The 136,671-nt window shown below is 43.8% G+C and overlaps 14 protein-coding genes and 1 non-coding gene across 45 annotated transcripts; 6 read left to right on the top strand and 9 right to left on the bottom strand.

Moving 5' to 3' along the window:
- The first annotated feature begins 8,122 nt into the window (after positions 1–8,122).
- Positions 8,123–22,028, top strand: LOC100827094 (UPF0481 protein At3g47200). 24 transcript variants are annotated; one of them, XM_024463283.1, is made up of 7 exons: positions 12,296–12,457; positions 12,553–12,642; positions 19,094–19,794; positions 20,104–20,213; positions 20,335–20,419; positions 20,527–20,613; positions 20,739–22,028. In XM_024463283.1, the coding sequence occupies exons 3-7, from the start codon at positions 19,138–19,140 to the stop codon at positions 21,627–21,629; spliced, it is 1,830 nt and encodes a 609-aa protein (XP_024319051.1). In that variant the 5' UTR covers positions 12,296–12,457; positions 12,553–12,642; positions 19,094–19,137; the 3' UTR covers positions 21,630–22,028. The 24 variants fall into 24 exon arrangements, 5 of the variants coding, with proteins under 5 accessions (XP_024319049.1, XP_024319051.1, XP_014758345.1 ...); XM_014902859.2 differs by having other exon boundaries at positions 12,580–12,642; XR_002966265.1 differs by lacking the exons at positions 19,094–19,794; positions 20,104–20,213; positions 20,335–20,419; positions 20,527–20,613; positions 20,739–22,028 and adding exons at positions 8,193–8,343; positions 8,452–9,369; positions 10,268–12,167; positions 12,731–14,695 and having other exon boundaries at positions 12,248–12,457.
- Positions 22,029–28,831: 6,803 nt separating this feature from the next.
- On the bottom strand, positions 28,832–28,913 carry MIR9499 (microRNA MIR9499). The gene has a single exon (NR_127103.1). It is a non-coding gene; the product is annotated as a microRNA MIR9499 (primary transcript).
- A 6,100-nt stretch (positions 28,914–35,013) lies between these two features.
- On the bottom strand, positions 35,014–36,780 carry LOC104584529. The gene is made up of 3 exons (XM_024454916.1): positions 36,725–36,780; positions 36,051–36,129; positions 35,014–35,972 (listed from the first exon to the last, which is right to left on the bottom strand). The coding sequence occupies exons 2-3, from the start codon at positions 36,094–36,096 to the stop codon at positions 35,098–35,100; spliced, it is 921 nt and encodes a 306-aa protein (XP_024310684.1). The 5' UTR covers positions 36,097–36,129; positions 36,725–36,780; the 3' UTR covers positions 35,014–35,097.
- Positions 36,781–41,302: 4,522 nt separating this feature from the next.
- LOC112268772 lies at positions 41,303–43,082 on the bottom strand. The gene is made up of 3 exons (XM_024454874.1): positions 43,027–43,082; positions 42,353–42,431; positions 41,303–42,274 (listed from the first exon to the last, which is right to left on the bottom strand). The coding sequence occupies exons 2-3, from the start codon at positions 42,396–42,398 to the stop codon at positions 41,391–41,393; spliced, it is 930 nt and encodes a 309-aa protein (XP_024310642.1). The 5' UTR covers positions 42,399–42,431; positions 43,027–43,082; the 3' UTR covers positions 41,303–41,390.
- Positions 43,083–47,604: 4,522 nt separating this feature from the next.
- On the bottom strand, positions 47,605–49,123 carry LOC100827404. 2 transcript variants are annotated; one of them, XM_003575924.4, is made up of 2 exons: positions 48,982–49,123; positions 47,605–48,878 (listed from the first exon to the last, which is right to left on the bottom strand). In XM_003575924.4, exon 2 carries the CDS (start codon positions 48,794–48,796, stop codon positions 47,693–47,695), a length of 1,104 nt encoding a protein of 367 aa, XP_003575972.1. In that variant the 5' UTR covers positions 48,797–48,878; positions 48,982–49,123; the 3' UTR covers positions 47,605–47,692. The 2 variants fall into 2 exon arrangements, with proteins under 2 accessions (XP_003575972.1, XP_024319272.1); XM_024463504.1 differs by having other exon boundaries at positions 48,977–49,123.
- Positions 49,124–49,318: 195 nt separating this feature from the next.
- On the bottom strand, positions 49,319–57,109 carry LOC100827704 (probable protein S-acyltransferase 23). The gene is made up of 13 exons (XM_010239354.3): positions 56,611–57,109; positions 56,356–56,496; positions 55,501–55,613; positions 54,832–54,911; positions 52,887–53,050; positions 52,441–52,570; positions 52,246–52,345; positions 51,835–51,883; positions 51,379–51,453; positions 51,065–51,163; positions 50,383–50,461; positions 50,157–50,305; positions 49,319–49,771 (listed from the first exon to the last, which is right to left on the bottom strand). The coding sequence occupies exons 1-13, from the start codon at positions 56,920–56,922 to the stop codon at positions 49,577–49,579; spliced, it is 1,686 nt and encodes a 561-aa protein (XP_010237656.1). The 5' UTR covers positions 56,923–57,109; the 3' UTR covers positions 49,319–49,576.
- Positions 57,110–60,732: 3,623 nt separating this feature from the next.
- On the top strand, positions 60,733–65,891 carry LOC100843710 (maf-like protein DDB_G0281937). Its single transcript, XM_003577424.4, has 9 exons — positions 60,733–60,984; positions 61,066–61,137; positions 61,244–61,318; positions 61,869–61,952; positions 62,709–62,778; positions 62,854–62,945; positions 65,035–65,076; positions 65,168–65,248; positions 65,340–65,891. The coding sequence occupies exons 1-9, from the start codon at positions 60,763–60,765 to the stop codon at positions 65,415–65,417; spliced, it is 816 nt and encodes a 271-aa protein (XP_003577472.1). The 5' UTR covers positions 60,733–60,762; the 3' UTR covers positions 65,418–65,891.
- Positions 65,892–67,137: 1,246 nt separating this feature from the next.
- LOC100828015 (phosphatidate cytidylyltransferase, mitochondrial) lies at positions 67,138–70,084 on the top strand. 4 transcript variants are annotated; one of them, XM_024463505.1, is made up of 10 exons: positions 67,138–67,438; positions 67,573–67,632; positions 67,727–67,795; positions 67,901–67,993; positions 68,112–68,216; positions 68,313–68,390; positions 68,756–68,881; positions 69,183–69,276; positions 69,383–69,423; positions 69,596–70,084. In XM_024463505.1, exons 1-10 carry the CDS (start codon positions 67,262–67,264, stop codon positions 69,668–69,670), a joined length of 918 nt encoding a protein of 305 aa, XP_024319273.1. In that variant the 5' UTR covers positions 67,138–67,261; the 3' UTR covers positions 69,671–70,084. The 4 variants fall into 4 exon arrangements, with proteins under 4 accessions (XP_024319273.1, XP_014757547.1, XP_003575974.1 ...); XM_014902061.2 differs by having other exon boundaries at positions 67,140–67,438; positions 69,350–69,423; XM_003575926.3 differs by having other exon boundaries at positions 67,140–67,438; positions 69,350–70,084.
- Positions 70,085–70,324: 240 nt separating this feature from the next.
- LOC100844313 (uncharacterized aarF domain-containing protein kinase 1) lies at positions 70,325–82,819 on the bottom strand. 4 transcript variants are annotated; one of them, XM_010239356.3, is made up of 17 exons: positions 82,592–82,817; positions 82,429–82,497; positions 81,525–81,665; positions 81,373–81,443; positions 79,401–79,494; positions 77,468–77,545; positions 76,645–76,711; positions 76,176–76,261; positions 74,824–74,874; positions 74,558–74,605; positions 73,714–73,834; positions 73,343–73,523; positions 72,336–72,473; positions 72,135–72,247; positions 71,969–72,037; positions 71,255–71,882; positions 70,325–71,147 (listed from the first exon to the last, which is right to left on the bottom strand). In XM_010239356.3, the coding sequence occupies exons 1-16, from the start codon at positions 82,739–82,741 to the stop codon at positions 71,791–71,793; spliced, it is 1,569 nt and encodes a 522-aa protein (XP_010237658.1). In that variant the 5' UTR covers positions 82,742–82,817; the 3' UTR covers positions 70,325–71,147; positions 71,255–71,790. The 4 variants fall into 4 exon arrangements, with proteins under 4 accessions (XP_010237658.1, XP_003577474.1, XP_024319270.1 ...); XM_003577426.4 differs by having other exon boundaries at positions 82,414–82,497; positions 82,592–82,816; XM_024463503.1 differs by lacking the exon at positions 70,325–71,147 and having other exon boundaries at positions 71,840–71,882; positions 72,135–72,224; positions 82,414–82,497; positions 82,592–82,819.
- Positions 70,518–71,320, bottom strand: LOC104584530. Its single transcript, XM_010239359.2, has 2 exons — positions 71,255–71,320; positions 70,518–71,147 (listed from the first exon to the last, which is right to left on the bottom strand). The coding sequence occupies exons 1-2, from the start codon at positions 71,318–71,320 to the stop codon at positions 70,518–70,520; spliced, it is 696 nt and encodes a 231-aa protein (XP_010237661.1).
- A 2,443-nt stretch (positions 82,820–85,262) lies between the features above and the next one.
- On the top strand, positions 85,263–89,046 carry LOC100844617 (flavonoid 3'-monooxygenase CYP75B4). Its single transcript, XM_003577427.4, has 2 exons — positions 85,263–86,262; positions 88,213–89,046. The coding sequence occupies exons 1-2, from the start codon at positions 85,315–85,317 to the stop codon at positions 88,855–88,857; spliced, it is 1,593 nt and encodes a 530-aa protein (XP_003577475.1). The 5' UTR covers positions 85,263–85,314; the 3' UTR covers positions 88,858–89,046.
- A 338-nt stretch (positions 89,047–89,384) lies between these two features.
- Positions 89,385–91,392, top strand: LOC112268825 (CASP-like protein 4D1). Its single transcript, XM_024454996.1, has 3 exons — positions 89,385–89,643; positions 90,638–90,776; positions 90,876–91,392. The coding sequence occupies exons 1-3, from the start codon at positions 89,477–89,479 to the stop codon at positions 91,125–91,127; spliced, it is 558 nt and encodes a 185-aa protein (XP_024310764.1). The 5' UTR covers positions 89,385–89,476; the 3' UTR covers positions 91,128–91,392.
- A 2,551-nt stretch (positions 91,393–93,943) lies between these two features.
- Positions 93,944–95,280, top strand: LOC104584972 (CASP-like protein 4D1). Its single transcript, XM_010240831.2, has 3 exons — positions 93,944–94,202; positions 94,454–94,592; positions 94,678–95,280. The coding sequence occupies exons 1-3, from the start codon at positions 94,033–94,035 to the stop codon at positions 94,918–94,920; spliced, it is 552 nt and encodes a 183-aa protein (XP_010239133.1). The 5' UTR covers positions 93,944–94,032; the 3' UTR covers positions 94,921–95,280.
- Positions 95,281–110,079: 14,799 nt separating this feature from the next.
- On the bottom strand, positions 110,080–111,681 carry LOC112268850 (CASP-like protein 4D1). Its single transcript, XM_024455026.1, has 2 exons — positions 111,262–111,681; positions 110,080–110,439 (listed from the first exon to the last, which is right to left on the bottom strand). The coding sequence occupies exons 1-2, from the start codon at positions 111,595–111,597 to the stop codon at positions 110,245–110,247; spliced, it is 531 nt and encodes a 176-aa protein (XP_024310794.1). The 5' UTR covers positions 111,598–111,681; the 3' UTR covers positions 110,080–110,244.
- A 2,033-nt stretch (positions 111,682–113,714) lies between these two features.
- LOC100844924 lies at positions 113,715–121,218 on the bottom strand. The gene is made up of 9 exons (XM_003577428.4): positions 120,731–121,218; positions 120,306–120,398; positions 120,137–120,223; positions 119,329–119,418; positions 116,541–116,642; positions 115,874–116,146; positions 114,518–114,623; positions 114,213–114,417; positions 113,715–114,042 (listed from the first exon to the last, which is right to left on the bottom strand). Exons 1-9 carry the CDS (start codon positions 121,090–121,092, stop codon positions 113,939–113,941), a joined length of 1,422 nt encoding a protein of 473 aa, XP_003577476.2. The 5' UTR covers positions 121,093–121,218; the 3' UTR covers positions 113,715–113,938.
- Positions 121,219–136,671: the final 15,453 nt, after the last annotated feature.

The raw sequence follows: 136,671 nt of genomic DNA on the forward strand, positions 1-136,671 counted from the left end.
CGTCGGGAAACCTTTTCCTGAAGTATCATTCATGCACGCGCAAAAAAAAAACAAGATTTTCGAGCTGGTGTTAATTCAAGATCAACATGTACTCTATAATCGCTGGAAAAAAATACGTGAGGAGGACAGAGTAACAGACATTTTATTGCCAATAGCAATTCCGGGGAATTAATGGTACTATTAGCAGTACTTTTTTCCACCAATAAAAGCAAAATCGTGTTGGCGATATGGACAAATGGAGCACATGGAGGTTTAATTGTGACGGTTCGGAAAATAAAAGGTTACGAAAAAAACAACAACGAGGATGTAATCTATCGAAGGACTAACCTCCTTCCGGAGCATCTGGACCCTATGCCCAAATCGACGCGCCTCTCCGACGCAACATGCCCACGGCCCTCTTGCGGCTCCTGGATGCCAGGATGTCCTGGGACACCGCTGTGGGTACAATCTGTCTCACGAGAGAACGGTGCTTCGCCCCAGGAGTTCCCTTTACCGCTGTCAACAGCTGCGTCCAGACTCGCGAAGAACGACAGATTCGCTACATCTTGAGAATGATCGAAGCTGTCATTTAGGCATGATGAGCCGTCCTTTGTCGATCCACCCGACAGATGCGACGCGCTGCGTGGAGAGCACGCATCTCCGTCGCCGCAAGACTCGGGGGATTGGCATTCAGGGGCGTCGGAGCCTAGTAACACCCCCCAGTGCTGCGAACAAAGAAAGGTTTCAATTGTTAATATGGGCGGTGGATGTTTCCATCTCTAGCATCGAAGAACAAAAACAAAGAAGGAGCATATTTTTTTATATTTTTTTTACCGTTCAGACTTAAAAAGATGACATCTCGGAGAGAACAAACAAAACAGCATTCGGGGAACCAGAAAGTAGGCCTTTTGGTTTTTGGTTTTACCCTCGTTAATTTGTTGTTAACGACAAGAGCGAGCCCACATACCTGTTCACGTGCAGCAGCCCAGCTTCTACCATCTTGAGCAAGGAACTGTACGAAAAAAACTCCATGTCCTGCGTCGAAGCAAAGGGCCTTTGTTCTGAGGGATCGAACTTGGGTGAGAAGAAAGCGCAGCACCGGAGGGCGGGGTGTGGCGTATATATTAAGTGTGATTCAAATTTACTCAAATATGGATATATTTATGTCTAAAAAGTGTCTAGATACATGTAATAAAATGTCACTTAATATGTATCGGAAGGAGTATATAAAGATATGGAAGCATACCTGGAGAAACACACGCCCCGGAAGAAGTTCAACAAGTGAAGCGAACATCTTGTCCGCACGCATTTCCGGAGCCGCGCCCCAGGACGGTCATCTCCCTCATCGCCGCCACTGTGCTCCTCGCACTCACCGTTGTGCAGACCATCTTCGCCATCCTAGATTATCTGAAGTAAGGGTTAAATTCTCGTTGAGATTCACTGGTCTGTCATCATCCCGTGCTTCTAGCTGGAGTACGCTGCACGGAACATGTATACCCTTTGGATTTTGAATGTGCAATAAGTATCATTTCTTTCTCTTTGTTTTCCATTTATTGGTTCTATCATTTGTGGCTACAATCCTGAATGCTACTTCAATTAATGTTGCTGCTGCTGCTTTTGATTGTCAGTTGGTCTGCTCGATAGTTTGTTGGTTCCTTTACTTGTGTAGTAAATCACTTTTACGGTCGCCTATGAGCATAGAGTATAATGATGTAGAACGTCTAGGCGTGTTATCACGGAAGTATATGAACAGAAAAAAAAAATTCACATAACCACGGTACGGTATTAGGCGTTCTTCTCACGAAATCACAATTTTTGCTAATTTCTCTGAAAAACCACACGTTTGTGTCTAATTGTCTCAAGTTGTCCAAAATGGAGGGTTAAGTCATTTTGATATGTTTTCTTACATGTGGGCCCCACCTAATCAGGACACCTTGAACTTAATAAGCCAAAGTATCGTATCATCAATCTGCATCGATCGATGCACACAGTCATAATATTATTAAGTCAAAGTATCGTATCATTAATCTGCATCAATCTCAACTACATCTCAAAATAGCTCAAAAGCAAAACAAATAGGCTACAAAAAATCATCGAGTATCCATGTTACGAGCGGGGCGCCACCCAAACCGGTTGTAGAACTCGCGTGCTACCATCTACGTACGGCTGCACCCAGATTTCATATATTCCTTGGCCACCATCGAAAGTAGTGGGCTCGAGAACGGAACCAGTACGTCACCCGGCAGACCACCTGCAAAAAAATTGGATACTTTCTTTTGTCAAAAACTAAATGATTCCGACAATTTCCAATGGACCAACAAAATCGCACACGACCCAACAAGGATGAGCGATTTGAGGCACTTCTCCATTTCATTAAGCCAACGACCAAACATATTCCTGGTGCAAGTGGGAGGCGGGAGATTAAAAGTCACAAAGACCATTCTCCACACTAAGCGAGCCAAAGGGCAATCAAAAAACAAGTGATGGATAGTTTTATTTTAATAAAAAAATTCCCTGGATGTTGTCTTCCTCGGGTCAGTACTTCGTGAAATCTTTGTATCAGTATTTTTTTCCATGTTGATGCCTACTTTAGGCTACAAAAATCATCGAGTAGTAAAACAAATAGTACATCTCAGCTTGAACCTGGTTTATCAGTGTTAGACAGTAAAAGGATGCCTTTCTGAAACCCATCTCTTTTCACGAAGACAAGGGCCTAACGAACATTCCTCGGTCGGGGCGTGGTCGACGAGCAGCCGAGGGCGGCGGCAGGAGCAATTGAGGTCAACAAGGGGCGAGGGCGGCGAACGATCATATATGTACAACAGATAGGGACACCTGATGAGAGCAAATGGACTGGATTCCCCGTCAGGAATGCTATTAATGCTATTGACGAACAAAGAAAAAGAAAACACCTTTTATTTCAACGCAAATATCTAATATACCCTCAACAAATCAACGGTGTTGATTTATACGCTGCTTCCCTCACCTTTAGCAGTATAGGGGTACCGTAGAAACACTCAGTATAAAATCACTTATTATGGATCTGAGGGAGTATGTTGTAATTTTAAGTCAGTATCATTTTTTTAGTGGAAGTCAGTAATAACTTTAGGCACATGGTCATAGTGTAGATAACTTTGGCAATAACTATGGGTCGCTCAGCAAATTTGCTTATGCGGCAACAAGTTGATAAAGAGAGTAGCATATAGAGTAACCTATTTGGTTACCGTATACGTGTTGTACGAGAAGTTTTTGATGCTTACCGATTTGATATGGATTGAAGTACTCCTACAAATAATAAATGCAAGTACTCATGTTATCACACCTATTCCATTGCAATCCCTCTTCGGCGGCCGTTCGCGCAGGCACGTCTCGCCGGATGAAGGAGTGTCTCTAAGAGGTTAGGCACAGGTGCCCCCTCCCCCCTTCCTCCTTTCCGACCGCGCCCCCTTCCCCCTTCCGCCTCCCCTCCCATCCCTCTCCCGGAGCGATGCGCCCGCCTCTTCATGGCGCCGTGCGTACCCGCGTGCCCCTCGCGTCGCCTTCCTATGAGGGGCTCTGGCGGAGGTCCTCCCCCACCACGCCGCATGCCATCGTCGCCCGAGTTGAAGGGATCGGGCTCCTCCGAGGTATGATTTCCTTTAAAAAAAACATTTTGTGGAAAAATAAAAGTTAAAAATAAATATATAAAAATGAAAAGCTGAAAATCAAAACCTTCGAATAAAAAGTAAAAGTTTAAAAAATAAAAGCTCAAAGAAATTAAAAACCAGCAAACAAAAAATAAAAAGTTGCAAAAAATGGCAAAACAAAATTCCCATTTGCGTATTTGCGGTTGTCTGCCTATTACAAACCCCCTTGCCCACTATGAAGGCAATAACTTCAACGCCAGTAACTAGACCACTATGTGTGGATCCGGTAATACTAGTAGGCCTCATTCGTTTCGTAGGATTTTCATAGAAAATTCCATAGGAAAATTCACTGTAGATGCAAACGATTCCTTAAAAATCTCATGGAATTCCTTTGTTTTGAAGAAAAATTAACATTAGGTCCAACCTATTTTTTCGTAGAAGTGAAATTGGATCGTTAGGCTGGTCATAGTGGGAGTAACATAAAAGTAGTATTATGAATATGATACTACTCTATGTTAATAGTATCAGAAGCATAGTATTATAGAGCCTTCATTTACTTCTTTATAAGAGAAGTCATGCCTTGAAATTTTTTATGTTACGATTATGATATCGGTATCTCTTCTTTCTTCATTTAATGCTATGCCACATCAAACATATGCTTAGGTGCCACTACATGATAGTATGATACTACCTCAAAGCGGCGGTTCTAATGGCTCCGCTACGTAGCGGTGCGTGCAGAGGCTGCCGCCACATGGCGTTGGGCCGGCCCCCCCTCATTAATTGATATCCATTGATATATGGTATCATCAAATGGTATATGATATTGATATTCATCCATATATGTTATCATCAATGGTATATGATATTTGTATATGGTATGTGAAAAATATATTTATTGGTACAAGATATATTTTTGAATGATATATGATATTGGTTCGGGTGGATACCACGTGGCAGTCCGTGCACACACCGCTACATAGCGGAGCCGCTAGAAATGACTTTTCCGATACTCCCTAGAGAACAACAATTCTAGCGGGCCGGCTACCTACCAGGACGTTTTTCACCATCCAGTCGTCCTCAAGATTGGTGCAGAGAAACACAGGTTCACGTGAGCGAGAAGATATTTTCGTCGGTCTCCTCTCCCCGATCCAGATCGATCCCCACTTCCTCTTCCTCCTTCCCCCACCTCCACGCGCACTGCCTCTTCTCTCCTCTGCCCCCACCTCCACACGAGAGCCTCCCTCCCTCCCGGTCTGCTCCTTCCCCGTGCCGCTCGGCATGGAGGCCGTGGACCATGCTCGCCGCCCAGCCTTCATCCCCTGCCGCGGGCTGCCGCCGCCGCCTCCCACAAGATCCGGCGCGCCGGTGGGCGGATTCGCCGCCTCCCCACCGGATCCACCGCCTCCTGTCCCCGTGCTGGCCGCCGACTCCCCCCGCGTGGGCTGCCGCAGCCTTGCCGCAAGATCTGGCGTGCCGGCGCCCGGATTCACCGCCTCCTACCCCCGTGCGGGCCGCCAACTCTCCCGCTGGATCCGCCTCCCTCCGCACGGTTCTGCCTCTATGTCCTCTGTCTCTCTCTCTCTCTTTACAGATCAAGGCTCGATTTGGTGTCGTGTGGTGTAATCCCTTCGTGGCAAGATTTTGATGTACCATTGATTGATTGATTTGGTGTGGTGCACGGACTGCAATTTTGGATTACAAAGATTTGGATAGTCAATGAAATTTCAGAAATTTGATGTATGTATCATTGATATCTCATTGATGTTTTCGTTGATTGGGTTCCATTTTTTGTGATTAGGTTCAGATTTTCGTGATGTTTATTTGTGATTTGTTACATTCGACGTGAGGGAGATGATGATCTGTGTGATTGGGTTCGGATTTTCGTTTTGTTTGGTCCAGATTTCGAACTAATTTGATTTGCTTTAGAAAATTGGTATGCCATTGATCATTGATGTATCCTAGATTTTGTTCAGTTCCAATCCAAGTTGAAATATATCTCATTGATGTATCGTTTATTTCGTTTCATACCAAGCAAATTCCCTTTGCATTCTCAACCAAGCGTTTATTTTGTTCCATACCAAGCAATCACCTATGATTCTTCTGTTGGCTTCAGAATATTGATATCTCATTCATGTATTCATCTGTCATGAGGGAAATGACGATCTGTGATTTGTTGAAATTTCATTGATATATCGTTGAAATGTATGTGTATATCATTGAAATTGTTCAAAATATCATTGTAATTTATGTGTACATCATTGAACTCGTTGAAAAATCAATGAAAGTTATGTGTATATCAGTGAAATTCCGATGGCATAAAATCATTTCAATGATATGCCAATAAAAAAACAATGATATCTCAATGAAATTTCATAGATGCACCGTTAGAATCCAAAACATATCATATTTCATTGATACATCATTTGAAATTTATGTTTATATGGCTGAACTTCCATTGATATATCATTGAAATTTCCTTGGCAAAATTATTTTAATGATATAACAATAAAAACATGATATAGTAATTAACTCATTTTTTAAATAAAAAATAATTGATATTCAAGTCGTACGGTAATAAAGTTGTCAATGATGTATCAATGATATAATGTGTTCCGATGAAATATTAGCAATGGCCTGAAAATGGTACTAATGGGTTGGTGAGATGACTGGGTGGAAAGAGGTGCCGCTGAACTCTATTAGGTGGCACAACCTGGTTGGACAACCGCGCACCGGTAGGTAGCCTTCCCGGTAAATAACACTTTCGCATACTCCCTACCTACGTTAGTCCCAGTATGACAAGCTTTAGGACATCAGCAATGTGCAAAGCCAAATTTGCCACCTCGACATCATTTAGCACCGTTGCCAAATTTGCTTATTTCTCCGCAACGTAGGCGGTGTTAAATTCCTCATTGTTGGGTCCCACCCATGTCAGCAACAATGTGAAATCATAGGTGATGTGTAACATTGGCAAGTGTTTAGATGAAACATTGATGTGGATATTTTGGATAATATGGATATTTATGTGATGACATGTATCTTGTTTGGACTTAGTGCTTTGCTAGTGGTGTGCTGATCCATTAGTTTCTTATGTGAAAACATGGCGTGAGTTGTGTGAAACTTATCCTGAGTCAAGTCATGGACTTGTGCTCGTACTGGTTATTTGTGTGTTCGCTTTCAGATGTTGCCGGAGCTATAGGAATGTGGTCGATGACGGGATTGAGGGACGAATCTTGGGAGAAGCTGAGGTCGAGGATCAAGGTCATGCGGGACGTTCGTGCGAAGGAACAATGGAAGTAAAAGCTACGATGATCTGGGAGGGCACCGTTTTGTCGTACGTTGTTTATACCGGAGATGTACGGTATTGGAGATATTCGATACGTGATGGTCGAGTTTTGAAGACATCACAAGAAGAGTTGATGGCATGGAGTGGCATCGACGTGAAGATATGTAGGTTCAGCCGTGGCTGGATAAGAGCTGTTTAAAGATTAAATAGTAGCATCATCAAGATGCCGTCGGATGGAAAAGTGGTCCACATGAAACTTGTGCGGGTCGTCGAGACGAACAACTTTGCTTTTGGAGTCATCTCAATCCGAGGTCGTATGCGGGCCTCACGGGCGAAATACTGACCGGGACAGAGGAGTTCGTGTTGGATTCGGACTCGGTTTTAGCAAGGACGTGAGGGAACTCAGAGCTTTGGATTTAGATCAATTCTTGAAGAGTTCTTGGATGCATGGTTGCATCTTTTATAATCGATCGACATCGTTGCAATAAAGAGATTCGTTGGCGGTGTCATCTCTGTTCTTCTCGGATCTTCGTGCTAGATCTTTTAACACTTTGCTACAGGTTTATCACGAGTTCATAATACTTTTCTGCAGGTTTACCACAAGATCAGGAAGATCGCGATTACTTCATCTTTCTTGTTATTCCTCGAAATCGATTATAGATTAATTCTCATAACTTTCTGTCAGCTGTTATTGATTTGATCATATCTTTTGATTGGTAAGTCCAATTGAGCTGATTCTTCTTGAGTTGGTTAGATAATTTCAATACTTTTCTTTTGCATACTCATACGTATTTTTTGGTTCATCCAATCAAAAGTTACGGCTGTTTTACTATCACGGATAGAAAGGTGATTTAGGGTTTGAACTTTCGAGAAAAGTTATAATTTGCTTCTGCGCAATCATTCGCCCACCTCTAATTGCCTATCTTGATCTCACAAACAATAATTAAAAAACTCTCTTGCATGTTCTTCTTTTTCTGCTAGTACTAGCCCTGACCCAAACCATGCACTTGTTTATTGCTTTCTCACAATTTGGCATCGGAGCAAACTCCTGCTCCGGTTCCCATTTTTTCTGTTTTGGCACCATCTTCAAACGGTGCCAAATGCCAAATTGACACCCCAATTTAACACACAATGCTGACACTTCCACATTCCTAAATTTTGCTCTTATTCTATGTTTTGTAATTTACAATGAGCCCTGTGTCTACGTGTCTAGTGACTCTAGTGTTCCTCGCGAGGTAGGGCTTTAACTCGGTGCGTGGGGCCTAGAATTTACTGATTCCTCGTCGCCGTCGCCGTCGGTGGCACTATTCGCGTGCGCGTCTCGACAGGACTCCGGGACGGCTTCTAGAGGTCAGGCATTCCTTGCTTGGCTCCATCATTGCCTTCCCCCGCATCTCTTACTCTAAGCCATCGTGTGTGCCCTCGCCGAGTCGCCGCCGGTCGTTCCGCCCGCAGGTGAACCGCCGCTCGGCTTGCTGGTGCCACAAGCTCCGTGCTTCAGATTCCTGTGTTGTCCATGATCCATATGTCCTGATTTTGTGTTTTGATTCTCGGATTTTGCAGACCCTCCCCCTGATATTGGGAGGTGTTTCGGTAGTCCCGTCGGCTTCTTACTAAAATCTCCGCCGCGCCCTGCTTCGAGGCGAAGATGGAGGTGGTGACGGGGGCGATGAGCACCCTTCTGCCCAAGTTGGTTAACCTGATCAAGGACGAGTATTGTCTGCAGAAGAAGGTTAGGGGAGAAATCATGTTCCTCACAGCCGAGTTGGAGAGAATGGAGGCTGCCCTGCTAGAGGTTTCGGAGGCGCCGATTGACCACCCACCTAGTAAGCTGGTCAAGCTTTGGGCCAAGGATGTCAAGGATCTTTCCTACGAAATCGAGGACAGCATCGACAGATTCGTGGTGCGCCTCGACAGCCGTGAAGAAAAAAAGGTGCAGAGCTTTATGGGTTTCATCTATAGGAGCATCGACCTGTTGACCAAGGCTAAGATTCGCCGCAAGGTCGGCACCGAGGTCAAAGGCATCAAGAGCCGCATCAAGGAGGTCACTGCACGGCGTGAGAGGTATAAGCTGGACAAAGTTGTTGTACAGCCTGTTGGCACAAGTATTGATAGCCTTCGCCTATCAGCTCTATACAAAGAGGAGACGAAACTTGTTGGCATTGAAGAGAGAATGAAAGAGCTAGTCAACATGCTGATGGAGGAGGCAGATGAGGCATCGAAGCAGCAGCTGAAGATAGTCTCGGTTGTTGGTTTTGGAGGATTAGGCAAGACGACTCTTGCTAATGTTGTGTATCAGAAGCTTAAATCCCAATTCGATTGTGGGGCTTTTGTTTCCATGTCTCTTAATCCTAACATTGAGAAGATTTTTAAGAACATACTGCATCAACTTGACAAGCAGAAGTATAGTAGCATCAATGAAGCAACATGGAGTGAAGCACAGCTTATCAGCGAGCTAAGAGATTTTCTTCGAAACAAGAGGTACGAATCTGCATCAGCTTTGTCAATTTAGTTGTTAAACTTGGTTATTCATTGATGCTTGCTTAATTTCAATCCAGTTTTGATGGTGGCCCTTGTTTATACCCACGTGACACTTCTTTGTAGTTTTCAAGAGTTTTTAATTTAAATTCCCGTAAAAAATATACTCCCTCCGATCCTAAATTGTTGTCGAAATATTACATGTATCTAGACATTTTTTAAGAATAGATACATCCATATTTGGGCAATTTTGAGAAAAGAATTGAGGATCGGAGGGAGTATAAGAAAAATCAAAATTCTTCTTTGCATTTTCAAAACTTTGAACTTCATAGCAATGCAATATTCAAATGTTTCACAGGAGTCTAACTGGACTTCCAATTTCTTACAGAGCTTGCCCATGTGCTGTTATGGGATATATCTATCATTTGCTTGATTCTTTTCTTACTTAAGACATTTAGTCCATAAGTACATCACTAAAATAAGCATGTTGCATGGCTTGAGTACTCTTATCCTTCATAATGTATGATCCTTATTCCCGTAAAAAAAAGTAATGTATGATCCTTCACTAATAGGATTGTGTAAATAAGAAATGATTTCTTAAGTAGTAGCGACATCTAATTTAACCTTAAATAATAGCATGGTATTCTGAAACATCTTAGAAAGATGTGGTTATATGCTTTGTCTCCTCAGTTTCTATCTTCACACTTTCTTTTAAGTTTTATTATCTCTACCTCGGAGGCTCCTGTCTATACTACTAGATATTGACTAAATACTGGTAACACATTTCGATTAATTCCCTCGTTTTCTTTTCTATTAACACACTTTCATTTGTGTGTCCCCAAAGAAAGAGATTCACACTTTACTAATTACTAATATATGGTCCCTTGGTATCCTATTATAGGTATTTCATTGTGATTGATGACATATGGAACAGTTCTGTATGGAAAACACTCAAACATGCTCTGGTTGAGAACAAATGTGGAAGTAGAGTAATCATGACAACTCGCATTCTTGATGTTGCCAAAGAAGTTGCTGCTGTGTTAGACCTAAAGCCTCTTTCCCCTATTGACTCAAGAAAGTTATTCTACCAAACAATGTTTGGTGTTGAAGACAAATGTCCTCCTAATCAATTAGCTGAAATATCTGAGAACATTTTAAAGATATGCGGTGGAGTACCATTAGCTATCATTACAACAGCTAGTATGCTAGCTACTAAAGGTGGAGATGATTGGTTGAAAGTGTACCAATCTATGGGTTCTGGGCTACTAGATAGTCCTGATATGAAGGACATGAGAAGGATATTATCAATCAGTTACTACGACCTACCAGCACATTTAAGGACATGTTTGTTGTTTATCAGTATCTATCCAGAGGATTATACGATTGTAGCTGAAGATTTGATATGGCAATGGATTGGTGAAGGCTTTGTTCAGGAAGAACATGGGAGGAGCTTGTATGAAGTAGGAGAGGACTACTTTCATGAGCTCATTAACAAAAGCTTGATTCAACCTGTAGATATTAAGAGTGGTAATAAAGCGAGCGCTTGTCGTGTACATGATATGGTGCGTGACCTTGTCACTTCCTTGTCAAGTGAAGAGAATTTTCTAACAATATTAGGTGATCTGCAACCTGTGTCTGCATCAAGCAAGATCCATCGACTTTCTGTACAAAAAATAAATGAAGATGATTTCAAGCAGTTGGCAACCATGAGCTTGTTCCATGCGAGGTCACTTTTTGTATTTGGGCAAGATATGAATTTGTTGCCCGCGCTCTCAAGCTTTCCAGTCTTGCGCGCGTTGGATTTAAGTTGTTGTTTGAATGTGGATAATTATCATGTTAAGATTATTTGTAGTATGTTTCACTTAAGGTATTTGTCGCTATGCAACACATCCATCACTAAGATTCCGGTAGAGATTGGGAATCTGCAGTTCTTGAAGGTACTGGACATAAGTCAGACTGGCATAGAAGTGTTGCCATCAGAATTTGTGCAGCTAACACAACTAGTGTACCTGCATATTGACATGTCAGTGAGATTGCCGGAAGGTCTTTGGAACTTAAAATCTCTGCAAGATTTTCCAGGTATCTATGTCACGTCTCCAACCATGCTGCATGATCTGAGCAAGTTGACGAAATTGAGGAATGTTCTTATCAAGGTTGATGAATGGAACGGCAGCTATGAGGAACCTTTCCGGCAGTGTCTCTCCAACCTGGTCAATCTCAAAACCATTAGAATAAATGGTGCCAATCTCAGCCTAGATTTTGGAGGTGAAAATTTGTCACCGGGGCCTCAACAGCTTCACTCCATTCATCTGATCAATTTCATCAACTGTGCAATGCCTAGATGGATGTCCTCCCTCTCCTGCCTCTCTTTTCTTGTAATCCATGGTTTGAAAACACTGAGAGTGGAGGACCTTCAAGTCCTTGGGAGCATACCATCTCTGTGTGATCTCGACATATGGGTTGTTGAACCTACACAAGAGAGACACAGTAGATTGTTGATTGACAGTAGCTATCCGTTCCAGTGTCTAACAAGTCTCAAGATCGCCAGTCGCGTTATGGAGCTGAAGTTTGCTCAAGGAGCCATGCAAAAACTCCAAACCCTGAAGATACGTTTATCGGTGCGGCAAACATGGGACCAATTTGGAAATTTGGATTTCGGCCTGGAGAATGTTTCTTCGCTTAAGCATGTCTATGTAGGGAGGTGGTCCAAGCCTGACCCTGGGGAGGTTGAGGCTGCAGAGGCTATAATTCGGAAAGCACTCGACGTGAATCCCAGCAAGCCGACGCTCGTGTTCAGCAAGGTAGTAAGGCATGTTTAATTAGTTAAATTAAATATACTGGGATTAGTTGCTTAGATCGTTTGTTGCGATTTGTTTCTTAGGTCGTTTTGTTTTTCTGTACCTTCCGCGCATATTGATACTTATGTCAGTAACTTACTTTGGCATGTATTGGAAGTGGCGATGATGCATCGGCGTAGCTAGCAGACCAATATATGCATCTTGCAAGTAATAGATGTTGGGTGATCTCTGATGTTTCTCATCTATCAGTGCATCATGAACCACACAAGACAAAAGCTTCTTTCTCGAAGCAGGTATGCATGTCTTCCACTAGTATTCAGCTTAATTACTTTGTCATTTAAAGCGGTGTGATGCATCCATATATCAATCTTATTATAATAAATATCAGATGATATGTTCTTTCTTGATGGATTAGTGCGTGACGAACCACAGAAGACAGAAATTTCATACTCTAAGATCATCAATAATCTGCAAAAATGTACGTGTTCCTTTAGTACTTTAGCTACTATTTCTGCCCGTTAGCTGATCACTGATCCTTATTATCTTCTATTATTTTTATCTAGCAGTGTTGATTTCTCTTTTCAAAGTGTCAGCAGGCTACTTAACCCTACAAGTATTGCATCCAATAAATAATCTGTTGTGGAGATAATTCATGGTGTGGTGATGATAAATCGTAGCATACTCTCGGCCATGTGATTTTTTTGAGAGAGGCAAGGGCTATGCCAATTTCATGAAGAGAAAACCAAAAAACAAGCCAGAGTAATTATCATTAACAAGAATCCTGAACCCACAAAAGGACACTATCTTGTGTACAGGACCTACCACTGAACTCTGTGAAATGTCCACCATTGCCCTGTAGGCCACCTCCACCGCCTGTAGCGTTTCCTCTTGGAGGATCTCGCTGGGACTGTTTCTTTTCCTCCCATACATTCCAGAGCATGTATAAGAGTCTACGATCATTCTTCCTATATATTTCGTGCATTATCACTATCAAACAAGAGGTTGATAACATGCATTTAGTTGCATGTTTGAGAGAACAAAAACTCAACGTTTGATGGTTCTGTCTCCCCTCCAACAGGAGAGAAGCCTGCAGGTTCAGGACTGGTTGCAATTTAACACCCAAAAGAAAAAAAGAAAAAAACAGCCTCGTTGCACAAAAACTTTTTAGCCAAACATGATAACCAGCCACTGTTTCCTACAGCCTAAAACCAGACCCAGGAACTAGATAGAAGAACACACCCATATCAAAACCTGGGCATTAACCTGCTATCCGCAGAACCATGGGTGCCCATCCTTGTTTGTGGCTGAACACTTCAGCCACTACTTACAGCCGCAATCTTGCTCCTTGGCACTGTATTTCTTGTAAACCTGCAGCCCAATATGAAAACCACTGATCTGTCTGAGCTACGATGGTAGTTGGATCATAAAGAAATACATGCCTAAAATATGCTGCATTCCTAATTTTCGACAAGGCCCAAAAAAAAGCTGCTATACCTACTGGATACTGCAACTAGATTCCTCATTTGACCATAAACAATTAAACACACAAGACCCATGAAATCAACTCAGATAAATCTTATAAGTTCGACTTTGACCTGCCTACATTTATGCATGCATCATATGCAGCGAGTACGATACTCTTTGTACTTGACTAATTTTTGCTTTGGGACTATCTATCACTGGAAATTTGCAGCTTCTAGGTGTATGCATGGAACAAGGATACCCTTTGGATTTTGAATGTGCATTAAGTATTATTTCATACTCTTTGTTTTCCATTTGTTGGTGCTATCCATGGTTTTAAATAGCATGCTAAGTGATTTAGCGTCAGCCTCCTCCAGCTGTTACAGATGCTATAGCGTGCTATACGGACGCTAAATCATTTGGTGTTTTGTAAAATAAATGGTGCATATGGCGCAGAAACAAGGGAGTTCAGCAGATATTCAGCAGAAACATGATATAAATACTTGCCCAGGACGATTACAGGCACAATCCCATAAGCAAATAGGTGTCCAAATGGCCAAACTCCATGGCATAAACACAAGTCCATAAGGCAGTTGCTGCGACATTTGTTCGTGCCGCCCAGCCGTGGTGCCATGGTGATCTTGAAGAAGGGATGGTGTGTCGGAGCAGGAATGGAGTAGCCGTGGTGCCCCTCACCGCCAGTTTCAGCACAGGGAAGCAACCTCTCGTCTCTGCACTTATCCACCGCAAGAGGTGAGACCGTGAGAGTGGGGAACAGGGAGGTGTTAGGTTTTTTGGTCGATCAGGAGCAGATTAGACATCCTGGGTCTTCATTTGGGCCGAAAGAGGGCTGCAAATTGAATGGGTTTCATCTGATAACCTACTCCTGGAATAGCGCTGCTATCACGATCATATTGGCTGTAGAGGAGAAAACGGAGCCTAAGTGTAGCAGCAACTCCCTCTCAGACGCTATCACGGGGTGCTATTTTTTCATTGTGCTGTCATGATATGGACATGCTAACCATGGATACGACCATTAGAACCCTAATTGTTGGTGTCTCTAATAATTATAATCAAGTGAATTCAATTACAAAATGTTTTCAATATGTTACTTGCAAAGAGACGGAGCTACTATCTTGTGTAATCTTATTATGTAGACATCTTATTGAACTTTACAAGTCCAAAGTGAAGATGAAATGTTATAGCCTGCAAAGGGAGATTCAAAGTGAAGCATATCAAGTCTACTTTCCAACAAATCAAACGGCACATGATTCGGAGCTTGCTAGAGAAAAATATCACGAATTAAAGTTGAATCCGATTCGGGTCCGAGCTGTTAGAAGACCCGAATTTGTTTTAATCACCCAGGCCGCATCCGGAGTCTAAATCAAGCAAACAAGTACTTGTTGGAAAGGTAATTATAAGACCTTTCCAACGGATCTGGCCCCATCAAGAGATTCGACTCGTGCTGACCGTGGCGGACAAAACAAGCTGACGGATCTGTTTTTCTGTTTCCTAAAGAGTTATAGTTTGTTAGGAAAGTTAGAGACAGAGTTGGATTTCGGACTCCTTATTCAAGGTGGACGAAAATATCTCTCCCTCCTCCTTTATATACCCCATGAGCCCCCCTAAGGAGCCTTGGGTTTTGTTTAGTTAAAAGTTAGCCATCGTTACTACTTCGTGTAATCGCGTGTGTCGGTTAGACCACCTGTTTTACCGCTTTCGGAACCCCAACTTATCGTCTCGTTGAGACATTGGTTTGATATAGTATACTCGCAATTTTAGATTGCATCTGCTATTTATCTTGTTCTTGCTTGTTCTTCGATTGCTTGCAGGAACAAAGACCTTCGTGGTCAGGTTGATCGTGCCCCCGCGTGATCAATAACCCTCTGGAGTTGGTGTATCGATTGCTAAGGCGCTGCCTCCTAGCCCGTAGTCGGATCGTCAACGTCACCTCCTACCCAAATCGAGAGTTATCAATCTCATCGAAAGATCGGGCCACCCGCACCCGTATCATGTCATTTGTGACTACAATCTGGCCTGAATGTACTTCAATTGTTTGTGCTGCTTTTGGTTCGTTGCTTGGTTTGCATGATAGTTTGTTGGTTCTGTTACTTGTGTAACTCAATTTTGCGTCGCCTATGAGAATAGAGTATATGATGTAGAATGTCTAGTTGCCTGACAGGTTCAAGTTGAAAAGGCACACCAAAGGAATCTTTGTGTTGGTGGGTAATTACCCTTAGTGTTGTGGAGTTGAACTTTGAGAGAAAGGCTACCTTACTGGATGATTGAAAGAAAAAACTAAATCAGAGTTCAGGGATTGCTAATCCAGTGTCAAGATATAAACTGTAGGATCTCTGTCTGGTCTGACCAGCTGGTATGGGCAATAAGGATTAAGGAGACACTAGGAGGATGTCAGCTCAGCAACAGCGAATAAATGTCAGCAAAGAGCAGAACTTCCTGCTAAGATATAAAGACTTGGATAGTGCTGGTTAGTAGCAATTAATGGGTCATAATCTGAGCCAGTTTGATCAAACAAGCGCCCCTGCCAGCTTAGCATGCCACTGTAGCGCAATCGCATATGCTTGGCTTTTTCCGACAAACTTAGAGATTGTGTTGCTGGATTTGCGTGTTTACAGGCTAAACTGTTTCGTTGTTACCAGATTGAAGTGCAACTTCGCGTATGTATTTCCTTTTACTAGATATAAAACTACATAACTGGCACGATTAGGCCACTAACGTGCCTTACTGGCATTAGCCAGATGTTCTGCAACGTGCCTCCTAGCTTTTATCAAAGGCAGGGAAGATAGTTGAGTGCCTATACTTAAACCCCTTGATTTGGCTGGAGTAAACGTCAAAAGTTGTCAAAATGTGTAGCCACGAAGCCCCCTACTTTAGCTTGTGTTATTGGTGAATATCAAAAGTAGTCCCTCCGGACTATTTGGCCGGTTGGCCTCGCGTGGTCTTTCGCAAAGGGCGTCTTTTTTCACGCCGTTGTGGTTCTACAACCGGCTGAAGGGGAGTTGCGGGCTTGTATGGCCTTGTTGGAGGACTTCGCGGTGGCCTCGGGATTGAGGGTTAACTTCCTCAAGACCTCGGCTCACCCTATCCGATGTACGGAGGAGCAGATTGGGATTGTCCATCGCGTTCTTGGTTGTGTGGTTTGTCCATTCCCGTGCACCTACCTTGGTTTGCTGCTTGGTTTGCGGAAACCTTCGGCTGGGCAGATTGCGCTGATTGTGGAGAAGGTTGAGAGACGGCTCCAAATGTGGTCTGCGCCCATGCTTTCCTCGGGTGGGCGACTAACGCTAGTTCGGTATACACTTTCTGCCATGCTGATCTATGCGATGATGTCGCTTGATCTCCCGGTGAAGACGGTTTCAGCTATTGAGAAGCTTTGCCGTGGATTTCTATGGAAGGGGCGGAAGGAGGTTCGCGGTGGTCATTGTCTTGTCTCATGGCAAGTGGTTTGCTCGCCAAGGGAGTTCGGCGGTTTGGGCATCCCGAATCTTAGGGTGCTCAACGTGGCATTGCAGGCTAGGTGGGGCTGGCTGCAGCAAACGGAGTCGACTAGGCCGTGGGCGGAGTTCGATATTCAGATTCCCCCCGCCTCCCGTGAGCTGTGCAAGGCGGCCATCTCCATCGTCGTGGGGAACGGCCGGCGCGTGAGATTTTGGATGGATGCGTGGATTGATGGAGTGGCCCTATGTGACTTAGCGCCAAACTTATTCTCGAAGGTCAGCGGACGGGGTTGGCAAATCTTTGTTGTGAAGGCTTTAGTTGACCGGGCTTGGGTCAAGTGGGTCAAACCGGAGTTGTCATCCTTGGCCATTGACGAGTTTCTGCTCATTTGGGACATCGTCGAGGGTTGGGCCCTTTTGGATGAGGATGATGTGCTTCGTTGGAAGTGGGAAAGGAGTGGTATGTATTCAACGGCATCATCGTATGCAGCCTTTTTTGGGGGGCGCACTTGCATGCCAGGAGCCGCGGAGGTGTGGGGCTCTAGGGCTCCGAGTAGATGCAAATTCTTTCTCTGGCTTGCGCTTAAAGGGCGTTGTTGGACGGCGGATCGTCTTTGCACCCCCCTCGCTGCCCCATGTGCGATCAGGATGAGGAGAACATAAATCACCTTCTTTTGGGGTGTGTGGTCGCCCGGCAGGTGTGGCTCGTTGTGCTTGGGCGTTGGTAGAGGCAGGATTGGTTGCCCGGCGCACTCGACCGTCTGGAGACTTGGTGGCCGGGTCGGGTGGTTGCGGCTAGGAAGGACCGGAGGAACCTGCATACTACCATTAGCCTTGTATGCTGGTGTATTTGGAAACACAGGAACGTGGTGGTGTTTGATGGGGCGACGCCAAGTGTTACTCACATCATTAGGGAGATTGGTCGTGAGGGGGATGCTTGGCGACGCGCGGGATTGTTCGATGGGTCCCTTCTTTTTTCCGATTTTGGTGTAGTGGATGTTCGGTGGATCTTGCGTGAGTAGTTGTAATTGTATCTTTGTACTTGCCGCGTCGCGGCCTCCTTTTTTAATGCATGATATACCTGCCGAGGTATATTCTAGAAAAAAAAAATAGTCCCTCCTATTTGTTGGGAATATATATTCACAATATATCTATTAATGGAATCACACCTTTGCCTTTTCTTGCATGTGTTCTGATGGGCTGAATGATATATTCCCATCAAGGGGATTGGCACGATTAGGCCACTAATGAAACCTTCTATATAATAGAAAGGTTTTGAACTGTTTGTGATGTATCAGTGGTAGTGAGCACTAAAGAGTGTCATCGCCTTTAACCACTGGTGTAGCACTAAAGGCATATATATGCTTTGACTGAGATCAGGGTGGTTACACCGACACCTCATGATTGATATGATCACGTTTCCTGCTCCATATCCAAGACTAATTAATTAGACTAATTTTTTTGGAGCGCATATGTTCAAGTCCTCATATTATCTGTATATGATCCAGCTTTCTCAGTATGGGTGGAAAGGAACTCCATGTTGGAAAGGAGATCGATAGATCATTGTTTATCCAGTAATCCTACTGCATACCGTGACTGCTGTCCTGTATATATATAGAGAGGGGTTTGAGTGACATCCAGGATGCAGAAGAATTCATGTACTCTATCATAAGTTCCTTGGATGCTTGGAAATTCGTTAGCTCTGACAATTACTCACGCGCAGGAAGCAAAACGGTACTCCTTCCGTTCCATAATTCTTGTCCAAATCTTACATGTATTTAGACACTTTTTAAGAATAAATACATTTATTTTTAGACAAATTTGAGACAATAATTGTGAAACGGAGGGAGTACGTACGTATAATACACCTTCCTAGCTCTGCTACTTCACCAGTCTTTAGCTTGTGGCTCTATGCTCATACATATGTCAACCTTTTAAATCCTTGCAGTAGCTAGTTAGACAAGTATATATTAAACGATCTATATCAGTTTCCATTGATTGAATATACAGGAAGCAACATCAAAGGAAACACCATCAGAGCTGAGGCGTGCTGAATGGACATCGAAGCCGGGCGAGTGGACGAGAATGAAAGCATGGCAGAGAAGGAAAAGGCCCAATGGCCAGCGCAGTACATCAACCGTGTCATCAAGAATCTCAACCGCCGCGCCAGGCGAGTGGACGAGAATGAGAGCATGGCAGAGAAGGAAAAGGCCCAATGGGCGGCGCAGTACATCTACCGTGTACCGGCGTTCATCAAGAACCTCAACCGCGGCGCCTACAAGCCGCGGACGGTGTCCCTGGGACCCTACCACTACGGTGACCGCGAACTGCAGCCCATGGAGTCGCACAAGCGCCGGGCACTCGCCCACGTCCTGCAGCGAGCCGGCAAGACGGAGAAAAATGATCTCGTCAAAGCCATGGAGGAGGTGGCGGAGCAGCTGCTGAACGCTTACACGGATCTCTCGGACGACTGGCGCAGATCACGTAGGAGAGACGACTTCTTGCAGATGATGGCCACCGATGGGTGCTTCCTGCTCGAGGTGATGAGGGCGGACGCTGGGACGAACCTCAAAGACTACGACTCCAATGATCCCATCTTCAGTGTTCATGGCCAGCTGTATGCTATCCCGTACATCCGGAACGATATGCTCATGATCGAGAACCAGTTGCCGCTTCTGGTGCTGGAGAGGATCGTCGCCTTGGAGTTATCGGTAAGTAACTTTTCTTGCTTCCTTCTGTATATTCTGGTGAGACCGTGAGAGATGGCAACACGGATATAATATATAGGGATGGAGCCAGGATTTGGCTATAGAGGGAACAAATAAACGAAGAGCATTTAGGATCGAGAAAAGCATGCCAAGTATCAGTAATTTCATCATTGTTTCCCCTTTAAACAGTCTTCGTTAGAACAGATTTGGGGTGCGTGGCTGCGTGCATGGAGAGGCCTGCCGGGTTAGGAGCGAGACACCCCCTGGTAGTGGTCAGTAGATTGATATTATTTGGTATCATTTAAATTTCAGGCGAGAACAATAAAGGTGACCAACATCTCAGTTTCGGCAGAAGCCCATATTGACAACGTCAAGCAGTTCCTCTCCTTGTGCGGCGACATCGAGTATTTCGAGAGGCGATGGTCTGCACTCTACACTCCCACCCATCTCCTTGTCACCTACGAGTGATTCGATCACAACTAATGCCCTCATCTCTAGATGTTCTCATGTGTCTTTCTTCCTGTGCTTGCTCATGCATGGCAGGGAACCACAGACATCGCAGGTTGCCTTAGCCTACTATGTGATCTACAACGAGCGCCATGGGGCTGACATTGCCCTGCTCTTTTCTGTAATCACCTTCCCCATCTTGTCATCTTGCATAGTACTTCTATATCTGATTTTTTTTTCTTATTAATAATGAGAATTGAAATATTGTGTTCGATACACTTGTACCAGGGAGCAAGCATATTTGATGTCTCTGCGAATATCACACTAGTGCTAGGCTATGACCTGCCTGGCCCCGATGCCTACTCCCGTACAGAGGTATGAGAGCTGCTCGTCTTCTATATTTCCAATTAACTAACCCGTAAATATGAATGAATTCGATTTTGTTAGTCACATTTCCTAACTGTAAATGTGTGCTTGCAAAAACAAATTATGTAAGGAAGGAGCTGAGCTCGCCGAGGACGCCTGAGGGGGCGGTGAAGAAGGCAGTGGAGGTGGTGAGCGCGATGCTGGACAATGGATTTGTGCTGAGCGAGGACGTGACTAACCGTGCGCAATCCTTCGACGACCAGGACCGGCATGAGTTACCGTCGTCGCAGGTGGTGTCGCTGGACAGCCCCGGGCGCGGCGTGGACAACATTATCTCCTATCGGGAGTATTCTACTGTCCGAATTATTGTCAACAGGATGGTGCTCAAGTTCATGCCCTCGTCGCGCTTGGCAACTGAAGATGACGCAGCAGGGCTCCACCCCCTCGACATTTCCCGCCAGAGCTTGGTCTTCGACCCATCAGAATACAAAAATAGCATCATTAAATCGTCAGCGGCGAAGCTCTACAAGTCTGGGATCCGGTTCGAGGTGGGCGACATCGGCTTTGATGACAAGCATGGCGTGCTGAGCATGCCTTTCTTGCTCGTGGATGACTCCACCGAGCAAATGTTGCTCAACATGATGGCGTTCGAACGTCTCCACGTCAGCGCCACCAACGAAGTCACGATGTATGTGCTGTTCATGGAGGTCATCGTCAAAACGGCCAAGGACGTGAAACGGCTGCACAACGATGGGTTGATCCATAACCTCGTTGGGGAAGACGTGGCCGTGGCGAAGATGTTCAACAGGCTCACCAGTGACATCGAGAAGAAACCTCACCCTGTGCATGAGGAGATGGATGAATACATCAGAAAGCACAGGCTCCGTAAGAAGCTCTTTGAGTCGCGCGACTACCTTTCGCATACACATTTCCGGAACCCCTGGACGGCCATCTCCCTCCTCGCCGCCATCGCGCTCTTCGCTCTAGCCATCGTGCAGACCATCTACACAGTCCGGCAACGATGAAGTTGATCGTTAGTCAGTGGATTGCATGCCATGCCAGCAACTTAAGTCCGGTCGGTTCCCTCTCCTTGTGCGTGCCGTCCAGTTTGTTTACATGTTATGTTAGTAACATTTTGTGGTTTCTAATAAGTTGCTGCGCGTTCCTCGATGCAAAGATCTGAGTTAATCTTCCATTGCCTTGGATATACTCACCCCGTCCCGTATTAAGTACCGAAATATTACATGTATATAAACGTATTTTGGGTATGAATATATCCATATTTATTTGGACAAATTTGAGTCACGAACTCCTTTTTTTTTAAGGCATAAGATATTATACTATCATAAACCAGCAAAGGGGGTTACAATGCTCTCGAAGAAAGAGCTGTTACAAGTAGTGCCATACTGCGCCAGATGAAAACAGGATGAACTACGAGCATCCGAAGATGAGGAAGACTACGACGGGAGCCTGATGGCGGGTCGGTTGAGAAATCCGACCCACAACCACAGTTGTAATCTTCAAGGACCTCGAGCGTGCTAGCCAGCCGAAGAGCCGTCTGCTCTCCCAGCAATCGAGCGGGCTTCTCCACAAGAGGTTGAAAGCAGTTGAGCTGTAGATCTAAAGGCAGCTTCACCGAGCCCAACCTGTTACTTTCTCTTTCATTAAATCTGGGGATGGCGATCTCATCTGCCGTCGGAGAATCAACCCGAATGAAAGAGGCTCAACATCCTCGGAAAGATCAACAAGTTTCCTGGTATCCAGAATGCCGCAGAAACACTTACACTGAATGAACTTGTTGCCCCCCTGACCGTGTTCCGAAGACCAAAAGATTGCGATGGCAATCCAGTGTTGCTCAGAAAAGAATTGAACCCCAATGTTGCCATCAGGATCTTCCACATCAGAGCACGCTGCAACAACAAAGATTTCACCGCGGCAATTAACAACTTGGAACACAAGATCTTTCTCACCTCCAAGAACACATCGGCTGAACCGGAGGACTTGAACATCTGCAGTAGCACGGAGAAGAAGAGTGGCAGCAGGGCTACCATCTTGACCAACAAAGAGCTCGGTGCAAGCCACAACTTCCGCATCCCGGTCGACGACGCCATGGTCCACATTAGCGCCAGGAAAAATAACTTTATGCCCAAGCGCATCAAGATGCAGATCCTGTATGGAATTCTGGAGATCTTTTACATGACCATGACGTACCAACTCCTGGAGATCTCGATGGCATCGAACATGGTCGGCGCAACAAATACTCCAGGGGTTGCCGGCTGGATCTGGAACAAGCACAACCCCATGGGCCAGCCCATTATCGAGGCTAGCAGCGCAGGCAGGCCATGCACAACCTCTGCGCCTCCCGACGGAATCGATTCCATCGCTTCGTCTCCAACGAGCTGCAGCACCGACGCTGCTGCTTCTGCTGCCGCATGGGCGATTGGCGCAGGGAGAGCACCCACCGCCTACATCGCGAAATTGCTGGCAGCAGTCCCGCAAGCAGCAGATCTTGGACTCCGATAGGTGAGAAAATAGATCGAGGCTGGATTTATTGGGAGGAAACACAAAGGGAAGAAACAGAGAAGCCTGGTTCAAGCCAAAACAAATCTCTTGAACTCCTGTTGGCTGAAACCGACGAGGATGTCGAAACAGACTCGTCATGGAAGGAACCAGCTCACCTCCAAAAAGAAAGGACACCAAGGCAGCTACGAAGACCCTACTATAGACAGAGGAAGACGCACATGCTCCCCTTCCCATTTCACTCCGGCCGGCGGCGCCGGCGGAGGAGACGGGAAGGGGAGTAGGCGGATTTAACGGCACGTGGCCAAACAACAGTCTCCGGAAGGAACTAGAGAAAACGCTGGGAAGAAGAAAGCGGTCGAGTCCTCTTTCATCAGTAATAAGAACTCGTTGGGTCTTAAAAACTGAAGGTTGATACTCCGTACTTCATTGTGTTAAGGATTTTAATTCGTGTGAAGAAATTAGTACTCCGTCCTAAAAGGCACCACAAATTAATCCCTCCGATTTTAAATTCTTGTCTTAAATTTATCTAAATATGGATGTATCTACTCTTATAAAATAATATTTCGACAACAATTTAGGATCGGAGGAAGTATGTTTTAATCTTAGTTATAAGTGATATTCTCCATAGTAAGATTTACATCTGGACAAAGACACATCACCACCAGCATTTGGGGGAAAGGGCAATAGATGGTCTTTAACAATAGTGACCCAGCAAGACTCATGAACTGCAAACATGGCAAAATATTGCTCGGGTAAAGTTCTCCACGTCTTGGTATTTTCTCTGGAACTGGCGAAAACACGGGGAAGATGGAGTTTGACTCAACATTGCCTCAGCCCCATGAAAATCTGACTAAAATTAGCCGTGGAGACGAAAAGGAATCAACAGAGCATCGATTCATGTCTGGAAGTTGAACACACCTATGACCGGAGTGGCGTTAGGGACGCCACTATGACAAGGTATTAATGGCAGTTTGCTTAGGGTATTATTAAGTCTACTGCCTCCAAATTTAGATTTCAAGGCACTTTTTCATTACTAATTATAGTCTAATCAAAGGCGTTTATGGTTAGTACAGTAACGCCGGATGTGTCATTCTAAGGCAATTTACATAAGTGCCTGGAAAGTTTTGATGATTAAAGGCTGATTTATCAAAAAAAAAAAGATTAAAGACTACTCCCTCTGATTCTAAATTCTTGACTCAAATTTGTCCAAATACATGTAATATTTCAACAACAATTTAGGATCGGAGAAAGTAATTTACAGAAGTGCCATAAAAACATGTGTACATTTCGAAACTTTAGCAAAAATCTCATAAAAAAAAGAGATATTCAATTAATAGCAACTCATTACAGAAAATTGAGGGCATGCTTAAGTTAATTAATATTTTTCATTCATATATAATGCGTACACCCTGTGTATGTTCTATCCTATAGGAATTTCACTATAGGAATTCGATAGGATAATTAGTCCAAAAAATACTAATAATTCTGCAACAAAACCGCTCATTCCTGGTAATGCAAGAGAAGCCATCCAATTATTACCCTAAATAGGGATTTTTAACTAGCCCGCTCTATTAGTGGAGAAAAAAAATAAAAAAGTCTAATTAGATCTATCTCGCATTTTTGAGAACTCTTTGAGAAGGCGTTCAAGGGGTTCTCAAATAAAACGAAAAAGTAAAAACCAGGGTTCAACCCTGGACAGGCGGTGGAAACTACCAAGCCGGAGTACGGTAGGGGCAGAGGGAATTTCCGATGGAGCGGTGAAATGTATTGATGTATTGAGATCGGAAAGAACACCAACGGCGAAAGCACTCTGCTGCGCCGACACTGACACTGAGAGATGAAAGATAGGGGAGCAAATGGGATTAGAGACCCCAGTAGTCCTAGCCATAAACGATGGATACTAGGTGCTGGGCGACTCGACCCGTGCAGTGCTGTAGCTATCGCGTTAAACATCCTTGAAAAGTAACCGACACCGACCAAGACATAATTTGTCTTTTTCCTGTTGCTCACAATTTTTACATCGATGCATACATGTAAATTTTCTTTCATAATTTTTTGAAACTTCAAAATGTGATATTTACTTATTCTTTTAAAGCTAGGCTTACCTGAGCTTGTGAACCAAAAGAGGTTCTGAAGGGTGCCCTCACTTTCATAATACTCTTCATAAAATATATTACTCCCTCCGTCAAACAAAAAATGTCTCAAGTTTGTCAAAATTTGGATGTATCTAGACACGACTTAGTGTACATATGCATTCAAATTTAATTAAAGTTGAGACATCCTTTATTAGACGGAGAGAGTATATGAATAGTTTAAGACGAGAGTTTGATCGACATTTAGTTTATTACTAATATACGTTGCACATTGTACTTGCTTATGATTAATTTTATATCGCACGCATATATTACTTATAAATAGAGTAACTCATGGTCAAAATACTGTCTTAGAAAATCATAATACGCCCGATATTGCCGAATAGAGGGGAGCAGCTCTTTAGACCAACAGTGTTTTTTCTGATGACATCTCTGCACTTATATAAAAAATTTTGGGGACCAATCTGTCTCTAGGAGATTGCAGCTATGTCTGGAACAGTGGTACTCTTTTGATTGGAACGTTCATGAAGCAACATATCAGTTTCCTCCTCACTAATTAAATGGTTGGATTGGAGAATTTACGTGCAAGACTTACTGCTGTCAGATCTTTTGTCATGTAGCTGGAATGCTGCAGAGCCCCGAATAACTTGACATCCATTAAGTACTTCAAGGAATACCATTACAGATAGATGGGTAGAGACTTGCAGAAGAATCCACCACCACAGGATTTTGGCACGGAGATTTGTCACAAATATTGTGGAAATGTTAGATAACAACAGTCTACAACTAGCTTTGCATTTACAGCTACATATCTAGTAAAAAAGGAAAAATATTGAGCTATCTATGACCATTGTTCCTGCGTCCATTGATATTCAGAACACATCTGGGGAAGGCCGAGAGATCCTATCGTCTTCCAGTAGCGCATATGGATCAATGTATGGTGGTGGCGTCACTGGTTTGCTGCTCCCATCATGTATAAAACTTTGCCCAAAATACTACAATGAGAAAATCCCGGACAACCATAATGTCAGCTTGCTTGCATCATGTACAAATCAGAAGATGAACACTTTTGATCAACACAAATGTTGGAGAAAACATTAGCGAGTAGCAACAATTAACAGATACCAAAAAGAGCACTCCCTTCACATATCAGCTGAAGAAACAAAAGAGAGAACTCAAAAGAACAGAGATCATGATTTTTTTTGTTCTTTCTGCAACTGTTTCGTTTCTTGTATAGGTCCGGAAACCAGGGCACAAAAATATTTCAGCAAGATATTCAATGGGACCATAATTCCTATGTACTCACACATTTGATATTCTGATTGACACAAAAGAGTTTAATTTGTCCATGTTTTTTCTCTATGAAACAGTCTGCCATTTGGAATGTAGCATGATGAGCACAACTTCATGTGAAACTTAATATGTTTAGTCGGTTATGAACATAACATGTCAACAGCAAGATTGTATCCAGGTCTGATTTCCAAACTGTTGAATATAAACATTCACTGTCAAATAGAGCTCATGAAGTGCTCCCACACAAAATTAAAAGCAAAGAACACAATGGTAATACAAGGCGAATTTTTAATTCTGAACAAGAGTTTTATAATGAATCTTCAAGCTTTCAGTCAACTTCTCTTAACAGTCATATTCAGATTAACTCCGATTCCTTTAAATAAGGATATTAACTCTGGTACTCTAAAGCTTTAGAAAAATATATGCATTCCATTTCATAATATGGTTCATAAATTGAGACATACATGTAATTAGGGACAAAACGCATTGTGCCTATATGAGTGAGTGTAAACACACGGACAAAGAGAGATTGAAGAGCTTACCAAATAAAGACCAGCAAAAAGAGAAAGTGTGACAATAATCAGAGGACCAAATGCCAGGAAAAAGGTACCACCAAGAGATAATAGCAACTTTGCCCGTGGTAATAGACCCTGAAATAATAAATAAGTAAATAAATAAATAAATAGGTGGAACGTAGATTGGCTCTTGCATTCTTATCATATCAGTTTTAATTTGATAAACAAACACGACAACTATTCACAGGAGTAGCCCAGTGGCTAATGGCAAATGAGTCTTTACATGGAGACTTCAGTGCAACTATTGACATATCAAGCATCTTCAAACACAAATGACAACGGAAGGTTCATTGAAAAAAAATGTGTACTAAGCCATTACCAGTTAATCTTGACTGACAATCCATACTCCCAAGAAATAAACAAGGGACAAGAGAACGTAAAATGCATATTGGCCGCTAAGGGAGGCATGCTACAGATAATGAAATAGATGTGGTATACATGGCCTTAAATGAATGATTGGCATCAACTATAAAGTACCACACTGACAAAAAATAATAATCATTAGGTCTTGCAGAAAAGAGGAAGATACATTGATACACAACATAAGACAAGCATGCTCAAGTACCAACAAAGAAAAAGAAAGAATAATACTATGCTGCGATCATGTCCACAATTTTCTATCAATGAGAGCTACATTGATACAAAGGTCGACGACGCATATTGACATGCCTTTTACCTGCACAAAGAAACTACACCCTTTTGCAAAGAACGACATTCCAGGATCTACCCCCACAAAACTATGTTTCATTTCCTCCGTTCTCAAGTCTCAAATTCCCACTATTATTCTATTGACCAGTGCAAATACTCCCTCCGATCCTAAATTCTTGTCGTGGTCGACATGAATTTAGGATCGGAGGGAGCAGCTCTTATCACTACCTAGTACTCCCTCCACCCCATATTAAGTAACTCAAATTTGTCTAAATATGGATATATCTATATATTAAAATACGTCTAGATAGATATAATATTTCGGCACTTAATATGGCACGGAGGGAGTAGTAATAACTTGTAACACACAACCATCACAGGCTTCCACAATTGGTGCCTGCAAATTAAGCAGCCAACTTTGACTAATGAGTCCATGGGCGGATCCAGCATATAAGCAATGGGGGCCAATTCCCCCACTCAATTTTGATTCACTAGTACAAATGTTAGATTTTCACCATTGATGCCCCCTCTAATTTAAGTTAGAGCTTCTTAAGAATGTCTAAGTGCCCCCTCTTAACTTTTCTTCTGGCTCCGCCCCTGAATGAGTCAAGGTTATCTTTTCTTTTTTCGCAATGGAAGTCGAGATTATCTATACTTAACTGCTTTCCCATCTGCAAATAGCAAAGCATCCGCTGCTCCACTTTCAACTACTAACATACCGCGACCATTGCAGAACTTTGGTTGATTCTTTAAGTTGGAGAAAGTAAAGCAAAGATTTTCAAATTCCTTGATAGCCAAGGTCAGAAATGGAAGCCAACTAAGAGGGCGAGGGCGGCAAAACCTCGAGGCCCTCGCTATTGAGCGCCATGGACCGCTCCCTCTGCCCGTCCATCCCAGCAGCGGCCCTCCCGAACTCCGCCGCCGCCGCCGCGACGCCGCGCTTCCTCCCCGCCTCTCCCCCGCGCCCGCCCTCCTCAGCCTCCGCTGACGCCCCCGACTTCTCCGCCGGAGGAGGCGCGGACCCAGGCGCCATCCCCCTCCGCCTCAGCTCCTTGGCGAAAAGAGACTCCGGCGCCGCATCCTCCTCGCTCCCCCGGTCCTCGTCCCCGCCGACACGGCATCTCACGCGCAGGCACGTCGCGCGCCTTCTGAGCTGCCGCGTCGACGAGGGAGACGACGTCAGGGCCGGGCGCGCCAGGTGCATCACGGCCATGGCCATGGGTTGCTTGCGAGCTCTGGCTGGTTTTGTGGCTGCTCGATCGCTGCTGCTGCGTCGTCCTGAGGCCGGAGGAGGACAAGTGCGACTGGACTTGGGGACTCGGTGGCCCCACCGGAGAGGGATCTGACCGTCGGTGCGGCGGGATGGAGGGTTGGGATCCGGCGGAGGGTTCGTGCGGCTGGGGAAGAAGGGCGAGGACGCATGGAAGAGGAGGCGACACGTGTGTTCGAGTGGGGATGGGCGGCGCACCATTGAGCATACCTGGCCCGTTTGTGACCGGCCGGGCACACATTTAATCGAGCCGGGCCAACCCGAAGCCCCGCCTGTGCTGCGTCTAGGCCTCAACCCTAGGCCCGTCGGGCCCATTTAGCAAGTTTTTATTTAATATAATCACTCAAGTGGATATGAAAATAGGTTGTCCTCATCACACGAACCCACGACCTCCCTCTCACCCTTCACCGCCCACTGAACTAACCGATTGTTTGTGTCAAGTTACGTAAATGGACCATTTCGATCCATTCTTCATGGGCTGGCACACATAAACAGCCCACTGGGCTGTGATTTTTTCACGGGCTTCTTTTAAGGCCACTGGGCTTTCGGAGCCGGGCTGGCCCGTTTGTGCTTCGTGTCGCGCCTGGGCCTCGAGGTGGTCATTTGGTGCCGGCCTGGCCCGGCCCCTATATTGTCGGGCTTCGGGGGCCTGTGCCCGGGCTAGGCCCGTTTAGACGGAGCCGGGCCTGTGTCGGGCCAGGCCGGCCCGATAACCCCCTGGCCATTCAGACACTCGGCCGCTCATAGGAGACCCTCATCTCACCTCCACCAACACAACATCGCCACCCCCAAACATAACCGATCCTCAAAATGCGCTCGGGGCTCCTCAAAATTGTCCGCTGGATCGGGATCCCCCATCGTTGCGGCGCCAACCGATTCGCCATTCCTCCGCTCCTCCCGTCAAGGTCCGTCAATTCCCTTCCTTTCCTCTGGTTGGTGTGCGGCAAGCAGTGAGGTGAGCGGCGACGGCGGTGGGGACTGAGGCAAGTGCAAGCGCAAGGCAGGTGGCGTCGATGACGGCGTTGGGGATGGGGATGGTAAGTGGCGGCATTGGAGGTGGGAGAGGCTGTGGCGATCTCCCCCGTGTCGCTCCGCCCCCGTCGTGCGGCCTGCTCCGCCGTAGCTTCAGCTGCTCCCAAGTCGCGGTGTGTCCCTGGCCGCCTGTTAGAGCGCACATCCGCTCGGCCCAGCTAGTCGCACTTGAGCTGGCGCCTTATCGACCCAGGTCCACGAGAGTCCACAAGAAACTAAGACGTCAAGCCTAACTTAACCCAAAAGACCGATTTGATAGATCGGGTTTGCCCCACCTTATATGTTGTACTCCCGCACAGTCAATTTCCTATGTGAGACTAAACTCAACATTTCTCCCCCGTCACACATCGGAACGAATGGGCTCACCCGTCATCTGGAAATGTTAGGTTCTTTTTATGACCATGTGCCTTGATCTCTCATTACTAGGAGATCAGCCATGAGGCTCTAATTTCACTTGCTGGAGTGCACAGTGGCTCGGCCCAGCTACTCGCACTTGAACTGACGCCTTATCGGCGTAGGTGCACGAAAGTCCACAACAAACTAAGGTTTCAAGCCTAACTCAACCCAAAAAGCTGATATGATAGAGGTTTGCTCCACAGTCAATTTCTTATGTGGGACTAAACCCAACATTTTTCCCCGTCACACATCGGGCCGAACGGACACCCCCGTCATCTGGAGATGTTAGGTTCTTTTTCTAACCATGTGCCTTGATCTCCCATTACTAGGAGATCAACCACGAGGTTCTGATGGTTGGAGATATGCCCTAGAGGCAATCATGTGATGATGTTATTTCCTATGTATTCATGAATTAATGTTATTGTCATTGAACATCATCACTGATATGTATCAATAAATATGTGATTTGTTTGTGAGACTATATATTCTATGATGTTGTTCTAATGGTCCCTAGTCATTGAGATTATGCAGACACATAATCTAGACTACAATGTGAATCAGTATGATGACTATATTTCACAAGTCATAGGACAAGGTGTTGCCTACTAATAGCATGGACTCGACAATGAGATTGCCGAGTCGGACAGACCCGCACTGAGACACAACGAGATGATTGTCATTTGTTAGTCCCAAGTACGATGTTTATGCCAGTCCTAGACCTGAGGTCATTGCATGAGCTTGGGATGTGAATCGGCTTACTTATGGGTTGCCAAACGTTACTCCATAACTGGGTAGTTATAAAGGTAGCTTTCGAATTTGCTGAGAAGTATGCTACGAGTCATGGTTGATCAAGATGGTATTTGCCGGCCCCTCCCATTCGGAGAGATATCTCTGGGCCATCTCGAGTGAATAGATTCAGAAAGCATGGCCATGCGACTTGAGTGAAGCGTTAACCCGTTCGAGAATTTGTATCACAAGATTGAGAAGAGAGTCGAACTATCTACAAGGATGACAAGCACTCGCCTTGAGCTCGACACACATATCGTGAGGCAAAAGAAATGTTGCATATGACACATTGTATGGTTCATCAATATACTTTGTGGTTATTCGGGAGTCGGCACGTGCTGCTAGGCGCCACTACTGACTATCGACCTGAGTCGGAACCTGAGTCCGAACTCGTAGTCGTGTCCGTCTGACCGCGAACCTGTGGTAACGGTGCTGCTGCAAGACGCGGCTTGGCAGGAACAAATGTAGCCATCCTTGTGAAGGCCAACCCATGCGTCCAGCTCACTGCCGAAGTAGCCTTCTCCCTTGAAAGGTAACGCCCATTCCCCGTGACACCTCCACTCGCAGTACTGGTATCGAAGGAGGTGCAACTTGGACAGCGCGTGCTGCTAGGAGACATGAAGATGGTGTGTCCATCTGGGTGCAGGGCATAGGAGGTGATTATGTCATCCTTTGAGAACGGAAGTGGTGAGGTCACGCTTTTCCAGTCCCAGTCCAAGCTTGGAATTGAAGAGTGAGGATCCTTGATACCGAATGTGGACATGACCGCAAAATGCTGCTCCCTTTCCTTGAAGCTATACTTCAGTGCATACAGATGCAGCCTGTCAGCAGTAGCCACAAAAATGTGATGGCCGCCGAGCAGTGGATCGGGGAGAGGAGGGCCGATGGCCAGCCCCGCTGTGTCTGTGTCGTGGACCAGGGTGCCAGGGTGTTCCCTGCTCGCGGTGAGGATATTGCTGCCCAGGGCAGTGAAGTACATGGACTGACCATGATCAGGTGCCACTAGCCGGAGGACTGTGGGCTCCAAGTCCAGGTCGGTCTCGGTGCTGCTGTTTTGCAAGGTGTCAATGTCAATCTTTCGGATGCCAAAGCCCTTGGTCCAGTCATCTAACACCAGATAGAGGTGCTTCTACTTCTGCACAGGCCGTAATCTTTTGCCGGTGCGGCCGCAGTAGTTTACGCCGCTTGGTCGACATCCCTCCACGGCTCCACCGATGATCTGCTCCTCCGAGACCGAGTTAACTGTCTGATTCATCCCTGAGGTCTGAGGTCTCTCTCTCTCTCGTTCATCTCAAGACTCGATTTAGGTGGCAATGCAGCAACACGGATCTGGAATAGATCGGTTTGCAATTGATCTGAACCTGACGAGGGCCTCTGCGAAACTAATCTGCAAATTCATGAGTTATTTATAGACCCTGTCTGCATTTGCTCTAACTCGTCCAAATCGAAGTCTCCGTTTGCAATCGAACTCAAGAGGGGAAAACTGAACCGTACCTCCGCAGAATGCGAGTCGGGTCCGTGGTTGAATCGGAGATAGAGAAGGGGACCGGAAAGCAACACCCGCCGGTCTGGCCGGTCTCGCGCTTTCCTTGTCTTGGTGTCGCGCCGCCGCCCCTTCTCCCGCCCCAATGTCTCTCTCTATGCCTGGAAGTGAAATGAGGGCTGGGCCGGGCTGGTTCTATTTGGATTGTGCCACATCTGGCCTCGCCAAATTCTTCCGTTACGACACAAAGGCACAATCCCCGCGTGCGAACGAGCGCATATTCCTCCGACTGCGCAGTAGCCTGACAGCCCAGCAACACCCGTTGGCCCAACAGAGATTGTGTACGAAGCCCAAACTAGCTGCGGTGGCTCCAACGGCCCGTCCGAGTGAAGCAGCCTCGGCCTTAGCAGCGCGTGAGTAGCTTGGTCTTCACCTTATTCTAAAAAAAAAAGCTTGGTCTTCGCCCTACCTCGTCTCTGTTTTTTTTCCTTATAAATTAGACATCCGCCTCCTCACGGCCGCGCCGCAACAGCTCGCCCCCCACTCCGGGCTGCACAGAACCAGCAGCCGCCGTCTTAGCTGCTGCCCCCATCCGCGGGCGCACGTTGCCCTGCCAACTCCCCTCCGTGCCATAGCAGCCGCCGACCCGCCTCGTCATCTTCTACCTATAGTCCAAGCATCATCCAAATCCAAAGAAAAAAAACAAAAAATTCAGAAGTGGTAGGGGGTTTGTGTAAAAGGAGCTCACCGTGGGCGCCCAACCGATGGGCACCCGATACCCACGTACCCAACGGGTATTTGCCTGTTTAAAATACGGTTATGGTAAGAAAAATACCCGTGTGTATGTAAATGGTAAAATCATATAACCAACGGGTTTCGCGGGTACCGGTATGGTATTGAAAAACCCAAACCTGTATACCAGTGTACACGCACCTAGCCCCGTACAAGTGGCCTATAAAATCTTGCATAAGGCCCAACATTTTTGTATATAACTTGGCCCTCGGACCTAACTCTAATTCCACTCATTTCCTATCCTTGTGTGCCGCAGCCGCCTCCTCCAGTCCGCCGCCCCACGCCCCTGCCTCCTCGAATCCTCCGTCAGCGGCCGGGCTTTAGGAACTACCCGGAGCTTCAGGAACTGAAGAATAAGAAGAAGACTCACTTCCGGAGGCGGTTGGTTGGACGTTGCTAGTGGAGATCGGTGTCAAGGCTCCGCCAGCCGTGAGTCCGCTTGCTCTGCCCTGCCGCCCTCCTGGACTTGCTCACCGCTAGGGATTGCGTCACCACCGAGTGTCGAGTGGCCGAAGTCAAAAGCCCACCGAGATTAACACTTGTGAACTTCTGGCCCTTCCCGGCCCATGGATACGGCAGGGCTATGCATGCGCTGCACTCGAGCCTTTTGCCTAACTGTTGTTTTCCATTTTTTTACTGCTCAACCGACCGTTGCGGGTCGGGCAAAATACCCGTGGGTAACCTGTACCCGTGACGGATGGCAGGCAAGGTAAAATTTCATACCCGACCACTGGTACGGGTCCGGGTCATGGTTGAGGGTAAGGTCATTGGGTATGGATATGGTTGAACTGTAGCTGTACCCGAACCCAACGGGGCCCATCTGGAGCTATGGTTGGCGATGATGAAACTACTGAGATAATTTTTGCAGGCAGAGATGACCTACTTCTGTTTGGATGGCCTGCAAGGCAGAGAAGGTGACAATAGCTGAACAAAATGCCTGCCATCTAATCTCCAAGTAATCAACCCCAATTCCATCGAAACAATTCAATAAGTACAGAAACGTGATGGACTATCTTCAGCAGAGAAAACCTTGCAGGCAGAAGGCATTACACTTTGTGAAACAAATCAAATTTCTATACCAAGCAGCGCTAGATTAGATATTGTCTTCCACCGCTTTGAAACTTCAAATCTAAAAATATATTTAAATAAATATATAAAAAAACTAAACTGAACTGAACCAACCACAGAAATTAAATGGCTAAACATAAAGACAGCCCTTACAAAATCAAGTGTTTCATATCGAACAAATTTGGTGAACAAGAGAAAATGAAAAGAAACCATGAAAACAATTGTAAGAAAATCCGCAGTCCTCCAAAATATTTTTGAAGACCTTGAGGGCAGTTGGGAGCGGGAAGAGGGCAGGAGCTGACCGCGATATTTGGTGGTCAGATCCATCACTCATCCAACATCGACATTTAGCATGATAGGTAATAAATACCAGAATTATTATTTTAAATTGTTGAAAATTGCAGGCTTGTATGTGTTTTCCAGAACTAACATACAGAAAGAAAAGCTTAGTATCAAAAATATTGCCAAGCGAACCAAAAAACTTATTGCCCCAAATCATAACTTACAACCAAACCACAGTTAATTCCTAGCTAGCTACAGCCAGAATGCCACAGGAGAAAATGACAGGAAATGCTTAGACACTTTATAGGATTTGGTGGTGCGACAGATGGTGGTTTGCAGCTCTCCCTCGCGACTGTACTTGAGGCCAAAAATGGTGATGTAGAGCATGTAGCCGTTACAGTCGTCATCATCAAACTCATGTTCTTCACGTACCACAGACTCCACAAGGCAAAACCTGGTGTTGCCCATGTATGTGAGGGTGGCACCTTTGCCCCTCGGATGCTCGAGGAGCTTCTCCTTGGTCATCTTCCAGTCCGGCCGCGTGGTAATAACGGTGCTGCTGCTGCAAGACACGGCTTGGCAGGAACAAATGTAGCCATCCTCGTGAAGGCCAACCCATGCGTCCAGCTCGCTGTCGAAGTAGCCTTGTCCCACGAAAGGCAACGCCCATTCCCCTTGACACTTCCACTCGCAGCGCCCGGTGTCGAAGGAGAAGGTGCGCATCGGACAGCGCCTGGCCAAAGTCGACATGAAGATGGTGCTTCCGTCCAGGTGCAGGGCATAGGAGGTGATAATGGCATCCTTGGAGAATGGAAGCGGCGAGGGCACGCTTTGCCAGGACCATTCCAGGCTTGGATTTGAAGAGTGAGTAGGATGATCCTTGACGCCGCCGAACATGGACATCACCACAAAGTATTGTCGCCTTTCCTTGAAGTTATACTTCAATGCATAAACCATCAATCCCACGGGACAGTTTACCTGTGTTGCTTGTGCCCCCGCCAGAATTAGAGCTCCAGTTAATAAAAAGATGTCCATGAACATGAACAATACGGCACCAGGATGTTTTGTCACCATGAAGTGAGTCCACGACTCAGAAGATGAGAGTATAATGGGCTCCGTCCAAAGTCCTGTCATCAGATGTCCTTAAATTGTTACTTCAGTGTTAAAAGGAATGAATATATCAGTTTATTACTACATCTACTTACTGTGGAATCCAACAGCTGCCCCCAGAAGGGTTGTAGTTATCCCCATACAGAGAAACACCAAAAAGTCCCACTTATTTCTCTACAAGCAAAACATATGTTGGTTATACGGAAATCCATCAGATCTGCATGCAGAATGCAGTTGAAAATTAAGGCATGTGTACCCATTATTCACAATGAGGCAGTTTGAATATAAACTGCAGTCAGATTTAAAATAAACTCCCTCGTCCATAGCTATATCTAAGTAGAGCATAAGTATCTATAACATAATACTATGTTATCTTAATAATTTCGAGGACCTAGGAATGCCAATAAGTATCATGTTATTCCAAAGAGCAACATTAGTGTCCCCTATTTAGTCAGAAATTCAGAGAACATTTCCTCCTACAACTCGAACAGCACATCCGGGATTAATACCATTTAGCTGGGAGTATCATACGGTTTGGCTACATAATTTATATGGAGCATTTCATGCAACAACTGGACAGTGGAAAAGCACAACAGGGTTACCCGTTTGGTTAAAAAGAGAGTAGATTAATTATTACAGTTATCAAACTAATATGACGCATTTGCTATTACCACTTAAAATCGCAGTGTGAAGCTTTATTCTGATAGAAGATAGAAACTAAACTGAAAACTTGAACTAGAAGTTCAACATCGACAGAGTGATATCTTACCTTTCCAACACAGTTCGATATCCAGGGGCAGTGATGGTCAAACTGTTCAACACAGTGCTTAACTATTGCTGCGTGTGACTCTTGCGGCTAGGTCAGGAAGGAGGAGGCTCTTCAGTCTTCTACACAGGAGATGGGCCTAAAGGGCTGGGCCCAGAGTCATTTACCGGTTCAACACTCCCCCTCAAGATGGGTGATAGATATCTATCATCCCGATCTTGTCACAGGCCAGATCGAGAACACAGAGGAATAGAACCAACAAGAAGTTCCTGCTGCTGTCCATTAGATCGAGGATCCTTCTATCAAGATAAATACATAGTCACACGCAGCAATAGATCGAGGTACAACATGGTATCAGAGCGCTAAAGGATCCTAACATAAATTTAAAGAAGGAAGAGAGAGCATTGGTATAAAATCCACATACTGTCAATGAATCATCAGGTTTCCGCGTCTCCACAAGCAGACGTCGTTCATCAATGAAAGGTACTTTAGCAATAACCTGGAAGAACAAATTGACATAAATGAACCTTCAAGCAATAATTAAATTCATTACCAGAAGCAAAACCTTTTTATCCATTCATGACAGTACCTCCCATGCAAAACACTTTCCATTCATGTCTATCTCAAAATCTGCAGTTGCAGCAGGAAGATGACAAGGAGTGACTAAGAATTACAAATATGAAATATGAACTACCATCATATACTTGATGTCCTCATGAAAGGAGTTATAGTATATCCTTAAGTCTACTTCATAATGATCTCTGGTAACTTTTAAACATGTTCACTCAGTGTTACATAAGAGGCGGTAGTACCTTTGGGATATAAATACTTCAGTCGGGAATTTGGATCGATCATCAAATTTGGTAATGCAATAGAGCTACAGAAGAAATGAAGAATAAAGCGTGATTTTTGTTAGAGATATAGTCATATTGTACTAGGACTAGTTGTATTTAGGAGTCCTAGTTTCTCCTTGTACTTGTATTTATTTGGCCTGGAGCCTTGGCAGCAGATAAAGTTCCATATTTCCTCACATGGTATCAAACCAGTTGTCTTGGCCCAGTTCTCTTGTCCTTGTGCTCATGCTCAGAACGGTGTTGCTGAACACAAGCATCATCATCTTTTTGAGACAGCTTGCAACCTGATGATTGCCGCATCGATTCCGCCTCACTTTTGGGCCGAGACTGTTTACACTGCCACCTATCTCATTAACATACAGCCTTCCTCTGCTCCTCAGGGTGTGATTCCCTTTGAGTGTCTTTTTGTTCTTCTTCTGGACCTTCTGAGCTTAGAGCCGACTTCTCCTGGTGAGCCATCTTCTTCTTCTGATGCGCCTACTCGTTCAGATAGCCTTCACCTCCGCGCTCGCCGTGTCCGCTTATTGACCGGTATAGTTGGTGGAGTTCTTTCTGAGCCAATCTCCTACCGTGATGATGTTGTTCACGAGGATGGCAGCATGCGATGGCAGAGGAGCTTGTTGCTCTTGAGCGCATGGGCACATGGGGTCTTGTTTCTCTCCCTCCGCATGTCCGTCCTTTCGCATCGATGCTTTTTTCTGCGGACTCGTGGGCACGATCAGGTGATTGCTCTTCAGTACGTGCCTTGTTCAGTTAGCAGATTTCTTCACGTAGGCCGGACTTGATCATAGCACAGCTTCTACCTCTCCAAACTCAGTGTTGTGGATCAACCATGAGTTTAAGGGAGGGTTCCTAATTTATCTGGATAGAACCTGTCTTGGATTTAAAAAGGTGGGGTTACATAGTTGATAACAAACAAAAATATAGTGTTATTGATGAGTTTTCTCTACCAAATGCATAATCGCTATGTGCATCCAGCTAATCAGGTATGCATGGTGTATAAATGATTACCGACGATATGCCTGATTTAATGACGATGACTTTTGGCTCTGTCTGTGCGGTATTACCATTAACAGTCATCAGGAATCAACTATCAGTGAAATGATCACTAAACAGGAGCCTGATATTATCTATAAACTAGCAGGTGTGCCCGCGCGTTGCAACGGGTCAACAAAATCACAAACCATTTATTTTTATTTTCTGTGTAGGCAACTCATGGCGCCGTTGACGTCGGCATGCGGGTGTAGTGGCATCGGTTGTAAGACGGAGTAGGAGAAATCATGAAAAAAACTGAAGAAAAAGAAAATAACGGGCAGTGACATATTGGTTGTAATTTTAACGAAGTTAACCTACGGCGGCGACGTACCATCACCACCAACCCAATTTAATATATTGGTATAGATAATGCCTATGGGGATTCGACAGCGGCAGCATAATGTTGCACTGCAGGCAAACAGCCGTTGTTGCTGACATCAACACACAGGAGTATTACCTTAGCATGGTTGACAATTCAAGAAGAATCAACTGATAGACACCAAGTGACAGTGAATGATGGTCTACCAAAATGGTAATGGTTCGATTCCGGTAGTTGAATTAGGTTCATAGAGTTAAGAATCTCTAACAAGCTCTGGTCAAAAGAATCTGATATGCCAAAAATATTAAAATGGGTCTCCACTCTCTACCAAGAGACCAAGTGATGTTTCCCTCTACCAAGAGGAAGAACAGTAGTTACGCATCTCACAGCTGATGGTTAATGGTTACCTACCACTGCCATGAACAAACACCTTGATCTCATAACCCAGCAAAGACCTTCCACATATTTCTGGACCTGAAACATGGATTGTAGATAACTTATGGGGCAGAATAAGTGCAGAGAGAAAATTGTGACCTAAGTACCAAACAGCAGATGTGTGAATTCAAGGTGAACGACGGAGCATACTACATACTGTACCAGAAACATGTTCACATTTTACGGCAATTATATACAGTAACTAGTAAAATTTTACATGATGTATGAACCAGATCAGCATACAAAAACAAAACAAATCAAGGCATCTCCAAATCACCAAATGATACACGCATAGTACGAACAACCACTTTCTCAAGAATTACAATAGCATATCTATGAATCAATGAATTACTGCAAAAACAATCAGAGAGCATTTTACTTCAAGTTAACATTTCATTTGGAGAGCATGTCAAACGTGGATCTTCAGCATCCACCTCACAAAAGAGTGTTGCAAGAACACGAGATAGTAACATCAACAGTGAAACCTAAAATGTTGATATTACATTTAGAAGTTTAAGAAAATGTGAAGGTGTGAAGGTTTCCGTAGCTCCATCCCTTCGACTGCTTATTTAGCCATTGACACTGGAAAACTTAAATATGTGAATGACGGCGGAATTAGCACATCTACTTCAACAAGACAATAAGACATGCTCCCTCTCCATCCTATATAGCCAGCCAGTGCATGAACCGCATGCCAATAAAGCCATGAGATTGGCTACAGACTAACATAATGTACCTATGCTGTCAACCTGCCCAATGCAGCCAGGTTGAGTTGCCACGCCCTCACCACCCTATTAACCACTAGCTCATGAGGACAAACTACAGTCCCAACTAGGAAATGCAATCAGCAGATGACATTATTTTACATAAATTTCAAGTCACTTTCGAAATACTTGTTAGTGTCAGAAGATCATGCAATTAAAATAGTGCAAGATGGTATTTGTTAACTTATATTTGTGGATTATAACCAAAAGGGGATTTGAGGTGTTAATAGAAGATAATGCTGAAATTAGTGCGAACTAGGATTCCTTTTTAGAATGATTGCCCTGACTTCTTAATCATTCTACCAAAGGGAGAAATCGGAGTGGGTGCTCAAACATTCTATCTAATGCTGGATAACAGGTTTTCTCCACTAGAGGAACTAAGATGTTTTTCCCCGAGCCACTTCTACCAATAAGTGCAACTGCCAAGTTCATACACAATAGACCGAGCATCATCCAAAGAAAAATATATATACCAGAGGTGGTAGCGGGTTGGCGTAAAAGGAGCTTACCATGGACACCCAACCGAGCGCTATGGCTGGCGATGATGAAACTATGGAAATGATTTTTGCAGGCAGAGATGGCCTACTTCTGTTGGGATAGCCTGCAAGGCAGAAGGTGACCATAGCTGAACAAAATGCCAGCCATCTAATCTCCAAGTAGAGCAAACCCCAATTCCATCGAAATAATTCAATATGTACAGAAATGTGGCAGATTATCTTCACCAGAGAAAACCTTGCAGGCATTACACTTATCAAACAAATCTCTATACCAAGCAGCACTGGATATTTTCTTCCACTGCTTTGAAACTTCAAATCTGCAAAAAAAAAAGCAAAAACTAAACTGGACCAACCACGGAAATTAAATGTCTAAAACATGAAGACGGCCCTTACAAAAAGTGTTTCATGTCGAACAAATACGGTGAACAAGAAAATGAAAAGAAACCATGAAAACTGTAGGGAAATCCAGTCCTCCAAAATATTTTTGAAGACCTTGAGGGCAGTTGGGAAAGGGAAAAGGGGAGGAGCCAACAACGACGTTTGGTGGTCAGATCCATCACTCATCCAACATCGATATTTAGCATGATAGGTAAAGACCAGAATTCTTATTTTAAATTGTTGAAAATTGCAGGCATCTATGTGTTTTCCAGAACTAACATACAGAAACAAAAGATTAGTAGGTTCCACAAAAATTGCCAGGGGAAGCAAAAAATTTATTGCCACAAATCATAAATTACAACCAAACCACAGTTAATTCCTAGCTAGCTACAGCCAGAATGCCACAGGAGAAAATGACATGAAATGCTTAGACACTTTATAGGATTTGGCGGTGCGACGGATGGTGGTTTGCAGCTCTCCCTCGCGGCTGTACTTGAGGCCAAAAATGGTGATGTAGAGCATGTAGCCATTACAGTCATCATCAGAGTCGTCATCAAACTCATGTTGTTCACGTACAACAGACTCCACGAGGCAAAACCTGGTGTTGCCCATGTATGTGAGGGTGGCACCTTTGCCCCTCGGATGCTTGAGGAGCTTCTCCTTGGTCATCTTCCAGTCCGGCCGCGTGGTAATAACGGTGCTGCTGCTGCAAGACACGGCTTGGCAGGAACAAATGTAGCCATCCTCGTGAAGGCCAACCCATGCGTCCAGCTCGCTGTCGAAGTAGCCTTGTCCCACGAAAGGCAACGCCCATTCCCCTTGACACTTCCACTCGCAGCGCCCGGTGTCGAAGGAGAAGGTGCGCATCGGACAGCGCCTGGCCAAAGTCGACATGAAGATGGTGCTTCCGTCCAGGTGCAGGGCATAGGAGGTGATAATGGCATCCTTGGAGAATGGAAGCGGCGAGGGCACGCTTTGCCAGGACCATTCCAGGCTTGGATTTGAAGAGTGAGTAGGATGATCCTTGACGCCGCCGAACATGGACATCACCACAAAGTATTGTCGCCTTTCCTTGAAGTTATACTTCAATGCATAAACCATCAATCCCACGGGACAGTTTACCTGTGTTGCTTGTGCCCCCGCCAGAATTAGAGCTCCAGTTAATAAAAAGATGTCCATGAACATGAACAATACGGCACCAGGATGTTTTGTCACCATGAAGTGAGTCCACGACTCAGAAGATGAGAGTATAATGGGCTCCGTCCAAAGTCCTGTCATCAGATGTCCTTAAATTGTTACTTCAGTGTTAAAAGGAATGAATATATCAGTTTATTACTACATCTACTTACTGTGGAATCCAACAGCTGCCCCCAGAAGGGTTGTAGTTATCCCCATACAGAGAAACACCAAAAAGTCCCACTTATTTCTCTACAAGCAAAACATATGTTGGTTATACGGAAATCCATCAGATCTGCATGCAGAATGCAGTTGAAAATTAAGGCATGTGTACCCATTATTCACAATGAGGCAGTTTGAATATAAACTGCAGTCAGATTTAAAATAAACTCCCTCGTCCATAGCTATATCTAAGTAGAGCATAAGTATCTATAACATAATACTATGTTATCTTAATAATTTCGAGGACCTAGGAATGCCAATAAGTATCATGTTATTCCAAAGAGCAACATTAGTGTCCCCTATTTAGTCAGAAATTCAGAGAACATTTCCTCCTACAACTCGAACAGCACATCCGGGATTAATACCATTTAGCTGGGAGTATCATACGGTTTGGCTACATAATTTATATGGAGCATTTCATGCAACAACTGGACAGTGGAAAAGCACAACAGGGTTACCCGTTTGGTTAAAAAGAGAGTAGATTAATTATTACAGTTATCAAACTAATATGACGCATTTGCTATTACCACTTAAAATCGCAGTGTGAAGCTTTATTCTGATAGAAGATAGAAACTAAACTGAAAACTTGAACTAGAAGTTCAACATCGACAGAGTGATATCTTACCTTTCCAACACAGTTCGATATCCAGGGGCAGTGATGGTCAAACTGTTCAACACAGTGCTTAACTATTGCTGCGTGTGACTCTTGCGGCTAGGTCAGGAAGGAGGAGGCTCTTCAGTCTTCTACACAGGAGATGGGCCTAAAGGGCTGGGCCCAGAGTCATTTACCGGTTCAACACTCCCCCTCAAGATGGGTGATAGATATCTATCATCCCGATCTTGTCACAGGCCAGATCGAGAACACAGAGGAATAGAACCAACAAGAAGTTCCTGCTGCTGTCCATTAGATCGAGGATCCTTCTATCAAGATAAATACATAGTCACACGCAGCAATAGATCGAGGTACAACATGGTATCAGAGCGCTAAAGGATCCTAACATAAATTTAAAGAAGGAAGAGAGAGCATTGGTATAAAATCCACATACTGTCAATGAATCATCAGGTTTCCGCGTCTCCACAAGCAGACGTCGTTCATCAATGAAAGGTACTTTAGCAATAACCTGGAAGAACAAATTGACATAAATGAACCTTCAAGCAATAATTAAATTCATTACCAGAAGCAAAACCTTTTTATCCATTCATGACAGTACCTCCCATGCAAAACACTTTCCATTCATGTCTATCTCAAAATCTGCAGTTGCAGCAGGAAGATGACAAGGAGTGACTAAGAATTACAAATATGAAATATGAACTACCATCATATACTTGATGTCCTCATGAAAGGAGTTATAGTATATCCTTAAGTCTACTTCATAATGATCTCTGGTAACTTTTAAACATGTTCACTCAGTGTTACATAAGAGGCGGTAGTACCTTTGGGATATAAATACTTCAGTCGGGAATTTGGATCGATCATCAAATTTGGTAATGCAATAGAGCTACAGAAGAAATGAAGAATAAAGCGTGATTTTTGTTAGAGATATAGTCATATTGTACTAGGACTAGTTGTATTTAGGAGTCCTAGTTTCTCCTTGTACTTGTATTTATTTGGCCTGGAGCCTTGGCAGCAGATAAAGTTCCATATTTCCTCACATGGTATCAAACCAGTTGTCTTGGCCCAGTTCTCTTGTCCTTGTGCTCATGCTCAGAACGGTGTTGCTGAACACAAGCATCATCATCTTTTTGAGACAGCTTGCAACCTGATGATTGCCGCATCGATTCCGCCTCACTTTTGGGCCGAGACTGTTTACACTGCCACCTATCTCATTAACATACAGCCTTCCTCTGCTCCTCAGGGTGTGATTCCCTTTGAGTGTCTTTTTGTTCTTCTTCTGGACCTTCTGAGCTTAGAGCCGACTTCTCCTGGTGAGCCATCTTCTTCTTCTGATGCGCCTACTCGTTCAGATAGCCTTCACCTCCGCGCTCGCCGTGTCCGCTTATTGACCGGTATAGTTGGTGGAGTTCTTTCTGAGCCAATCTCCTACCGTGATGATGTTGTTCACGAGGATGGCAGCATGCGATGGCAGAGGAGCTTGTTGCTCTTGAGCGCATGGGCACATGGGGTCTTGTTTCTCTCCCTCCGCATGTCCGTCCTTTCGCATCGATGCTTTTTTCTGCGGACTCGTGGGCACGATCAGGTGATTGCTCTTCAGTACGTGCCTTGTTCAGTTAGCAGATTTCTTCACGTAGGCCGGACTTGATCATAGCACAGCTTCTACCTCTCCAAACTCAGTGTTGTGGATCAACCATGAGTTTAAGGGAGGGTTCCTAATTTATCTGGATAGAACCTGTCTTGGATTTAAAAAGGTGGGGTTACATAGTTGATAACAAACAAAAATATAGTGTTATTGATGAGTTTTCTCTACCAAATGCATAATCGCTATGTGCATCCAGCTAATCAGGTATGCATGGTGTATAAATGATTACCGACGATATGCCTGATTTAATGACGATGACTTTTGGCTCTGTCTGTGCGGTATTACCATTAACAGTCATCAGGAATCAACTATCAGTGAAATGATCACTAAACAGGAGCCTGATATTATCTATAAACTAGCAGGTGTGCCCGCGCGTTGCAACGGGTCAACAAAATCACAAACCATTTATTTTTATTTTCTGTGTAGGCAACTCATGGCGCCGTTGACGTCGGCATGCGGGTGTAGTGGCATCGGTTGTAAGACGGAGTAGGAGAAATCATGAAAAAAACTGAAGAAAAAGAAAATAACGGGCAGTGACATATTGGTTGTAATTTTAACGAAGTTAACCTACGGCGGCGACGTACCATCACCACCAACCCAATTTAATATATTGGTATAGATAATGCCTATGGGGATTCGACAGCGGCAGCATAATGTTGCACTGCAGGCAAACAGCCGTTGTTGCTGACATCAACACACAGGAGTATTACCTTAGCATGGTTGACAATTCAAGAAGAATCAACTGATAGACACCAAGTGACAGTGAATGATGGTCTACCAAAATGGTAATGGTTCGATTCCGGTAGTTGAATTAGGTTCATAGAGTTAAGAATCTCTAACAAGCTCTGGTCAAAAGAATCTGATATGCCAAAAATATTAAAATGGGTCTCCACTCTCTACCAAGAGACCAAGTGATGTTTCCCTCTACCAAGAGGAAGAACAGTAGTTACGCATCTCACAGCTGATGGTTAATGGTTACCTACCACTGCCATGAACAAACACCTTGATCTCATAACCCAGCAAAGACCTTCCACATATTTCTGGACCTGAAACATGGATTGTAGATAACTTATGGGGCAGAATAAGTGCAGAGAGAAAATTGTGACCTAAGTACCAAACAGCAGATGTGTGAATTCAAGGTGAACGACGGAGCATACTACATACTGTACCAGAAACATGTTCACATTTTACGGCAATTATATACAGTAACTAGTAAAATTTTACATGATGTATGAACCAGATCAGCATACAAAAACAAAACAAATCAAGGCATCTCCAAATCACCAAATGATACACGCATAGTACGAACAACCACTTTCTCAAGAATTACAATAGCATATCTATGAATCAATGAATTACTGCAAAAACAATCAGAGAGCATTTTACTTCAAGTTAACATTTCATTTGGAGAGCATGTCAAACGTGGATCTTCAGCATCCACCTCACAAAAGAGTGTTGCAAGAACACGAGATAGTAACATCAACAGTGAAACCTAAAATGTTGATATTACATTTAGAAGTTTAAGAAAATGTGAAGGTGTGAAGGTTTCCGTAGCTCCATCCCTTCGACTGCTTATTTAGCCATTGACACTGGAAAACTTAAATATGTGAATGACGGCGGAATTAGCACATCTACTTCAACAAGACAATAAGACATGCTCCCTCTCCATCCTATATAGCCAGCCAGTGCATGAACCGCATGCCAATAAAGCCATGAGATTGGCTACAGACTAACATAATGTACCTATGCTGTCAACCTGCCCAATGCAGCCAGGTTGAGTTGCCACGCCCTCACCACCCTATTAACCACTAGCTCATGAGGACAAACTACAGTCCCAACTAGGAAATGCAATCAGCAGATGACATTATTTTACATAAATTTCAAGTCACTTTCGAAATACTTGTTAGTGTCAGAAGATCATGCAATTAAAATAGTGCAAGATGGTATTTGTTAACTTATATTTGTGGATTATAACCAAAAGGGGATTTGAGGTGTTAATAGAAGATAATGCTGAAATTAGTGCGAACTAGGATTCCTTTTTAGAATGATTGCCCTGACTTCTTAATCATTCTACCAAAGGGAGAAATCGGAGTGGGTGCTCAAACATTCTATCTAATGCTGGATAACAGGTTTTCTCCACTAGAGGAACTAAGATGTTTTTCCCCGAGCCACTTCTACCAATAAGTGCAACTGCCAAGTTCATACACAATAGACCGAGCATCATCCAAAGAAAAATATATATACCAGAGGTGGTAGCGGGTTGGCGTAAAAGGAGCTTACCATGGACACCCAACCGAGCGCTATGGCTGGCGATGATGAAACTATGGAAATGATTTTTGCAGGCAGAGATGGCCTACTTCTGTTGGGATAGCCTGCAAGGCAGAAGGTGACCATAGCTGAACAAAATGCCAGCCATCTAATCTCCAAGTAGAGCAAACCCCAATTCCATCGAAATAATTCAATATGTACAGAAATGTGGCAGATTATCTTCACCAGAGAAAACCTTGCAGGCATTACACTTATCAAACAAATCTCTATACCAAGCAGCACTGGATATTTTCTTCCACTGCTTTGAAACTTCAAATCTGCAAAAAAAAAAGCAAAAACTAAACTGGACCAACCACGGAAATTAAATGTCTAAAACATGAAGACGGCCCTTACAAAAAGTGTTTCATGTCGAACAAATACGGTGAACAAGAAAATGAAAAGAAACCATGAAAACTGTAGGGAAATCCAGTCCTCCAAAATATTTTTGAAGACCTTGAGGGCAGTTGGGAAAGGGAAAAGGGGAGGAGCCAACAACGACGTTTGGTGGTCAGATCCATCACTCATCCAACATCGATATTTAGCATGATAGGTAAAGACCAGAATTCTTATTTTAAATTGTTGAAAATTGCAGGCATCTATGTGTTTTCCAGAACTAACATACAGAAACAAAAGATTAGTAGGTTCCACAAAAATTGCCAGGGGAAGCAAAAAATTTATTGCCACAAATCATAAATTACAACCAAACCACAGTTAATTCCTAGCTAGCTACAGCCAGAATGCCACAGGAGAAAATGACATGAAATGCTTAGACACTTTATAGGATTTGGCGGTGCGACGGATGGTGGTTTGCAGCTCTCCCTCGCGGCTGTACTTGAGGCCAAAAATGGTGATGTAGAGCATGTAGCCATTACAGTCATCATCAGAGTCGTCATCAAACTCATGTTGTTCACGTACAACAGACTCCACGAGGCAAAACCTGGTGTTGCCCATGTATGTGAGGGTGGCACCTTTGCCCCTCGGATGCTTGAGGAGCTTCTCCTTGGTCATCTTCCAGTCTGGCTGTGTGGTAACGGTGCTGCTGCTGCAAGACACGGCTTGGCAGGAACAAATGTAGCCATCCTCGTGAAGGCCAACCCATGCGTCCAGCTCAATGTCGAAGTAGCCTTGTCCCACGAAAGGCAACGTCCACTCCCCATGACACCTCCACTCGCAGAGCCCAGTATCGAAGGAGAAGGTGCGCCTTGGACAGCGCCTGGCCAAAGAAGACATGAAGATGGTGCTTCCATCCGGGTGCAGGGCATAGGAGGTGATACTGGCATCCTTAGAGAATGGAAGTGGTGAGGGCACGCTTTGCCAGGACCAATCCCGGCTTGGATTTGAAGAGTGAGTAGGATGATCCTTGATGCCACCGAACGTGGACATCACCGCAAAGTACTGTTGCCTTTCCCTGAAGTTATACTTCAACGCATACAGATGCTGCATGTCAGCAGTAGCCACAAAGATGCGAAGGCCGTCGAGCACAGGATCCGGGAGAGGAGGGCCGGTGGCCAGCGCCTCTGTGTCCGTGTCGTAGACCAGGGTGCCAGGGTATTCCCAGCTCGCGGCGAAGATGTTGTTGCCCACGACAGCGAAGTTCATGAGGTGGCCAGGATCAGGTGCCACTAGCCGGAGGACTGTGGGTTCAAGGTCCAGGTCGAGGTCTGTGCTGCTGCTTTGCAAGGTGTCGAGGTCAATCTTGCGGATGGAGTAGCCTTTCGTCCAGTCGTCTAGTATCAGGTAGAGGTGCTTGTGCTTCTGCACGGGCCGCAGCCTTTTGCCGGTGCGGTCGCAGTAGTTTGCCTGGCCCTGCCGCCGCTTGGTCGTCGACATCCCTCCACCGATGATCTGCTAGACAAGACAGACAGATCTGGAATCGGTCGGTTTGGGATCGATCTGAACCTGACGGGGACCTCTGCAAATTCATGAGTTATTTATAGACCTTGTCTCTAACTAGTCCGAATCGAATTAAGAAACCGTGTCTGTTTGCAATCGAACGCAAGAGGGGAACACCTTACCCCCGAAGAATCCGAGTCGGCTGCGTGGTTGAAGGGATTTCGTTTGCCTACGTGGCCTCCACGTAACCCGGTTTTGCCACATATATCCACGATGCCACAAGCCCACCACAGTGCTTTTCCACATCTTCCTTCTTTCAATCCTCTCCTACATGGGTACCAGCGGCCACTCGCTAACACATGCTGCTTACGGATTCACTGCGAGGTTGCAAGTGCATTTTAGATTCAAGTGCTACTGGCTGGACCCAAAAACAGTTGCCCTGCCACCTGCGAACCCACTTAACAAGCAGCAGATTCACTCGGTTTTGGACCATTAGATTTGGACCGGACGCAACAAACATGAACAAAAAATATCACCCCCTTTTTACACTTCCACCGTATGCATATTCATACCCAGCACCTCCAACAACAAACGTCTAGCCCGACACAGCCGCCGCTGTTAGAATTACAAAACCTCCTCTCACATGTGTAGCAACTTTTTTTGGAGTGCAACAGGGGCAGCAAGTCATCTCGGATAGATGATCGTACATGTAGAGAGTTTTCAGCACCGGGTGTTCTCAAAGAGAAAAAATTCACGCTTCAAGCAGAAGAAATAACCTTAGCTTAGTTGTAATGTTTGTTGAAGGGTCGGCCATGCAGCCTCCTCATCGTTGCTGTATCCATTAACAAGAAAATAAGCGCAGTTCCTCCGGCAGCCTTGGTTGTAAGGATTTCTGAAGCGTCCGTCAGGCCCACGAAGGTAGGAGTAGCGCGATTGATTTGCTGCCTCGTTAGTTGTGAGATTCCTTGCAATCTGCAAGCAAACATAACATGTAAATGAATGAAATGTGTTTTATGAAAAGCCAGGTAGTGTGCCGTTTTGGTCTTAATTTCTAGCATGTCGGGGGAAATGGAACCGATGGAGTGATATGCAGTTACATATGAAATAGTAACCCTAGAGATTCTCTTGCACGTGATTAACTATATAGCAAGGTTTGGAATTGTTATGAACACAAATGGAAGTCGTGTGGAATCTGTTGAAGAAAATGCCAGATGATAATGAGGCAACAAAGCATGCAGACATATATAACTTCTACTAGTAGTTTAAGGAATTTTTTCCATCACATGCAAACATAATGTATGGAACAAGTCGGTGTGACCAGCGGCTCCTAAACCATCAATCCCACGGGACAGTTTACCTGTGTTGCTTGTGCTCCCGCCAGAATTAGAGCTCCAGTTAATAAAAAGATGTCCATGAACATGAACAATACGGCACCAGGATGTTTTGTCACCATGAAGTGAGTCCACGACTCAGAAGATGAGAGTATAATGGGCTCCGTCCAAAGTCCTGTCATCAGATGTCCTTAAATTGTTACTACAGTGTTAAAGGAATGAATATATCAGTTTATTACTACATCTACTTACTCTGGAATCCAACAGCTGCCCCCAGAAGGGTTGTAGTTATCCCCATACAGAGAAACACCAAAAAGTCCCACTTATTTCTCTACAAGCAAAACATATGTTGGTTATACGAAAATCCATCAGATCTGCATGCAGAATGCAGTTGAAAATTAAGGCATGTGTACCCATTACTTTGAAGTTCACAATGAGGCAGTTTGAATATAAACTGCAGTCAGATTTAAAATAAACTCCCTCGTCCAAAGCTATATGTAAGCAGAGCATAAGTATCTATAACATAATACTATGTTATCTTAATAATTTCAAGGACCTAGGAATGCCAATAAGTATCATGTTATTCCAAAGAGCAACATTAGTGTCCCCTATTTAGTCAGAAATTCAGAGAACATTTCCTCCTACAACTCGAACAGCACATCCGGGATTAATACCATTTAGCTGGGAGTATCATACGGTTTGGCTACATAATTTATATGGAGCATTTCATGCAACAACTGGACAGTGGAAAAGCACAACAGGGTTACCCGTTTGGTTAAAAATAGAGTAGATTAATTATTACAGTTATCAAACTAATATGACGCATTTGCTATTACCACTTAAAGTCGCAGTGTGAAGCTTTATTCTGATAGAAGATAGAAACTAAACTGAAAACTTGAACTAGAAGTTCAAAATCGACAGAGTGATATCTTACCTTTCCAACACAGTTCGATATCCAGGGGCAGTGATGGTCAAACTGTTCAACACAGTGCTTACAAGTTGGACAGTGTTTGGAGCGCACAGGGCGAATTATCTGGTAAGTACAATTACTACAAATTCAGCCCAGTAACAATAAGATGTAGTGGCATCAATGACATAAAAAAGAGCAGATTTTTGTTTTTGAAAAACCATATGTAGGTACATTCGCATGATTTATATTAAAAAAAATTCATTTTAACATGAATATGAAAGGGAAAGGAGTAAAAAGTGAAGAAGTGCAAACAAACGTAAACAACAATCTTATAATACCTTGCAGGTAGGGCACAGCTGAGACCAACTGCCTGTCCAAGTAGGGGAACTGAGATCAATCGCCATGAGTGGTTCCTGTAAGTAAGCGTTACTGAGTAAAGAATTTAATGGTATTGAAGAAAATACCCTAAGCATATGATCTTATTGTTGAATACAATATGAATATATGATCACTCAGATGTTCCCGTTATCAAAGGAAATTTAACCATTAACCTACTTCGCAGGTGCCATCTACACTCTTGGACCACAACAATAAAGTGTAACATGGTCTAAGTAGTAGCAACTAGCGATTGAACTAACAAGTTTGAACTCTAAAGTCTAAACTCTTAACTCAAATAGAAATATAGAACACTACTGACAAGATATTCATAAATAATGATGCGAACCATTTCCTTAAATTACATGCAGAGAACAATAAAGTTTGAATACCACTATTATTCTAGTAGAGCATTTTACCTTTGGATCAAGACCCTTGGTATTTGCTTTGATGTAGCCTGGATTTTTTCTGTCCAAAGACCAGAAGAGCGGAACTTTAACATTGAACAGGACGCAGACACTGATAGCATGTTTAGAAGAAAATAAACTGAACATCTACAAAATAAGCTATTGAGAATAAAACAAAAAAGGGGTAGTTTGAAACAAGTGTTTGAGGTTTTCTCATCCTTCTTACCATGTAATCAAATAATTCCAATTTAAATATCAAGTCATACTTTTAAAGATTTTACATAAATACAGTAATCACCGAGGCATATTAATGTACTATACAGCACAAAAGACCAAAAAGTAGAAAACAAATCACATATCAGAAGATTTCAAACGGTGTATGCAAATGATCTAGTTATGTAAACATGCTATAGCATAAGCTACCTGCTAAGTCTGTAGAACACCACTTGTGATACCAAGGCAAGAGAAATAGCAACCCATGACCAAAGACCAACAGCGGCAGTGATTCTAGAAAAATCAGGTGCTGGACAGGTTTCATAATCAGGTCAGAAGATGAACAAAGGCTTTACAAGTTTGAGGTTTGAAAATAAACAACAAAATCTCACAAGCAATGCTCACCGAAAACAATTGAGTTCAGGAAAAGGATCATGAGGATAACAAGGTAAGAAAACAGGATAGGTGCATATCCAGCCTTCCCCAGCTGCCCTAAGCAGTACTTGTCTCCAAAGCTTGCTTTCGTAGAATTAGACTAAAAGCAGAGAAAAGGAACCCCCGTTAGTGGATTTGAAAATGAACCCCCTTATGCACATAGTAACGAATAAGTATTTTGGTTGGTAAACAGCTCCAACAGGGAGGTGGGAAAGAAGCTGGGAGAATAAGAAAAAATGAGTGCACCAATCCAAATATACACATATATCTATGTTTGATTGCAAATGTTTACCACATTCGACACATATCTAGCTGCAGTACTGTATCAGCAACTGCATGATAGCATATAGTTAAATTTCTCCGGCCAAAAAAGGCTAGCTCTTACGATTAAATAAGAATTCCAGGAGAAAACGTACAAGAATATTGGTAAGATGCCGATGACCCTTGTCGGCTGCAAGTTGCAAAGGAGTAAACCCGCCGCTATCCTTCAGTTTTAGTTCCTGCTTGGTGCCAGCATGTACAAGAAGAGTGCAAACCTCCAAATTTCCTCTTATGACAGCCCAGTGTAAGGGAGTACAACCTGCATGACGCCACAGAAGGAGCTTAGTAAAAATGTGGACTGAAGGATCTACTTCAAAGAAATTACTAGTCCCTCCTGATAATATTTAATTCATGTATTTCCAGAACAAATGCAACTTAAACATGCTCTAAAGTTAAAACAAGGAATAGACCAGACAAACTGGGAAACAAACTACACCATGCAAACATCAATGTTTTAGAATCAAGACTGATAATCAGGTAATTTTCCAACTAGCATGTGTATTTCAAAAGTAGAAACATTCACAATACACCGTCTATTTGAATGAAATGATCAAGAAATAGGTGCTCAACATGAGAGGCTGGATTTGCTGTCTATGGTTTTAGTGTCCAGGCTTAACGACCGTTGATGCTTCTGTGAGCTTTCCACAGCCCATTAACTGTCCTGCAGATGATTTAATTTTAAAAATAGCATCACTACCATAGGATATTCAAAAAGGTAGGAACATGTTAGGTCTGACATGATACTTTTCTCTTGATGTTGGTGGGATCATGTGAGACAGGAGAGAGGTATTACAAGCCAGATTAAAAATTCAAAGACGAGAGTGACCCCCTTATTGGGTTGCTCCTAAATTAGGACATCACATATTTTCCTGCCCTTTTGCTGACGGGCATCGCTCCTCACATCAGCAGCACACCACTACGCACATGCACTGGATCTGACAGTTGGCGATGTGCCTCATGTCTGTGCAACAAAAGTTCTTGCATATGTTGCCTGATAGTTCTCCAAACTGCCATAAGGGTAAGCGCTACACGCTGATACACCAGAACACATATGTACACTCTATTGAGGAGCATTGGGGAATTTCTATTTTCAAAAAAAAAAAAATTCTTCTGGACCGAAACCCCTTCAATGACAGCCCACAACAAGCCCAAGTCAAACCACACGAATGAAAATACTAACAACCCCTAACGATATCCAATATCACTAATCTGAAAAACAGAACTCTATCGGCCGTGAACACCCAAAGCCAAGCCTCTTTTACTGCTGGGTTAACTGCCTTTTATATGTTTCGGATATATTTACTTACGTTTGACGGGTATTTTCGTTTTCATTTTCAAAATTATAGTAGCACTAAAGAAGGTTCCTTGTATTCAATATCTTTATGGGGAAATAGGATACCCAAAGGAGTGAGTAAAGATTTCGTTTTATCAACAACGAAGAGTGAAGTTTCTTTTTTTTCACAAAATATATCCATATCCAAAGGTCAAGGTAATACAAGAAATAGGATAGAATCTTTTAGTACTTCCTTTGGGTCTAAAAATGTTTTTACCTATCCGCATGAAACGGGAAATACTATGTTATTTCCTCTTCTTATATTACTTCCCTTCCTCTATTAGGCTGCCACTGCTCGATGGGGGATAGGGCCACAGATTGGTCTGGCACCAGATTTGAAGGGTCTGTCCATGATGAGATAAAGTGATCTCTCCTTATTTAGACCTGCTAGCTCTGTAGTAGTTAGCTAATCGGAGGCAGTATAACTTGGTGCCTATCTCCAGCCCCTATCAGATGGCTCACTACATATGCGCAGGCTGCCCTGGGTAGGCAGCTATTGTCAATATTCAATGACAATCTAATAGAAAAGCTGAAAAGATGAGCTCAACATTCGAGTATCAGGAATTGTCATTATAGCAACACAGGTGTTCAGCATTCGCCATAAAGAAAAAAAGGGGTGGGGGAGGGGGTATGGTCGTATGGAACTATGAACTAGCACATGCGCGTAATTAAATACCAAAGAAAAGAGAAATACTGCCATGTGGTACCATTTTTGTCTTGCCTTACTTGATTAGCATCCATAAACAGCAGTAATCTGATTGTATCTGCATTTCCCTTGTAAGCAGCCCTGAACATGTTAAAGAAGATATAAATTTACAATGCGCAGAAGAAACAATAATCAAGATGTAGATCAATGATCCATTTTATGCATGTCTTAGAAACAGAAGATAAATACACAACAATAAATTGGTAACAGATGGTTATCATTTTGCGCTTGCTCACACCTCAATGTGATGATTCATTTCCCAGTGGTGATGTATCAAAGGTCATGGTGGAAAGCAAGTTACTTGATATAAGAGAGACAGCAAATGTTGAAGTATCAAATAAGACAACACAATATGCATGTATCCTTGTTTCTTCTTCAGTGTAAAGAAACTACTCCCTCCGATCCTAAATTGTTGTCGAAATATTACATGTATCTAAACACTTTTTAAGAATAGATACATCCATATTTGGGCAAATTTGAGTCAAGAATTTAGGATCAGAGGGAGTATTGACTTAATGAATATTTTACTGGCAGGAACAGTGAGTGAGCATTTCAGCCACAATTCAAAGATGCATAATCGACGGTGTTTTGTAAGTTCATGGCAGCAATGGTATATGAAACCGGGCAAACATTCATTTAAAAGGTAAAGAGTGTTCCCCATATTATGTACCAGTGCAATGAGCTCCTCCCTTCATTGTCCAGAGCATCAAAGTCTGCACCATACTTCGAGACAATGTGATGCAATAATGTCGTTTGGCCATACTGAGCTGCAACATGGACTGCCTAATATAATATTCCAAAGGAAAAGTTGTAAAGCATAAGATTTTACTCACGCCACAAAATCTAAAATCAAATGGATGGACTTACGCTGTCTAGCACCGTTATGTTCTTTTCAGTACTGTGACTCTAAATAGAAAGTTGAATACTGCTAACAAGATACACTACCCAGCCTAGAAGCGTGTCCCATGTCCCAAGCAGTTTCCACTCTTTTTACTTACTTAGGCTGCCAGCTAATTTTATCAAACAACATTGCCAGCGGAGTAGGCTTGCCCAGTAGCGCTAGCAACGGAATTAATCTCTAGTGGTAATCACTGCAAATGATTTTACATTAGCGAAAAACTGCTCTAGTAGCAAATTCCCATGGTAGCTCACCGAGCAATAACGCTTAGTTCAAGTCAACCCCCAACCATGTATTTATCAAAATTACATTGATATGATGATTTTTTTTCACTAGTCGGCTAATCTCAACACAAACTGTGCAATGTAAACACATGATAAATAGCAATTAGCTCATGAATGTCTGTTGTTATCTGCTTCGAACACTCCAAAACATACAGATGAACTGTCTGATCACATGATGACCAGCATGAATCCTTCAGCTTTCAATGGGCAAACAGATCTTTCCAAAACCAACCTACAGCCTTCCGCACGAAGCTATTTGCTTTAATCAGACACTAAATCCCAAAACACTGCAAACGGACCACAAAAGAGAGAATAAATTCAGGAGCACATAACGATTGCGTACCCGGTAGCCATTCACATCGCCTGCCTCCAGCCTCGCGCCGTTCTCCAGCAGCACGTCAGCCACGGCCGTGGCCCCGCGCACCGCGGCCCAGTGCAACGCCGTCTGCTGCGCATGGTCTTGCGCGTTCACGTCGCCCCCGTGCTGCAAAGACCAATCAACCACACGTGTGCGCACGAACCCATCAGCAAGGATGGAAGGTAGGCCAAAGCAGCGCCCAAATTCGAGGCCAGCGAGTACAGTGAAGAGAAAACGAACCTCGATGATGTAGAGCGCGACGTGGGGGTAGTTGTTGAGCGCGGCCCACTGGAGCGCGTGGTAGCCGTTTCCGTCGGGCGAGGCGAGCGACGCGGCGCCGCCCTCCCGCTCCACGAACCCGCGCAGCCGCTCCAGGTCCCCGTACGCCGCGGCCGAGTAGACGTCCACCACGGGGTCCGGCTCGGGCTCCGCCCCGCCCTTCTGCTGCTGCCGCTGCTTCTTCCGCCGCCGCTCCTCCTCATCCTCCTTCCCCTTCCTGGAGCCGCCGTCGGCCACCACCACCTCGATCTCCGCCACGCGGGACGACGACATGGCGCGGGCGGAGGAACCGAGGGGAGAGCCCCTAGGGTTTCAGGGAGGTGGCTAGGCCGCGATTTCGTCGAGGCGACGTGATGCGATGCTGATTCTGGATTTCTGGGCGGCGACCACCGACAAGACGACAACTGAGCAGCCGCCGGTGGGGGGCGTTGGGAAAGTTTGGACGAAACTTGCAATGGGAGGAAGAGAGATCAGAGGAGTGACGCGGTGGAGGTGGAACACGTGGGCCAGATGCTAGGGGACGTTGAGCCGTGCGATGGTGGATCGGACGGTTGATACCGATGCAAGAAAATGTTGGACAGCGTACACGCCTCCACGCCTCAAACGGACGGCCATTTCTACGAAGGATCGCAAAATGTACAATTTTCAAATTTTGCACTTCAACATACCCGCAACCGAACCTAGCTGATTAGCAACGAAAAAAGATCAGTTTAAAACCATGATTTTGCAGCCACGGACCATATATATTTCTATGTGGCACCTTATGTCACCAATATTGACCACAGCATTTCCATCATGATTTCAGTCCTTTCTCGCAACCCCGACTAACTGCCTCTAGCAACATTACCTCTATTCAGGTGATGCTCCGACGATTGTTGATCGCAAACCAGATAAATGTCCCGTTGGTTGATCTATGTGTTAGACGATATTTTGGCAAAAATATATTATGAGGCCCAATATGCCATGCAAAAGAATAAATAAATGAAGGTTATATTTTGCCATCACCAATGTCAAATGCATGTATGTATACTAGTATCACAAGGGCCTGCACGTGCATGGTATTTTAAAAGGGATTAAGCTGATCACCCAGGCTTAATGGGCTGGCTTATCAAGCCCACTTCGTGTCAGCATGCATGCAGGCCGATGGTTAAATCTTTCTCTGCCAATCGATTGCTTGGCTGCGTAGCTAGCGTAGTGCTTATCCATCTAAATGGATCATCACGTACGTGCAGTTGATATCAGGAACAGCCGCACGGCAAAAGATTCTGCTGGCCAACTTCCTCCAAAGAAATCGGCCGATAGCCAACAACCAGCGGCGGCGCTCCGAGGAATTCGTTCGCCCAGCTGCTGACCTACCTCCCGCCTATATAAGGAGCAGACCATCATCACGCACAGGGGAGAAAAAAAGAGAGCACAGCGGCCACGCCATGTAGAATACCAGAGAAGAGAGCACAACGGCCACGCCATGTAAGCTAGCAGAGCCACGGCGGCCGTGCACGCTGTGCAACATCCTCGCCATCTACCTCTCTACCATCTATACTTGCAGGCTCTCGATCCCCTCGAACTCGTTCATACGTGAAGAATGGTAAGATATTACAGATCAGGCCAAATCATGGTTTTACTGGATGGACGAGAAACGCAATAGCATACATGGCTGCTTCTTTAGATCATTCAAGATAGATGCTAGAGTCAGCTATGCATTTATACGATCACAGCGTGACAGCCTCATCAACGTCGGCTGTGCGAAACATATGAAAAACAACACATCAAGTGTTAAAAGTATCTCAATACCTATGATCATGACGCGACCGCTAGCTTCATCACTTCGGCCATGCGGAATTTATGAAAAGAGTATAACGTGCAAAACTGTTAATTTAGATCATCCAAAAACGGGTGCAAAATTGAACCAGCTACACGCTAATACGACCATGGCCCAATTGCCTCATCATGTTGGCCGTGGATAATCTTGTTCCTCCCAGAAGGCATGATTTATGACCGGATCAAAGGCATGCTTTATCAAGCGCCTAAGCTACAAACTAATGGATCACATCTAGTACCAACGAGGCTGGATGAGATTAAGGCCAGGTCACGAATATATCGACATGCCATAAATCCATATGATTGGACACTGTTGCTGGGACCGACGAGGCTAAAGCAACATACATATGTCCGGGCTCGATGAAGTCAAGGTGGATACACGACTGGGCACCGACGAGGCGAAAGTCATCCCCTTCATCGACAACATATCCTAGTGGCCATACTAGCATGCCAATATATACACGTGACAGGGTATCGGCAAAACAAAGCCGGACATCCGCACCATATTTATAAAAAAGTCATATGCATCGAGCAATCCAAATTCAACGACGACCATCAGCGTAGCTTAATCGGAGGTATTCTGCAGGCTTGATCCTGCAGATGTAATTAACCGGCCGCTTGCAAATGCGCCGGGAATCAGCGGACCACACGCAATCTTCTAGTCAGATACTCCTTAAGCATAGTCGCAGAAGGCAAACTCCTGCGGGAGCATGTACCATGTACATTGTATTCAATACAATAATCAATAAAGATACAGGGTTCCCGTATATACTGTGTGTGTTTGTCATCTATTTGTTTTGTTTTCGTCAAACAGTATGTCAGCAAAGTTGTGCTTGAGGAATTCATTTTCTCTAGTCATGCTTGTCCATCGGAACATGTTGTTACCTGGGGTTGGCATATTTATAGTGTGAACAACGAGAGATACCATGTATCAAAGCTTGCATCATTCTGGCTACATTGGACGATGTCTATGCATGTCATTATGGCGGACTACATAACACGTTAATGGGCAGGCACCGGTAACAAAGAGAAGGATGGAAGGAAGCCACCATGAGACATCGTGAAAACTAATGTGGACACAATGTTCTTTGTGGACACCAGAGTTGGTGCCACGGGAACAATTATTCGTGATGATTCTGGGACGTTCCTTGCAATGGCTAGCATTGTTGTAACAATTGTCTCGATGTTGCCACCGTTGAAAGTTTAGGTTTGAATTTGGAATCAATATAGATGCCCGTGAGGTCTAAGTATGGATTGTTGATGCACTAGAACATACAACTAATTATAGGGCATCAAATTGCAGACTTTTTTTTTAGCTCGGTAGTAGGCAACCCCCTAAATGAGTTTTGGGTTTTCTATCCGAAGAAATGACTAAATCAATCATTGGCCACTGAATTTCTACGAGAATAACAACACCTTAGGACATGAGTGATAGTTAGCGGGGAATGTGGCGCTTAATGGTTTTGAGTTTTCTGTTACAGAAAGGCCTAATCAACCATCTGTCATTAGTTGTCCTAACCAACCAGTTACAACCAAATTTCTACATTACTAACAACTTCTTAGGACATCCAACTTGTCATGGAGATGTATTGTAATGGATCTTAAAAACGAACCTCTCAAGAGGATAAATGCAATAGTGAGTGGACATACAGACTCGCACCGTACCCGATTGGCTGATTTAAACATTCTAAAAACTTAGGATCTAGTTAGCATGGAGCGTGACCTAAATGGGTTTGGGTTTTCATGATGAGAAAGACCCAACCAGCTAACATTGGATTATATTGTATGGGTCTGCCTTACAGTTTTCAATTAAAAAAACTAGTTAGCATAGTATGTCCCAGTACATCGGCACACACAGGGGTGGAGCTACGTAGCCTCTCCCTGGTGCACAGGCACCATTCCAATTTATTTTTACTAGCAGTTGGGACAAAAGTTTGCAATGTGAACCAGGTTAGATGAAGAAAAGTGCACCGTGTTCTGAAAATTCATAGTGTAAGCAACCCAAGAATATTATTGTACACCAAGTCATTCTTTTTTCTAGCTCCGCCACTGGACACACATCGTGAATTATTATGTTGTGCAAGTTGTTACTCATCTCACGTCCCATGTCTTAGATGGTTCGGACGACGTACTCATGAGAAGCCTAACCTAAACAGGTGTCCAGTCTTAATGTTAAAAGAAAAATGACTTGCAAATATGAAAAACGTTAGCCGATACGAAAGATTGGGAAAATATGGCGAGCCGTGTACAAGGCCGGTGTGTAGAATATTTTTCTTGGGTACCTGGACAAAAAAAATGCCATCTTCACACCACCCTCCCCGCAATCTGCTATGCCCGGTGGCGCCGTCTGCGGCTGCCGTACACCGCTATCACCAGCGCCCGCCCCATCTTCTCGGAACGCCGCCGCGGCGCCTCCTTTCCCCTCCGCGACGCCACACCCAAGGTCGACTCGTCCCCGCCAAGCCTCCAATGGCTAGTACGGGCTCCCCCCCCGCCGCAAACCCCCAGCAATTCAAGGTTCGCCTCTCCTGTTAACCTTGTCGTATGGGTCGCCTTTAGTCCCGGGTACCTGACCTGCGTTGGATGATTTCTTTGCAGTTGATCCTGGGCTCATCGTCGGTGGCAAGGAAACACATCCTCACCGGGATGGGGTTCGAGTTCCAAGTCATGGTGGGTTGGGCTGTCGGTTAATTCGCCACACTTCTTCTTTTTCCCTTGGGTTTGAGAAAAGTTTATCGGAGTTGTTCCTTGATTCGGCGGAGTTTCTTGGTTTCAGACTGCGGACATCGACGAGAGGAGCATAAGAAGGGAGGATCCTGACGAGCTGGTCATGGTTCTTGCGGAGGCCAAGGTAGAACCTTTCTAGTTGCAATTTAAGTTGTTTCTAGTTCCTTTTACATCGCTGCTCCAGTGTTTGCATGGCAGTTGCTTTAGATTTATTTTTCTGTTTTCCATGTGATAAGCTCTACGGTTCAGCAATAGTTGCATTGCTGGCACGAAGTTCAGTGGATGTTTGGCTTGTAGGAAAACATGAGCAATGTTTATCTTGGTGTTAAATCGGTATCTAGATAGCCTTAGTAGACGTTTGAGCTTAATTCAAGAACATTGCCTTATTCAGTGAAATATGCAGATCGGCCTAGAGTGGTATAAGTGCCAGCTTAAATTGAGACTTATTAATTGAGTGTAAATAGATGAAAGAATAATTGGTGATCAATCTCTGATGGAATGCATGTGTGTGCGTTCCCCGTGGAGTAACCTTTAATCTCAAAAAGAAAGGGAAAGAAAATGCTTGGTTGCTACTTGTAAATGTCATCACTGTGTGTTGATCTTCTGCATGGATCTTGTTTATGTTGCTGACAACTTCTTTCATTACAGAATTAACAATTTTAAACATATTTCAGGCTGACGCGATCATGTCCAGAATGAGCATTTCAGATTACCAGAAAGAGGGAGACCAACCAACACTCCTGATCACCTCTGACATAGTATGTCTCGATTACCTTTTCTATATTACAAATACAAATGGTGCACTTAGTTTTAGCACTATAGTAAGGCCCATCATCTTTAATGCTCTACAAGACAAAATTCAGTTGAGAAGGGACCTTTGGTGTAATAATTACTAAAGACTGAATAAATTTAGAGATTTATGTTCTGTGTGTGATCTGGTGAAATGTTGCATCATCTTATTTGTCTTTTTTTTCTCCTCCTTTGATCTAGTGGACTGTCATTGTCAGTTCATAATTTTTTTCTATTTAGGACTTCTACTAGATAGTAGATACTTAGCACTAATCAACTTTCGCTTGTCAAAACTCTGTTGCATGCTAAGCTCATCAACACGGACGTCATATACACCTGCTCCCTTCTGTTCTGTGACTGTTTTAACTAGATTTAGGTCTTATTAGTTCAACATTGATTGTTAGTGGAGATTTAATCGCATATTGAGTTTGTTCTTGATCATTTAGCTCCACCGATGAATTAGTCCTCAGTTCAGAAAAAAGTATCTCACTCATCAAGAAATGACCTATTGAACCTTTCTCATCTGGACTTTTAGATGCTAAGTCCTCCAGACTGTTAAAGCTTAAGATTGGTAACTATACTGAATTTAAATAGTTCCCGTGTTCATATATTTTTAGGCATGTTCTTTTTTTTCTAGTGTGGTTGAATATATCTGCTTCATTGGCGGGTTTTTTACTAGAATCATCCTTTGTGTCATTGCATACTGAATTGTAGTTGACTTTGAGGTGGTCGTCCATGAAGGGATTATTCGAGAAAAGCCAATCACCAAAGAAGAAGCGCGCCAATTCCTGAAAGGTTTGTCCATATGTCCAGACACCTTGCATCTGATTATCAATTGTATTAATATATTTATTAGCTGATCTTCACCAGGTTATTCTGGTGGGCATGTGTCAACTGTGGGCGGTGTGGTTGTAACTAATCTTACAACTGGCAAGAAGCTTGGGAGTTTGGACAAAGCTGAGGTACTTCTGTACATAATTTATCAAATTTCCTCATGCTGTATGACCTTTTTTTTTAGCAGAACTACGGCGGGCAAAAGCCAGCCTGCACATTTTTAATTAAATGAATGAATGTGATACAACGAGATACAACGGCAGCTCAAACACTCACACCACCACTAGAAGGAGAAACAAGAAAGAAGAGCAACAAGCTCAAGGATCCGAAGACAGACATAAAAGCAACATCACCACCAATGGACTGGAGGAAAATCAGCCTACGACAAGATATGGACTGCCGGAGTGGTCAAAAGGCTACGGTCTGCCGAGCCACACCACGACACCTCTGTGCCACGGTCGAAGTCGAAGGGTAACACACAACCGAGACGACGCCACATCACCTCTTGTGCTGTCGACGTAGTCGAAAGGCTATGAGCACCGAGACCCGCACGACACCGTGTTGTCAGATAGAGCGAAAGGCTTCACTCGCCGAGACCACATCACTAGCATCTTCACAAACTTCCTTGCCGCAGAGCTAAGTCGCAGGTGCATCCGAAAAGGCGTAGCTAAGCCGAGGCCGCCGTTGCGGCCGAAGAGCATTGCAGGCCGAGGCTACACAAGGACATGGCAAACTTCGAACGCCACCAGCCATAGTGGATAGACACTGACTCTTGAAGCTGAAGGAACCAAGAAGCAGACACCACCTCCACACAACCACACACGGTCTGCCGCATACCTCGCAAGCCAAGAAAACGACTATCCGGCAAGGCAACAGTCACTCCTAGACAACGCCTCCACGGAGGAAACGACATCGAAGATGCCGTCGGAGTCCGATGCAACTAATTGGATCTTAGGCTTTCGCCCGGAGAGCACATAGGATGGAAGAGAGGTGAAGGCTCAACGACGATGCCTCCAAGGAGGGGAACGGCGCACTGCTGCGTCGCCATCGTCAGTGCTGGCAGAACCAGCACAGGGCTTTTGCCCGGAGCATGACACCTCGCCACCCAAACTGAATTACGCCAGCCGGCACCGACTCAACTAAGCCACACAGAAAGAGCAAGACCTCACCATCCAACCTGAAACCTGCTCGCACTGATGCTGCCTGCTTGCCCCTCAACAAGGACCGGCGGCTCCACTGGCACCACGCCGGCAAAGCGCCGCTGAGCAACTGCCGCTGCCAAGAGGCCCATAGGAGGCGCTGCACCAGATCCCGAGCTCAGGTCATGGGATCCGGCGTCCCCGTACCACATCGAGGCCGGACTGCTCCATCAGCACCACGCCGACAAGAGCAAGGCCGAGCCCAAGAGCAGCATGCCACAGCCGCCGCTGGACGACCCAAGCCGGGAAGCACGCTCCAGATGATGGCCAGATCCAAGCCACGAAGGAGAGCTCCTCGCAGCCACGCGCCGCCGTGAAGCTTCGCCAAGAGGCCAGCCGCCGCGCCACCCACACGGCCACGAGCAGCTGCCGCCGTCAAGGAAACCGCCAAGGGCCGCCGCCCCAGATCCAGAGCTCCTCCGCACGCTGAGCGCTGGCCGGAGTCCCCCGTCCCTTCGGGAACAAGGCCCGCCGCCACCGCGGTCGAAGCCGGCGGCAGCGGCGGAAGGGCGTAGCTACAGAGGCTTGCCGGCGGTGGAAGGAAGGGGATCGCCCCCGGGTCGCCCAGTGGAGATGGCACGGGGGTCACGGGGTCGTTTCCTCAATTTCCTCTCCTCCCTGTGTGACCTTTCAAATAAGATTTTTTTAATGCAGGTTATCCCATTGAAATGAGCGACCAAAGTCCAACTCCAACCAATCAACTCCTTTTGTATAAGAGGAATTCATGCAAACCATAAACATCTAAACAAGAATGATATTCTCACTAGGTTACAAAACCTGTTAATTTGCATGTTCGGAATTAGCTTTTTATTCACAATGCTCATTGATAATGTTGGTTGTACTTTCTAGACTTTGGTGTATGCATCTAGCTACATTTAGCTAGTGTAAACTGGAACTTGATATCTTTGACTTACATTACATAGTAAAAAACTTTTCAATTCTATTTCCTTGAGTATTTTTGTGACGGAGAATATTCGTAGATATCATTTGACCAAGGTAGTTTTTGTTTACTCTGCAGGTCTATTTCCATGATATACCAGATGAGGTCATTGAGAACCTGGTATGATCTCATTTTAATGTATTGCAAGCATATTTGCAGATTTTGTAATATCATTGTTATTCCACTAAGCTACTCTCTACCCCTCGGCTAGATTGACGAGGGGGTAGTATTTAGGGTCGCAGGCGGCTTGCTGCTAGAACATCCATTGACATTACCATTTGTCGAAGCAGTGGTCAGTATCTCTCGTTCTTGTCTTCTGGTAGTGTTGCGGTGATATCACTCTGTTCTAATCTCATGTGAATAAGCCCTCATTTATCGTGCAGGTTGGTTCCAGTGACAGTGTAATGGGGCTATCAAAAGATCTTGCAAAGAAACTTATTCACGAGGCATTATCGGTGTAGCATAGCAGTTTCGGTGCCATCACCATCCATCGAAAATTCGGAACACTGTTGTACTTCATCAACGTAAAGCCTCAGTGAAAACATGTCGATACATAGTGATGGTGGTACCCCATAGTGATTGTCATAGATTAAATCATCAGAAAGAATTGAGAAACCATAACATGAAGATCTTTCGAGTTTGCAAGAACACTTCAATACCGATGCCTGCCTTCCTCGACTGAGAAACTCTTGTGGATATGTCCAATTTATATGCAAGTGGATCTTTTCTTCCTTCGTCTGTATTGTTAGTGCAATGCCACTACTTTGTTTTGCTTGCATTTGCTACACAAAGTAGCTGTCCCATTTTGTACAATGATTTCCATGGGTGTCACTGTTCCTGGATAACTTTGTGAGTCGCTTATTTGTTTGTCCTTGACTGGCATTGCCAAATTATGATCTGGATCAGAAACTGTTGGTCTTGTTTGGAGATGCTGATGCAGTAGTAGCCTGAAACATAATTTTCTGGCTGATCTGTGCATCCATGTATAGCATTGCCAAATTATGACATAGATTAGAAATTGTATTGTTTAGATCTCTGCTGTCACTAAAAGTTTAAACTATAAATAAATTGAACCCTGTGCAAAGCTGTCCTGCTCCAATTGACTAGGAAGAATCGTACAGAACTTATTTGTGCCAAGCAGGTCTTTTTTATTATTGAGTATATGCTGAAATTGGTTTCCATGTCATTATTTGTTTATTGGCCCAATTTTGCCTAAAAAGATGGAGAATGTACAAGACTACACTTTTATGCATGAAGAAACCACACTTTTTAATACTCCCTCCGATCCATATTATTTGTCTCAAATTTGCCTAAATATGGATGTATCTATGTTTAAAAAACGTTTAGATACATGTAATATTTCGACAAGTAATTCCGGCCGGAGGGAATACTAATTTTCACGAAAACACACTTGGTTTGTAATACCAGACCTTTTCAATGTGAATGAAATTACATGCCTTTTGGTGATGCCCGTTTTCCGAATTTGTGAGAGGCAAAAATTGTGTCCTTGGCAGCATAGTCCAAAATATGTGTTATTTTGAACATTGGCACGATAGAGGTGTGCTTTCATGAAACTACTTTGTTTGCCAATTTGTGAAACTAGTCTGCTTATTTATATAAATTTGGCAAAAACTAGTGCAACTTGAACAAATATACTTGTAATGAAATAAATTGGTACTACCTCAGTCCTTAAATGTAAGAAGTTCTATATTTGTCTTAAATAGAAAAAAAAGTTTGACCAATTATAGAGATATGTATTGACATCTAAAATGTCAGATAAGTATATTATGAAAATATATATCATGATGGATTTAACAAAACTAGTTTAGAGTCGTAGATGTTGGTAGACTTTTGGATAAACTCAATCAAAGTTTAAGAAGTTTGAATTAAACAAAGGTACAATTTCTTACATTTAGAAACAGGCGAATACTTCCTCCGTTTCATACTTAAATTAGCGACACTTATTATGGATTGAAGAGAGTACACTTAAGACCATGATTTGTTTTTGACGTGTATTTTTAAGCTGCTAATCTGGTCTGGGTCAAAAGGGTGCCTGGTTTTTTTATGCATCAACCAAACAGTAGCCTCCCGGAATCAGAAGGGAGCAACATTTCTCACATCACGGCATCGAAATTCAATCCTAACCGTTTATCCTTCAACCAACGGCCACGGTCCGGCACCGCCTTTTCCCTGTCGTGCAAGGCAAATCCCCACCGGTTCCAGTCCGGCCCCTCGCTCCTCCGGGCTCCGGCGAGTTCGTCTCGTTCCCTCCTCGCACTCCCCCTCGAGCACACGGCGGCCCCAGATGGAGACGGCATCGGTCGCGAGGGCTCTGGAGCTCTCTGGCCCGCTCCGCGACCTCCTCCCGCCGGTGGACTTCTGCTGCGCGTACGGCTCCACCCTCCTCCACGCCCGCCCCGACGGGACCTCCATGGTCGACTACATCCTCGGCGTCAACGACCCGCTCCAATGGCACTCCGAGGTAGGCACCCAAGCCTGCAATCCCAATATTCCTCCTCCGTTCCTTCTCACCTCTCTGCGCTGTAGCTTGTTCCATCAAATTGGTCACCCTTCTTTCGTTTCATGACATCTTGGATGGGTTCGTGGTTGGTGCAGAACATGGAGAGAAACCCTTCACACTACTCTAGTTGGATGGCGCGCCTCGGCCCCGACGCTGTACGCTCGCATTCCCCTCAACCATTGCTTGGTTATTGACCTGGTTAATTGGCTGGCTAATTGTAATATTGATCGCTGTCAACTGGAATCTCAGGTCACTTGGCTGGCAGATCGCGTGGGCGTTGGGGTGTACTTTAATCCGTTTGTTGAGTGGAGAGACAAGGTTGCGTCGACTACTTTGCTGTATACCGTGTTTGATTGCATTCTAGTGTATTGGTTAATGTGTGTGTGCATTGAGTAGTGACAAACTGTAGTTCTGTGGATGCAGAGGATAAAGTATGGGGTGGTGGGGATGAGGGACCTGGCGATGGATGTCTTGGGCTGGGACCGGTTCTACCTCAGCGGCCGACTGCAAAAACCTGTATGTATGCCCTGTTCTTGATTGCTAAGGGAACGCATCTGAGTATATATACAGTTACAATATACTAAGTTTACTTGGCATGTAAATTTACGCCTTTATTTTTTTCCTATTTATGTAGGTTCATGTTCTTGTCGATAATTCAGATATAAGGAAGGTTAACACAGTTAATCTGAAAATGGCGACTTCAGCTTCTCTGCTTCTCTTGCCAGAAGAGTTCACTGAGGTTTAGTGTCAAATTTGATGTTTACAACCATGAAATTATTTGGTTGCCTAGGTATTTGTTTCGATCTTCCCTTTCTGAATTCCTTTTTTTGTGCAGTATGACCTATACGCTCAAATATGCAGCCTATCTTATATGGGTGATTTAAGAATGTTATTTGCAGAAGACAAAGATAAGGTAATGAAAGGGCATGGTAACCTTTGGTATACTAAGCCTTAAGTTACGATCCCACCAATTGGCATGTCCAAAGGCCAAAAAAAACAATGCTTGTAAGTGTCAACTGAGGTAGCAAGCCTCAAGTTATGATCCTGCTAATTGGCATGTCCAAAAGCCAGAAAAATGCTTGCTATTGTCAACTGGTGGACCACAAAAGGATGTAGGACAGTGCACATTGTGTATGTGACACATTTGGAGTAATGTATATGGTAACATTACTGTGCTACAGTAACTAGCATGTAAACTACGAAGTAAAGATGATTATACACTGTTAATCGAACTTCTGTTCATGATTTGGTGCTCAATTAGAATCTTCTGCAATTCAGGTCAAGAAGATTGTCGAAGGTAGTTTCCAGCCGTTTCAATTGATGTACAGACCCATGTTACAACAGTATATTTCTGAAGGAATACTGAAGATATCAACTCATGGACAGCGAAAGGCTTTCAAGCAGGTATATATTTCTTATTGCTCATATGTACACTATTGACCGTTTAGCTTCTCACCGGCACAATGCACCATCGATCACTTAACGAGATGTTTGATAAACCTTGATGATAATGGCATAGTGTTGTTAGCATTTCTAATTGATGTTTGATATCCTAATACATTCTTTACTTATATGTGTTGAAGATTTAACATGGTATGTAGTCTGCACTCAGATACAACCTGTTTTCTTCCTCAATACTCTGTTTTTTCCTCCTTAGTAACATGATTTGAATATCTGTACAATTATCAAAGCTACATTTTTGCAGGACTGTGGTGTATCTGCAACAAATGAGCTGTTTTCTTCTCTTCCATGGACAATCCAAAGGAAAATGCAAGGAAGGTTTGCATCTGACGGCCAAGGTAGTACTACTTGTGTAATTGTGTTCCTATTAGTTTTTCTGATTTTGTTTTCTAATGGGAATTTTGTTTGTAGAAATACTAACACGCGCTGTGGCTTCTTCAAAAGATATGGCAGCAACCTGTGTCCGTAAGTCTCTGAGGCGGCAGGTAATGGTTTCAAGTGCACGCCAAGCTGTGTCTGGATTGCTTGCTTCTGGTGGTGTGGTTGCTGCACGATATCTGGGGAAAAAAATAGCAAAGGCTTGGAATTCTAGAATCAACACCTGATGTTTTGACCTTCGTTTAGTTGTTTCTGAAGGCTTGGCCCTTGGTTTGACAGGATATGTATAGAATTGAAAGAGCGGGTTCATGGCTTCAAGAAACGCTGGAAACTAGATACTCCAGAGCATTCTGAAAATCTTGTGGAGTTGCTTTGGTGAGTCAATTTTGTGAAAACCGAATAGACATTTCAGGTTGTTTCATTTTGTGGTAAGCCAGTTACCAGCGAAAAGATGAGGTAGGTTTATGGAGTACTTCACTGCAAGTGGGGACAATTGAGGACAGAATAGACACTTCAGGTTCTTTCATTTCGTGAAAACTGACTTGTGAATGTCAGTTTTATGTAACCTTGAGCACAGACATGTGCGGATCCTTTAGTTACAACATCATTTTGTGGGGCTTATAAACTGACTGAATTGGCATTTTGTGAGTGGATGTAAAGCTTAGAACACTATGTAGTAATCTAAGGGAAATGTTACAGGCATATGATGTTGTTCTGTGATGTGATTTTTCTGTGAATTTTTGTCTAATTTCTATCAAATTAAATGAATTCATGTCAATTATGTGATATTATATGATATTTTTGAATTTATCTCAATTGATTTGTAATATGTGATTTTCCGTCGTTTCTGTGACTTCTGAGCATGTACAATTCACAACGATCACTTCAAAGTTTTCAAAAAACTTGATGGAATTCATCAAATTTGAATATAGCCAAACCGGCCTAAAACATACCCAAACTTACCTCAAATTTCAACAGTGGACTCCTTACAACATTGCTCGCAGTAAATTTCTTAAAAATTTCTGAGCACCTTCATTTCAAAATCCATAAAATTTTACAGCCTTTTGGTACCATTTAGCCACAAATATCACATGATTAAACAAACAAACATACACCAATACTTTCATCAGCTGCCACTACTAACACGTTCAGATTACTCATAGGTTCGCACATCACGGACAACTACTACTCAGAATACACCTTACATCTGGCAGTGGCAGTGACAGGACTTGGATGAGTGCAAAAGAAACACCATGAATGATAAAGCGAGAATTATACCAAAGCACAACATGATGATGGATTTACCCTTATCTTCTTTCTGCTTTGACATGTTCTGCATTGCTTCCATTTTAGCTATGCTATCTGCTAACTTCCACTCAATTGCAGCCTGTTCTTCTTCTGACTTCTTGCATAGCTCCAAAGCCCTCTGTAGATCATGCGCACATGCTAGTTCATGCTGCATCTGCATCAACTCCTGCTCCTTCTTCCAGATTGCTAGTTGTGCCAATTCCTTATCCTCCCTCTCCTGAGATACAAAATCACTCTGTTTCTGCTGCTCTTCATTAAACAGTGACCACAAACGTTCGAGCCCAGTCTTCACATACATAGAATGTTCTGGATCAATCCAAACCATGAAACCACACATGCTATCGTCCACCTTTGGACATGACACGAAACGTCGCCCAAGATCAACACCTTGAAACGCCACCCGTTGACCCAGCCTTAACCCGCACTTGCAAGCAAATCCATCCTGTTCCCCGCAGAAATTAGGATCTTCTATCCAGAAAGGAATCGAAAGCACCGGAGAAGAAACCTCCTCAAAGTCTGGAACCTACCGAAACCACAGCAAAATCAGAGAAATTCGAAAGACATATCAAGAACCCTAACCCTAATACCCAAATCGGATGGATCCCCAACTCAAATCAGATAAGCACAAACCTGGTTCCTATCACTGCAACTTCCACAACTCTCAGCAACCCCGTCGCTGGTCCAGGAGCACGACATCAGCGGCAACTCCGCTGTGTCGACAATGGCGACAGCGGCAGCTGTTGGTCGAGAGGGAGAGCAAGAGGTAGAGACGGAGCAAATCGGGAAGGTAACAACCCTTAAGGGCCGCACGACAGGAATATCACCACGCTGGCAATGCGCGGGGCAAAACTGCCACATGGCACTGACTTGTGGGCCCCCTTGTCAGAAACGCCATCAACTGAGCCATTTGGTTTTTTTTGGTAAAGATTGGTGCTGAGGCTATGGTCTTGGGATGAAATGTTCATAAGTTGGCAAGTTGTAATAAGTGCACGTGAATATGAGGTTTTATGTAATTTACTCATTAATGTAGTAGCATCAGCATCGAAACAATCTAATTGTACAATTTGCTGAATTTAGCCAGGAGCTCCCCTCAAGGCGTGCGTGATCATTTTTCAGATGGCCTCCTTCCTGGCCCCCATATGCCAAACTCGTCAAACTTGAGGACTTCACATCAGACTTATCTTCCGGAGCATCCATCTCAATTTCTCCATGACGTTACGCTTGTAGTCATTGAACTGCGCCAGCAGCCCCGCCAATTCTGGAAACATGATTTTTCCAACTCAGTTAGCAGATTAGCATGTACACTAGGAGGAAGTCCGGTGGGGTGGCAGTGTGGTTGATTACCAATAAGTATCCTCAGACGGAGATAGATAATGTTTGTTTTGACTCGCAAGAATACACGGGTGATTGCACCTATATTAGAGAAATCGGAATATCAGATTAATAACTAGATGTTGAGCCAAGAATAGCAACTACTTTCCATAAGCACACAAAGTTAATGAAGACATACCGGACTCCAATCTGGACTGTTCCTCAAGGCCGTACATGGCACACTTTGCGTAAGCAAGAAGTCGAACATGGCGTGGCACCCCTAGGTTCCCTAAAATGGACCGCAGTAGTCCACTGGTCAAGATCATAACAACATATAAGTAATAAGAATGAGTGTGTAAAGTAATAATATGGTTATGCCCTCTGCCAAGATTTGACTTACTCTGTTCTAAGTATGACCAGAAAGTCAGGTGGCAAAGATTCCATAAATGAAGATATATCATACATTCCAAGAGAGTTCAAATCTTGCTTTAAACGCATTTTCTCTTCACTAGACATTTGTGTTCCAAGAGCTGATTTGCTGATGAGTATCACGACAGCTGTGAGTGAATCATACAGGTTGTATAATCAGGAAGTAACTTAGACCATGAACTGTAATAACTGAGGTCCATACAATAGATTATGCTATGGGTTCACGCACTCCACACGTGAGAAAATTATAGCTATTAGCTAAACTTGGTTATCACTATGGTCATTGGTGGCCAACACATCAAGATCATCTCATGGGAGCTGCCATCAACTATATTATGGCTAAACAGGCATGTCATCAAAGTTCTCATGAGTTTAGATATTCCTAGGGTAATCCTTGAACCTAGGATTGTTGTGAACCACAACATGGATCTGTAATTAGATTGTTGTAAACCACAACATGGATCTGTAATTAAGATTATGGTAGAATAAACACACCAATCTGACCACTTAAGATTAGGTTTGTTGTAAACCAAAACATGGATCTGTAACTAAGATTATGGTAGAACAAACACACCAATCTGCTGTACTTCATGCAGTGTTGAAGTACCACTATGCAATATGAAACAAATGCACACTGTGGTACTAAGCAATATAACCAATGCACAGCTGAAGTACTAACCATGCAAAGCCAGAAGATTCACCAAGCACTCGCTTTAAAGTTTTCCTTTCTGGTTTTATTTAAAAAGTAATTAACGTTTGTATGAAATACCTGATGAAAAATAATTCCCAAACTTCCTAAGTATATATATATATATATATTTTATGTGCATTGGGCTGCATGGGATAAGTACATTACTATAAGCATGCCCCTGTCGACGTTGAACATAAGTTATGTAATGTTCCTTGCCCCATGATAAGAAAGTCACGTGAACATTGGGTTATACGAACACTGTAGTGAACATAAAAAAAAAGCTTTACCTGTCTATAGTCCTTCCAGTGAATATTAAAGGGAAGTACTTTGCATATTTTCCCACACCAAACTGTTCGCCTAATTCCAGAATTTTTTGTGCGTCCAACGATACCAATGCTTTCCACAGCTGACAGTAATCCAGTCTAAACTTTGGATCGAATTCTTTATAAATTCCATGATCCAACAAAACTGTAAAAAGTATGCATCATTTAAACGATTTAACAATGGAATAGGGATCTGATGATAGAAAAATATGAACTATTGATTTTCAGGCTTCTTAACATAATGTTTACAAGGTGTGCATTCCTAAACTCAGCCCTTATGATATCTTGAATATAGACATAAGCCAAAAACATCATGTTATAAACAGAAAGAGCACCTAAGGAAAACCTCCCTTGGCCTTGAGGAGAAACTAATATGTTTCCAGGATGAGGATCACCATGAACAAAACCATGCACAAATATCATTTCGCCAAATAATTCTATTAATGCTTTAGCAACCTGGAAGGTACAAATGCAGGTACGGAAACAGATACACACAAAATAGTTGGTCAGTGAACAACTTTTTATACCAAGTGCAATGCGGCAAATAGATGAACACAAAGGGGTAGGCGACTGTAGTAAAAGTACAGAACAAACCCTTATTCTACAGTGTTCAGAACTCTGATGCGGCCATCTACTTTAACACATGTAACCTTGAATTTCTAATTCTTTTTTAGTGAATTTTGAGTTCAGTAATTAGTATCAACTATACCGAGTAAATGAATACAACTGCACACTCCCATCTTCCACTGCAAGATATGGACAAAAGAACGAAATGCATATTGCATCTACATTGACCATGTAGTTGGTAATACCTTAAGCAGTAGCACCCAATTGTGAAATATACAACAATTTTACAATAGCAAGGTATTCATCTTAACAATATGAATTTACTAAATGCTGGTCTCAAGGTTACAAAAAATGATGATACAGAAGAACTACTGAACATAACAATGGATGTCTGATTGAAGAACCATCTAAATGAACCAAACCTTATCTAGGTATCACATCATCCTTAATTTTACTTGTTTGGGTCGAATAACTTTTGGTTTTGTGTTTGTGCCTGAAAATTGCTACTAGATTTTGTCAAATCAGTAGCATGCATGATGCATGTGCACAGGAAAAATGATTTCTCCTGTCAAGAAAATACATTCATGTTAGCCATGGAGCTTAAAAAAAAACCTTTGTAGGACTGATATCTGCTTTCCTTAGAAAGTCCAAGTCATCGACCTGCCACAATAGTAATAGAAGAGATTATGTGATATGTCAATGTACTCCTTCATTATTCATTAGCCACTTCTTCTTTGGACTGGATCCAACACTTTCTCTTTACCATAACTTTTAATGTACTTCAATGAGTACTTGTGGCTAATGGATGAGATCCAACTAGTGGCAAAAGAAGCTCCAAAATAGTCTTCGTAAAATTTAGGCAAGGAGATATCATTTACCTTGTGGCCATAGCAAAATTCCATTGTTAAGACCTCTTTGGTTGTCAGTTCCTAAAACAGTTTTAAGTAGTCACAAACTACTATACACAAAACTAAACAGTTAACATCTTATGCACCGGCAAATTAAAATAAGACGAGGCACAAATGAGGCACCTAAACTACCAGTGTGAGTTGAATGACTGCAAACGGTCAAATAAAACCTTACTTCAGTCAGTATAAGTTTTAAACATGCAGCAGTTAGAAAAGAATTAATGATTTGCTAGTTTCTGGATGGTAAACGTGCAGTTTGTTGTTGCGTTCTTTGTATTCAATTACTTATTCATCATTTATTTCAACAAACTATAGATATAGAATTATATACTTCCAGAAATAAAATTCAACTGTGGTTGAAATTCAGATGTTGAATGCTCAATTAAGGAATTAAAAATGATACTAAATAGTAGTTAAAACTAGTTGTTATCGGGTCAAGTAATGCCTTAATTTCATGATGGGGGTTGAGGTCATACCCGGTGCATCCCACCTTTGTGGTGCGTGGATGCATCCTTTCTCAAAACCCAGTGCAGATGGTCATGAATAATGCCGATTTTTTTTAATTATATAGGTCATGATACAATCAAGCCTATCAATTTCAACTGAAAAGATGACTTTTATTAGGGGAAACAAAAAAGAGAAATGCCAGTGAACATTAGCCTTAACTTGCTTTCCTGTTCTTTTTTTTTTCTCGAACACACATCTAAATAGATGTCATTTTGTTTTAGAAGACTCCTTTTTTCCATTTTCATCATCTTCTAAGTTCTATTTTCAACCGAAATTTCCTTTTCGTTTCTCCATGTTTTGAGTGAATTTACAGTTGATTCTTCGGACATAGTGCATTGGATGTTGTCGATGCTATCAATTTTCTGTTTTTTCATAAGCATTTAAACCATATTTTGCCAATTGATCCACAAAAGCACTAAAGTCCTACGATAAAACTATAGCCCACAACATTTCAGGCACTAAAATACCAGTTCATCCTTTAGTGATAGCTGACAGTGCAGGGTTGAATCATATCAGATTGGCATGAACAAAACATTGAACTTCTATGGTTATGGCGGCACAGCTCTGAACTGGAGTCTACTACTCTGACTGAGTAACCAAACTATCATATGAGTGGGCATACATTTTTGCTGTGCTTGGTTTGCCACTTAAACTGTGGACTCCAACACTTTGCTAGAGGGGCTACCAACTTATTGAAACATGGCTGTACTTTGTGTCGACTAGAGACTACAGAGCTACTCGCATAAGTTTACTTCTGTGCTCAACTCTAGTTGATGGAACGAACTGTTAGAATTACAGTTGTATAGGCTTGATACCCGATACACATAAGGTATTTTGACAACATTGTTTTTCCTGAAGCAGCTAGCTGTTCTCTCGGAATTCTTAGCCTCTTGGGTAAAATCTGCAAAGCAACAATGCCCGCGCTGTAATTTCTAGCAGGTCCAGATAAATGAAAGATGGATGTACGTGCAAAGAATAGAGAACTAGTGAGGGATGAGGATGCGTCTTGATGATCATGCTCCAACTTTTAACTATCATGCATTATTTAAAGAATCGAAAGGAAAACTTAGAATTCAGTTAACCAACATTCACAAAATTATTCTTTGGTTCTCTGAGAGGAGCTGAGAATCGACAGATAGACAGCTGAAGCTAGCTTTACCAAATGCACTACTTGATGGTTCTACTGCAATGCAATGCCTCCAAGAACAAAGAAAATTATCTAAACAGACATTATCTAAAAAACACAAAAGTTATTTCAGCACAATAAAATGTGCAAGTACTTACCTAGTTCCATTGACATGGTTCTCTCAAATTCAAGTACTATCTTCTCAAACCTATAATCAGGAAATATCTGCCAAACAAAAAAAAATCATTCTTTAACTTAACTAAGTCCAAAATCTCAACATTAAATTCACTAAACTCGAGTTCAACAGAAGAATATGAGAAATGAACATCCAACATAATGAATGACACGATGATGGTGAAAAAAATAGTTCTCAAATCCTTTCCTTGTTCAAGTTATCAAATTATGTAACCACCATGAAAGGCTAAACAGTTCAACAACGTTTAACGTGAACTAACATCAAGCTACTAAAGCAATGCCTTGCTTTGGATTGAAGAATATATTGATCACCTTTTCACTAATCATGACACAAAAGAAACTGATCGTGGCAACATATAGTGACACATTAATGCTTCAAACATATAGTGACACATGCTAAGCTTTCAAATCAATGAGCTTTTAAGTTATCCAATTGTGGCAACTATCCTCTAAAACATTTAATAAAGTAAAAGCAAAAGGCTAGTCAGCACAAATAAATGACTTGAGTGGGAGTGCAAAATATGTTAAATCTCTTTTACAAAGGATTTTGCTACAGGTACAGGGAACAGTACATCTACTAGGATTACTATAATCTTTATTTGTTAAGAAAGCCAGCAGTGAATACTATTCTGAATGAAATGCGACCAGCAGCCCAGTACTAGCTCTTCTTCAAGACTAGTGTACAAATGGAAGCGAATAAACTAAGCTAATCAAATACGTTGTGCACCAAGTAGGAGATTTTATCTTTGCCAGAATGGAAAACCCAAAGTGATATACGTAACGTACCAAAGAGACAGATTTTGACAAGACAGACATAGTCATTATGTCTAGCTTCATTCGCTGCTCCAACCCAGGATACTGAACCTAGATGTCACAATTAGGATTAAAGTCCTCAAACATGAGAGTACGCATAGCTGAGACAGCTTTTCAGCTCGATGCAGGCTTTAAAGCTTCTACAAGGAAAGTTTAACATCATTTAAAAATGTAATATAGCAGGATGTTTGTAATAACAACAACAACAACAACAACAAAGCCTTTAGTCCCAAACAAGTTGGGGTAGGCTAGAGGTGAAACCCATAAAAACTCGCAACCAACTCATGGTTCTGGCACATGGATAGCAAGCTTCCATGCAGCCCTGTTCATGGCTAGTTCTTTGGTGATATTCCAGCCCTTCAGATCTCTCTTTACGGACTCCTCCCATGTCAAGTTTGGTCTACCCCGACCTCTCTTGACATTTCCAGCACGCTTTAGCCGTCCGCTATGCACTGGAGCATCTAGAGGCCTGCGCTGGATATGCCCAAACCATCTTAAACGATGCTGAACAAGCTTCTCTGCAATCGGTGCTACCCCAACTCTGTCTCGAATATCATCATTCCGGACGCGGTCCCTCCTTGTGTGGCCACACATCCACCTCAACATGCGCATCTCCGCCACACCTAACTGTTGAACATGTCGCCTTTTAGTCGGCCAACACTCAGCGCCATACAATATTGCGGGTCAAATCGCCGTCCTATAGAACTTGCCTTTTAGCTTTTGTGGCACTCTTTTGTCACAAAGAATGCCAGAAGCTTGGCGCCACTTCATCCATCCGGCTTTGATTCGATGGTTCACATCTTCATCGATGTCCCCATCCTTTTGCAGCATCGACCCCAAATATCGAAAGGTGTCCTTCTGAGGCACTACCTGCCCATCAAGGCTAACCTCCTCCTCGGGCGTAGTAGTACTGAAACCGCACTTCAGTAATAAAAAGAGGAGAAATATTTGTTGCGGCATACTTTCTGTATTCCGCTAACAAAACTATGTTATGTTGTTATACTTACTACCTTAAACTAAACAGTATCAAAAGTCTTCCTTTGCAAGAGACCAGTTTATACCATGATTATCTGACTAAAAAGAATTGTGCAAAGGTTCATGTTGACACAATTGGATGGTCCTTAGCTTCTTGCATGTATAACAAGCTTATAGATGGCTCATAGGTGCAAAGGTTAGATATAGCATGAGGTGACCATTCTAATCCTAATACTTTGACTTGATCCATCTGATAATCTTTCTCATTACTTGTAAATGAGAGAAATTTATCTTTCTCTTTGTTTGTTCATAGAACGCTGGATAAATGAACTGCCACTTCCTGAGAAAAGTGAAAGTTGCTAATTGCTGCCCTATCCACACACATAATTTGGTAAATCTCTCTACAAGGCTGCAAGGTACTCCCTCCGTTCCTTAAAAGATGTCATACTAGCTTTCATTAAGACAAGGTTTTGACCACAAATTACTATGTCAAGGTGTGGTTTATATGACATGAAATTAGTATTGCTAGATTCGCTATCAAAGTACTTCATTATACTTGTGGTTTCATGTCATATAAACCACACCTAAACATAGTAATTTGTGGTCAGACTTGTCTTAATGAAAGCTAATGTGACACTTTTTAAGGAACGGAGGGAGTAGAATTCTTGATGGTGGATACAAATTTGGTAGGTCCATGTGGCTATATGTGGCATAAATGCAATCTCTCTACTTATCACTCTTGAACTTGTGCATAAAGCATGATGATGTCTTTCTGGACATACTTTGCCCGTTCAAATAAATGTTCAAATAAATGGTATTTACCACAGGGCATTAATCCAGCTTCATTTGAAAGGAAAATACACTAATTGTATGACATAAAATATAAAGAATTCAAATTTGCAAAGAAATAGAAAAGGAATATGAATCTAACCTTTACAGCAACTTCCTGGTTATTATTCAACTGAGCTCGATGAACCTGAGCAATTGATGCAGCAGCAATCGGATGTTCATCAAATTCCAGGAATCTGGTACTCACATTATTCAATTTTAAGCCTTTGTCATCCAAATTATGCAAACTAAGTGCCTAATAAACATAATATGTCAGGAAAAAAGATGAGCTACAGCTGGTAAAAGTGACACAAGCTCTCATCTGTTTCTAAGTGCTCGGTACATCCAGTTTATACGAGTCTTAAAGCACGATCCTAAAAGATTGATCCAGTTACTATGGATGGTTCTGCGACTACATTAATCATCTGGTACTAAACACACACCACCAATTTGAACATGGCCAATTGATTGAAAGTGTTATATAAATTCAGTGCTCTCTGTAGTCGTCAATGCAAATGGCACGAAGATGATACTAGGATTAATGTCAATGCGACAATGCTGCAAAGCTATCCCTGTTTAAGCATCCTAGCAGTGAATTATGATTGTGCACAAGATAGAAATAATCACTCAACAAAGGCAGGAGGGACTACTGGACTAGTAAGTGAACTATAGAGCCCACAGCATGGCAAGATGGCAATGGGTACCCATTACCCATGTACCCGGCGGGTAAAACCCCAATTAGGGTACGGGTTTGGGCCTACCCATGGGTACGTAAACAGGGAAAATCTTATACCCGGCAGGTATATCGGGTATGGGTATGGGTATGGGTATGGGCATATCCAACCCATACGTGATGATTGCCATGAATATGGGTGTTGATGATGTGGTTTGTTCATGCATAGCATTGATTCCTGAGTATAGAAGTAGTCATGCAGAAGTACAGATGATGTGATTAATAGAATTTTTTGTATGAAATGATTGATTGATTGATTTCTGTGTATATGGATTCATGTATATCAGTATATGAGCAAATGAGCAATGATTTTTGTGACGTTTTGATGAATTCATGTACAAGACTATGTGAGCATTGTTATTTCTATGATGACTAAGTATGAAATGTCGTTTTAGCGGCAAATATGATTTTTTTTTGGTAGTTTCCATGCTCATGAAGTATGAAGTGTGAATGAACTTCAAGTCTATGTGATCAAATATTTACATGCATATTATTACCCGTTGGTACCTGGTCGTTATGAGCTAATCGTTCTACACTTCTTACTTGGTCTAGAGTAGCAACAAGAAAGTACATCTGCACCTTTTTTTAGAACAAGCTTATTATCAAATCAACATGGTTACAATCAGGGACGGATCCAAGGGGGGGCGCCGGGGGGCTCTGCCTCCCGCCCCCCCCCCCCCCCCCCTGCAAGAAATTTCATTTTAGTTAATAGTTACTAATCAGCTCATTAAAAATCACTTTAAAATAGGTGAAGTCTCTAATTTCGCCCCTCATAATCTCAACTAGCCCCCCTCATGTCAAATTTCTGGCTCCGTCCCTGGTTACAATCATGCTGAATGCACAGGGCCAAGCAATCTGGAATCTGATTAGACCAGATGCACTCCGGATAAGATAATATATACTCTGGTATACATGCACATTTTATTCTCAGTACAGTGACCCACACCAGAGTAGCCATCACAGGTTATTTGATAATGTCAAACAATGAAATAATGCTAAACCCTTTCTGCATCAGTGCCCTATGCAAACAGGAGAGACCATGCATGTGGTGTACACTTTAGCTATATATATAGTGCATATACAAGTTGTGAAGCCTGCGTAATCATTATTAAGAGGTCAGATATTAGGGAATGACAATATGGCATTAGAGCAAATACATCTTTCTGAAACAAAATAAATCAAAACTAACTCATTCTAATATTAAAATATTGTAGAACTGATGTTGAAGTCGCAACGGTTGGGGTTTTCTGATATTTACTAAATTTCTAATGATCACAGCACTGATTGATTAAAGATTATAAAACTAAAAATATTAGGAAGGTCATGAAATTTCAACACTCACATGTCATGTATATCCTTGGCAAAATTCTGTTCTATCACTATTTTGACATCTTGAAACTTGCATGGAGTTGCCTGAGTCAATAAAATGTAAGTAAAAAAATGAACATACAAATATGACCTATCACCAACAGTAAGGTAGAAACTACAGTAAACCTGATCCTGCAGGCAGGAGAGAGTTGATGTGTACTCCTTGGGTACTTGTCTTAGCGATGATACAAACTGACCAGCTTTTACATAAAACCCTCTATTCGCTTCACATAGTTTAAGTAGCTTTTTTGCAGACCTCAAGTGAACCTACAACAGACAAGGAAAAATACAGTATGGCAAGGTAAGTCTGAAGTTATAGAATACATAGTATAAAACAAACATCATATTATGCAACTTGTTTTCCACAAAAGAATGAGGTAGGAGAAAGGTCCGTCTATCTGATTAGTGGCCTTCGAAAGAAGTATGCCGAATTAATTACTGAATGCAGGGCATATAAAATAAAATTAAAATTAAGTCGAATAAGTATGGATTCAAAATAAGGCACAGCTACACATGATGATATATGACATAACTGATGTTTAGAATTCATATCCAAATAGGTAAGGAAGGCACTAACAGGCAAACAGCTTTTTTTACTCATTTGATGCAGACATCTAGCACAGTTAAGCAGCAACCTATACTTTGCCCCAACACCATCTTAAATCACCGTCCTTACCAACTAAAAGGCCCACAGACCCATTGAACAGCAGCAAGAGTGGCCGTTTACACAATGAATTGCTTGTCCAAAAACTAAATCATATCAAAATAAAACAGAATCCAATCGACAACAACAGTACAACACCATTAAACGGCTTTAGCCACCAAGTTGAATAAATTGATCTCTCTTGCCTACCATGTAGCACAAACTTAGCAACCCTAAAACAAACATAGCATGAGGAACCAATGAATAACATTTTTTTTTGCGGGTAATGAATAACAAAATTTAACATGCCCATCGCCTATAACAAGCATAGACCCAAGCGGCAAATCAGCTTATGCAGCGAAGAATCCATGCCTCCGACAGCCTAACCCGGTAATCCGCTGAACCAGGAGCGAGCCCCCGCAGCGAGTACTTGTAGTCCACGACCACGAAACCAATCTGACACACAGAACCAACCAGCAAAAAGTGAGCAAGAGCGACGTTTGGCTAACCAGAGGGACCAACAGAGGTGGGGTAGTAACATTTAGCAAACCGTGTAGATGGCGTGGGAGGAGCGGGCCACGCTGTGGAGCGCGGAGGTGGCGCCGCTACCGTCAGCGGAGGGGGAGGACGCAGCAACCAGGGATGCGCCTGCGCCCGCCGCAGCCGCGAGGAGGAGAGGGGCGCGGCGGCGGAGGAGCATTGCAACGAACCGTAGGGGTTCAGGGTTGTTGATTCAGGGAAGATTTTGGGACGGTAGCTTTCGTGGCCAGAGGTGAGCAAGAGCAGGAGGTGTGTTTCTCTCTCGGAAAAAAAAAAGGACGGCGTTCGAATTTTCCAAAAGCAAACAAGTTCTCCCTCCAATTGTCAAAAAAAAACTTAAAAAAGGTTGTCCCTTAAAATCCTGAAAATATGGTTATTTATCTCAGGTGGAATTATATTATGGAGATTCTACTTATAGCATCTAACATGGATTTCACTTGCATCTCCATTTTCTGGTCCTTTCTAGACCTCGACGAGCATTAGAGCAAACCGAAACAAAAATTGTTTTCTAGTTGGAACTATTACCCGGATTCTCATCCCTATTTATCATTCTCTGTATGTTTTGGTGAACAGAAGAGTTTGCTAAAACAAAATTTATCATTCATGTTTGACTCAAACGCTTTTTATATCTGCCTAATATATAATGCAACGAACAACCAAAATGGATTAGGCAAAACTTTGTTGGCTAAAGTGTTAAACACAAAATCACGATGGACGCATGTGGCAAAGGTGACCGGGCCAGTCATGGCACGGCGGTATGGTGGCCTAAGCGGGAATTTAGCGCCGCTTACTATGTCGATTTAGTACATGTGGAGGAGCACCCGTTAAGCATGTCATGTGGAGTAGGCGAGATTGTTGAACCGGTTAACAAATCTTAGTGCCATTGTTGTGATTGCTTGTTCTCGTATGATCAATGTGCGTCTCCAACAATAACATTTATGGGTTTGTCTTTCGTCTATTACAAAGAACCTTGAGTATGTTTTATAAAACCACACCTTTTGTGTTTAGATTTCATATATTCACGGTTATCGTCAAAGGAAACATGCCAGGCAGGTCAGGTCCAAATCTGATGTGTCCAAGAAAACGGCCAGCTGGGGCACATGTCATCTAACATGTGGGTCACGACTATCAAAAACCTTATCAAAAGGCTTAATCTAGCAGATTTGGGTTCACTGAGAATGTCCGTCCGAAGAATAGTTGTTCTATGAGACAATTAGCGATAGCTGTGGTTCTATAAAATTGTAAACACAAAAGATGCGGCATTCTAAAATTTACTCAATATCTTTATACGATGCTCTACGAGCCGTACTCTATTTCAAGAAATGGAACTTCTTCAACCAGAGCATTGCTCTCATTTGAACAAGTTTTTATTTTAGAATTTTATATCTTCACGCTACCTACTGAGTTGTGAACATGAAAGTACACGCAAACCATTTTCCTGTATATATTGCTGTACCGTGGGGGAAGCAGGAGAGAGGCTGATCCGTATAAACCTTTTTTTTTTCTGGACATAGCGGCATTTGAAGTAGTGTTGAAAGTTGAAACCTGAGATGCACGTAGAGATACGAGAAGAAGAATAAGACGAGGATTTGGGCATCAGAACTTCGATTCATAACGTGCTTAATTTACGGTTCGCAGATTAGCCCACGTACTACCTACATCCGTCAGCCAACTCCGGAGGCGTCTTTTTGAATATCCGCCTTCCCCTGTTCCGGAGTGTGTTGTACTCCAGTTTGATTCATCAGCCTTCTCCTAGCATGACGTCAAGTGTAAGTCGAAAAAATATAAAAAAAATAGGTGTTAGGTCCCGCTGGCGTACGTGCTTTGCCAAGAAAATGACAGCGACATCACCATGCAGGTCATTCATCTACAGTCAGATAAAACATACCAACAAGAGAGAAAGAAAGGATGTAAAGGGACATGGATCAAGATGGAAGTGGTCGGTAGGATCATATCATGGTAGGTGGCAGCAAGAGCAAGCGCTTTACGACGTGAATGAAAATGCAAGATCAGCTGCTTTAGAGTTTGCGTTATCTTCACCTCAGTTTCTACCCAGAATGATCGGGCCGGCCAGGCAACATGATTGTGAAGTTCAGGGCAAAGAGATTCCCCCTTTGTGAAACGAAGTCAAATAGCTTCACAGGGTCTACCTGATCTAGCTACTACCGATAGCTGACTCATGTTTGTTCAGGGATATTATTCAGCTGTAACCACCTCATTAACAAATCTTGGTGTCGTTGCTGTGATTACTCGAGACAATAACACTACCCTTATGAATAATAGCATGTTGGGCCTCTGACATATCAGGCGAGGCAGCTTGATTGTAAAGTTCCCTTTTTTGACATCATTTGATTGTAATGTTATGGCGAAGGTATTCCCCGTCTGGCAAAAACAAAGTCAAATAGTTTCAAATTCCAGCGTGCCCAATACAGAGTACCAACCAATGTGGACCAAAAACCAAACGCACCCGGAGAAAGATGGAGATAGGAAAACTCACAGGGTACACCGGATCAACCTACTGATGGCTGACCCATGCTTGTTCAGGGATACTGTTCAGACTGTACGCGCCACCCACAAATATGAATGGTCGTGCGTGAGCAAAGATGTTTGTCTCCTGGGTCCTGACGTGACATGCCACCCATCCACCTACCCCCGTTTCGCCTCGATTCCCTATTTCCCCATACATGAGCAAACGGTCGAACACTTGCCGTGCACCAACAACAGCACAGAGCCATGGAGCTCCTCGACGGACTCGACGTCCCCCTCCTCCCGGCTCTCCTCTCCGCATTGGCCATTTCCCTGACCATATGCTACGTCCTCTTCTTCTCCCGCGCCGGCAAAGGGCTTCCACCGGGGCCTCGGGGCTGGCCGGTGCTGGGGAACCTCCCGCAGCTGGGCGGCAAGACGCACCAGACCTTGCACGAGATGTCGAAACTCTACGGCCCCGTGCTCCGGCTCCGGTTCGGGAGCTCCGTGGTGGTGGTGGCCGGATCCGCGGGCGCCGCGGAGCAGTTCCTGCGAACCAACGACGCCAAGTTCTCCAACCGGCCCCCAAATTCCGGCGGCGAGCACATGGCGTACAACTACCAGGACGTCGTCTTCGGGCCCTACGGCCCGCGGTGGCGCGCCATGCGGAAAGTCTGCGCCGTCAACCTCTTCTCCGCCCGCGCCCTCGACGACCTCCGCGGGTTCCGCGAGCGGGAGGCATCCCTCATGGTGAAATCGCTTGCCGATGCTGCCGCCGCGAGCGGCGCCGGTCCCGTGGTGGCGCTGGGGAAGGCGGCGAACGTGTGCACGACGAACGCGCTGTCGCGGGCTGCGGTGGGGCGAAGGGTGTTTGCGGCGGCAGGTGGCGAAGGAGCGAGGGAGTTCAAGGAGATCGTGCTGGAGGTGATGGAGGTGGGCGGGGTGCTCAATGTCGGGGACTTCGTGCCGGCGCTCCGGTGGCTCGACCCGCAAGGGGTGGTGGCAAGGATGAAGAAGCTGCACCGCCGGTTTGACGACATGATGAACGGGATCATCGCCGAGAGGGAGGGCGGGTGCGGTATGGCGCCCGGAGAGGATGGGAAGGAGAAGGACCTGCTGGGGTTGCTGCTCGGGATGATGCAGGAGGAGAAGTCGCTCACCGGCGGCGAGGAGGATGACAAGATCACGCACACCGACATCAAGGCCCTCGTCCTGGTATGTTTTCGCTTTCCACACGTCGCTGTCGCTCTAGCTATATGTAGCTACATGTAGGTACCTGCTTAATTTGTCGATTCCTCCCGGACGAACTTTTTTTATGCTAACAAGTGTCGTCGTTCCAAAATTTGTATTGACTTAATTTAATATAAAATGAACGATATTTTTTATGAATTGGATGGAGTATACATACCACAATTTTACATTAAGCTGAAATATGTATCTAGGATTCTTACATTTTAATTTGACAATTCCTCTCAAAATAACCGGAATAACACCAACTGATGCCTCTTTCGTGCAATGACTTAATGACATTTGTACTAATTTCTTAGATCTCCTTTTACTTTTTATCTGGTCCGTTTTTTTAGGGAAATAATATGGACAAGATTGAATGTTTTACAAAAAAATTCAGTGAGCAAAAGTTTTGACTTGATATGTTGTCTTTAAACATAGATCAAGTAACATGCAAATAATATGTGAAATCTTTATAACTTCTCCCGGTGGATTTTAGAAAAGCATATTGCACTTGGGACCCATCTTTTGTGATACTGCAGCCGGGACGGACCTAGGAATTCGACATGAAGGGGACGGGTTGGGATTAGGGGGCGAAATTAGAGACTTCACATAGTTTTAAGTGATTTCTAATGAGCTAATTAGTAAGACGGAGGGGGTAACATCAATTTTTAATATAAATTATGAAAGTCAGGACTTGAACTTGAGACATTCGGCTCTGATACCATGAAGAGCTTCATGCGCTAGCCAACGCAACCAAAATACTGATCTTATGGTAAGGGCTAGACAATGCACTTGTATACCAGAGGGGCGATGGGAGAAAGAGAGACCGAGAGGAGGGAGGGAGCCACGGGATGGCAATTGGCAGGAAGGAGGGTGCGAATGGAATCCCACGTGTGTGGGTCACGCGTAATGTACTTTCCCACATTTTTTTGAGAAAACACAGTACAGACGCAAGCAATCACACACACACATATGCACGTACACTCACCCCTAAGAACGCACGCACGCACACCCTACCCTTATGAGCATCTCCGAGAGACTGTGCCGCCGGCAGATCATCTTGAAATTGACGAAGTCACCACAGGCATAGATCCACATGCGACTATGCACGGACCAGATATCAGGTGCGGTGATCACCATGTGCACAAAATCCGGGTCCAGAGTCTAAGGCCTTATTGGTTAAGTTTAAATGTGAATTTTGACTTTTCGTTTATAAGTCACAAAAACATATATTTAGTTGTTTTTTATTTGGACTTTTTGCTTATACTGTCATCTAACAGTATCAATTCAAAAACCAAAACTCAAAGGCAAGTAATTCCGTGGCTTATAATTCAAAAATCAAAAGTCGCGTTTAAGGCTAATCAAACTGGGCCTAAGAGTCTGTCGTAGATATCATCTGTCTGTTACTTAGTCAATTACCATTTGCACATCGTTGCCGTGAAGCTTTTTCCAGCCGATCGTTGATGACAGGGCTCTTTGTTGCATAGCGATGATTTGCCGATTTGGCAAAGACACGGTCGGCGGTTCCATATTGGAGTTGTGAACCAACAATGTCAATTGTTCCTGCTGTCATCTTTAGTCATAAATGTTCAGTCCTTAATTTATACCCCTATGTTATCTCTTGCATATGGCTGTACGTGTTCAACATTTTCAGCTATAAAATGTCGTTTTGAAGTACACGCTAATATCAAAATTCCACAAGGTGTTATATTGAGCTTGTTCAAAATTTGTGTCTCGATGTGTACAAAAAAATGTTTGTGTCTTGAAATTTGAAGTCAAATAAAAAATTATTTTGTTTTTCATCACAGATTAGATGAACCAAAGTTTTGTAACATCTGTGGCATTTGGACGGGAACCGTAATTTATCTCCAATAAAATTTTAAAACTCTCTAAACATGCAAGAATTTATCTGCAATTGCTATATTATCTCTGCAGAACCTATTCGTGGCGGGTACGGAGACGACCTCAACCATAGTGGAGTGGGCGGTGGCGGAGCTGATCCGGCACCCAGACCTCCTTCAGCAGGCCCAGGAAGAGTTGGACGCCGTCGTGGGCCGGGCCAGGGTCGTCTCGGAAGCCGATCTGCCGCGCCTCCCCTTCTTCACCGCCGTCATCAAGGAGACCTTCCGCCTGCACCCATCCACGCCACTCTCGCTCCCGCGGATGGCCTCCGAGGAGTGCTTCGTCGCCGGCTACCGCATCCCCAAGGGCACGGAGCTTCTCGTCAACATCTGGGGTATCGCCCGCGACCCGGCCCTGTGGCCCGACCCGCTCGAGTTCCGGCCCTCCCGGTTCCTCGCTGGAGGGTCACATGCTGATGTGGACCTCAAGGGTGCTGATTTCGGGCTGATCCCGTTTGGGGCTGGCCGGAGGATCTGTGCCGGGCTCAGCTGGGGGCTGCGAATGGTGACGATTACGGCGGCGACTCTGGTGCACGCGTTCGATTGGGAGCTGCCGGCGGGGCAGACGCCGGATAAGCTGAACATGGAGGAGGCGTTCTCTCTGCTGCTGCAGCGGGCCATGCCGTTGATGGTCCACCCCGTGCGAAGGCTGCTCCCATCGGCATATGAGATTGTGTAGAAGTGAAATATGAAGAGGTTTATACGGTCCGGGTACCAAATAAATTTGGGATGAAACATTAATTGTTGACGTGTGTGTATTTGTTTGTTAACATTCATCCTTGTGTATTGATCCGAAATATGTTGATCAATCGTTGTAATTAATTGATGACCGGTATGCTTGAAAGATCAGACGTATTTGTGTTCTGAATGTTCTTTGACCGAGGTTGCTTGCTTAGTCAACTAAATCACATTCTTTTACCCGTGCCAAATCAAACAAGGAACACATTTCTATCTTTCCAGAAGAAACAAAACGTAGGGAAAAAAACAAATGTACGCCGGCGAGGAATGGAGCGGCGGACGCGGCAAAAGAGCTAGCTCCCACGCCCTCCCCTCCTTGCATACTTGGTATCCTCCACGACAAATCGTCCAGCTCCTTGAAAACGACGAGCATGCCCCTCCATCTCCATGGCGTCCTTACCTAAGAGCCAGACTAGTAACGTTAATACCAAGTCCCCAGACGACCGACCATGCACTGGCGGCCTGACTATATACACGGGCCTCATGCGAGAGGAGATCAGCAGTGATCAATTAATCAACTGTAGCCGTCCGGATCGAACTACCGATAGCTAGCTGCGGCGATGGCGTCCTCCAAGATCACGTTCCCGTCCGTTGTCCTGGCGCTTCGGCTGCTGGCCCTCGCCCTCCTGGCCGGATCCATCGCCCTCATCGTCACCAACAAGGTCAGCGTCGACCTTGTGGATGTCGAGATTTTCAGCCTCAGCTTCAAGGACATCTACGCGTACAGGTGAGTGACCTACGTACGAATACGATACGAGCCGTGAAAATTTGGTGATAATAAGCTACTAGCAAACGTGAATATATTGTTCGTTGCGATGCCGTAACGGAACCTAAGCCATTTATGGCGGGTATGCAGTGAAATTTCGGGGTACGATTGTAAAAATAGAGCAAGGTTTCAATAGAACTTTAAGACTAAATTATTCGGAAAAAAATATTTAAGACTAAATTGATATGTTGGAAATATAGGGAAACATATGGTTTTGGAGTTATTTTTGTTGTTGCGGAATTTGGTTTTAGAGTTGCAAGAATGACCCAAAGTGAACAAGCATCAGCACACGAAAACACAAATGAGGGCGTGCCTTGTAATCACGCCATGATAAAATCGCCTAATCAATGTAACTGGGTTTCTGCTGAACACACCACTCGTGTAAGTGTGACATTCTTTATGGATGTAAACAGGGTTTTGCGAAAATTCCACTTCTAGTTCAATTCTCAAATCTTTTATTCAAATTTCAAACAGACCCACTTCTAATTTAATTCTCAAATCCTATACTGAATTTTTTGCTTAAAATTTGAATTAGAAATGAACCTTTCGTGGGACCACGTTTGCATCCCTAATCAATATATGAAGCCGAGACTATATGATTCCACCATTCCATAAAGTGGTGGTTCTCGGCGGAGCCCATTTAATTCTTCTTGATTCTAGGTTCATTTGCTTAAATACACTTTGGTAGACCGTCTTAGTTGGGTAATCATATCCTATCATTGTTAACTCAAATTCAGCTAAACTCATAGTGACCTCATATTCATTGGGCATGTACAAAACGTTGTTTATAATATACTAGCTTTGTTCTAAAGTTTGACTAAGTTTCTAAAAAATGTACTAACATATATAACATCAAATAAGTATACGACCAAGACATATATTATGAAGACGAATTTAATAAACTAATTTATAGTTGATTAAATTTTAATTTTTTTTGTCTGTTTGTACTTTGTAGGTATGTCCTGGGCATCGCCGTGGTCGGATGCGCCTACACCTTGCTGCAGATACCGCTCGCGGGAGTCGCAATTGCCAAGAGGAGTAAAGTGATCGGAGGCACCGCCAACGTGGCACTGTTCCTCATCTGCGCCGATGTGGTACGGTAACACTACATACATACATTTCCTGCAGGTACAAGTGTACAACTATACGCATGGACTCATTATTCCCGGCCGGCACGCGTTAATTTCCTGCAGGTTATCTCCGTGGCGTTGGCGACGGGCGCGGGCGCCTGCTTCGGCTTGAGCTACGACGCGAAGCGCTTCTTCGACGGGCAGTACGACGAGCAGCTGGACGGCGCCACCAAGGCCCGCGCGGACTACTCCAAGCTCCTCCGCGACGTGGACAGGTTCTTCGTGCACGGCTACGCCGCCGCAGTGCTCGTGCTGCTCGCCGCCAAATCCGTGGCCGCCGTAGTACTTATCACCGTCTACGCGCTGATCAAGTGACCAACTCAGTATCGGTAAAACATGTAATAATCCTCTGTAACTAAATACTCCGATGGAAAATCAATCAATGGATTGTTAGAATGGTGTCACTAACACATTAGAAACGTGTGACGAATTCGTCAATCTCAAGGTTCTACGTTTCTTTCCATCTGCACACGTGTGTGTGTGTGAGTGTGTCGCGTCTATACCACAATTGGTGTTTCTCAGCTCCGCCATTGATAATTTGTTGGTGTGTATTTAATAATAAATTACTCGCTCATTTTCAGATGGTAAGGAGTATTTTCTAATTTGATTTTGCTAAATAGCAGGCGGCTGAGAAATAAGAAGTTGTCAGTCAATCTGTCGCGTGGTATTGTTACGCCAATTGTTCTGCCTGTTGTGATACATCGTGGGCTTTTATACCTTGCAGCCTTTTTCTTATTGGACATTGGTTCTGTTTTGTTCTTTATTTTGAACCCACGCTTCTGTTTTTACTTTTTTTTTTCGAAAAGGAGGGAAACTCTTCGGCCTTTGCATCAATCGATGCATACATCCATCATATAATTAAAGTTCAACACAATATTATCATCCAAAATTACATCTCAAGAATAAAACAAGAGACCAGGAAATCAGCCAGCCTTAAACCTAAGCCTTGGACGCCACCCAAAATGGCTGTAAAACTCCACGCTTTTGTTTACTGGATTTTCTTTCTTGGGATTTCGTGTTGATGCAATAAAAGAGGTCATGTAAGGGGGAGACATATAAGGGTGCAAACGGGATCTCGCGAAAGTACCGCTTCTAGTTCAATTCTCAAATCTCTTATTCAAATTCCAAGCAAAATTTATAGAAGATTTGAAAAATGAACTACAAGCGGAACTTTCGCGGGATCCCGTTTGCATCCCTAGAGACATACACTGTTGTTTGTAATAAAATCCGAGTAGACTGATACAAGGGGTACACTCAAAACAGTTAGAAGTTTTTGTTTAAAGTTTTGCTAACTCTAAGTTGCGTGAGAAATAGTTACAGATAAGTAAAATTAAGTTTTCAAGCCCATTCGCACACGACTGCTCCACATGTGCAAGTGAGTTTTTGGATCAATTTCCTACTTCCTCATATGGATGTGTTATTGAAATTTTCAGGTAACCATCTTGATGTGCAATTTTTTTTTTGGGTTGTTGAGTTGCACATTAAGTTTCTTGTCATGTATTTTTTTTTTGTGGGTGGGTTGCACACAACATTTCTTGATGTGCAATTTAGTTCTTTTGAATGAGTTGCACGTAAATATTTTTGATGTACAATTGAGTTTTTGTGACTGAGATTTAAATTTTTTATTATTTCTCAGGCAATTGACCTCCAGACACGTGCTTAAATTAAAGACAATACTTCTGTACAGGATGCTTGCATGTGGCATGCTTAAACTAGGGTGTTTAAAGTGAATATATCTAACAAGTTGTACATCTTTAAGATTTGCAACTACTTATTATTTATCTTTATCTTTAAATTTATATACGATACATAATTGTTTTTTCAATTTATCTTAACCAGACTATAAGAAAAATTATTATAGTAGCTGGTGCATGCATGTTCATTGCTCACATTTGCTGTGGAGGACATGTAACTTTTGTTGACTGTCAAATCTTTTGAAGTTTGAGCAAGCTTTACATCCAAAAATATCAATATTTTTAGTGTCAAAGCAAGATATTGTGAAAAAGTAATTTCACAATGAACCTAATGATCCTCATTTAGCATCGTAGATGTTGGTATTTTTATGATAAGATTGGTCAAATTTTAAAGTTTGATATAACAAAAAAATTTGTGAGTTATGTTTTGGAACGAAGAAAGTACTATCCTATATTTTAGGATTCCTACTTGTTCAATGACTACACAAGCAAAGCCCACTAAAACTAAGCCCAGTCAAGGAACGCAGGCAACGATACAAAATCAAACAGCGCCCACAGAATAGAGAGTTAAGAGAAGGATCAAGACGGATGGCTTGCATTTGTCGACTGAGAAATGCAAGCTACTACGGAGTCATGATCTATTCAGCTCTGGCCCACGAAAGACTGGCACAATGTCCTGAGCAAATCTTCGGAAGCCACTCAACGCAAGCGGGAACATACTTCATCCACATGTTGCAGCCCACTGTTAGAAGCAATCCACCTGGGCCAACCCAGACTACCCACCACATTGGCCCAGTATATTGGGCAGAAAAGTACACGAACATGGGCCAAAAAGAGGAAATACGACGACTTTAGCCTGCTTTCCACTACTCTCACTGGGCTAAATGTGCAGCCGGACGATTCGAAAGAGACGGACCAGATAGCACTAGCAGTGCGTCGAGGCGCACGGGCGCCGTTCGTCTGTATCCACTTTAGGGAGGGCCTCCTCTGTTGATGGACGTCGTTCTGATGTCAAGTGGACGTTATCAGTCGACTAAATCACATTCTTTAACTACCGGCCGTGCTGAAACAAAGATTCAGAAACTAAACAAATTTCTACCTTTCCAGCTGAACAAAGAACCGAGGAAAGAAACAAAACGTACGCCGGCGAGGAAGGGATCGGCGGACGCGCGGTAGAAGAGCTCCCGCGTACGCTCTCGTCCTTGCACTTCGGTATCCCCACGATATACATTATGGTCCAGCTCCTTCCTTGCATGGAACGACGACCATGCTCCTAGCTAGCTTGGCGACCGTACCAAGTAAAAATCTTTCGTCAGTCCCAAGTCCCCAGCTGACCAATCCATGCGCGAGCCTTGCCACGCGGCGCTCACACGGTTTCCCTTGCTATATAAACGTATGGGTCTCCCTGCTGCTTGAGGCCAAGAGCAGTGGTCAATCAATCAATCCATCGATTATCCATAATCCATCGTCAGCATATATATACCGTGCATCTATCTGTCAGTCGGCGTGCTGCGCTGCGACGATCGATGGCGTCCTCCTCCAAGATCGCATTCCCGTCCGTCGTCCTGGCGCTTCGGCTCCTGGTCCTCGCCGTCCTGGCCGGATCCATCGTCCTCATCGTCACTAAGAAGGTCAACGTCACCTTCCCGTCCGGCGATACCTTCAGTTTCAGCTTCGAGGACGTCTACTCGTACAAGTGAGTGAGCTGCCGTACGTGTAATTTTGGTGATAAGGTTGCTAAAGGTGCAAAAATGTGACCTAAGGGGTATCCTCTCATCCTAATCAATTAGTTTAATCAAATGAACTAAATTTTTTAAAATCATGTCACTTTTGGAAAAACTAGTTCATTTGTGCTAACCAACCGCCATTCCCCCGTCACCCGCATGTGCAAACAGAATCGCAAACTTAGTACTGTACGTGCATTTTCTTTTTTTGGGCGTGTTGTAGGTATCTTCTGGGCATCGCCGTGGTTGGATGCGCCTACACTTTGCTGCAGATACCGCTCGCGGGAGTCACAATCGCCAAGAGGAGCAAAGTGATCGGAGGCACCACGAACGTGGCATTGTTCCTCATATGCGCCGATGTGGTACGTACGTTTGCTGGCTACGGAACAGTTGTAACCATTCCCGGCGGGTCATTGACATTCTGGCGTGTGAATATATTTCCTCCAGGTTTTCGTTCTAGCGTTCGCGACGGCCGCGGGCGCTGGCTTCGGCTTGAGCTACGACGTGAAGCGCTCCATGGACGAAGACTACAACGGGCTGAACGCGAGGGACCGCGCGGAAAACTCCGAGTACCACAGCAAAATGGACAGCTTCTTGGTGCGCGGCTACGCCGCAGCCGCGCTCGTGATTGTCGCCGCCAAATCCGTGGCCGCCGTGGTACTTATCTCCGTCTACGCGCTCGTCAAGTGATGATCATTAGTTCCCGCTGAGGCTTCATTCGTTTGACCCCTTCCCGGGCGGGGATCAACAGCGGTCGACAACGGGGTTTGCCGCTCAATTCCTCCTCGTTGCCTCCCAATCCTCTCCGATCCCTGTTTAAGTGAACAGGCCAGGATTGATAATTTCTTGGTGTACATTTAATAAGCACTCAGTTCACCAATACTCCGTCGTGTTCTGCTGCAACAGATGGGGATTTGTTTCATGCCCATAATGTTTTGCTACATGGGCCTAGCTAAAATACTTCATGTTTTTTGTGTTGTTTCTGCAGGCTAATGTTGTAAGAATATTGCATACAAACAAATAAATGTTGCAAGCGGAGTTTTCATGTTGAAAGAATCAAACCGTCCAGATTATCCATCTATCTATTTATGTTTCTATCTATCTACAACTATATTATAAAAAGTACATAACGGGTCGGCATCAATAGACAATAAATAGTCTTACCACAATGAAACCGTATATGCCAACCAAATAGATGCGGCATGGAACCCAGCGAATAATGTAGAGTTTCGGTCGATCTCGATAACTTGTTTCCAGTACGGTTTCATTTATTTGAGATTGGGAGAGAGCGATGCAAGGAGGTCTATGGTCTTCTAGGGTTGTCCACGTTAATAGAATTCTACTACAAGACTATGGCTTCTTTGAAAAAAAAACCGGAAACATTCAGGAACGTCATATCACCTTTGGTGTGGAGTTCAACGAACTGTTCCACCTCTTAAATCGCCAAAAGCTTGATATCAACCTCTTAAGGTTGTGGTCTGCCTACCAAATAAGAAAACTGCACCGAATGAAGGTCAAAAAAGTAGCCATTCTAGACCCTGCGATGTTCAACTACAGTGACATCGGTCTTGAGCCAGAAAAGGATGCCTTAAGAACCCTTACATCTAAATACTTGGTGGCATGTCTCTAGAAATATGCGGACCACGACTTTATCCTCTTCTTCCTTAATTTGGAATAAGTTCAATTTTATATATGAACCGTTTGTTTTTTCTAATTCAGTCTTTCTTATACACCCTTAGATACTAAAGTTTGTTTTTTTTGAAAACAGAGACCATTGGATCACACTACTCATTTGTTTGCCTTGGTCCGTGGTGTACTATTTCGATTCACTACTTCCGAAGAAGGGTGTTCGAGGTAGGTTCTGGAAACCCATCAAATCACTCATTAACACTGCCTGGAAAGTGGCGACCAAGGGAAAACTAACTGGTAAAGGCTATAAAGACGAGCTTCACCACAACCACAGGTTCCCTTGCCAGTAACAGCCGTCTGGCAGTATGTTCTGTGGCTACTACTGCTGTCACATCCTTATGGAGAATGTCAGCATGTTCAAGCCTGAGTGAAAGGGGTCAGTCGCGGCCCCGAATGACAATGGGACACCGACCTAAATGGGTCGTGTATAACATTCAAAGGGAGTTCGCCCATCTCATCAACAATGGGGTCATCAAGCCTAGTGGGACTTCTACGAACACGTGGAACAAGTGGTGTCGGTTCACCCACAACATTAGGACCTAGCTTGAAATGAGATACATTTGTATTCTTATATGCTTCTATGGAATTTTGACACTTTTTAATTATGCTTCTATGAAATTTTGACACTTTGTAATCTATGTCGTGAAGTGAGATACTTTTGTATTTTTTATATGCTTTAAATGTTGTGGTTTTATATACATTTGTATGGTTTAAATGATGTGATGTGATGCGGCTTTATATGTATTTTTTATGTGATGTGCTGTATATACAATCTGTGCTGTGTTATATATACAATTCTGTGTATTTCATGTGGTTTTAATTATTTTTTTAAATACCGAAAATGTATCAGTGGCAACGCGACCGTTACTGATGATATATACATCCGTAACGGTCGTGTCGGCCCGCCCGCCACTGATGTATATATACACCGTTGCTGATGTTGTTTTTCGACCGTTACTGATAAGCCTTTCTGCAGTAGTGGAAGGTTAGAGTTGTATACCTTCCATGCATATGGGTTCAAGCCAGCCTTGATCTTAAAGAGGAGACGCGCATGGAAAATATTGCCAATCAACTGTCAACAATGAGGCGGGGGAAGGCTTTCTTCCCTTTCAGACGACAAGTTGCACCGGTAGGTTGGCGTCTGCGGCCGTGGAAAGGTCCTCTCCCTTGCCGTCGAATCTCACTGCCATTGACCTTGGTGGATGTGGCATGGACTATTGTTTAGTGACAACGGCCACGGGTGGCTTCGCCGATCACCACTGCGATCCGGCGGGTGGAGTCTGTTGGTGCCCTGTCGCCGGAGTGGCCGGTGCAACGGACGTGATAGGAGTCTTGATTCGGCCTGTGCATGTGTGCAATAGGCTCGCAAGGGGAGCGGTGTCCAGGGTGGCCGGTGTTGCGGTATAATGGGGGAGGAGCGTTCGTAATCATGTCCCGAGGATGTAGGCTCAGGCCGAACCTCGTTACCAAATATCGTGTCTTGGTATCATCTTTGATCGTGCATGCGTCAAATTTCGTAAAAATTCTTGATTTTTTTGCGAGGATTCCCGTGGTTTAAGCAAACCTTCATGGATCGTAATTGGCGACGTGAGATCCACACAGGTTTCCATGACCATCACATCACGACTTTTATGGTGATTTTGTGGCTTTTGTGACAGTCTTGGACTGACAAAGATCGACTTTTATAAGGTTAGCACCTCGATATCGCAATTTTGGGCTTAGTGATACGGATGTTTAAAGTGATTAGTTTCAGGTGAACTCGGGATTAACAAAACCAATAAAGAAATCATAACTTCACATATCTTACAAATACAACTTTTGTGCACACTTTCCATGTCATTTCCACCGTAAGGAGTAGATCAAATGCTTTGTTAGGAAAGCAAAGTTGCTTAATCTCCATCACACAGAAAAATAAGAGTCCAGAACAATATTGCCCCAACCTAATTACTTGGCGAGCGAGATCGAGATCATGATGATGACCACCATGCAAACGGTGGCTACCAAGAGAAACAAGCACGAGATTTGGACCGACTCGTAGAATCTCATGTAGTCCAAATCGAACATTTTGATCCGCCCCTGGTTTTCCACGGTGAAGCCCAGCGCTGCCACTGCTCTTGTGGCGACCAGCGCAGAACATGCCTTGAATCAAGTCAAGATTTGGAGGGGGAAAAACAATGGAAGGGTGAGAGGTAGTCGTGATTAATTTGACAGTTTGACAATTGCTTGCGGACAGCGATCCTATTTATAAAATTCATTTACTTAAACTTCAGTCAATTGTTGCTTCATCTAAATATCTAAACTAAAAAAGTTTACACACTTAAATTCTGAATTTAAGAATTTAAGACTTAGTGACTTAATTTCAAACAACTGAGAATTAGCAAAAAGCTTAAGACAAATGTGTTTCTTTTGCTAACTCTTGGTTGTCAGAAATGTCACACAAAATTGCACATTGTTTACGGTTACACTGAGAATGCATATATATTAATAGAGGGCAACTTTAGCAACATTATATAACTGCAATGAGGTGTATATGAGAGAACCTGAACAAATGAAAAATCACATTTTCCAAGTACTGAAAAAATATGCGCAAGTATATATGGATGTCTACTATGTGCACACAAATAAATTTTCATTGAGTAAGATGTTGATTTGTGTGCTACGCAAAAGAAAAAAAGTGTGAATCCATGATCCATAGAGGTGCACCGATTTGCTATTAAAAATACACAAATTTGTTTTCCTTTACCCCACATGTTAATAATTTCCTTCATCTATGTGTAGAATTATTCTAAACTTTAAACCATGATTTTTGCTTATTAACGGAAAATGTACTCACGACGTCGGCAGAAATGAGGAAGACTGTGCCACGCAGGCTGCCTCCGATCATCCTCTTCCTCCGGACGACGTTGAACGCCACGAACGCCATGGCCAGCAGGCAGGGCGCATGTCCAACGCCGGCCACCCACGAGACGTGCTTGGCCATGCGCACGTGCTGGTCCAGGGAATTGAGGGACGTCCTGCCCATTTGCACGAATGCCGGGAGGCCTGCGAGCGCCACTGACACGAAGCGGCGGGAAGCTGTGCAGAGGAGGCCCACAAGGGAATGGCTCATGCCGAGCTCATGAACGACTTAAAACACAAAGGCGACCGTGTGAGTGAAGAATCGCTCTGCCCGATCGTAAGGAGTGAAGCAAAACGCCAGAACCGAGTCGGAGGCGGCCGGAGGGGGCAAAGTGCAAATTTGCCAAAACTGACAGGTGGGGATGACTTTAACCGTTGTTGTGTTAGCTTAAGACCAAATGACACCGTGTGGGACCCACATAACAGAAAACGAGAGCTGGTGGGACCCCCTTACTTGCCAAGTTGGCTTGGTCTTATCTGCTCGTGCGCGAAACCTCGACAACCAGTCCACGCGCCGCCACCGCCGCTCATCGCCTCAGCTCAGCTTGATGAATGCCGTCGCCGCTAGCCAAGGAACCCTTCGCCGCCCACCAAGCTCTTTGTCGCACCCGTTCCCAGCCTCCGCCCGCCCTTGCCAGTCCGTTCGTCCGCCGACGAAGCTGCTTGCACGCGCCCCATTCTGTGCGGCGAGGAGGTACCCCGAGTCCCCGACGACCGACGAGACCTGACATCCGTGAATCCGACTCCGCCTGCCGGAGGTAACCCTTGTTTCCATTCCCTCTTCCGTTTGCCTCCCCTTATTCTCCTCAATTTCGGATTTAGGTTTAGAATTTCCCCCACATCTACAGTGCACATGAACCCTAGTGTTGTACCAGTGGCCCACGGGGTCCCACTGATACGGGACGCGTGGGTCGCCAGTAACGAAGCCCCGTCAGGAAAGCTTCCCGGGAAGCGATGAGTCCGGGAAGCCTGCCTCAAGGAAACGGCCCTTGGTGAAGGTGAAGCTAAGGGCCGGCATATAAGAAGCCTCGGGAAGCCCGGTCCCGAGAAGCTGAAGAAACGCCTCCCGGCAGCTAGCCGGGTGCGCTAGCTGGGAAGGGCCACCCCGGCAACCCACGCACGGGCATGCAGGCAGGGCCCGCAGAACAATGAAGACAGGACAAGACGGCGGGCGCAATGCATTTAATGCACCGACAGGAGTCCTATCTGCAGGCCTAGCCTTGCTTAGCAAGACTAGGGAGCCTACCCTACGAACCAATTTTTCTACCGTGTACAGTGGAACGGGCGCTGCATGGCGTCCAGCATGGATGAGCAGAAATGTATTTCATGTGGGTGTGACACGCGTCTAGGAAACGTGTCACACTGCATGCACTGGCACCTGTGGCATCCCCTTGTCTATAAAAGGAGGACCGAAATGTCACCGGTCAAGCGGTTCCGATCAGTCTTAGTTTGAGCCCTAGTTAGAGCCATCGCCAAGTAGCTCCCCGGGAACTCCCGGGACACCTTGTGAGCAACATATACAACCTTGAATACAACAGCAAGCAGGACGTAGGATGTTACACCTCCGAGTGGCCCGAACCTAGGTAAATTCACGTGTCCACACTTCGTGTCTATTGCCACGCCGGTGATCGCCGGAGCGATCACCTCGCCCTCCACCGAACCAAAAAAGGGGGTGCTCGGCATCCCTGGTGCCGGAGACCCGTGCTCCGACATCTGACGCGCCAGGTAGGGGGACGTGCAGAGAACTTTGGGTGATCGCCGGCGTCATCGTCTTCAACACCGGCTTCGTCGTCTATGACATCTTCAACGACTAGCTCGCCATGCCACCCAAGAAGGCAGGTGAGCCCCGGGTCGACTTGCGCGACACCCTCGCCATGCGCGTTGCAAGCACAAGGGGACCAGGGGTCCCCTCCACGGCAGGAGCAGTCGCAACTGCCCCCTCCGCCTCCTCGGCCGTCGGCGGACAACCGGCTGAGGGGGCCTGCGGCGCCCAGCGCCGGAGCCATCCGCGAGAGGGACCACAACGTCCCGCGCGCCAGCCAGTGAGTCCACTCGCGGGCTGAAGATGCGCAGTGACAGCTGCGCCACGACCACGGCGCGTCGCGTGCGACGCCAGCGGAGTCTCGCCCCACACATCTGAGGGCACCGGGTGACAGCAGCAGTGTGGGTACTGAGCTCAAGGTGAGTTTATTTTATTTTGATCCAAGAATTGATTTCATATTCCAGCTGGATTTTTGTATGCGAATGATTTCTCATGTATTGTTGTCGTTGTATGAAGTATAATGCCGACTATTTTGATCCGGACTGGCTTATTGAGCATGAGTTTGATGATGAGGTTGTAGCCCCTGCGAGGCCGGCGGAGGATCAGGGCTTAAACAGGGGAGCTGTTTTGGCGCAGCAGAATAGGTTGCTTGCTTCAATGGTGGACGAAGAAAAGTGCAAGAACAAAGAGTTGTATGATGCGCTCATAAATCGAGAAATTGAGCTGGCTTTCCAAGACCAGGTGATAGAGGAGTTAGAAAGCAAGAATGTTGAAGCATCCAAGACCAGGTGATAGAGGAGTTAGAAAGCAAGAATGTTGAAGCAGAGAAGCAGAAAGAAGCCTTGACGTGTCAACTGATAGAAGGCAAGAAGAGGATTGATGATGTTAAAATGTTTGCAGTGGCATGCTTCAATGTTGCCCTAACTCTGGGTGCTGTGTTGTTTTGCCTCTTCAAGAAGATGTAGCTGAGTGGTTCCTGTCCCTATGATGTTGGGGCTTAATGTGTGGTCCTTGAACCTGTTGTAATGTGTGGTCCTGTCCCTGTCTGAGAGCACTTTTTACTTTGTTTGGACGTGTGTTTTGTATGTGCTATTGCATGAAAGTGACGATCGGATTTAGTGATTTATGTATGGAAGTAACATTTGAATGATCATGATTGGAGATAGCAAATGGTCCCAGCAAATAGTGTTAACATGCATATCATAGCATTCCACACACACATTGTAGCATACATTTAGGTTAAGTAGTAGCCAAAATATACAGGGGCTGCCCGCAAGGGGTCAAATATAACTGAGGGGTTACTACGTACAACTTGCTGGATTAGTTCACGCTTATATAGTTGACGTTCGTCGACGCCTACACCCCGCCCCTGTCTTCATCTTCGCCCCTTCCTTCCTTCCTAGTTGGTGATGCTGTACCAGAACAGGACGCCCTCAAGTATGACGAAGACTACCGCCCCTGCAACAGCTCCCGTGCAAGAGATATCCTTCGTGAGATCAATTGGATGACCAATGTATGCAAGACGAACTTGGCGTCCATTCCTGCTTGCATAGATGGCCATGTGCTCGTTGGCGGCTAGATCTGCTGCTCGTGCTATGGCAAATCCTTTGGAATCGACCTGCAAAAAGAACGGGCCGGCGATACAGACACCCACGCGCAAGCTAGTTGGCGTGCGGCAAATGGCATCGAAGCTACATGCCACTGAGGCTGCCACTGCCGCGACTACTACGGCATTGGGGCCATCCACACGCATCGGCGTGCCCCCGATATTGAGTGCTGCCACAAGGCCAATCGACGAGCCCATCGATGCTGGGGTAGTCGTGGAAGTACCTTTGTGGTGGATGAAGGCATTGATGGTGTGCTCGACGAAGGCGGCGGCGGCAACGTGGATGACGCCGGCGGCGGCGACTTGCTTTAGACGCGGCGCGTATCCAAGGCGTGCATCCATTTCAGCATCGGCACGACGAAGGTGGTTCTTGGTTGGGCCAGCGTGCTCCGCTCGTGCGCATTGTGGGCGGAATGAGCAGCCGCCGACGGCGGCAAGGGTTTGGACTTTGCCGAGCACATCGAAGGCGGGGAGGGGGTGACCACCAGTAGCCGGAGCCAGGCGAAGCGCCGGAGCGGCATGGCGTCGGCCGTTGAGCTCGTAGTGGAGAGGGAAGGCGAGGTTGGGGAGCTTGCGTCGGGCTAGGGTCGGTAGTGGGGAATTTGGGGGGATTTGGGAGAGCCGGGGAAGATGGAGTGCAAGTGGAGGGCTGGGTTGACCTTTGTCCTAAGGAGCATTTAATAAAGACCAAAAAAAATTGTGGGGCCGAGGCCGCCCGCCCGCCCGTTTTACTTGTTAAAGGGGACGAGTGGGGATCGAACTCGAGATCGATGGGCGCAATACAGGGCACCTGACCAGTGGGTAGTAGTACGGATTCTGATTGTACAGTCGAGGGGATGTTGATATAGCACGACTGTCGGGCCCCGCTAGACCGACAGTGTTGCTGGCTATCAGTGTCGGTCACTGTCCAGCCCGCCACTGATAAACATTTCTGCACATTTGAGTTTTCAAGATGCAAACCTATACTAAATAAAGGTTAGAACATATGATTTTTTTTTCTGTTGTCACCTTATGTGTTACTTGTTCTTCTCAAAGAATTTCAGAATTTCTGGAACAAATTTACTATATTTACTACATATTTTGGATTTTCAACATATTTAAGGCAGTAAATGAAAAATCACTTTTTTTTGATACATTTACCACAACAAATTAATTTAAGAAAGGTTATTTGGACCCATTGTAACCTAATACAACTTAAACACATTGGTTTTAAATGTGTTATACCATGATTAGTGTGATTTACATTTAACTCAAAAGTAAAAAAATGTTAATAATATGAAATAGTTGTCAGAAAATTATGATTGTTTGCAAATGTCAATATTTAGTGATACATTCATCACATAAAAAAAAATCAGATCATTATCTAAATTTTACAATGTACTTCACCTCAGAGAGATGTTGAAGAAATGAACTTAATTTGACATTCGAATTTCAAAACTTTGTCCAAATCATGTGAAATTTTGTACACTAACCGCATTTGGTATGTATATCATGTGTGCAAAAGCATTTTCAATTTGGAGATGTTTTCATATATTTTGAATTTCAAATTCATTTAAATTTGATGTGTTGGGGCCAAAACTATACCAAATATTGGTTTTCAAGTTAGGAAATAGCTATCATAAGTATGTAAACATGGTTAGTACTTGACTCGTGCAAGAAAAAGTGAAAAAAACATTTGAGTTTTCAAGATACGAATGTGTTTGAATGAATTTAAATCATGGTCAACAACAGTCAACCTTCTCCGATGGATTTGAAATTGCATGAGTGGTCTTAACTTTTCATGTCCATTCCATTTCTGCAATCAAAAAATGATTTGGAGGAGGTTGGTTTTTGAAGGTTCCTCCAAAACGACCCATTTTGGTGTGATTCAGTCACAAAATGAACCAAGTTTAACGTGGTCAACGAAAGTCAACCTTCTCCAATGGATTTTTGAAATTTTTCCGTGCTATAAACGTTTCATTAACATTCCATTTCTGCAATCAGAAAATGATTTGAAGAAAATTGAATATGGACTAATACAGCTAAGCCTCAAATATCTCTAAGTACAAGAAAATCTCAAATAAGGTCATAGTACAACTCAATACAAGCAATCATAGTGCAACTCAGTACAACTCAGAACAATTCAGTACAACTCAATACAACTCAGTACAACAAATCAAACATTCTTATCTAACCTCCCAATGGAGGCAGTTCACTTCCTTTTCTTCGAGGTGGTGGTGGTGCTTCCTGTCTTCTTCTTGGAGGTGGTGGAGGTGGTGACGGTGATTTTTTGAGCGTTTCTGACATTCCTTGGCTTTGGGACAGAGGTGGTGATAGTCATGAAAGTATGCAGGAGCAGATCAAAGTCATCATCTTCACTCGCTTCATTTGCTTCAGCATGGGTACGAGGTGCATTTTCTTCAAAAACTTCAGTAGGGGCAGGAGGTCAAATTTCTTCAGGTGCATTTTCTTCAAAAGCTTCAGCACGGGCAAGAGGTGAAATTTCGGGCTTCCCAATCGTCGACAGCAGGGAGAGGCTCTTCTTTTGAAAAAGAGTTTTCTTCCGTAGCAGAATATTCTTCTGAACCTGAATCTTCATCCCAACTAGGATCTTCTGAACTATTATCTTCTAATTTGGCCTCTTCTGGATTTGTTAACTCTTCCGCTTTCCTGGCCTCTTCTGCTTCTCTACCCTTCTATTCTTTAGTTTTCTTCTTACCATGCACCCTGTCATCAACATGAGCAATATATGAGAATATGTCAGCAAAATGACAATAATGTAAATAAGAGTAAAGCTAACCTTTGAGGTCTCGGAGGGTTGTAAGCACACTTCCAGGAGCCAGCACGATGGCCCAATATTCTGCATCTCTTGCACCTCTGTCTTTTCTTAGGAGGTTTCACTTGGCCATCAGTTGCAGCTTCGGCTTCAGCAGCTTTGCCCCCCTTCTTTTGCCCTTTAGTTCCTTTTTTTCCATTTGGCTCCAAAAAACTTTTGAAGCGCACGTGTTTTAGCCTGCCAGGCTTTCTAGCTATGTTGGGGGCAGCAAGATCATATCCAATGTTCACTTCAGGCCATTGAGATTGGTCAGTCAGTGCCGGGATCTCTCCTGCATATGCTACCTTAAATCGGGCAATAGAGTAATAGGGATGCAAATATTGACCCATCATCGAGTCAGGTTTCGCTGCCAGTACCACAATAGCATGGGGACAAGGTTTTCTAGTTGCTTGCCACTCAAGACAAGTGCACTCATGTAGGTCAATCTTCACTACATGTCTCCTCTTCTTATCAGTGTCTAAAACTTCTGCAGCGTCGGGGGAGGCATTGACAACATGAAGGTGCCCAAGCCCTCTGCTCTTGCATACCACCTGTTGGACAACAGATGGTAGCTTATCACCATGCAACATACTGGCAAGAGTTTTTCTCTTATTCCAGAGATTCATTAAACGAATCCTCAGAGTGTCCATCAGCTCATGGACAGGCAGATCTTTGATATCTTTTATCCAGGCATTAAAACTTTCACACAAATGGTTATTGATGTGATCAACCTTTATATTAGTGTTGTAGGCGCTCCTGTACCACAACAATGAATGGTAAGTCTTCAGATACACACCAAATTCAGGGCTCGCTGCCAAGATCTTCTCCATATGATACTGGAAATTGTGTGGGTTGTAAGCTCTTGCTGCTGGCCACATCCTTCCAAATACATCTCCTTGAATTTTTTTGATCAAATTAAGCCACAGATGGCCGAAGCACTGCCTCTGCTCTGCATGTGGAAAAACCTTGTGGACTGCATTCTCCAAACCCTTTTGTGCATCAATGCATATTGCTAAGGGATACATTTCTCCTAAGGCCTTCTTCAGTTGACTCATGAACCAAGTCCAATCAGCCTCTGTTTCTGACTGAAACAAACCATGAGCAACATGAAACATCCAGTTATTTCCATCTAAAGCTACCGCAGAAGCCAACTGCCCAGGCCACTTCCCATTCAGTGGAGTGGAGTCTATGCTAAGGTATGGATGGCATCCATCTTTGAAACCATCCACACAAGGCTTCATTGCAATAAAAAACCTACCAAAGTAAACCTTTCCATCTTTTTCATAAGTATCAATCTCTACCACACTCCCATGACTCCTCTTTTCCAGCTCTGCTTTGAAGTTGAACAACATTCTAAAGGTGTTACCCCAATCACCATAGAGTTCCTTCATAGCTCTTTGCTTCCCTTTCCAGACAGTGCTGTAACTTAGTGTGCATTTGTAATCCTTCTCCAACTCAGACTTAAGCCATTTGGCAGTTGAGTTTGGTTTTGTACTCAAAATCTTCATGACCTTCTCTGCAACCCATGCTTGAGAAGTCATCCTTGTCACTCTCCTAGCAGTTGTCATACAGGTATGCTCATGTGGCATCTGATTGACCCTAACCGTAGTTTGATCAGGCATCCTTCTTGCAGACATGTACCAAGGACATGGCTTCTGTTCCCCATCCACCCCCTTGCATTTCATGCAGTACCTGCTTTTCGATGTCCAGACAGTATATGTGGAAAACTCCTTATTGACAGCAAATGTTTTGAATGACATCTTCAGTTCCTTCATAGTTGGCCACATCTTGCCCACTGCGAACTCAGGATGCTCTTTGTCATACACACACTGCAGCTTCGCTTCATGGTCATCATCCACCTCAGTACCGGCCTCCTTGAATAGCCTCTTGCAGGCAGCTTCGTCAGCAGAAGAACTTGTAGAAGGTACATGAATTGATGGCCTAGGCGGGGGTGGTAACGGTTCTGCCCCTTCTTCCTTATCCTCGTCCACTGGAATTCCATAAAGAGCGAAAAACTTAGCCTTTGAAATTGTTTCAGGAACAAAGCATGTCGACTCCTCTAAGATAATTTTGCTCCAATCAACATTTGGACCTTCTCCCCTAGGTCTCAAATCGGCAGGCACATGTTTCGGGGCCCAATTCTCCGGATCCCTCACCGGAGAACTCCTAGTTAGGAATGCTTCATCATTTACCGCCTCTGCTGCCTTAGATTCAACATATCCTACAACCGACTCTGCAGAGGCTCTAATTAGCTCCGCATAAATCCTCACATCTGGAGCCTCCTTATCTTCTTTCCGCCCCGATTTGATTGCCGCAACCAGCTGAGGGGTAGTGGTGATTCACACAAGCTTCTGCTGCTTCCCATATGAACACAACTCAACCTCCTGCCCTTTACCCCATGAACAATTTTCCCAATTTCCTCTATGAATCTCCTGACTGTGATGTCCCCCACTTTAACTTTCAAATTGACCATATAATTGCGTTCAATTACATCTTCGCTACCGTCATCAAGCTTCGCAATGCATGGGCGGAACTTCACAGGCACGTTCTCAGTACCATCGTCCTCATCAGTCCTAGAACGAACACAAAATTTATCTACCAATCTGCGCTCTACTACAACTAAATTGAACCAAACTAAAGCAAATCCCCATGGAAGAAACAAAATTGAAGGTCCGTACTGAAGAAGTTACCTACTTCCAGGTTCAGGCGGTCGATCCATCCTTCCAGTCCACGACCTGGCCGGCGGCGGGCGAATGCGTGGATAGCAGGGGAAGGCTAGGCGGCTGGGGGCGGGCGCCGGCGGCTGTGCGGGGAGTGCGTGGCACCGCGTGCAGGTCGAGGTGCGTGTTCTCCAAGGGAGGGGCGCAGGTGTGTGGCGACGACGCAGCTCGGTGGCGGCGGCTAGGGCACACGATGGGAAAAATGTGTACGAATAGAATGTTCGGGCAGGGCCACCCAGGTTGAAGGAGGATCCGACGTGGCAAGTTTGTGGGACCAACGCAGTCTAATTTGCTTCTCTGTGGGTCCCAGCAGTGTCATCTGGTCTTAAGGTAAGACAAGTACGCTTAGAGCCGGCTCCACCTGCTAGTTTCGCACATTTTGCAGTTACACCCCCCCCCCCCCCCGTTTCGGTTCTGGTGAATGGCTCCCGTCTGCACGGTCTGGATGAGCAAAGCTTCGTTCACGTGGTCGCTTTTGTGTTTGAAATCGTTCATGAGCTCGGTATGAGCCATTAGCCCGCCCACGAGGCCCCGGAGGAGGAGGGTTGCCATGGGGAGGAGGACGCGCGGTGCGACGGCGAGCCCGTATTGGTTGACATCGCATCACTCGCCGGGCGTTGGCGCTCTTGTGATCGTTATGTATGTGGAGCTAGCTGATGATTATTTTTGCTAGGCCACCGATGGGATCAAGCGTTTATTTTCTTGTTTTGACCGCGGCGGGCGTTCTTGCTTCGATCGCCCCAAGGGTAGCTTGCTTTTTTTTTGACGGAAAGCTTTAGGTCATAAGACCTATTGCTGTAATTTTATTAATGAAATTATGTACAGATGGACAAATTTACAAGTAAATGAGAGCTATCTAAAGCTATCAATCCATGTTTGAAAAGCATGATAGTCCTTTCTTTGCTCTATGGAAAACCAAATTGAGCTTTTCCTTAGATAGTCTTCTGCATCTGTAAAGAGATGAAGTAATCCCATTGAAGATATAGTCGTTGCGGATCTTCCAAATGCTTCATGCTGCAACAGTTGTGATTTCCATGTGAAATGGCACGTGAAGTTCTTGTTTGATGGCTGAATATTTTCATGGACAGTTTGTCCAGGGGTGAAGTTGGGACAAATGTACCTCCAGCAAGTCTTGGCAAATTGACAGTGGACGAAGAGATGATCTCTGTCTCCATAGTGTTTCTGTTGCAAAGAACACATGAGTATGACTGAAGGTGGAAGTTCTTCTTGTGCAGCATTGCTCTGGTGTTAAGTCTGTCAATCATGAGGAGCCACATGAACACTTTGTGCTTTTGGTGACAACAGGAACGACATCCAAGGGGTCATTTTTTATTTTTCTAATGACTTTTCTGGCCGGTGGCAGCTTTGCTGATCACGTATTCATGTTCGCTAGTTCTTTCTTTTTTTTCAGGGAAAAGAGATTCATTACTTATCAAAGTTCATACAATCAGGAGCGATCTCCGGAAGAAGTTCATCTGGCACGCCCCGCAACAGCAGGCCATGCGGCCCTGACATCTGCCAACATTAGCTACGTTAGCTAGTTCTTTTCGGCTTCTAAATCAATTTCTACGTGGACAGCAACAACCAAAACAAAAATGAAGTCGACTTTAGTCCCGTGACTCGCTGACGTAAAGGGCCCATTGGCGTCAGGCCAGACGTCCCCGCGGAGCCCCGGGCTTCGGGACCAAAGGGCCCTCGCGGCCCGCACTACAAGGACTCGGCATGCCCTGAGATTCCCAGCGCCGACATGTTTTCCTTGGGTGCAATTGCACCATATGCGGAGATTTCAACTATCGATCTTTCCTATAGAGAAATGGATATTAACTGGGAAAAATAGCAGGTCTATTATAACAAAAGCGATATTGTAATGGTGTAGCCACTGGTTTATGCAATAGAAAGTGGATGAATGAAATGCATATTTCTAATACATATGGTGTTTATGTACGTGTATAGTTTTTGCACTTCGTAAGTTACAGCAATATGAAACTCGATGTCCATGCATCTTAAATCATATAAGGTTAACACTTCGATTCCCGCTGATCTGAAAAAAGGTAAATACTTCGATATTGCTGTTAGACTGTCTTGTCTAACCGCTACGGCTGCAGTCTTCATTTCTTTTATTTTCTCCTTCGTAGTTTTCTGTTGAGAGTTAGCTATAGACTTGCTCTTGCTTGTTAAGATCCGAGAGTCTAGTTTCTTCCTGCGCACTCTTCTCCCTATAATTGTAACCTCTATATATTGTACCAGTTGTTATCAATGAGATTAAGTGCTGCACATTCTCTCTCTCTCTCTCTCGTAATCTTTCAATTGCAATTTTGGGCAAAGTGATATGAACGTTTGAAGTAATTAATTTCAGATGAACTTGGGTTAACAAAACTGATAAAGAAACTGTAACTTCATATATCTTAGAAATACAACTTTAGCGCACACTTTCCATGTCATTCCCACCCTAGGGAGTACATCAAATGCCTTGTTAGGAAAGCAAGTCGCTTAATCTCCATCACACAGAAAAAGAAGAGTCCAAAACAATCTTGCCCCAACCTAATTACTTGGCGAGCGAGACCGTGAGCATGATGATGACCACCATGCAAACGGTGGCCATCAAGAGTAACAAGCACGAGATTTGGACCAACTCGTAGAATCCCATATTGGTTAAATCGAACACTTCGACCCTCATCTCGTTTTCCACCGTGAAGCCCAGGGCTGCCGCTGCTCTCGCGATGACCAGCGCAGAACATGCCTTGAATCAAGTCAAGATTTGGAGGGCGAAAAAACAATGGAAGGGTGAGAGTTAGTTGTGAATTGTGATCGATTAATTTGACAGTTTGAAATTTACTTGCGGAAAGCGATCCCATTTATAATGTTTTTTACTTAAACTTCAGTCGATTGTCGCTTCATATAAATCTGTAAGCTAAAAAATACAGTGATAGAAAAATCGCACTCTGAAATTCTGAATTCACAAAGACTTGGTGAGTTAATTTCAAACAACTGAGAATTAGCAAAAATCTTAAAACAAATAAGTTTCTCTTACTAACTCTTAGTTGTCGGTAATATGACACGAAATTGCACACCATTTACGGTTACACTGGTAATGCATATTAAAAGAGTGCAACTTTAACAAACATTATGTAACGACTGTAATGAGGTGTATTCCCTCTGTCCAATAAAGGATGTCTCAACTTTGATTAAATTTGAATACATTTATATACTAAGCCACATCTAGATACATCTAAATTTTGACAAACTTGAGACATCTTTTGTTGGACGGATGGAGTATATGAGAACGTGAAGAAATGAAAAATCACGTTTTTCAATTGAAAAGTTATCCACAAGTATATAAATGGATGTCTGCTATGCAGACGCAAATTTTCATTGAGAAATACGTTGATTTGTGTGCTACGCAAAATGAAACTTTTGCTATTAAAAATCCAAAAATTGTTTCCATTTTAGCTCACAATGTTGATAATTTTTTTTTGCGGGTGTTAATAATTTTCTTCATCTATGTGCAGAATTATTCTAAACTTTAACCAAGGTTTTTGCGTAGCAGAAATGATATACTCACGACGTCAGCAGAAATGAGGAAGACTGTGCCCCGCAGGCTGCCTCCGATCATCTTCTTCCTCTGGACGACGTTGAACGTCACGAACGCCATGGCCAGCAGGCTGTACGCGCATCCAACGCCGGCCACCCACGAGACGTGCTCGCCCGTGCGCTCATGCTGTTCCAGAGAACTGAAGGTCGGCCGGCATGTTTCCACGAATTCCGGGAGGCCTGCGAGCGCCACTGACACGAAGCGGCGGGAAGCTGTGCAGAGGAGGCCCACGAGGCCCCGGAGGAGGAGGGTTGCCATGGGGAGGAGGACGGCGCCGTGCGACGAGGAGGCCTTGTTGGCTGACATCGCACCGCTCGCCGGCGCTCTTGTCGAAAGGTTTTGTGTGTTCCCGTCAAAAAGAAAGGTTTTGTGTGTGGACTTAGCTGATGGTTATTTTTCGTAGGCCGCCGATCGGATCAAGCGAGTTCGTTTTATTTTCTTGTTTTTATCACGCGGGCGTTCTTGTTTCGATCGCTCCAAGGGTGCTAGCTAGCCGTTAAGGCATATATTGATCATTTTGTGATGACATTTCTGGCCGGTGGCTGCTTTGCTGATCACTTTGGCTAGTTCTTTTCCGCTACAAAATAAGTTTCTAGGTTGACAGCAGCTGAAACCAAAATGAAGTCGATTTTAGTCAGGCTTCTGTGAGCAGACCAACCCTTAAATTCTGAGATCTTTTACGGTACCTTCAAATCAATGTGAACCATCCATTTCATCAGATCCGAAGGTCCATGTTAATTTGTACTAACTAGCAGGGTGACCCGCGCATCTGCCACCGGTCCTGGACGATCAACATGCGGCCCAACAGTCCATGATGTCGCCCTCATCTTTGTCGCCAGAAACGCCGATCTCCGCGCCATCCACCGTGCTCACCATCGGCACGAGCATCTTGCTCCGACGCCGCCACCTCCACGTGGATCGCCCCGACACCAGCCATTGCCGTGATGGCCGACCGCCTCCACCCAACCGTCGCCATGGCCGCCCTCGCGCAGCTAGCCGCAGCCATCTCCAACCGCCTGCTGGCTGCCATCCCCTACGCCACCGAGCATAGATCCCCGCCATCCCCTTCACGGGAGGCCGCGAGGCTTCTCCCGCCAGCCACACGCCAAGGCAGGGCAGTGGTTGGCGGCGCCTTGGGGGCTTGGGGGGGGGGGGGGAGCAGAAGAGGGTGTACACACCCAGAGTCCTAAACACAATATGATATGGAAATTAAACACAAAACGAAACGAACAATCTAGCTAAAAGAGCCAGCACCCTGACTATAGATGGCCATCGGGCCGGCCGCTCGAAAGCCCAGCCGGCTTGGCCTGTTTGTGCCGGGCCCGACACTAATCTAATCGAGCCTGCCCGGCCCGAGGCCACGTGTGTGCAGCGCTGAGGCTCCATACCGAGGCCCATGGGTAGGCCCGGCATTGCCCGGTTTTTTTAAGTTTTCCTATATTTGGCCCAATCAATCCTTAAAATTTTGGCTCGGCGCAACAACTTTGGCCCATTCTAACCATTTTTTTTATTTTTTCTTAGCTGGGCCTTATGCGGAGCAGGGCTTTCCTCAGGCCCCACCGAGACTTAACGGACCCAGGCCGGGCACGGGCTGGCCCGTTGGCCATCTATAGGGTTGACGCACATAATTTGTTTCATTTCCAAGTTCCAAGATACAAGCTTGCACTTTGATAGGCCCGGACGAAAAAATCGAAGTCTGACAGTCTTATTGAACGCTCACTAACTTGATTCGTTAAGGTCTCGTTTCAATAACTAAAGAGCCAAACTAAACTTCCTTTTCAGATAGTTAAGCTTAATGATCTTAAGGAGCGACCTCGATGAGCGCTTGTTAAGCTCGCTAACGAGCTCGTCTCGTACACCACTTGTGAGTGGCTACTGGAATTTTAATGTTTATTTCTCTTTTGCTGTGTCATTTCTAATCTTTTTACCCTTGTTTAACATGTGATATATTTTATTTGCTGCCAAAATTTATCCCAAACAAATAGGCCATAGCAAAAAAATTAGATCAGCATACCATCTATTTAATTAACAAGCGTTCACGAACCGAGCCAAACAATGGTCTCAGATCATTAACAATAACGATCTTAACGAACCAAACCAAGCAAGCTCTTAACAAACCGAGCACGCACGTTATCCCACCCTACTTGTTGATCATCCTGACGACGTAGCGCAATCACCTTTTTGTCATCGTCAAAGACCCGCTGGAGCCTCCACTTGTCAACCCTCGCTTGGTGACCATGGTGAAAATATGACTGGTATTGTGTCTATTTTTGCTAACAAATCAAAATTTAGGCTTAACAATGATTTTGGATGTAATTGTTACATGTCACTAAATATTTACATGCTTTAATTCCATGCTTTTTACTGGTACATATTGGTTGTTTATTATTTTTAATCATTTATTATTACTCAGAAACGCCGTCTTTAACCAAATTAATGATTACCTGCTGCAATCTAATTAAATGCTGCTGTATCAGGGGTAGGTACAAACAAACTACTGTAAATACATTGTCATAATCACCATCTTCTAGTATCTGGAGCCTGAACCACTAGATTCAAAGCAAATCACGCCAAAACAATAATCTGTCTTACTAAACTTCTAATCGTTATCTCCCGTTCATGGTGACAACAAGTGCAGGCAATCCACCTACATATAAGGGAATACAGTATCTGAAAAACCCGTGTCAAATCCCCCTGTAGCTGGATGCCTCAGATCAGTCACTCCTTGGTTAAGGCACGCATAACAATGACCTGACAGAAATAAAATTGTATTAAAAATCTATGTTATACAACTACAACTACTCGTATACTCCCTCCGTCCTAACTCCGTCCTAAAATAAGTGGCTTGGATTTGTCCAGATTGTCATACAAATTCACGTCAGTTAGGAGGGAGTATGATTTAGTAAGACAAGAACTAGTACCATTTTCAGTTGATTCCAGAGGACGGCAGAAATAGTATTTTCTCCCAAATATTTCCTTTACTTCAGCAAAATACATTGTCACTGTCCAATCAACTGAACTTGGATCCTTGACCTTCACGCTGAAGTTGTAGTGGTGGAAAATTTTGTAATAACATTCCACATTAAAACATTGGTGGCGAAGTGTCTCAAACTGGTACTCGAGATCCTAAAACAAAAGCAGCGCCATTTTTAGTTAACAGCCTACATAATTGTGTGAAAAAGACACTTCCATGCAGACACAAATAAATATACAAAGTTGCACATACCTTGAGATTGGGGCATCTTTCAGCGTAATTTCTGAAAGCCACCATGGCCTCTTCAGTCATCCACTTTTTCGCATTTTGAATAATATCTTCGTCAGAAACTTCGCACCTGTATTCACAGCCAGTTAATTGCATTTTTTCATTTTCCAATCAAGTACAAACCTACAAGGTACACGAAATAGAAACCAGAATATTATGATACCATGTTCAACAATACATAAGCCTTTGGCACCAACACATGTTAAAAACTACCTAGTGCATCAAAAATAGAGTACGGGAATTTCACCGTTTGTTTCACAGGATTCCTAGTGCAAAGTTGCTAACACCAATAGGTACTTTTTATGCACCGTTTGTTTCACAGGATTCCTACGGGAATTTCACACGAACACCATTCCTATGAAATATTTCCCTTCGCTAGTGTTTGGAGAGACAAAACACGCACAGTATTCCATAGGAAAGCTTCCTTCACAGTGCCAAATCCACAGGGTTAAAAACATCAAACGTCAAGCAGGGGCATTCCTGGGTTGAGCCAACGGGGTGCACCGCGCACCGGGTAAAAAATCATTTCTTTGGTGTAGTCCTGATATAGTGTATGACACCTCTAAAATTTAAGTAAGAAATATGTGTGTTAGATACAAGGACACTGGATCGAGTTCATTGTACCTTCGCCCCTGGCGAGTTCATTTTTTGGCAGAAGCCCAAGGCAGATGTCTCACTGCCATGCATGGGGTTACCACTATGTGAATCCAAATAAAAATTTGATCTCGTGAGATACTTATTGGATTAAAAAGCAACTCGTATTGTGCAGCAGAATCAGGTTCATATTTTTCTATATTCAGATACTAAACATATTCACATAACACTAAATATATGACACAGTTGTTAAAATAAATTGAAATTTCCATCTTGTGCATGATCATGCAAGCTAAATTCCTGATAAAATTGAAAAGAAATAATTCATGTTCATTCTCGATTCTACAAAATGTATCTTTACACTTCTAAAGATCCGAGTTGGTGGTCATCCGTTTACCCTACCGAGACTACCCCTATTGCCACTCATTCAATGTGATATCTATATGTATCAACATCTTTTGGTTTGTAGTTGGTTGGTTTGACATATACTTTTAAGATGATTGTTCTCGCACATAAATATTTTGAGAGAATTCTTATTTAGCATAAAATTGGAAAATATGAGCATACAAATATTTAAACCAACTCATGTAAGTAATACAGAACTTTTATTTCGTAGCAACACATGTACATTTAGCTAGTATGCATAGAATAACCAGCGCCAAATATCATCAGCAAGAGATGGGTACACAATGAGAAGATGCAAAAATCAGAAAATTAAAAACTTACCTTGGTTGAGTTTCTTTTAAATATATCAAAGCCTGTTTCCTAGCCCATTCAACGCCATGGGGAAGTTTCTCGACACTAAAGTCTAGCAAAGACTGTTTTCTCGCACACTCGACAGCGCCAGGAAGATTCTCCATATGCACTTTAGCTGAACTTCTCTTCTTCCAAGCAGCTAGAGAGGCTTCCCGAGCAGCAAAAATCTTAGCGTGCCTTTCCTCGAGGCTCATGGACCTAAGCATCTGTATGTGCTCATCGAGTTTACGCTGAAGCTCCTCCCTAAAGGAAAGCAAGCTCATATGGTTAAGGCAAGCAACAAGCCAGAGACTAAAAGGCAATGTACAGTAAAAGGTTATGCTATGCAGAATGAAAAATTTAAAAATAGCATTGAGCTAGTATCTCAAACAAAACAAAATTACTGCAAATGAACAGCAACGCTACATGGTATAGTAGCACTTGATTAATAAATTAGAATGTCAGCAGTTTAATTCCGAATACTTAGATTTCCTAGTGCTACACCGCACTATTGACACAAGGTTATGCAGCTTTTTCCAAATTCATGTATAAACAGAACAAAATTTTGTTCTGACGTTTCTTGCTATATTAATGTATTTAAGACTTAACAAATTACAAACAACAAAATACAGCACAAGAATAAAACAAAATAACATACGTATCAGAATCTGATTCAACTTTGGGCTTCTCCTCCTCAATTTCTAGGCCAGACTCAGACTCAGACTCGCTGCTGGTAGATTCATAAACACATTCATTGGACCTACAGCAACAAATATCCACATGATCAGTTATTAATCTAAAGATACCATTTATGTGATGCAAATAATCTCTCTTCAACTTTTTGTATAATGTCAATGATGATCAAACATATTTCACACAGAAGAAGTGAACACATATTTTGCAGGTCATAATAAGCGCCATCATTTTAATAAACTAAATCCTCATTAATAATGATATTTATGATTCAATATATATCTAATCAGCTACATGTAATCGCAACTGATCTATAAATCAATATTAGCGACATGTAATAGCAGTTGATCTATAAATCAATATTAGCAACCATGGTTTCTGAGTAGCCGACTAGTCGCCAAGTCTGTGCGCCAGCGGCTCGACTTGCAGGGCGAGTCGTGCGACCAGGGGACTCGCCGGAGACTAGCTCTGACTAGTCGGCGACTGGAGTCCATGAGTCGCCCGACTCGCTCCAGCGGAAGCCCCACATCTCAGAAAAATTCAGTCTGTATATAACTCGTGCGGGAGAGAAACGGGCGGGATTTCTCCAAAGAAGATGATGGAAAGGGCGAGGAAGGGGAGGGAGACGGCGCGCGCGGGGGGGGGGGGGGGGGGGGGGGGAAAAAACCCCCCCGCCGCCGCCCCAGGACGGGGCCTCCGCAGGGCGCCTCTGCTGCTTGGCTCTCCCTCGTCCCATCCTCCAGAAGTCTGCACCCTGAGAGTTGAAACCTGCCGCTCCAATTCCTCCACCTCCGCCGCCCCAACCAAGCTCGTCCACCTCCGCCACCACTCGCCCTCCTCTGTTCTCAATTTCTCCCCCTCTGCTCTGTTCTCAATTTCTCATGCGCCTGTGTTTTCATGCTGTGTGCTCTGTTCTGACTTTTTTTTCCGAGAATGTATTCTGAAATCTAGTGCTGCTCTGTTCTCATTTCTGAAACTCATTGTTGCACTGCTGTGCTGCTCTGATCTGTCTCTATTTCTATCTATCTGATGCTGCTCTGAAACACTCTCCTAAACCTATTTCTGAAGCAATATTTATAAATATTCATATTCGTCAAGTCAACTTGGGTCGACTAATCTAACCTAGTCACAGACAAGTCTACCTACTACCTAGTCTGTGAGAGGGAGACTCGACTCGACTCGGCGACTTGAAAACCATGTTAGCTACATGTAATAAGCAGTTGATATATACATAAATAATTAGCGACATGTAATAGCAGTTGATCTCAGGATGCCGGTGGGCATCCATTCCCCGCCAGTACCCATGTGTTTGGGTCAGGTATGGGCACGAAATTATTTGCCCAAAACATATGGGTCGGGTATGGGCACGAAATTATTTGCCCAAAACATATGGGTCGGGTATGGGCAATTCCCCACAGATTTAGAGGGAAAAACGGGCAATACCCAATTCACCGAATTCCTCTCGAAGTCTCGATCCCCAACCCTTTGTTCCCGATTCCTAAAGCAGCTGGGCGGCGGCCGACCGACGACGCGCCCGCAAGGTGAGATCGAGCTCGCCGTTAAACTGGGTGGTGGCGGAGGGGCAGGAGACGAGGACTCGTCCATGCTCTTCTACGAATACCACTCAGCCGCGACGGCCGACGGGCCTGCGACTGCGAGGCGAGAGCTTCGCTCGCCGTTAAGCTGCGCGGCGGTCGACGGGGCAGGAGATGAAGAGAACTCCATGGTCGTGCAGCTGTGTGTTGCTGCTACGCGTCCCGCCGTTCCGTCCGTCCAGGCTTGCTACGGACGCAATCTTCTGGTTCCTCGTCCAAGTCGGCAGCAAGTGCAGCCTGTACACGTATGGCCTCCAATGTAAGATGACATGCCTCTAAGTAATCTCTTTCTTGCCATCTTGATTTGGTATTGCAATCCTGAATTCTGAAACTACTTGGAGAATCTTATTGTTCTGCTGGTTGCTTTTCTCCCCAAGCTTCATGGTGTATTTTTAGGAGATTGATTCACCGTGTCAGACTGAAGATATCTCATTTATTGTGTTACTTCAGTTGAGCAAATCGCAAAGCTCAATTGATTTCTTTTTTACGATGGGAGATTGTTGTTTGGTTGCTTCTAGTTACGTTGTTGACACTGAAGACATCCGATGTCCAGTTGTTTGGGAGATAGCTGGTTTCTTCAGTACACAGGTTTTTGTCCAATGGGCCATTACCCAATGGGTATGGGTAAAATGGTTAATGGACAATACGGGGAAGGTAAATATGGGCAAACTATTTTGTGTGTACGCGGAGGGTAACAGCCGGGTGAACCCATACCACTCCCCAACGGCATGCTGAAGTTGATCTATAAATCAGAATGATAACAGTTCAATTCTTATTGCTTACTTTTGTGGCACCAAACCGCACTAATGACATGCCGGCCTGTTGATTTTCTCTATTATTTAATCCATGTATTACGGGTACAAATTATTGCTTTAAGTCCTATTGCCACATTAATGACTTTACAACTTCTAAATAGTAACACCGCAAAATCAATCTATCTGCTCTAACGACACTAAGCCATGGTGGGCTGTGCAGAGGCCAATGACCTTTGCAAAAATCTGTGCGCATTTCTAAACAATATTCATATAGTTCAAGTTAGGTTTCTAAGTTCTAACCCTTGGAAGCACATTGAGCTTTGTGGAGAGCACACGCAAAGAGGTGGGGGGGGTCAAAACAAGAACCAATCATTTAAAGAGAACAACCAACAATATGGCATACCTTTCAGTTGGGTCAAGTGCAGGTGGTGATTGATCCAGTGTCACTGCTTCAAACTCCCTGCTACTCTTATTGATTGCATGCTCCTCGACCCTGACCAAAACGAGCACGGTAATATGCTCATCAGTTTGTGATTATAATGAGAGGTACTGCAGGCCGTCCTATTTTTGTCTAAATAAGGACCGATGGCTAGTGTAAATAGTATTGAATACTAGTTGGATTCCCATGCATGATTGGGTGGTTAGATACATGCAATGCTAACAGCTTTGATACATACTAGCTAAATGCACGTGCGTTACTAAGGAATTATTATTATTGTTGTTGTTGTTTCACATAAGTTGCGTAAATGCACTCTTCCTGTATGTTCCCAAAAAATTTGCTGAATAACAACTATCTCAAAATATATACTACATCAATCAGATCAATTATACTCCCTCCGTGCCGAATTAACAGAAGTGGATTTGTATAGATTCTTATACAAATCCATGTCAGTTAATTCGGGACTGAGGGAGTAGTTAAAAGATCGTGATACCTATATGTACCATATTGAATTGTTGCAACTACATCCATTTCCCAATAATATAAGGAATAGTTTTAGTGCAGTGAACGGACTACAACCAACTCAGATCTTTCTAAGTAAAGACTTGCAAACCGAAAAGTACAACTGTTGCAAAAATATGTGTATTCGCTAAACAATATTCATAGTCTTAGATTTCTAACACTGGGAAGCAATCAAACGTTGTGGAGAACACACGCAAAGAAGACGCGTGGGTCATAACTCATAAGGAGATGAACAACCGGTAGGTCATACCTGTGAGTTGAGTCAGTAGGAATTGATTGACCCAATGTCAGTGCTTCAAACTCCCTGCTGCTCACCTCGCCAGCATGCTCCTCGACCCTGACAAAATGAAGCACGGCAATATGCTCATTAGTCAGCAACTATTTAATAATTATTATTGATGGGATCGAGGCACACTTACGGTAGCTTGTCTTGAGAAGGTCTCCTGGATCGCCTGGGGCGATCTGAGTAGAGAACACTCTGGCGAACACGAGCTCCTGCGGGTGCGGGTGACCTGCAAATGGTGAAAGATCTGATGAAGTTAGGCTGTAATCTTGTCCGTGGGTGGGGGAGCGCAAGATCTATAAACATCTTCCTTGGAAAGGAACATGGGTGCAAACACTGATCCTGGCGCACACGTGCAAGTTCAAAAATACGTGGAAGCAGCTGCGCTCCAGTATAATAATGATAACAATGACAACATACCATGTGTAAGCTGGTATTTCAGACCAAAGTTGCAGTTATTAAAGACAAAAGACAGCTGATTGTGAAAAGGGCAGGGAGCAAAGGCTCACTGAATGAGTTGCGGGCGATGAAGACTGGGATCATGAGGTGAATGTGGCTCACCGGAGGGATCCCCCAGTGGCTGACTGGGTCCCTGCTCTAGCTGCAGGGCGAGGGCTGCCTGGCGGCGCTTCTTCTTGTCCTTGGCTCTCTGCCTCCGGGCCCTGTTTGCTGCTTCCCGGGCTTTCCCTGGCTTGCCTTTCCTTCCTTTCCTCCCTGCACCTTTCCCTGTGTTCCACGTAGCGGAGATTTAGCTCACGGGAGGGCTCACCGGAGGGATCCCCTTGTGGCTGACTGGGTCTCTCCCCTAGGAGGCGGGAGATGTATTCCTCATGGCTCTCCGTCTGCTCTTCCATGTCCAGGTAGCTCGACCCAACGGTACCACGAGGAGGCGGAGGACGGTGGGGATCGCCAGCGCCGGCCATGGTCAGGTGAAGGGAGGCGACGGCGAGGTCGAGGAACCCTAGCTGGTTCTGGTTTGGGGAATGAATTTGTTGGGGGGTCACTCGCGCTCACGGGTCTTCCTTTTGCCTTTGCCTTTGCGCGTGTGTGTTGAGGGATTCAGGCGTTCAGCCGGAGCCGGACCGAGCTTGCTTTTTCCACGGACGGACGGATGGTTTTTTTTTCCTACTATTCGTTCCCTACGTACTGAACTACTGATATTACGGCGGCAAAAAAATACAGTAGTAGTACGGAATATTATTTTTACTTTACTTTTACTACTGCTCCGTATTATTTTTATGTTAAATTAAAGTTGGTCACAGTCGTGTCTCACACTCCGTCTTCTTAATAACAATTTCGTAGTGCCACACATTTCAAAAAGCAATCACAAGCCAGTTTCAGAAAAAATCCTCAAAAAAATCACATGACCAGAACGGTTAAGAAAATCTCAACAACAGAGCAGACGATACAAAAAACAGGCACGGTGGAAAACAACGACCTTCTGACTCGTTAAAAATACACTTTGCATTAATCTATGCGGGTCATATTCCGTAAAGGACAAATTGATCACTTTCATGATCATGATGATTAAAAAATTACTCCAGGGTACGATGCAAACCAGACGACACAGAATAACCCTATACCCATTTTTGTCCGGTGATCAAATATTTTCGGTGCTTCGACGTTTTTCAATTATTTTAATTGTGTTTTGTTTAATTTTTTGTTGTTTGACAATGGCTGTCTAGTAGTAGACAAAAGGTCTATGCCATGCGAGACAGATGGCCATATAATTGGTTGAAAATGTAACCCATTTGGATCAAAGATTGTTTTAGAAGTAAAACGATATACTTACGTTGTTTGCTACCCCGGACCAACAAAAGCACATTACCCTCCTCTGAATTTCTCTCGGTCCGAGCTGCCTTCTTATTCTATGCCTATGGGTTTGCATGTTGTTTGTGCATATATGATGCACTCCGCCAAAAATCTATGGAAGTATTCGGTAATAAATATAATTATTCACTATTGTGATTGGTCAACATTGTCTAAACATATATTGGTAACACTCTAATTTGGTTTTATTCTTTACCTAGCAACCCACACTATGAGGTAGTTATTGATGACGAGGTATATAATACGAGCGGGAGCTAAGCAACCATGGAGGAACAGAAACATAAAGGCCAACCATACCCTAGCCGTCACCCAGATCCCGTCTCGGCCTCTGGCCGGCCGGCGGGCAAGCAACCCGTCCCTGCCTCCTCTCTTTGTCCCTAAGGCGTTTAGTGTTCTAATAGGTTTCTAAAAGTTAGGGTTTCATCAACCGGCAATGGCGCAATGATGGTGATGGCGGCACTCTCGGATCAAGGATAAAGTTTTTCCAACTACTCGTCCACCTCGTCGACGGTGATCTGGGTGGTTGGTCGTTGCTTTCAGGAGTAGTGGATCTAGATTTGTGTTTGTGTTTTGCAGGTAGTCTACATGTCTCAGTTTATCGGTTCCTTTTCCAATCTGCGAGGTTTGGTCAGTTTCGACCTCAACGTGGAGTCTTCTCGGATCCGTCTGGCCGGATCTGAGATGGTCATCCAACTCTCTTTGTCTCCTTTTTCTCCGGGACGGTGGTCTGTTTCTCAGAACATTGTCGCCGGAGTCTTCTGGATCCGACGGGCGACTTCCCGACTGGTACGTCAACAACATTTTCCAGACTTCGATTTTGCTCGGATGTCCAGATGAAGCACGCTCACGGCGCGCCACCAGCGAGTGTACCCATAAAAACTTGTGTATAATTTACTTTTAATTTAAAGATGGTTTTGTAAAGATTGGACGATGTAATATATCCCCTTGGCCTCTTCGGGAAAAAATAACGAGGTATATAGTATGGGGTAGTACCGCAGTACGTGTCAAGGAAAGAAACAAGACAAGAAAGAATATTACAGGGGAACAAGGTGTTAAATTGATTAACTTACCTGGTATGCGATTTCTTTGCATTGGCGGCACGTGCATGGCTGCTAGAAGCTGCAGAAGATGGAGAAAAGGTTGGTGTTTGGTCCCTGGCGCGACGACGCCTGCGTCCCATGGATATGGATAGGATATCGATCGCGGATCGCCCCACCAATTGTTGATCGAATCGGATCGAATCAGCCGGCTTTGCTTTTGTACGAACTCGACGAGGTGTACTTAAGGTGTGTCAAAAAGAAGAAGATGTACACAAGGTAGGAGTGCTTTCGGAAGGCAATAACTAGGAGGAATCGGGACAAGATCGAGATCGATGTCGACATGGACCTACAGACGCGTCTCCGATTTATAAACGGAAGAAATTAGAACCAATTCTAAAGCAGTCCGTAGAGATGACCCCACCTCTGACACTCGGTCGGTCGGACTCCGACTCGGCCGCAGCCGCGTGAGTGCCAAACCAACCAAAAGCGACACGTATTTACACTTGGGCTGGAATACGGTGCGACGGTCGCGCCACGGCCGCAACGGCCTGTATACAGCACGCGAGTAGGGCGTCAGAGCGCTGCGTCGCATCTGCAGCATTCAACACATGGAACTGGAAGCACGATAGAGTACTGGCAGCCACACACATTGACAATCTAGAAATTCGACTCAGATAAAGATGCGACTCAAATTAAGAGAGCGAATTAATAGAATTATTTTTAGTCGAATCGTGACTCAGTTCTGTAACCAGTTTCTGTTAATTTACTCTCTGAATTTCAATCGAATTGCTGGGTTTGTGGACGAAACACAAGTTATATCCACTTAAACATGCATTGACCATGCAACTGAGTAATTTGGAGAAGCTGATTAGTTCAGTCGGAGATGATTATTCCAATCGGTTTGGGCGAAACCAATTGGAACTAATCAGCTTCGTCCAGACCAACTGAAACTGATCAGCTTCGCCCACCAGGCTGACACGCCTAATCGGCTTCGGCCAAGCCGACTGGAACTAATCAGCCTGGCTCATACCGAGGGCGTATTATTTTTGAAAATTCTAAAAAACGCGTATTATTTTCAAAAATGATTATTTAATTCGTACTACTTAAACAAATAGCTACAAAATTGCCACCCACAATGAACAAAAATGACCATGTTCATCCATTTTAGTAAAAAACTACCATTGACGACCGCATCCCGCTTCTCCTTCACTCCAAATCGAGCTATCACACTCCAAAATTTTGTTTAGAATTTGAATAGGAGATTTGAGAATTGAACTAGAAGCGGGACTTTCGCGGGATCCCGTTTGCACCCTTAGTTATAATTCCCGTTTCATCATCAAAATACGTTGTTGTTACGGTTTTAAGAAGAGTTTTAATGCACTCCCGGTTCCGATTCTCACGAAAAATACGTGACCAAATATCTCATTTTAGTCACCGGTACCGTATTTTGTACGTATTTGCATGGCTATATCTAGTGCCAGCTCAGCTCAGAATTTGCACTTTAACCACCGAAAAGAATCCACGTGGACCGGACCCACCCAAGGGAGATTTACATTTGAACCCGTGACGCATTTTTATAAAATGAGGTGGTGTGGGACCCAGCAACTCCCTAATTGTTTCAAATCCCTATTCCCCTGTCGAAATCTCTCACCCGAATCCCCTCCGCCGCCGTTGCGGCGACCCCGTCCGCGCTTCTCGTACCCGCCTTGCCATGTCTGCCGATGGCAGCTCGTCGGTGAGGATGGAGCCAGGTGAGCTCCCGCTCATTAGTTGTCCAGACTGCGAGTGGAGGCAGGTGAAGGTGTTCTTGTCCACCACGAAGAAGCATCGTGACATGTTCTTGGCACCAAACTCATCTAAATCCCCTCCCCCCTCACCCGAATCCTCTACCCCTTCCCCGAATCCCCTCCCTCTCACCCGAATCCCTGGCACCAATCTCATCCTGGCTCACCGTCGTCGCCGTCATCGACCGCAACAACATTGGCCTCGGGACCACCTCGCCCTCTTTTTCTCCGCCGCCGATCACCGACCCGATCACCCTCTTTCTCTCCGCCTCTCTCTCTCACACACACAACTGGAAGGAATGTGAAGAGCCGTGGATCATGCCGATTAGATGGGCCTCAGTCGCGCGCCACTCCTGTCCCTAGATGTTATTTCGTCAGGGGTTGAAATGCAATTCTTCCTCAAGTGGGTCCGGTCCACGTTGATTCATTTTCAAGGGCAAAGTGCCAATTCCGAGCTGAGCTGGCACCGGATACATCCCAATACGTATAAAATACAGTACGGGTGACTAAAATTGGATATTTCATCAAGTTCACGGACCATAATTTCCGTTTCCAAAATACAGTGACTAAATTGAAAATACGGATCAAATACAGTGACCGTGGATGCATTTTACTCATTTAAGAAACCTAAGCTCGTTTTTACATTACCCAAGACCAGCGTTCAGGTTAGGACACGACTCGCCGCAAGCCAGGCCGTAGAGAGAAGGTAGATGGCGGCATGTCAGGTTCGACGCCAAGTGTGATTTCTTCGAGCGGAAACCTATGATCTCTACTCCTACTCTACTCTCAAGGCTGATTGTGTGTTCTTTCCTTTTTTAAGATGGTTGCTTGAAGATCTCCCTTGGTGATGACAATACCATGCTTGAACTACTTGGTTGGACTCGGCAATATCAATGTGTAGATGGTGCAATGTTCCTACTTATTGGAGTACATTATGATAGAACCAAATGTATTGTTTTCATATTATTTTATCATAAGAAGGTAGGTTGGACTCATGGTGAGGCGCCAAGTCATGCATGTTAGTGCTGGTCCGGAGGCAATAATGGTACATGCAACTTCGACGACAAGTTTGCGCTCTCCAGTGGAAATGCTTGATCCCAAATCATGCAACGCCGTGCTCTTGTTGAAGGCGGTGTTTCGAAGCTTGTCTTTGCGGATGAAGAGAGATGTTGGACATATGAAGGCATTTTGAGATTGTGAATTCATAGGTTCATCCAAATCTTGTGAAATTTGGTGCAGTAACCATATTTAGTGTGTATTGCATGTATGCAAAAGCATTTTCAATTTGAAGATGTTTTCATATTTTTTTTGAATTTCAAATTCATTTAAATTTGATGTGTTCAGGCCAAAATGATACGAAATATAGGCTTTGAAGTTGTGAAACTTTTTGTGTGGTTACTGGATAGGTTACTGGTTGTTATAAAAAATTCAGAATTTCTAGACCTATTGTGATATATTTCGTATTTTGTAAGTTTTCGGCAATAAATGATAAATACATTTTTTTCAATATGTTTGTGGACCGCGACGAGGAAAGAGCCTAAGCGGTGGGCCCTCGCTGCTGGGCCAGAACAATGGGAGGCTACTCTAACGAGCCTTTTGGGTTGTGACCGGGGGAAAGCCCGGCCCAGCACAGCGCGCGCTGCGCTTCCGCTAGTAAGGGTGGCTGGTTACTCCCACGTCACCTATCTACGGGAGTATCGACCAACATAAAATGCCTCGTCCACGTGACGCGACATAAATCCCATGGCTGTTGAGGTGTTTGCTGTGGGATCTGTTGCCTTTTACTATAATTTAAATTAAATCAAATCGGCGGGTTAAAATACCATATTTCTTGCTGAAACAGGCTATCATTTTTATTTTGTTTTGGTTTGAAGAAATATGTTACGATCCCATGTGTTCTATTGTTTATGCGAAAAGTTTGGGCCCAATACAAGACAATTTTGATGTCGTTTCGTTTTGCGAGAAGAGGTGTTTCGATAATGGGGCACTTGGGTATCAATGAATGGCATGCCATACCGGTTCATCTTGTACGTACTGTCAAACACGACCACGTCGCCGTAATCCTGATAGTCCTGACGTGACTGCGAATCACACCAGAACATGCTTCGTAGACGTCCCTTATCATGTGCCTGGTACTCGAAAAAAAAAATCAGGATCATTGTCCCTCCTGCTGAGCATAATGCCGAGTGAGGTGGACGCGTCACCCTTCTCAATCAGCTTTCTCTTCTCTCTGGCACACATGTTATACAGGTCCCGTCTCACGAATCCCACTTCGCTGTATCTGCCGTATTTGCTTATGAAGTTACTCTTGATCATGTGCTTTCTGACCCCAGCAGCTCCCATTACTAAAATTTCTGCTTTCTGAAAATCTTTGATCTTCATATGCGACCGAAGAAATGGGACTTCATCCACTTTGGCCAATACATGGTTGTGGCGCTCGTCGAACCTTGCAACAACCCAAACCCATGCTGACGGTTGAGCTTCACAACGAGATGCGCTTTGCAGTTGCATCGAGATTCAGCCCTTAGCCTTTGCGAGTGGCCTCCCAGGTTGGCAAAGTACCTCTTATGACGTTTGCCTTCCCTCGAACAGACAAAACGCCTTAAGCGTACTTGTCCGGAAGCATTCTTGGTTCGTTTCACCCTGTCTCTCTTCTTATGCTGAATCCATTTTCTTTCGGATAGTTGTAGAAATTGTAAGCAGCATCTTCCGAAAAGAAAAACATCTCCATTATCTGACGGTATCTACCACGTCGATCTTCGTCAAGATCAATGTTCATGTTCAAACTGCAGTGTTGCACTTCTTTGTCCTGATGATGGTCTTGCAACTACACAATTTGAAACACAAATATAAGTCTCGATTTCATTGCTTCATGTAACAACTAATCAACGTACCTCACTCGTGCTTTCCGAGTAGGACCCTGTAATAATCTCCGATTCTGCAGGGTCTTCGTCGTGCCCCATGTCAATGTCCGAATCCCCAATGTATTCATGTTCATCGCCGAAGCCCGTCATGAACTGAACAAAAGTAAAACCATACGCGTCATAACTTGGCGTCACGTTCCATGCATTTCATCGGTTCAGGTATGAATATGAAACGAGGTATACAACTTACATCGCTCATGTAGTCCGAATCACCAGGATCGGCCTGCTCATGATCAACACCTACTTCGTGTTCAAGCCTCACGTTTTCGTCGTCGGTCCTTCGCCACCAAAGGGTCCATTGCTAGGACTAGACGACGTATATTCATTATCCAAACTAGAAGCCCCACCCGCGTATCCGTTGTCGTCCTCCATACCTCAGCACTGCACAACCACATGAACTTGCGATGTTATTGATCATGAAGAATGACGTAGCCAGAATGTATAGGTGGCTACCGGGGTGGCGGAGCTAAACTACAGCGCTGGCTCAGCTAACCTACATGAGGGTGGTGTGGCTGCCAATAGCATGAAAGAACACGGCATTACCTTCGGACGAACGGAGGAGGCGGGAATCACAGCAGGGTTGGTCAAACGTTACCACTCCGTCGAGATATGTGTCCGGCCGCCGGAGTTTCCACGGAGATCTGTGTAAAAGGATGCCGAGGTGGAGTCAGGTCACTTCCGCCGGACAGAATCGCAGATGGCGGCCGCTTCAAGATATTTTGGAAACCGCCGGCCGGGAATGTATCTCGTGCGCGATTCGTGGCGTTGATCTAGCCGTTTCTGTTTTCACATTCTGTTTTTTTCCTTTTCTTTTCTTCTTCCTTTTTTACATTCGTGGACGGGTTACCTCAACGCCGTAGACAAATACGTACGCGACAACGTGGTTATACAGGGCTTGGATATGAGCTTTCGGCGGGCTATACCAACAAGAAGTTGCGGGGCCGATGACTTCCGGGGGGGGGGGGGGGGGGTGTATCGAATTACGCCTCAGAGAATTTGGACATGAAAGCCATGGGTAGGGTGCGACGGTGGGTACGATAATTTCCTGAACATCCTTGCAAATGGTGGTTGAGGACAGGTAGAGACGGTGCACTACTTACCCAGGACAAACGCACCAACTATCATGTGGCCTGGGGCTGGGGGCACCACATACTTGCCATGCATCAACTGAGGTTCAATGCACAGGCCCGATCGAAGCCCCCCATGGCCATAGGATGCAACTGCAGTTTCCATCGATCATCCATCTCAAGGTCATAGATCTCTGGGTTCTTTTTTAGGAAACATTGGTTACATTGTAGATGCACACGCACCACCACACGTCTCTAGTGTGCTTGCAGAATAGTTAAGGATGGGAATTTCGCATGGATCACTTCCCACGTAAATCTATGTACTATCTCCTTTCAACAAAAGATGTCTCAAGTTTGTCAAAATTTGAATGTATCTAGACATGACTTAGTGTATAGATACATTTAAATTTAGTCAAAGTTGAGACATTCTTTATTGGACGGAGGAATACAAAATTCCAGCATTCCAAACAGAGCCTTACACAAGTCTGGTTCCCAGCTAAAAGATGATCAGTGAAATGAAACGGAAGCTGAAACTGAGGTCCTATCACAACGAACTAGATGGCAGCCAAAAAAATGAGATTGTTTTCAGTTTTCACTCATAATATCAAAGTTTTCTAGACAGCTTGCACGCTCACAGAATCTACTGAAGCTGAATCCCGGTGAATTTCTCCCCAGCATCTCAAGAAATTTTCCTGTCTAAACCGCCACCACTTTAACCCCTACAAGTTGTACAGAAGGATTAGTAAGTACCACACCACAAAAAGGGGTGAAAATTGAAAGGAAAAGCACACAAGCTGAAGACAGGTTTAACCCATTAACATAGGTACGAAGGTAGCCAAGTCCAGAAACCAACAAATGATATACAGATGCTTCAGACGAACCTTCATTAATTCAGTTATGTCCATAATTTCACGCAATTTTGAAGAAAGAAAAAGGTAGGTGACAACATATGAGCAACTTTACCGGGAAGAAAAGCAATACACAAACAAATATACAGGTTCTCGTGAGAATTAATGGAAGCAAACTGAAGAAACCCCTATTATATAAATTAGTATATGCCCGATTTTATTTGACCCATTCTTGCACCCAACCAATCAACATGATCTGAATTCCTATTGTACCATGTTCTTCTGGGTAGTGTAAGAATCTATGCCATGTTCAGTTTTTAGCAGAGTGTGAAACATAGAATTAATTCCATTAGTATAATCCGTAATCCCATTGCCAGAATACAATAATTTTCTAAAAAAAGGAATGCAATTAATGATACTCTCTCCGTCCCATATTAAGTGAATTTCTATTACATGAATCTAGAAGTATTTTAGTATATAGATACGTCCATATTTAAACAAATTTGAGTAGCTTAATATGGGATGGAGGGAGTAGTTTATATTTTGAGGAGGAATAACACTCACTGCACCACAGCCATGCTTAGTATCTTTTGGAGACAAAAGGAGCAGCTTACAAGTATAAGAAAGCGTCATCGTCGTTGTCATCGTCACTATCATCATTACTATCAATAACAGCAGCAAAGAAAGAAGAAAAACAACAAGAAACGTAGACAGCCTAGCCTCTTTGCAACAGCTCTGAGGAAACACAACAAACAATATAACTTTATAGCAAAGGACTAGATGCCTAGCTCATAACAACGTAACAATGAACTAAATCTGCATGTAGTGACTTCGGTCACGCACAAAAAATTGCATCACACAAAGTTCAGGGTGCAAGTTTTGACATGCAAATCACAGTCAAGTTTTTGCGGTCTTGATTCTTTAAATGTAATGCATGTTATTGTAGTTGCAAAACTAAACTAGTCCTAGGCTAACAGAAACACTACCAATAAAATAAAACACAACATGAAAAAGTATACTAATACTAAAATACATAATAAATTGCAGCTCACAAATTATGGGCACAACATATCCAAGCACACTAGAGTTGAGTTTCCTCACCAGAAACTTGTCCAACTCATATACTCAGATGCTCATGTGGTAGAGCCCTCTCAAAGAATCGTGGGAGACTTTTCTGATACCACCGATTCCAAATCTTTCCTTCTCGCTGTTTTGAATTATTACATGTCTCTTATGTTGAGGAGCCTCATTGACTGGAGGCATTAGTGTAACCCCATCACCAACCACCATAACAGCGTGAGATGCTGGTAACTCATACTTCGGATGAATGTAAGAAAGTTTCTCATCATAGATGTAGATCTGTCCTGGCTTTAAATAAAAATAATTCCGTGATACACGAAAATGGCAAGTCATAATCTTTCCTTTGCGCAGAAGCGGCATGGCTTGTTCTACTTCATTCTTGCCAAAACAACTGTAAGACGAGATCTTGAAAATGCACTCCTACACGACCACAAACAACAGTAGACAAACTATGGCAAAGAAACAGCATTTACTCCTGATATGTGCAAACTATCTACCCTATTTCTCTACTTCGCTGCAACAACTTTCATTGGCAATGTCCATGTACTCCCTCAGAAAATTTGATGATCCTAACTAGTAACTGCTACTAAGAGTTGATTCTTGTGCTGCCATATTCAGATAGGATGCAACCTGCCAACCTGCTAAATAAAATCCGCCCTTTTTTCACGAATTCACCTGCCAAGACTGGTGAATACTGATTAAGATGACTTTTCAGGTTCATATGGACTAGGCCAAGCAGTCATATCTCCTAGGCTCTGCTTGATCTTGCTCCCCGATTGCAAACCGTATAAGCACACCGCCATCTCTGTAGTGATGCACATGTGGAACGCTTGTAATCATTGTTTCATGTCAAGACAAAAAGATCCAGTAGTGTCTATACGAAAGCCCGCTTACGGCTTACATGGAAGTGCAAATAACAAATGTTCAAGAACACATGGAAGTTCCTCAAAAATTCCCGAGGTGAATGTGAAAGCACACTAGATGGAGCCTAATTTCAGAGGGTACGTAGGCATTCCATTAAATGGCTAAGCAAAATAATTGAATATTCTAAACAGAGTTCTGCAAGGTTAGCAACGCCCCAAACCCATCCAGCACAGATGAACAAATAAGTAATTTAAAGTGGTAAGCCAAGTTATGAATGTTTCCTTATTGAACTATCAGTGGCATGCAACTAAAACAAAATCTCACCTCAGACTCAACATCGTTGATGCCTTTGACGCCATCTTCTTTTAAGATGTACATCGTAGTTTTTATTCTGTGTGTTCCTTTTTTATTGTTGTCCTCCTCGCCGAACTCTTGACCGACTATAGACTCATATCGACTTTTTATATCATCGACAGAAAGGCTCCAGCTGAATTCCTGTGGAGGATCCAGACATGCATGTTGGTATTTATTTAATGATTCGAGTGTCCCCAGACTTGCTTGAAATGAGCAAGTATCTGCACACAATTAAATAAAAGCAGATAAAATTATTCAGCCTAGAAGTGTTAATACATGAAAATAACAGCTCGGAAAAACTATTATTAGTGGTATTACAAACATACCAGGAGCGTCCTTTTGGTCTTGTAGTGGAGCCAAAATGTATTTCGTTCTATGTGGTCTTCCTACCCATGTAAATTCTTGCCCGACCTGCAAAAGATTGGCATCCTTTATATTGGTCAAAAGATTGCCCTCCATCAAACTATCTAGAGTCCATCTAATCTAATATAACTAGACCGTCTAGCTATCGGCGCCTCTTAGAAGTTTTTCGTATTCTTATAACCAACTCAAATAAGTTCTTCATCTTAAATTGTCCAAAGCTTTGGCTAATTGAGATCACTGAGAAATTGAAACATGTTTTGTTGACTCACAGATTGCATAATATTTCCAATAAACATAGGTTTACAAGAGACAGAGCACCAAAAATGACAGTGGTTTCAGAGCAAAAATGTACTTCTCACATATTCCATAGAAATTTCGAGATCATATCACCTTTTTTATTAATGTTGGATCCTATCACAGAGTAGGAATTCAAGAGTTTAAGTTCTTCCATAGATACATGTCAAACGTAACGTACACTGAAGTATTGCAACTTGTAGAAAACAATAGCCTCAAGTGATGGCTAAGCAAGGTCCGGTCCAATATAAACACGTAAACTTACCTTTGGAAGTGCAGACTTATCATCAAAGCCATCCTTATCATTCATGTCCAATAGTCTCATGGTATCAGAGAGAAGGTTTTCATCAATAACTTCTATTACTTGCCGCTTCAAGGCGTCAGCACTTATTTTTTTCCAAATGCCCTTAGCAGCGTTCAAATCTTTAGATTTTCCCACTATCCAACACAAATGTCTAAGAAATAGAGATTTTAGTACATGGAGAACAAAATTCATATTTACTATCAAATAGTAATGCGTATATACCGTGAACATGTCAGAGCCACATTTATACCGGTATTCTTAACACGTTGAAGCTCAGTATAATCTTGAACAACTGTAGATATAATAACCACATCAAACCATTGTAGCTCCAAGCTATCAATGGATTTTACTTGCAAACGAACATTTTCGTGTGACTTATGCTTAGATATCAGTTGGCTTCTAACAGCATCGGCATCACTGATTGACAAGCATATAACACCAATTTGAAGCTTTCTGTCAACGTCAACATTCATATCTATAGCACAACAACAGAAGTTAGAAGTAAAATTGTATGACGAGTCGTTACTTCATCAATCATGGCAATTTATCTTGGTAATTTTAATATTCACATAACCAATCGACTAATGATTTATAGACAGCTAGTAAATCCGAAGTACCAACCGACTCGAGCATGTCTGCACAAATACAATCAGTGATTTTGTAACCTGATTCAAGGCAATAACAAAATAAAAATATTGATTCATTGTGTGATCTAGACTTGCAGTGTTACATGCTGTCTTTATATAGGGAGATCGTTACATTGGCTTCTGATAACTAAACTTGGATTTTTCTTACAGCTGGGATCTTATCCCTTATTTGGTGATTTTATCTCATTAATTCAATAAGTACTGGACATGTCAAATATGGTGGAAGGACAACTTGGGACCTGGCTAGGTCAATGAAAGGATGGTCCAGGGCAGGTGACACAACATGGCAGTGGCGGAAAACAACGGGTAGACAAATTAGGGGAAGACGGCTGCTAGCAAATACTAATTGGCTACATCTGCATTGCTTTTTTTTATACAAATTTTAGTGGTGTTGCCTCTCACTACATCCCAACACTGTAAAATTTGTATCAAAAGTACAAGTAAATTAGGACTAAACACTAAATTACAATGACATGAACACACATTTTATAGTAAATCGGACATCTAATCACTGTCCTCATAAGACAAAATACTCATAGAGAAGATAACAAGGTGCACCTTTGTAAATGCTTTCTAGAAGCACCGTAATAGCAGCGGATTGAACAGTACTTTTTCCGACATGTCCTGAATCTTTCATAACAGGAATCTCCATGAAAGCATAAGAAGAATGTTTAACCTTTTTGAATTCTTCATTGTAATCAAGTGACTCTAGATCTTCATTGTTTCTCAATTCTTCCGTCATAAAAACATTCATTTGGAAATTGAATTATCGAAGGACTCATTTTAAATTGTTTCCTCAGCATATGAATTTTGGGAGACGAATGTTGCAATCTTTCAAACAAACTTTTACCGAATCCAACTCCTTCACAAAGCTAACAAATACCAAATAAAAGTCTATTAATGACACAGAAGTAAAATTTATTTACTGTAAAAACATAAAGTACTAATAGAAATATTAAAAATAAACATCTAAAAAACATGAAACGACTAAGCTAATTAACAATGATTGTTAAATGCAAGTTTTCAACACTGCAAGTCAGAAAAACACTACATTTCAGATCTGGTTTCATTTGTCAAACTTCAATTAATTAAGCATTCGATGCATAATGAATCTATTTTGTCTATTGCAATATTTTACCAATACATTTTAAATCCACACAAGATTGTATTCGTATGAAATGTACCTTGCTCTTTGGTAGTGGCTGTAGATGCCGATGATCACCTAATAAGACAACATGTCTTGGTGAAACATTAAGAGGAATAAGCAGTTCATTTTCACTCATTAACCCTGCATGGCCAACTATTAAGGCTTGGAACGGCTTCATCTTCACCCCACGCAATTGAGAAGCACAATCAGGAGTCGAAATTACGACACGTGAATGCATAATGCAGAATTCCTCTATCTCCTTTCTACTCTCAAGGCGAGGCAATGTCAAGGATGTCATAAGGGAATCTATCAATTTTAGACAGCATAACCTTGTCTCATTCAATTCATTTCCTGTGTCATCATCAATGATATCGTTGCGAACATCCACAAGACCAAAAGCTGTCTGGACAATTCCATCGGTTAAAATATTGTTGTGCAACTGGTTTTCAAACTGACTAATCATATTCAAGAGCTCTTTTGCATTGTCAACATCATGATTGAGTAAACAAATTGTCGAAAGCTGATCGATCATGTACTTCAAACAATTCTGAAGTAGAACCACGACATCATCAAAAAAAATTCTAAAGGAAATCAATGAGAAATTAAGTAGTCTCATATTGCTGCATATTGTGCATAAATCAGGATCTGGACAGCGTTTATGGTAATATGCACTTAAGTTCAGTAGGCATTTCATTTCTGTAATCCAACTCTTCCACAATGCCAAACAACAATGCAGATCTTGGCTTTTATTTTCTAAAGACATGTTCTTCAAGGTGTTATTGTTCTCTAAATCCAGATTGTTGTTCAGAACCAAGATATCATCAAAACATGGATTTCCATCAAGAGTCACTAGAAAATTTATGATGCCGGCACTTCCAGGAAAGCATATTAATAACCTGCACTGAGGATTCATTACTAATAGCTCTCTGACTATACCAAGGATCAAGGAATCGTGTCCACTTCCAGGATAGGTCCAAATGATCTCTTTTCTTCTCTCATGAATACAACTAATCCTTGAGACTATAGATTTAAATAATGGCAACATCTTCTAACTGACTTTTTGACGAACTGTTCAATTTATCACAAAGTTTACACTTCTTAATAGTCTGCAAATGAAACAACAAAAGAGTGGCATTAGTAGCCCTTAACAAAAGTTACAGACATTTTTTCTAAAGTTGTATGTAGTAAAAGGAGCTAAATTGAAATTCAGTAAACATTTCACTGATTGGAAAAACAACTTACATTCTTTTGTAACTCCAGAACTGCTTCAATAGCAGCGTTTTTGTTCTTGTCGTCAAGGGATAGAACTTTGGATATCTGCATTTTGCTTGTGATGTTAGTTAAGAACTTGGCAAATTTTATCTTTTCAGAAAAAAATTTGATTTTTGGTAACAAAACTCTAAAACTTCTTTGATAATTGTTATCCTCACCAATCCCAATTGCTATTCCAATGCAACAAGATTTGGCATTTAAGGTTGGATCAGCAATAGAACTTAGCAAGAATACGTCAAAATCATTGGCAATATGATAACATCCATCAGTATTAGATCTTTCTTCCTTGAGTTCAATATCCAGAAAATAAACCGATGCACCACAATCATGTGCAGACCAAATATGAAGAGTTTGGGTTTTTGTTAGAAGCATTGATGATTTGATGGTTGCTCTAACTTCTTCTAGTAATTGGCTTGAGTGTATCTCCCAAAACTGTTGCTGGGACTGAAACTTGGATGGGATTTCCTTAACCTGAATTAGATGAGAAAAATATTATATATTAAAAGTACAATACAAGCTAACTAGGAAAAGGATAAGATAAGATGATCGAACTGTGCAATCAGAAAAATACACTACTTTATGCGTCCAGGGAAAAAAAGAAGGAAATATTTCAGTTCTCCCGTGGACTGCGGGCACAAAGCACCAAACGTGAAGATTAAACTACCACAAAGCCAAAACCAAAAC

The sequence above is a fragment of the Brachypodium distachyon genome, chromosome 4 (assembly GCF_000005505.3).
Source record: "Brachypodium distachyon strain Bd21 chromosome 4, Brachypodium_distachyon_v3.0, whole genome shotgun sequence".
NCBI lineage: Eukaryota > Viridiplantae > Streptophyta > Magnoliopsida > Poales > Poaceae > Brachypodium > Brachypodium distachyon.

Bases quoted from the DNA above. Each gene is read 5' to 3' on its own strand.
- LOC100827094 (XM_024463281.1), top strand. From the start codon at position 8,537: ATGGAGGTGGTGACGGGGGCGATGAGCACCCTTCTGCCCAAGTTGGTT. The intron at 9,370-10,267 runs GTACGAATCTGC...ATCCTATTATAG, and splicing joins GATTTTCTTCGAAACAAGAG to GTATTTCATTGTGATTGATG. The intron at 12,168-12,247 runs GTAGTAAGGCAT...TTTGTTTCTTAG, and splicing joins CGACGCTCGTGTTCAGCAAG to GTCGTTTTGTTTTTCTGTAC.
- LOC104584529 (XM_024454916.1), bottom strand. From the start codon at position 36,096: ATGGGGATAACTACAACCCTTCTGGGGGCAGCTGTTGGATTCCACA. The intron at 35,973-36,050 runs GTAAGTAGATGT...ATCTGATGACAG, and splicing joins GGCAGCTGTTGGATTCCACA to GACTTTGGACGGAGCCCATT.
- LOC112268772 (XM_024454874.1), bottom strand. From the start codon at position 42,398: ATGGGGATAACTACAACCCTTCTGGGGGCAGCTGTTGGATTCCACA. The intron at 42,275-42,352 runs GTAAGTAGATGT...ATCTGATGACAG, and splicing joins GGCAGCTGTTGGATTCCACA to GACTTTGGACGGAGCCCATT.
- LOC100827404 (XM_003575924.4), bottom strand. From the start codon at position 48,796: ATGTCGACGACCAAGCGGCGGCAGGGCCAGGCAAACTACTGCGACCGC.
- LOC100827704 (XM_010239354.3), bottom strand. From the start codon at position 56,922: ATGTCGTCGTCCCGCGTGGCGGAGATCGAGGTGGTGGTGGCCGACGGC. The intron at 52,571-52,886 runs GTACGTTTTCTC...CTCTGCTTTTAG, and splicing joins GGCATCTTACCAATATTCTT to TCTAATTCTACGAAAGCAAG. The intron at 51,884-52,245 runs GTAGCTTATGCT...GTCTTTGGACAG, and splicing joins GTGTTCTACAGACTTAGCAG to AAAAAATCCAGGCTACATCA.
- LOC100843710 (XM_003577424.4), top strand. From the start codon at position 60,763: ATGCCATCTTCACACCACCCTCCCCGCAATCTGCTATGCCCGGTGGCG. The intron at 61,138-61,243 runs GTGGGTTGGGCT...TCTTGGTTTCAG, and splicing joins GGTTCGAGTTCCAAGTCATG to ACTGCGGACATCGACGAGAG. The intron at 61,319-61,868 runs GTAGAACCTTTC...AACATATTTCAG, and splicing joins TGGTTCTTGCGGAGGCCAAG to GCTGACGCGATCATGTCCAG.
- LOC100828015 (XM_003575926.3), top strand. From the start codon at position 67,262: ATGGAGACGGCATCGGTCGCGAGGGCTCTGGAGCTCTCTGGCCCGCTC. The intron at 68,882-69,182 runs GTATATATTTCT...ACATTTTTGCAG, and splicing joins AGCGAAAGGCTTTCAAGCAG to GACTGTGGTGTATCTGCAAC. The intron at 69,277-69,349 runs GTAGTACTACTT...TTTTGTTTGTAG, and splicing joins GTTTGCATCTGACGGCCAAG to AAATACTAACACGCGCTGTG.
- LOC104584530 (XM_010239359.2), bottom strand. From the start codon at position 71,320: ATGTCGTGCTCCTGGACCAGCGACGGGGTTGCTGAGAGTTGTGGAAGT. The intron at 71,148-71,254 runs GTTTGTGCTTAT...TGGTTTCGGTAG, and splicing joins GTTGCAGTGATAGGAACCAG to GTTCCAGACTTTGAGGAGGT.
- LOC100844313 (XM_003577426.4), bottom strand. From the start codon at position 82,741: ATGCTCCTCCGCCGCCGCGCCCCTCTCCTCCTCGCGGCTGCGGCGGGC. The intron at 82,498-82,591 runs GTTTGCTAAATG...TCTGTGTGTCAG, and splicing joins CCTCCCACGCCATCTACACG to ATTGGTTTCGTGGTCGTGGA. The intron at 76,712-77,467 runs GTACGTTACGTA...TTTGTTTGGCAG, and splicing joins TGTCAAAATCTGTCTCTTTG to ATATTTCCTGATTATAGGTT.
- LOC100844617 (XM_003577427.4), top strand. From the start codon at position 85,315: ATGGAGCTCCTCGACGGACTCGACGTCCCCCTCCTCCCGGCTCTCCTC. The intron at 86,263-88,212 runs GTATGTTTTCGC...TTATCTCTGCAG, and splicing joins ACATCAAGGCCCTCGTCCTG to AACCTATTCGTGGCGGGTAC.
- LOC112268825 (XM_024454996.1), top strand. From the start codon at position 89,477: ATGGCGTCCTCCAAGATCACGTTCCCGTCCGTTGTCCTGGCGCTTCGG. The intron at 89,644-90,637 runs GTGAGTGACCTA...TGTACTTTGTAG, and splicing joins AAGGACATCTACGCGTACAG to GTATGTCCTGGGCATCGCCG. The intron at 90,777-90,875 runs GTACGGTAACAC...AATTTCCTGCAG, and splicing joins TCCTCATCTGCGCCGATGTG to GTTATCTCCGTGGCGTTGGC.
- LOC104584972 (XM_010240831.2), top strand. From the start codon at position 94,033: ATGGCGTCCTCCTCCAAGATCGCATTCCCGTCCGTCGTCCTGGCGCTT. The intron at 94,203-94,453 runs GTGAGTGAGCTG...GGCGTGTTGTAG, and splicing joins GAGGACGTCTACTCGTACAA to GTATCTTCTGGGCATCGCCG. The intron at 94,593-94,677 runs GTACGTACGTTT...TATTTCCTCCAG, and splicing joins TCCTCATATGCGCCGATGTG to GTTTTCGTTCTAGCGTTCGC.
- LOC112268850 (XM_024455026.1), bottom strand. From the start codon at position 111,597: ATGTCAGCCAACAAGGCCTCCTCGTCGCACGGCGCCGTCCTCCTCCCC. The intron at 110,440-111,261 runs GTGAGTATATCA...ACTTGATTCAAG, and splicing joins TCCTCATTTCTGCTGACGTC to GCATGTTCTGCGCTGGTCAT.
- LOC100844924 (XM_003577428.4), bottom strand. From the start codon at position 121,092: ATGGCCGGCGCTGGCGATCCCCACCGTCCTCCGCCTCCTCGTGGTACC. The intron at 120,399-120,730 runs GTGAGCCACATT...CACCATTTGCAG, and splicing joins GCCACTGGGGGATCCCTCCG to GTCACCCGCACCCGCAGGAG. The intron at 114,043-114,212 runs GTACTAGTTCTT...TATTTCTGTCAG, and splicing joins TCTGGAATCAACTGAAAATG to GTCATTGTTATGCGTGCCTT.